The 144,179-nt window shown below is 43.3% G+C and overlaps 2 protein-coding genes and 1 long non-coding RNA gene across 3 annotated transcripts; 2 read left to right on the top strand and 1 right to left on the bottom strand.

Annotated features, from left to right (window-relative positions):
- Positions 1 to 41,042: 41,042 nt before the first annotated feature.
- AADAT (aminoadipate aminotransferase) lies at positions 41,043 to 127,984 on the top strand. The gene is made up of 29 exons (XM_082238485.1): positions 41,043 to 41,105; positions 44,873 to 44,945; positions 45,277 to 45,382; positions 46,853 to 47,021; positions 47,492 to 47,624; positions 49,129 to 49,203; positions 53,472 to 53,681; positions 55,413 to 55,478; positions 56,965 to 57,047; positions 58,210 to 58,306; positions 59,348 to 59,409; positions 60,983 to 61,047; positions 62,356 to 62,462; positions 62,595 to 62,696; positions 63,278 to 63,310; positions 71,539 to 71,593; positions 75,991 to 76,095; positions 77,102 to 77,273; positions 78,047 to 78,179; positions 81,661 to 81,735; positions 84,020 to 84,229; positions 86,248 to 86,313; positions 87,589 to 87,671; positions 87,974 to 88,070; positions 88,324 to 88,385; positions 89,784 to 89,848; positions 94,114 to 94,220; positions 95,604 to 95,705; positions 127,717 to 127,984. Exons 3-29 carry the CDS (start codon positions 45,316 to 45,318, stop codon positions 127,846 to 127,848), a joined length of 2,733 nt encoding a protein of 910 aa, XP_082094611.1. The 5' UTR covers positions 41,043 to 41,105; positions 44,873 to 44,945; positions 45,277 to 45,315; the 3' UTR covers positions 127,849 to 127,984.
- On the bottom strand, positions 60,058 to 60,973 carry LOC309540470. The gene is made up of 2 exons (XR_014223324.1): positions 60,354 to 60,973; positions 60,058 to 60,125 (listed from the first exon to the last, which is right to left on the bottom strand). It is a non-coding gene; the product is annotated as an uncharacterized lncRNA (long non-coding RNA).
- A 3,237-nt stretch (positions 127,985 to 131,221) lies between the features above and the next one.
- MFAP3L (microfibril associated protein 3 like) lies at positions 131,222 to 132,332 on the top strand. Its single transcript, XM_082237309.1, has one exon. The coding sequence runs from the start codon at positions 131,397 to 131,399 to the stop codon at positions 132,123 to 132,125; it is 729 nt and encodes a 242-aa protein (XP_082093435.1). The 5' UTR covers positions 131,222 to 131,396; the 3' UTR covers positions 132,126 to 132,332.
- The last annotated feature ends 11,847 nt before the right edge of the window (positions 132,333 to 144,179 follow it).

Here is a 144,179-nt window from a genome sequence, read left to right as displayed (position 1 = left end):
CTTGTTTAAGCAAATTTGATGTCCAGAAAGGCACCTTCTGTGTGTTTATATTCATATTCAATATGAATATGAAGTTTTTCTCCCCAACCCCCACCCTTCAAGACTTGGCTCTAGGGTGAAATCCAGTCTTCACTGAAGTTAAAGGGAGCCATTGATTTCTGTGAAGTTAAGATTTTAGCGCAGGCATCTAAGACGACGTGAATAGAAAGTGAGTTACTGCTGAACAAATCAAAAGCTGCTCTTATTCTACATTTTTCATTCCAATGGCATTCAGAGGCTTCAAGTCTGTTATTCCAACTTAAGCATTCTGAGGTAAAACTAAACACAGAGAGAGCATATTCGAGTGCCTATTAGAGAATTCAAAAAGATGTGAAAGGAATCCACCCAGTTTGTTTTGCATACGTTTAAGATTTAATTGATTTGACACAGCTTCGATTTGCCTTACATTGTTATATGATCTTATTGCTTACAAGTTTTCAAATATACACATACACACACACACAACTTATGACAACACTGCATGCACACAAAAGCTTATCCCATAATACATGTTAGCTTTTACGGTGCTACAATACAGGTGCTATTTTTCATTGCCAACAGTCTAAAGGGTTAATCCTCTAACTAGCTTGTTTTCAATTATACCAGGCAGCAATTAGGGCTTTTAAGAATGAAACTTTCATCGAGAGGTTCCAGCAAAATCCTATGAGCATTTGCTCTTTAGTTAGTGTGTTTAGGACTACAACCTAAGACTCCAATCTTATATCCACTTTCCTGGGAGTAAGTCCTACTGAGTTCAGTGGAACTTGTTTCTGAATTAACATGTGGAGGATTGTACTGTAAAGGCCATTTAATGAATTCTTTCATGTAAAAACTATGTAAGACACATACATTTTGTCACATGACGGTCACATGTGCATCTCCTTTCTTGCAAATGCATGCTGTGTACGTATGTTGGAAACAACAGGGCAAACACAGCTGTCAGCTTCCTACCATGAAAAATAAGTATGTGATTATCACATATGGCAGTGTCCATCTAACTGGTATGATCTACAAAGAAGAGGGAAGGAACAGCATTCCATTGAGCAGCTCCTGTACTGCATTGTATATTTTACTATTATTTGTAAGAGAGCAGGGGCTGATACACTAGGGTAAGAGTGGGGAACCTCCAGTCCCATGGGCCAAATTTTGGTCCATGAGGCTGTTTTGGAGGAGCCATTCCCACTTACCGTACACCTGTTGACTGGAGAGGGGTTGTTGAGGACAGGGCTTCAAATGGACAACTGGGAGCTTAAAATGGGGTCCTGGTTGTTCCTTTGGCAGGAATGCAGCTTGCTTGAGGAATGGGAAGTGGTTTCTATTCAGTGGAAAACACCCCTGCTTCCAAGTGCTGCTCTTTGAAGCAGACCCATTCAATCTCTGAAACTGGAAACTGGAAGGAACTGAGTGGGAAGGTTTGCAAAGCAAAAGACTGACAAAGCCCTTTGCGCTTGGAAGCCCTGCGCAAGGGATTTTAACATGATGCCTGTCAATCATGTGGCATCATAATCAGATGGCTCATCTCCTTTTACCAGCAATAACTCAACCTCCAGTTCCTGTCTCCCTACCATCAGATTTCATAGGGCAGGTCTCTAAATTTTATCACACATAGTACACATGTCATTGGGGTAAAGATATTGGTAAATTACGTGTGATCAATGTTTTATTGACTTCTCCATGGCTTTACTTTACATTCTTTATCCATGGAAACTGTTTTCCTGATAGCTTATAAATTATTTTCCCCTATTTACTAATGAGGACCTGGGGATAGAGAAAAAAATGTGCAAAGAAATCAGGGGAATAATGAACCCGTTCATAATGCATTCAATTTTTGCAAAAATAGCACCTGCTGACTTTCCTGTCTAATGCTTGGTCTGGGGAATAGAAATAAACAAATTCCTTTGTGTAGTGTTAAGATATTATCACTTCTATAAGAAGTGGCACAGCAGCTGCTACCTTCATTAAAGACAGTAGCAAATTTTAATGGGTCCTAATTTGTTCAATGATGAGTTCTGAATAAATTGCTAATTGTCCCACTCCACCTTGCTTGTCTATTTTTAGCAATATTCTTCATCCTCTCCTTAATCATTCAGCAGACATGCTACACCAAAGGGGTCCAGGTAATTGGTACCCGAGGAAATTGCCATACAGGAGTGACTAAATTCAGATGGCTTTATTTTTATGTTTTATGAAAAGCTCTTCTCCAAAAGGGGCAATTTTGTTCCCCAGTGCATTGAATGTTTTCAAGTTTATATAGCATTTTCTGCTCATAAGATTTTCTTTCCCCTGTCTCCAGATTGCAGGAGAGTGCTGTTTGAGTTCCTGGTGCCATGCACTTCCACATCTAACAGATAAGGGAGCGATAGCCAGTGTGGTGCCCTCCAGATATTTGCTGGACTACAACTCCCATCAGCCCCAGCAAGCATGGTCAATAGGGGTGATGATGGGAGTTGTAGTCCAAGTAACAATTGAAGAGCACCATATTGGCTAGCCCTGAAATAAGGCATCTAAATAACTACTGATTCTTTTTTAAAACGGTTTAGTGGAAATATTGAACGATGAAATATGCAAAAAGGGTCAGTAGCCTCACCTGTAACTTTTAGGGACCAATTTTTCACTGCTGGAATTTTAATGTGCATTATATTACGATTTCAAATTATTGTATGACACCTGACTAGTGCATAGGCACTAGAAGGTGAGGATTAATAGAGGGGAAATTATACAGATAAATAAATGAATCTGACTCGCTGGACAAGTGCTATTGATTTGGTTCAATGTTGTTGGTTTCTTTCCCCCTTGGGTTAACTTTTACATGTTTCTTTTAAAAAGGAAAATCAATAAATACATTTATTTGTTTTAAAAGAGGGGGGAATTTAAAAGAGAAAGATTAAATGCCCAGGATGGAGGGTTTTAGTGTCAACAAATAGCAAACACGGTGCCAGTGCAAGTTTCGCAAGCCATGATGATGCTCTTCATTGATATGGCAGAGCTGTTACTCCAGTATCGCAGACAGGGCAGAAATGTTTAGGATCAAGGCGCCAGCTGCAGGCAAAATACATTACAGTCCTCCTCACATTCCTTGCCACAGCAGCCCTTTGAAACTGGCCACCTTCCCCACCCCCTGCCCCCACCCCAGCACATTAACAGATGGAAAACTAGAGGTAGTGACTTGCCAGAAACTATTGAGCTGAGCTGATTGGGATATGAGCCTAAACCTTTGAAATCTATCCCTCTTTCTGATGGATTGCCATTCCACTCCTGTTCTGGGCTCAGCATGAAGCAGACTGAGCCAGTGGGGAAAGGACCTAGAAAACCTTGACTTCTACACTAAAAGCTCACTGGCTGGCCTCTGGCTAGTCATTAGAGTCCTGATCCAGGGATCTGCATGGTGCTTGTGGAGATTCTACCAAACAGAATGAAGGGGAATGGAAGGTGCCTCTTCTGAGCCCCATGTGAATAGGGGATGGGGAGGGATTTACTATATTAAGTTAAACTTCAAGGCCCCACTCAGCCATGAAGTTCATTGGAGGGTTGCTGTGAGGATCAATGAGGGAGGGGAAAGTACCATGTATGCCACCTTGATCTCCTCAGAAGAAAGGTGGCATCTGATGTTAATAAAATTAAAGTATCACCAGGCTTTTGGATGGGACAAGTTCTGCAGTGACTTCTTGTGAATACTGGGGGATATGTTGCAACATCTGGGCCACTCATTTGTGGATTGGTCCCACTGTCCCGGCCTCAATTTTCCATCCTTAATATAGGAATACTGATCGCATGATTACTCAGGAAGAAATATGTGCTAGTTTGAGACCTTAGGAATAGGGATTTTACATGCCCGCACTGATGTTACTGCAGCATTGCTATGCAGCACAAGCCCATGGGAAGTAAGCCTTACTGTGCTTGATATCATTTACTCCCAGGAACAGCTCATGCAGGATTGCAGCTGAAATGAGCAAGAGATGAACGGAAGTGGGGGAGAAAAACTGGCCAGGAATGCAATGTGTCTTTCAGGATGATCTTCTCTTGGCCCAATAAAGCTATGATGGGTTGCGGAAGGCAATGAGGCATTTATCTGTTGGCTGCACTCTCCTTTCTAGTCTTGTGTAAATAATGTAGCATACTGTTAGGATCCATAACGATAAATGACCCGTAATATACTTAAGTAAATTATGTGGCACCTGCTAAGTACTTAGGATTTCACTGTTTGTGCCATTTGATGAACGAAGAACAAATCTCACCCTTCAGGAGAATGGGTTGAGTCTTCAGGGTGGAGGGGAGAGCAAATATGACCACATGGATCAAAATGTGACATGTAAATAATTGTTAAATCTGGTAAACAAAGCATCTGCTTGAAAAGCAGGGAAATTTGGCGTGATAATAATAATAATAATAATAATAATAATAATAATAATAATGATGATGTCAGGGCTGCCTCAGGTCTCAGCTCACAAAAGACCAACGCCAAGCTCTTCTTATATACAAGGATGTTTATTGCAGTTCATTATTGGTTCCACAACCGAGGCGTGCAGCCCCGCGTCTCTTTCTCCTAGACATTAGAAGTCCCCTCTGAATCGGTCCCTCCCCTACACCAGTTTAATAAGCTAACGCTGCCCCACCTCTTTCTCTCTTTCCTTTTCCGCAGGGTCTTTCTGCCCGTCGGGGTTCCTTCCCTCCTGCTTTCTCCTGAAGCGGAGTCTCCAGACTGCTCCTGCCCCCTCCTGTGGGCTTTGGGTCCTGGCCCCTCCTCCTCCGGGCTCCCTGTTCTCCCGCGCACCTCCTCATTTGAACTTGGCGCGCACGCCCAACTTCTGACCTTCCTTTTGACAGTTATGCTACTCCCTTCACTGCCCTCCTCCTCTTCCGGGAGAACAGCTTGCTCTGATCCCTCCCCTTTCTCTGTCACCGGAGCTGCTCCCTCTGACACACTGGAACCTCCCCCCTCCTCGCTGCGCTCTGGTGGGGAGGCTGGCCCTGATTCCCAGCTGCCGCTTTGGGGTCCCCTGCTGGCCCCCCGCTCCTGACACTTTCCCCCCGGGGCTCCCCTTGCCCTTACCACAGGCGCCCCTTTCTGGGAATCCTCTGATTCGCTGCAGAGACTCATGGAATCCCCTGCATCATTGCTATCCTCTTCCTCGCTCTCCTGGGATTCCTCTCCATCGCCTGCCTTCCCTGTGCCTCTGTCCCTGTACCCCTGACAAATAATAATAATAATAATAATAATAATAATAATAATAATAAATTTTATTTATATCCCGCCCTCCCCAGCCGAAGCCGGGCTCAGGGCGGCTAACAACAATAAAACAGTACAAAAGTACAGCACAAACAACACTCTAAAATCATTCATTATAAAATTAATTAATTCAAGCCACTGGCAACCATTGGGCCAGAGCTCTGCAAAGATTGCCGAAGGAGGGAGTCAAGCTGTGCCCTGGCCAAAGGCCTGGTGGAACAGCTCTGTCTTGCAGGCCAACAAGGCATAAATGAAACAGTATCAGCAAAGTATTTTGTAAATCTATCAGGTGGGAATGTTAGGAGAGGAGGAGAATGTGAAGGTGGGTACACACACACACACACACACACACACTCCAATAACAGATGTGGGGACATCACAGGGCTATGTGGGGCAGCCCCACCCCATTGCCAATATATATAGCAGCCACACCATGTCATCCATGCGTTTGTCTGGAATGTGAAGGGACTCACAATGCATATCTGGGGTGCCAACTTGAATAAAATATTTGTGGGGAATGAGGGCAAGCCCTGCTATGTAACTTGCTTCATACTGCACTATGGAATGAATAGGGGGGGGGACAATAAATCAGGAAATGAATGGTACAACAAGGTTTAATTTTTATTTTTATTTTTATTAATGTTGAGTCTGCTTCAGATGGTGGGGGCACTATCAGGGTACCAATTCAGGCAGCAGGATGCTTTGCGCTAGCAGTGGCTCTCTGATAAGTACACATTAAAGGGTGAAGGACAGGGCGTGACAAGCTGTGGACTGCTTTAAAAGAAAGAAGATGGTGCTTTCCGCACTAGATATGGAGGTGAAAGAGAAGCTAGTGAAAAGATCTAAGGGAAAGGGGTTCTATCTCAAGCAAGGGAAGATACTGACAAGACACTCAAAGGAGAAATTGGCAAGAATTCTTGCTTGGTCTACAAGGGATTTGTTTGCATTTAGGGGCAGAGTGGTAAGCGAACAGGAAAGGCAGGGTTACGCATCATATTGTTATCCGTTTCTTATTTCTGAGAAGTGGGAAGTTCCAAGGGCAGTGAGACTGAGATTGGTTTCCTTTGGATGACACACGCAGGAGACTTATGGTGTCTGTCAGAGCTCACTGGGAATAATCAGCTACTCCATCTGAGGTGGTCTCATCCCCTGAGAGCAATTTGTGCAACCCTTTCTTCAAGACTGCACCCTGCCTCCCTGTTTCCAGCTAAAAACTCTCAGCTCTCTCTCCCACCCCCCTCTGCCTTACTATGCCGGTTCAAACTGCAAATAGCTTTTAGGTTTTCTCTTCTCCTGTTTTATAGTCTGTAAGAGAATTTCTTTATCGAAGGTCTAATGGCCATCTTGTTCTAAACACCCGAAGGAGATTCCCAGCTATCAGGAGACTTTTCGCTGCCATTAGTTTCCCCTGAAGAAACATTGACGGATCATCCTTGGCCACTAGACACCAGTCAGTCTAACAAAAGACTGGTGAACCAACATACATTGTTGCACTAGTATGAGGCTGCATCCAAGGCAGAAGTTGAGATTTGAGATGGGGAGGAATAGATTTATTTTGCAATCAAAGGTGACCCTACCTAATCTGCATTTTGCAAAACAATACTTGAACTGAAATGCAACTATCCCTCAAATTTTGCTCCGAATTTTGTAATGCAGTCCTCCAGTCACGTAATGTGTACAAAAATGCATGTACTGGGGTAAAATCTGTACAAAATGAAAATAATAATGTGCAAAGTTGCATTCTTTTAGTGGATTTTGCAAAATATGTGTATTAGGCAGCATGTATAATGGGGGGGGGAATCCCATTTAAAATGCTGGTGAATTTTCATGAGGACTAGGTTTTTTTGTTTTTTTGTTTTTTTAAAAAACCAGATGTGGAAACGTGGAGGGCTGGATTTAAGATTGGGAGAAATGAGAAAATGGGAGAAACTGCAATTGTCAGATTCATCCATTCCTAGGTCAAAGTATATGTGATACTTTAAACAAGGAAAAACGCCACTCATTTACAGCAATAGTGCATATTAACTGAAGTGGGGATTCCTAAGAGATCATTAATCTGATATACACACCTAGAAGTAAATACTACTGAACTCAATGGATTGTGCATTTAAGGGCTTTAAAATACATGTGTGATTACTGCTAAGACAGACTAGAACTATGTGCTCAGTTCTTTTAAAAATACTGTGTTATTTATCCCATATTGCAAGTTCTAGCTATAATTAGACCTTAATGAGCTATTATTTTCATATTTTGAGTACATGCCACAGTTTAAAATTATGACATTAATCTACAAGATTTTTAATGGTAGATGCCCACATGTGCTGGATTTCCTTTCACTCGGCGAAAGTAAATAATTACGAAATCTTCACAAACATTTGGAAAACAAAGGATATTTAAATTGTGCATGACATAAATGAACTATTTGAAACAGCTGTGTCTTGAGAGATGGATATAAAGCTTCTCCAAAAATGATGTTTTCATTTCCTTCCTCTCTAAATAATTTCCTCCACCAGGACGTTCTGTTGTTAAAAATCCATCTATGCACAGCTGGGGGAAATTGAGAGACAGTAGAAAGGCAGCTATTTGTGGCATGGACCCATGCCCCCTCCCCACCCTAAAAATCACATCATTTTTATATAGAGACTAAGTTACTCACACTTAGGCCACGTTCATCTCAATAGAAAGAGTTAATTTCTTTTCAATTAATGATCGAATCTATTTTGGTCAATGGTCAATGGAACCTAAATGCAACTGCCATGATCTGGATACAACTCAAGATGAATTAAGGTGTGACTATATTGGTCTTCTCTGCCAGAGTCAGAGTGGTGGCTTGATGAGCATTTTGGTAATGCTGAAAGTTTGGGTTATTGCTGCTACTGCTGCTGCTTTCCAGTATGAATTCATAGTGATATCGATAAGAAATAACAAAGTTTTAACCAGAGAGGAGTGGCTGATGAAGATGGTGGACTATGGTGAAATTGACTGGAAAAATCAGAGACCAAGAAGAGAAGATATTGAAGAAGAAGAGGAGGAGGAGGAGGAGGAGGAGGAGGAGGAGGAGGAGGAGTAGTTTGGATTTGATATCCCGCCTTTCACTCCCTTTAAGGAGTCTCAAAGTGGCTAACATTCTCCTTTCCCTTCCTCCCCCACAACAAACACTCTGTGAGGTGAGTGGGGCTAAGAGACTTCAGAGAAGTGTGACTGGCCCAAGGTCACCCAGCAGCTGCATGTGGAGGAGCAGAGACGCGAACCCGGTTCCCCAGATTACGAGACTACTGCTCTTAACCACTACACCACATTGGCTCTCTCTTCCTAAGAAGGAATGGGAAAAATTTATAATGTATTTAAGAGAACACTGTAAACACTGGCATTAAAATACCAACTATAAAACTTTGGCAGGATTGGAGTAATACCTGTAACGTACAAAATGCAATGGGAAATGGTTAATAATATTTCTAACAAATTGGAGAAAATAGGATAAACTGAAGGAAAAAGGGATTGACAATGGAAACCAGGGAAGGGCGGTGGGAAATCAAGGGATTCTGAGGATCCTAAATGTGAAGGTTAATGATATGTTTAAATTGAAATTTGTTGTGTAAAATTTAATAAAAAATATTTAAGAAAGAAAGAAAGAAAGAGAATTGCCCCAAAGCTGCTGGATGAGAGTGTACAAGTGGCTGTGAAGTTAAGGATTCACATTTCATAATCTGAAGGTGAAGTAATGCCAGCTGCTCAAATCAACACACAACAGAGTCAAAAGGGACATCAAATCACTTTGGAAGGCATGTCCATCTTTAATTAGAACTTTTGCACATTGCTTCAGTTTTTTGTGCAAGAAGGTTTTTTAAGAAACACCAAACAAACTGGGCTAAAATATATGCTAAACTGTGTTTAATTAGAACTAAGTCCCATTGATTTTAGTGGAATTTATTTCCAGTTAAATAGCAGGGGGAACACAGCCCTAAAGAAGAAAGAAGTGCAAGAACCTAACTAATTGGTCATGAATATACGAAATTGAGAGATGGTACAAAATCTAGTGAACAGTCATACAGATGTGTATTGTGAGATCCTCTCTCATGTAAGCTTTTTGCAGCATGCACACAACATCATTGGCATTAAAATACCAGCTTGTATCTTTTCACTATGTAATTTGCTGGCCACAACAATTTTGCAATATCCCAATGAACTGTTTGCAGATTAAGGCTCTCCTGGCCAAATCTGGAAATGCCCATTGTAACTCAATAGTTCACCGATAGATGCATTAAGAAAACTGTGTTTCCTCTGCTGTGCAGAAACCTATTTGGGATTTTGTAACACCATGCTTTCAGCAACTTCTCAAGAATTTGCCCCATTTGAGACCCATTCAAGGAGCCCAGTTGTATCTGAATCCTACTGTGCAAAGGAACACAGAAAGCTGCCTATGACATTCCCAGCACTACCAGGAAATGTTGGGTATTGCAGCTGGGGCCTTTTACATACTCCACCACTGATGGAAAAACCATATTTTGAAAAAGAAGGGACAAAATTGTCCTGCGTGTTATCCGAGAGAGGGACATCACTGTGATGGGTAAAAAGGTAACGGTAAAGGGACCCCTGACCATTAGGTCCAATCATGGCCGTCTCTGGGGTTGCGGCGCTCATCTCGCTTTATTGGCCGAGGAACCCGGCGTACACCTTCCGGGTCATGTGGCCAGCATGACTAAGCTGCTTCTGGCGAACCAGAGCAGCGCACGGGAACACCGTTTACCTTCCCGCCACAGCGGTACCTATTTATCTACTTGCACTTTGACGTGCTTTCAAACTGCTAGGTTGGCAGGAGCAGGGACTGAGCAACAGGAGCTCACCCCATCACAGGGATTTGAACCGCCAACCTTCTGATCAGCAAGTCCTAGGCTCTGCCACCCACGTCCCTAACTTTGACAGGTAACCAAGGACAATTCTTTATTTAGGGGAAGCTATGAAACAGGCTGGCCCAACACTGTTCGCAGCAGCCACAATGGCAGCACTTGATAATGATAAGTAAGAATTATGAAAAGAAATAAGCCAAGGCGTTGTTGCCTCTTTGGTATTCTTGTATAGCAGTACTTCAAAGCTTGATTGCATTCCCTTAATGGTCCCTGGAGGACAAAAATCTGAAACATACGAGAACTGCACTTCAATGTGCACTTATGCCATGGAAATCAATGGAATTTTATTTGGAACAAACATAGCTAAATTCAGACTGTGCATGTCCTTAGTCACATCCACCCAGACAACTTCCTGCTAACTCAGAGTCAAACTCCAGGCAGGTAGAGGCACAGACATTTGCTTCAAAACAAGAAGTTCACTCTTTTGGCCTGCCTATGTGTCAGAATCTCTCCAGACAGGGCCCTCTTGATCTTTTTCTTTTTGTGTGTTATAAGGAAAACTAATGAGGCCTTTTTGGTAGTGACTGCTGTCTTCTGATGCAGAGAGCTTCCTTGAGGGATTGGTTATTAGAATGCTAAAAGGAATGATTCTACCATGACAGTCTACTCAAATCCCCTGGAGGTGGAAGAGAAAATCCTATTAGCTCTTGGCTCATACCTTTGGAGACTTCAAAAGCCATCCTTTGATGTTCAAGCAAGGTCTTTGAAGTGACCAAGGGCACAAAATGAAGATAAAAGACTAGGAAGCATAGGATGCTGAATCCCATTATGTATTCCCCAAGTTACAGAAATATTGTGGTGATTTAGTATCTCAAAATGGCATACCGTTTTGCAAATAACGGCTTCTCTCTTGTCACAGGGGCCACATAATTACTGCAGAGTGCTTCAGGGTGTACAAGGTTGGAGTGATAACTGGGCTTTCTAGAAAGTCAAAGAAAACAAGCTGCAAAGTACTCCCACTAGTCTTTAAACAACACAATTGTATCAAATCATACCCATACAACCATACATTTACACATTCCAGTGCTTCAATCCTGTACGCACACCTACCCGGAAGGAAGTTCAACTGAACTTAATAGGACTTCCTTCCAAGTAGATATATGTACATAGCTTGGTTCTGATCATATAGAAGGCTGGTTTGGTTTGCACATCACATTAAACCATAGTTTAAAACAAACTGTGCATAAGCAGCGTGCTAAAGCACGCTGCTCAAAAGTTCTCACACTGCTCCACTTCTGCAGACAGATACACCACAGAAAAAACAAGCCAGGCTCTGCTTATTGTCTCATCCAAACCCAAACTGGTGGTTTGTTTTCTCCAAAGAAAGCACAAACAGTAACAAAGGTTTGCGTTTGGCTTACCACTCATGGATTGCTTGGGAGCAACAAATCATGGCCCAGGTTTGGGCAACATGACAAGCCAGGCTTGCTTGCTTTGCCTGCAGCACAACAGCAACAGGACTTTTCTGCAAGCAAACCGAGCCATCATGGCACAATTCACACACTTTGGAACCAATGGAATAGCAATGGGTGAAATGCAATGGCTATGGTTTGCATGAGTGCAAACACTTAAATCGTCATTTTATCAGCAGTGTCCCAGAATGATGGTGTTTGTATTATACCACTTGGAAAACAACACATTGCTGGCACTCAGATTTTGGATTGTGTTATGAGACTCTGTTAGATCACAGCAATCAGCATCCATATGTGTATTCCTGGTGCAACTTGCTCCATTTGAATCCCTTGCACATGTTGCTTTGTTTTGTTTTCCCCATATGGCTCACTGTTAGCTTTACCACTCGTTTCATACACAGAACCATCATGAAACAAACGGCACTTGAAAACCAGTCAGAGACCCTTTAATAGGTTCTGGCTAGTCCTACCAGAGAAAAGCTAGCAGCTGGTTAAATGCCTAACTCAACCATCTATTACTTACGTAATATGTGTCATCAAAAGCAATAACTGCATGGCGGAGAGTTGGACTAGATGACCCTCATAGTCCCTTCCAGCTCTACAATTTGATGATTTGATACAGAGCAAATATAAATAACAAGAATCTATACCTGCTCCAAGGGGAATACACTCCAGGTTTCAAGCATGGATGAGAAAACCAAGGGAAGAAGAAGATACATGGAGTATCAATCTTTAAAATAAAATACAAGGGAGAGATAGGGTAGGATGTGAAATGAGGTGGTATAGTTCTTCATGTTTTTTGCTGTCATAATTCCCACTGGTCCTTGTATTAGGCAAGGCCTGGTTCTGTGATACTCAAAGCAATCCAATGTTAAAGAATTAATGAATACACCATATATGTAAAATCAGCAAGGCAGTGGTTTTGAACCAGTGTGCCGTAGCACCTTGGGGTGCCGTGAATGATGGTCAGGGGTGTCGTGGGCAACACTGGCCTCAGTCCCTCTTTCCTTCCCTCCCTCCTCTGATGCCTTTTCACGTCTCTGCCTCCCAAAGGCTTGCACAGCTGTTTGTTGCAGCAGCCCTGCCTACAAGCTCCCCAGGTGAATGGTGCCTCTGGGGCTGGCCAGGGGGTGCTGGTTGCCAGGAGCTGATGCAGCCTCAAAGCAAGCAAGCAAGCAAGCAAGCAAGCAGGTGAGGTAGCCCAGACAGCCAGTCTGCCAGCCCTTGCTGTTCGGAACAAACAGACAAGTCCTAGGCCCCTGTTGGGCAGTGTGAGGAGGCACCTCTGGGGCAGCGGGGCAGCTCAGAGTCCAGGGGTGGCAGCAGCGGCTGCTCGGAGCACTCCCAAGGAGAGGGCAGAAGAAAGGAGGCTGAGGGAACACTCCACAAGGGAGGGCAATCGAAAAAGGCAACAAGATATTGATCCAGAGGCAACTCACATACTGAGAGGGAAACGACCTTCTTTCATAACAATCTTTCTTCCACTTCTGATATTCAGTATCCATCCCTGGCAGTTGCCACTGCTGTTCTGATGATTGTTAGTTTGTTTACTTCTGCATGCATGCACGCACCATAACATATGACTTTGATAGGAAACTCACCGCAGCACAGTGTTAGAAACTGAGATACGAAAGCTAGGAGCTAAATGGCACCTTGATCCTAGGTTATGGGCGCAACAACAGAATGTCTAGGCGTGCTTTTTTATAACAAGAATACAAAGCTGAAAATGAATGAACTACATCTAAATCATGTTAATTTTTCACATGATCTAGTCCTTCTCCTGCCTGCCCCCCCCTAATATTCTTAAGAGGGTCTCTTCTCCAGTCTTCAGAGAGTAGCTGGAAGTGGCGAGGCAGAAAAAGGTCCCTTTGCAGTTTTAGTCTGCAGTACTGCAGTACTGCACCCAGAGTTCAGAAACTGCTCGCACTAATGAAATTCCCTGTTGCAAAATGCGCCTAGAAACAATGGGAGTTTTGAATGTTGCCACAAAAATAGTGGCCACTTCTGCTACTCCTTGGTTGAGAGCAGCTGGTGCAGGCATCATTGCAACAGCAGTAGCAGTAGATGGCAAACTGGGGGTCAATTCTCCCTCATCCACATTTTCAAATCTGGCATCCGTACAAAAGCAAATTCCTTAGGAACACCCACAGAGCATGTCAGGGTACTTGTCTATCTACCTCAGGGTTGTTTTCTTTGACTGGCAGAGTCAGGCAGAGGGCTTTCGTATTATCTGCGACCTGAACCTTTTCAACTGGAGGTGTCAGAAAGCATGCACACTATATATTTAAAGCACAACCCCCCTGCTCAAAATAAGAACCCTCACAGGCCTACAGTTCCCAGCACCCTTGAGCTACAGTTCCCTTTTAATGTATGGTGTGTACACAGTCTCACCCTGTGACTTTTTCTATGCAAAGTATGTCTTCTACCACTGAGCTATGCGCACTTCCCCTTCTTTGCCAATTTCTTAGTGGCACAGAAACTGGAACCCTGAACATCCTGTACACATGGAAAGAGACAGGCTTGATTCTGTCTTCTTTTGACTAGCTCCTAAAAATGCCCAATTAGCTTCCAATTAGTAACAGCTCAGATTCTAAGGATCTGAGGTGCCTCCTGCATGAGATTTTCTAATTTTGCCAGCCTCCTAACCAGTACATGCATCACATAACTGAAACAGAATTAGCATTGAAAACGAAACCTGTGAGATCATCCAAATGCAGGATTGATATCACTGACAAGTTAAGCAGCCCTTGACGACAACTGTCAATTGTGTGTATAAACCACACAGCCTGCCCTTAATGATCACAGAAAGAGAAGCAGCCAATTTCTCTTTGAAGACCCAACACAACACAGAATGCCAAAATCACTTAACAAAAGTACGCCATTGTCCAAACAATCTGCAGAGTTATGGGGAGGGAAATAAAAACGAGGATCTGTTTCAAACCAGGGTTTTGGCAGCATATACCTCTTTAGACAAAGCATTCTGATATTTGTGATAATCTGCTAAAATGAAAATTCTCCGGTATCAAGTTGCTAGTTACATGTTTGCCTGGCAAGCCAGCAGGTGGTATTATCTCCTTTATATGCCCTTCTGGGCTTCGGATGAGGGTAATAAGATGAAATCCCATCAATAACTCTCGCATTTAATGCTGGCAGCAGGAATAGTTATAGCAACAGAATGGCAACACCCAGATGCACTGTTGCTGAACGGATTGATTACAAAAGGTTAGATGCTCTTGCAATGGAAAAAGCTAAAGAATTCCAGAAGTGACTCACATGGCAACCATTTAATAATAATAATAATAATAATAATAATAATAATAATATTTGTACTGCTCCATCCCTGGGCGCAGCCAGGCTCAAGGCAGCTAACATCATAAAACTAACACAGTATACAAAGAACATAAAAACAGACAATCAATTAATTAAAATACACCTGGTTGCTTTTCATTGGTTTCTTAGACTAGCAACCCAAATGTCCTTAAAAGAAAAAGAAAGAAAGAATAGAATAACGGCGAACACTCTTCCCAAACTGTTGCTCTTGCAAGACAAAGCTTTTTACAAAGCTGTGATATGGAGTTCCATCCCAAACGCAATACAATTTATATCCAAGGAAGCAATGAGTTCTTTCCCCTCCATCAAAGCATATTTCCTCATCCCGGTTTGAAGGCCAAAATCTTGTCTCTGTTTGTAACATACTTTGTAGGCATTTACTTTGAGAAATAAAAGCCTCTTTGTTCACCAGCCTCTGTATCAATTCACATTTTCTGTCAGTGTTTTCCCCTTAGATTTTTGACTTGCATGGAACATTTTCCTGATTGAATGACCGGCCAAAGTACCCCTGAGTTCCTGCATATTACAGAAGATCCCAGAGCCCGATGGACCTCACCATCACCTGGGATGGACAAATTCATCAATTTCTATTTCTCAATTCTCCAGTTTTAAGTTAAGTTCTCAATATTTCCATGTTGGTTTATGGAGGAAAAGGCCCTGTGAAAATTCATAAGCATTTATGTGTCTCTTAATGTACATATTTGTGTATGCAATTTTGCCTAATATACACATTTTTGCGAATCTATAGTGTATTTTTATGTATTATTTTCACTAATATATGCATTATAATGTACACTTTACCATAGTATGTGCATTTTTTACACACTACTTGGCTGGAGAAATGCAGTGAAAAATTCAAAGACGTGTGAATTTCAAAGGAAGGCTGTGCTTTGGTTCACATATTGTTTTGGCAAGTGTGAATCAGGTAGCTTCACCTCTAAACGTGAATTTCTTCCCCATCCCTACCACCACCTTGCTGGAACGGATGGTGCATGCCAAAACACACCCTGAAATCTCATGCCTCTTTATGAAGGAGGGACTGTCGTTCAGGAGAAAAACATATGTTCCACATGCAGGAGGTGTCAAGTTCTGCTCCAGCATCTCCAGCTAAAATGCTCAGGAAGAGGATGAAATGAGAGCCCTCTAGTTGCCCGTCGGACAGACAGAGTAGAAAACAGTGAGCTGGACAGTCAGACATGCTATTGGGCCATTTCTTATGTTCATGCTACATTGGGAGGAATAAACAGTGGGAAACAAGCTGTGTTTCTGGGAAGGCCCATTCTGCTGCCCATTCCACCTCAGTATCAGGTGCGGGGGGGGGGGCAAAGTTGCAGCCAGACAGCAGAGAGAGGGGGGAACTCACATGACACTCTAGAGTAGGGCTGGCCCAAGACATCTTGGCACCTGAAGCAGCCCCCCAAATGGCACCCCCTCTCCCTGCCAGGGAAGGAGGGGTGAAGGAAGATCTACATCAGAAACACGGAGCATGTATAATAAATGTGTATAATAAATAAATGGGAAAAATCTTAGAGAAATATATGGAAAAAGATATAAAATAAACTTTGTGATAAAATCAAGACAATAAAAAAGTGCAATGGAAGCTTTTTACAGAAGACATTATTGGATAAGACATGATGTTGCATAAATATCTGGTACTTTTAATTGTTCTTTTTCTTTTCTTGTTACTTTTAAACTTCTTTTTGTACTTTTTGATGTGGAGAATTCTTGTTTTTTTTTCTTTTTTGTGCTTAACTTTGTTGTACTTACCTTTATTGTATGATTGTATTTTAAACCAATGAAGATGTATTTTTTTATTTAAAAAAAGGAACATGGAGCAAGGGGGGGAATCAAGATCAGCAGGATCTGCTGCCCTGGTGCCTCACCTTGCCTCTTGGGTAGACCGGACCTGCTCTGGAAGGTTTGGTCTACCTACTATGCACATGTTTGGTGCATAGTGTGGGGTGGGCTGCCCTACTGAAGGACTGAGCAGCCACCTTCCACCCTCTTCTTCTCCTTCCAGCAGCACCCACCTTTCCTTCACCTTTCCTCTCAGTCTGATTTGATGGGTGTTTGGGGCTAAGTAGGAATTGTTTGATGATCCACCTTGTTTGTGGGCTGGCTTTTTTCATCTACTCCATGCTGGTGGTGGTGCTAGATGGTGTACTGTACAGTGGTGCCCCGCAAGACGAATGCCTTGCAAGATGAAAAACTTGCTAGACGAAAGGGTTTTGCGGTTTTTGAGCTGCCTCGCAAGACGAATTTCCCTATGGGCTTGCTTTGCAAGACGAAAACGTCTTGCAAGTTTGTTTCCTTTTTCTTAACACCGTTAATACAGTTGCGACTTGACTTCGAGGAGCAACTCATAGAACGCGGTGTGGTAGCCTTTTGGGGGGGTTTGGTGATTTTTGAAGCTTTTCCAAAACTTTTCCGACACCGTGCTTCGCAAGATGAAAAATTCGCTAGACAAAAAAGTTCGCGGAACGAATTAATTTCGTCTTGCGAAGCACCACTGTATTGTTAACTAGGTTGAGCAGTCTTAACTTTTGACAGTGAGGTGTGGGATGATGAACGGCTGTGTGTTCAGCCTGGTGACTCCCTTTAGGCTCCTCTAAAGGTGACAGGCTGCCATCTCTGGGCTCTGGGATGCAATAAGGACCACCCTGGGGGCCAAACTGCTGCATCAGCTCTGGGACCCCGGGAAAAGGGGTGTGGAGCGACATGGGCCTTCCTACTTAACTTCACGGTACTGCCTGGGAATGGGATGCAGGTGGGACACAGTCATGCCTCAGGTTGCTGCAGGCAGGGGTTTTGGTTGCCCTAGTGGCTGCAGTTTGCGTGGACAGGCAGAGACACACCCCCCAACCCCAGGTGACTCCCTAGTGGAATAATGACTCATGACAACGTGCTATGGGATTAAAATTGGCCACAACTTTATTAAAGATTCAGGGGTAGGGAGACCTTGGCTTAGGCATTGGGTGTTTATCCCTCCCAGTCCCCAGCCAGGGATCTGGGGGACATCAGGGCTATCCAAAATGTGTGGGGATTGGACTGACTCTGGAAAATGTATGTTTAAGCAGAGAGCCTGCCCCCCATTTCACCGCAACGCAGGGGAGACCACTGACAACCTATCGGCGTACGGCCAATGACTCCCCTCAAAACAACCCCTTTAATGGGGAACCCTGGGATTGCTGCCACGGGGGGGGGGGGCATGGGTCACCACTTCACACACACACACATATAGGGAAGATAGACTAAAGGATTCTGCCCAAGGCCTGAAACCACCAAAATTGTGACGTTTTGCTACGGGAAAGGCAAAACCTGCCAATTCAGGGAAATTATTTCCTGGTCCTTTAAAAGCAACCAATGGCATAGCAGCACCCGCATACCTGTGGAGAAGAGGTTAACCTGCAAAAGAAGGCATAACTGAGGGAGGGCAGGGTGGAAGAAGCTCTGGAGCCGACTGAGGACTCCTAGATAATTTCCACCCTCTATTGTGTGGGCAGGGCTGTCCCACCCTACCTGGCCAACTCCCCTGGCAATGCCCCACCCCCACCCCACCTCCACCCCCGCTGGGATTGGCTAACTGTCTGAGGTTAGGCAGGAACCGCCAGGTATCCAGCGTGGGAGGAGGCAAAGCCAGGTTGAATTTTAGGGAGCCGCATACAATCGGGGGGCTGCACATGACCCCGCAAAAACTGCCCATTTGATGTGGGCAGCGGTTATTACTTAAGGTCAAGGCTCACCCCAATACCAGTGGTGGTGTTTTTCTTCTTCTTCTTCTTCCGTAGGGATTTTATGGGTTTTTAATCTTCATTAAGTGTCCCTAGTTCAACCCAGCCTCTGTGTCTGTCTCTTTATTCGGCCATCAGGTCACAAACTCATCTGCCATTGCTGATTTTCTCATTGTGCAACCTCTGGTAAGCTTCCAAGGATTCCTATGGTTCCCCAGACACAATTTGAAAACTATTGTTCTGCTGCTAAGTTGCCATGGAGAGGGCCTGTGAATGGGGCAGGCTTGCAGCAAGCTCATCTATTTTGTGTAATTATTGCTTTCTGGTGCATCTTTAAAGACACGTTTAGCATCTTTTCTCAGCTGGTGGCTTACTATTGGGCTTGTTATTTGCTGAATGGAGACTCTGTGTCTGCTTCGGAGTTTTGCTTAAAGTGGAGTTTTGTTAGCGGTGCATGTTTTATAATGCTTATGTGTTTTTAAAAAAATGTATGTGTAATATTCTATGCTTTTGCTTTAACCGTAAGTTGCTCAGAGGCATTTTGCATTAAGCAATGCCTATATATATATATATATATATATATATATATATATATATATATTGCATTAAGCAATGCCTATATATATATATATATATATATATATATATATATATATACACATATATACACATATATACATATATACATATATATATAGTTATTATGATTAAGCTTCAAGACTGTATAATCTTCTATTTCTTTCAGATGGAAATACCACTTTAAAAGGAGTCCACAAGGGTTTTCTGCTTCCTAATACATCCTGAATATGTGGACCTTGAAAACATTAGTGGAGAGACTTTCCAGGTCTTCAGTGTGATGCTATGGGGCCACTGGAAGCATCTGTGGGTCACCACCATTCAACATCTACCATGTCATTATTGCCTGGTAATTATGTGCAGTAAAAGGGTGTCATAAATATGAATTGCTGTAATTATGCTGTTGGCCCTCGAATCAATAGCACTCATTGGCCAGTCATAAAATCACAATTGTGGCTTTAATGCACAATGACCAGCAGCTAAGCAATACCTGCTGATTCAACTTGCATCTCCCAGTCCTAATGATAGCCCCAGGTTTACTGTTCAACATACAAATGCACCTTTGCCATAGTTTTCTTTCTTGCCCTCCAGCTGCAGAAATAAATGTGCTCCCTTTACAAGACGTACCCTCAAAACGGTTACTTGTGTTGACATCTCACAGCTAGTACCTTCTTTATATGGCCAGCCTTTCCCTGACCCTTAAGCCTGGAGCCTGTTTTGTGTTTCTGAATCCTATGAATCTCTGTTTTGGTCTCTTTTATGTGTTCCTATATTGCTGTTTTATCGGTTTTATGCTGTGTTTTTTGTTTTAATATTTTAATGGTATATTGTCTGTTCTTTAGGCTGTACAAAGCTTAGAGTTTTTTGAAATGCTGGGTGGTATTCAACTAAGGTTCACTTAGAGTAGACCTACTGAAAAAAATGGACCTAACTTAGCCACGTTCATTAGTTTCAGCAGGTCTAATCTAAGTTGAATACCACAAGTACTTTTAAACCGTTAAAATAAATTTCTGGAATGAGGGACAGAAAACGCACACCTATGGAATACTTTGCTGTGAATGAACATGAACACTGAATTGAACCAACTTCACTATTTAATCTGTACTATTTAATTTGAACCTCTTTAACCATACTGGTGTTTTATTAGAAGTATACTCTGCAACATGTTTTGACACAAAAATTAGTTCATCGGTAGTGGATTTATCCTGTTTTCTCAGTTGTTCTGCAATGCTACCACATTACAGTGGTACCTCGAGTTAAGAACTTAATTCATTCCGGAGGTCTGTTCTTAACCTGAAACTGTTCTTAACCTGAAGCACCACTTTAGCTAATGGAGCCTCCTGCTGCCACCGCACCGCCGGAGCACGATTTCTGTTCTCATCCTGAAGCAAAGTTCTTAACCTGAAGCACTCTTTCTGGGTTAGCAGAGTCTGTAACCTGAAGCTATGTAACCTGAAGTGTATGTAACCGGAGGTACCACTGTATTACTGACCAGAGCGTCTAGATTGCAACAAAAGCAAGGAAAGGAAATAGGGGAGCCTCTGTAGCTCCATGAGCATTTTAAAGCCCCTCTTCATGAACCAGAGACAAGTGATAAGGATGACACTAGGTAGATAATAGTAGACGAAAGGCTTGACTTCCTAAGGCAGCTTCCTATGTCGCCTATTATTCCCTCTTGTCTTAAGTTGCTCTATATACACACGTTGGGCCACTTCAGATGCTCATCAAATTTGCAGCCAGCATGACCAGTGAGCATAGTGGCAGCAGGGGTCAAGGCCTTAACCCATGCAGCTCTGCAACCTCCACCTATGCCTTTAGCACCCCTCAGGCTGCCCCTTTAACACTGTCTCCTCTGCTTCCTACCATTTGATAGGACAGCTTCAACTCCCTTTCAACTGACTCTGGTTTTGCCATCATTTTATATTTAGTAGCTTACCTGTCAGGATGCTCATCTGTTTCTACTGCTGCTTTGTCTGGATGCAGTTCAAAATCCTCAGTCAGGTAGCCACGCCATGTTCATCTATAGAGTGTTGTTTTTTGAAGCGTCCTGGCATTCTGTAGTTTTAAATATGCATCACTAAATTTCAAACCTGATAAATAGTCTCCAGGCTGCAACAATCGATGGTCCTGCACCACTCCATCAACGTATTTGAAGGAAGCAATTGCTTCAGCTTAAAAAATGATGAAACCGACTGAATCCCGTAGGCCATGAGGCACATCCTAATGGAAGGCTTAGCATACATCAAAACCTCTCCTTGCCTTTGCTTGTTTGCTTGGAATCTACATTGCAAAGCAAGAGATTTCAAATGAGAAGGAAAGAAACCATTTCAAAAATCAATGTGGTTAGTCTATAAGCCCACTGTACTCTTAGTGCAGTCTGTACCTAAGCTCGCACAAAAAACCTGAGGTAGAAAAGGCAAAAGCTTGCACAGATTGTTGATCATTTACTAGAAAATTGCCCACTGGTATCACATGGTGTATGCATGTAAAGCTGAGGAGGGGTTTTCTGTTTCCAGTTTTGCAGGACAGAAAGAAAATAATTCAAAATACCTTTATGACAATCAGCTTGCTAAAATGTCTTGTTTTCATTCATTCACTCAGAGGGCTTTTTTTTCAGCAGAAAATCACCGGAACTGAGTTCCAGCACCTCTTTTTCTAGAAAAATAGCACTGCATTCACTCATTCATTCATTCATTCAGGGGCACTATCCTACAAGGCAGTATACACAATAATTGCACCAGAGACATAACATGTAAAACTATCCATTTAAAATCTACATCACACCCACTTCAGCATGAGCAGTGGCATTTCATCAAGGCACAGCAATTAATAAAATGCAGATTGAAATGGAAATGTCAGCAGCCTTCAGACCCTTCGCCAACTGCAGGCGCTAGTGAGTGCCTCCCTTGAGTTCTGTAGCGCCGGAGCAAATGGCAAGGGAGCCAAGTGTTCTTTTAGCCAAGGAGGAGGGAATCAAGCACCCTGCAAGCTGCCCCTTCTCTGGCTGGTGGATGGGGCCCAGTGGGTCTTCTTCCTGAGAGGTAGCAGGTTCAGCCTCTTGGTGGTCCAGTGGCCTACAGCTGAGGCGAGAATGTGCTTCCCTTCAGCTTTGCAGACTCAGGGCGGGAGAGAAAGTGTGTGTGTAAAAAGAAGGTTGCCTCCAATTTAAACCCTGTGCCCTACATATCAAAAGTTTTGGGAAAGCACGGTTCTAAGTTCAGCTATAGTAGAAAAAACATGAACTTGTTTAAAAACCTAAAGAAAGCGCTGATGATCAAGCTGCCTGCTTTTAATTTGTCACTGAAAACCACAGAGCATACAACATTTTGTTCATTAAAGAACAAATTCAACCCAGAATGGGTTATTTGTTAGACAAATGAAGAGCATCTTTTCCACTGCAGACCACGGCCGACTGTCATTTTTCCAGGGTAACAGCAACACATAAGATCAAAATCACTTTGCAATGCATTTGCTATGCTACAGAGAATATAGTATTGCAAATCAACTACCATAGTCAAGGTGATTAGTAATTCCAACTCCCTCGGGTTTATACGCCTTCCCAGTTTTCATTTTCGCTCTTTTGGGCCTGGCCCATTTAAGTTAATGGAAATCATTAATGGGCTTTGTTTCTGGCTTGGTCAAGTACACATGATGGTTCCAGAAGAAATTTATTTGGATTGTGGGACGATGCTCTCCGCTTGCAGGCAACTTTTTGTTGCCTCTTAATAGCAGCAGCTGTGTTGATGGTTTTGCTTTTTGCAATACCCCTTGGCTTTCAAAGCAGGTGCCTTAGCACTACTACAAGTGCTCATGCACATTGTATTATTTATTCCCTGAAAGCTTTTGCTCACAATAATTGTTGGATGCAAAGAACAGTTTCACACAGTTGTTGTTTTAATGTACACATTAATGATATGTCGTGGGACGCGGGTGGCGCTGTGGGCTAAAGCCTCAACGCCTAGGGCTTGCCGATCGAAAGGTCGGCGGTTCGAATCCCCGCGGCGGGGTGCGCTCCCGCTGCTCGGTCCCAGCGCCTGCCCACCTAGCAGTTCGAAAGCACCCCCGGGGGCAAGTAGATAAATAGGTACCGCTTACCAGCGGGAAGGTAAACGGCGTTCCGTGTGCGGCTCTGGCTCGCCAGAGCAGCGATGTCACGCTGGCCACGTGACCCGGAAGTGTCCCCGGACAGCGCTGGCCCCCGGCCAATAGATGTGAGATGGGCGCACAAACCCCACAGTCTGTCAAGACTGGCCCGTTCGGGCAGGGGTACCTTTACCTTTACCTTTAATGATATGTCAAAACACTGAAAAAGACAACGCCTACTACCAATGACTTCACATGTAAATGCAATATGCAAGGCTTGCTGCTGTTGTTATGGCCAACCAAAACTCACTCAGATTAAAAATTCATCCATGTCAGGGAACTGCCATCAGCTCAGGGGGGAGAGGGGAAAAGCCGGATGTATTACAGAGAGCCCCCAAGATTGTGGGAAGGAGCACTTCCTCAGCGGAAGAAGGTAGCCACTCCTCTAGTGGAGAGGAGATGCAGGGCTCGGAGGAGGCAAGGTGGTGCCAGGACACCTTGCCTGAGCAAAGCGGGGAGGAGAGAGGTCCTCCGTTACCCACACCTTCCTTGCGCAGAGAGGCTTCCACGCAGAGAGGGGAGGCACAGACTAGGCGTCAAGAAACTATTCTGCTGGGGAAGGTTTAAGGACCGCCCACTCTCAGATTCTGCCAGTGAATGAGCAAGACACGGAATAGAGGCGCCCTGCATTCTAAAGGGTTTTATCATCAATAAGAAAGCTTTAAAACAGTTTATTGAAGAATATTGCCTGATTGCTCTCGAGCAACCAACCGATACCTCTAACAATCCAGACTTCCAGGTTACTGCGGAATGGCAGCAAACGGTGAGCTCCGTGAACAGCTCACTCATCACAAGGAAGCACGATTTTTGAGGGGTCCAACGGTGCAAACAACTCTGACCAAGGAAGAACGGCAGAAAAAACTGATGAACTATGCCAAGATGGCAAAACTTACAGGAAGAATTAGAAACCAGGAAGAGGAAGTCTTTAATAAAGAATGGGGAAAGTTTATAATCTATTTGAAAAACTATTGCAAACAACTACACACATTGACAGAAAACTTGTAGCAAAATTCTGAACTATGGAATGATAAAGGATTTATAGGAATAGAGTTATGAGAGAGATGCAGAGGGGGGAATCATTATATTACAATCCACAATGCGGGAGGGAGGACTCAAAAGGGATTATATGTTCGTGTTATTTCACTTGTATATGTAAAATAGAAAATGAAAAAATAAAAATTCAGACAACAGAATTTCAAAAACTGGTAAATAACCACCAAAAATCAGCACCTAGGACTCCAGGGTACTGGAAGGGTTCAGTTCTGATGCGTGCCCTAGTCTAGCATTGCAGGCAGGGCCAGGTAGATGGATCTAGCCGTCTTCTAATTTCCTACAATACCCCTGACATCACTGTAGGTCATTGTGGGACTTTAAAAGAGTGACTGGATCCAGTTGCCCAGTGCTGCTTAGAGGACTGCCTCTGCAGCCAGGTGAGGGCCCATTAGAAGGCACTTCACCTATGGCCCTCTCACACCTGAAGCCAGCCTTGCCAACATCTCCACGTTCCACATCATTAGTACTGATGCATGAATGAGACAACACTACCAAAGGGATACTCTCAGCTACCCAGACAGGCTCTTGAAAAGCTCTCTGGGATTCTGTTCCCATGATATTTCAGCATTTCCATTTGTTGTCTTCAAAAGCCATTTTTCTCTTTCCTACTTTATATGCATCTATCACCCAGTGAGGCATTTCCCTTAAAACTGGGCCTTATCTAGCCATCTCCCTTTCAGCTGACAGTTCGGACAAGTAAATCTAAAAGGCAGAGTTACCAGTAACCTCAGGATCTGCCTTCTCATTTTTCAGACTAGCTGGATTCTTATTCTCGTTTTAGCTTCGCAACATTTTAGATTTCTTTAAGCCACCATTGCCTTGACTTCAATGGTAATGATCTAGCCTCTAAAGTGTGATCTATTCTCTCTAAAGTCTGACAGTTAGACGATTAAAAACCCACAAAGCTGGCATAGAAAAGGCATCTCTTTTTCCATAGTGCTGGCCCCAGAGCTCTGAAAATTTCTGAGGTGTTTGGCTTCCTGCAGATGTTTTAAGGTTCTACATATAACAGCTTCAGGTTCCCTGAGGGGACAATGAATTCGTTACTAATTAACTGTATTAGACCTCTGGTAGTATTCCTAAACAGAAAATAAAGACGAAAGGCTGGTTCCTACCTAAAGTTTTTTCTTTTCTTTCTTTCTTTCAAACTAGATTACAAAATCTATTTGAATTTGCAGAAGTCGTCTCCTAGTGCTTCTTTCCCTCCAGTAAGGATGGTCAGCATTGCAATGGAGCAATGTGAAGCATTCCCTGCAAGAAACAAAATTCCAGAGGAAATGCCATTTCCCCTGCCGGTGTGGTGTAGTGGTTGAGAGCGGTAGACTCGTAATCTGGTGAATCGGGTTCGCGTCTCCGCTCCTCCACATGCAGCTGCTGGGTGCAGTGGCGTAGCGTGGGAGGGTGCCAGGGGTGCCGGCCGCACCGGGCGCAACATCTGGGGGGGCGCGAGTCCAGAGGGAAGGGACAAGTTCCTTCCTCCGACGGGCTCCCCGCCGCCGCCGCCAGCCTTGCGCCCTAGCGCACGCGCGCCCCCCGCCGCCGCTGCAGCGGCTGCGCTCCACTCACTGCTCGCAGGAGGAGCAGCCGCTGCAGCAGCGCCGATGCCGCCACCGACGCCTGGCCGGGCAGGGTAGAATCCGCACCCCGAGGCCGACGCCATCCCCTCGGCCCAGCCACAGGCGGCGGCTGCTTCTGCCGAATGGGAGGGAGGAGAGCTCCGAGGGGCCTCGCCGCACCCTGCGCTTCCCAAAACCCTCCGAGAGGAAGCCGGCGGGCGGGCGAGGGTCTCCCGGCAGAAGGGGGCGCCGCTGGCTCCAGCTCTCAGCGCGTCTCAGCCGCGGGGGGGGGGAGGATGGAGCACGGCTGGAAGCCCCCGGACCGGCGGGGAGGAGGAGAGGCACTCGCCAAGCCCTACAGCCCAAGGAGAGGAGGGGGCGGGGAGGCACCCGAGAGGAGGGGGCTTCGGCTGCCTCGGCCCGCAGGGGCTCCGCAAATAATAAATTTAAAAAATTCCTGCTGAGCCCTTGGGGGGGTCCTTGGCTCCTTCGCTTGCCCCCAGCCCCAGTGGCGTAGCGTGGGGGGGTGCAGGGCGGCCGGGCGCAACATCGGGGGGTGCGCTCGCACTCGAGTGCTAAAATCCACGGGTTAGGGGGCGCAAATTACTTGCCTTGCCCCAGGTGCTGAGAACCCACGCTACGCCACTGGCTGGGTGACTTGGGCCAGTCACACTTCTTTGGAGTCTCTCAGCCCCACTCACCTCATAGAGTGTTTGTTGTGGGGGAGGAAGGGAAAGGAGAATGTTAGCCGCTTTGAGACTCCTTTGGGTAGTGATAAAGCGGGATATCAAATCCAAATTCTTCTTCTTCCAATCTCTATTTCCATCTACCATTATATCAAAGTGAGCCAGGGCTCCATCACATGACCTACGTATTGAGCATTAATCCTGGTCTGCTTGCACAACGCTTAGGTGGAGACTAGGCAATCTTGATCTACTTTGCAGGGTCATCCCATTAACCATTTGTTCATCTCATACTTTACTGTACCTTTCACAGTTCACTTCCCTCATGATAAAAAGTCAGTTGTTATTTTTAAGTGGCTTTGTTGCACTGGGGTGACAGATGGCTTTAATCCGCTTTAATCGTGTAAAGCTACATTTCTTGTATATCTTTAAATCCCTCCCACAAACTAGTAGCAGTCTGGAGACACCCCCAGAGATTAGAGCGTGGAGGGGTTGTTGTTTTAACATAGGGCAGAGCTCCATCTGTTCTATGGAAGCCTCATATCAGAGAGAAGCAGGTTAGAGGTACCAATTGCCTTAACTCGCCTTCCCAGATCGCTCCAGAACTCTCTGGAACTCCTCTGTCTCTCTACAGCAGAGCTTTCCAAACTTTTCATGTTGGTGACACACTTTTTAGACATGCATCATTTCACGACACAGTTAATTCTTGTTTCACTAGCAAACCGGAGGTTAAACTACAGTGGTACCTCGGGTTAAGTACTTAATTTGTTCCGGAGTTCCGTACTTAACCTGCAACTGTTCTTAACCTGAAGCACCACTTCAGCCAATGGGGCCTCCTGCTGCTGCCGCGCCTCCGGAGCCCGATTTCTGTTCTTATCCTGAAGCAAAGTTCTTAACCTGAAGCACTATTTCTGGCTTAGTGGAGTGTGTAACCTGAAGCGTATGTAACCTGAAGCGTATGTAACCTGAAGCGTATGTAATCCGAGGTACCACTGTAATTCTTTTCCAGCATTTGTGCGACACACCTACACACTGCAGCCGACACACTAACGTGTCATGACACACAGTTTGGAAAGCTCTGCTCTACAGACTTCCTTTCAAATCCCTACTCCCATGGTGCCTGTTCCCACCCAACTTCTCAAATTCTCACAAAAGCCCCATGTGGCTTAGGGGGTTATCTTTTCAGGCAGTGTAAGTGGCAATGTATAGCTTTAAGGGGGGGCACAGATCTACATAAAAGTAACCTATGCTAATTTATTCATATACAGTGGTACCTCAGAATACAAACACCTCAGGTTACAAACACTTCGGGTTACAGGCTCCACTAACCCAGAAGTAGTACCTTGGGTTAAGAACTCAGGATAAGAACAGAAATCATGCAGTGGCTGCGCGGCGGCAGCAGGAGGCCCCAATAGCTAAAGTGGTACCTCAGGTTAAGAACAGTTTCAGGTTAAGAACGGACCTCCAGAACGAATTAAGCTTATAACTAGAGGTACCACTGTAGATTAACATGTTAAAAGAATTTAAATAGAAGTGCATTTCACCATAGTGCAGGTATTGGAATCTTTGACCCTCCAGATGTTACCCTCCAACTACAACTCCCATCATCCTTGGCCATTGGGCATGCTTGCTAGGGCTGATGGGAGATGCAGTTCAGCAATATCTAGAGAGCCAAAGGTTCCTCACCCTTCCCATTGTGGCTAAGAAATACTGTGACCAGGTGACTTGAGCATCTGCTATCCAGGTGCTAAATGTGAACTAGGAACTGCAGGCATCTTCCTATGGTTTTTAGCCTTTAAAACTGGTGTGGACTGGATAGTCCTTCAGATAAAAGATTCCCATAATACAAGTATTGAACTTTGGGAGATTCAGCACACACAAAAGGAAGCATTTCTTCACACAGTGCATAAACTATGGAATTTGCTACTGCAGGTTGTTGTGATGGCCACCAACTTGGACAACTTTAGGAAGATTATACAACCACACGGAGGATAAGTATATTATGGCTAGCATTGTTAAAAAAATCTTCGTTGTTTTTAAAATATATGTTTCTGTTGTGAGTCGTGGGATCAGGCAGAGCCAATGGAAGAAATTTACCGAACCATATTTCATTATGAAATTCTATTTATATCTACTTACTGATTATCAACAACCTAAGCCACAATCTGTTTTGCTTCAAACTATTCCAGTGCTGAAAGATGATGGCCTCACATATTACAGTTTGCATAGTATTCCTGGATCACTAACAAAATAAATCCAAATTGACAGGCCAGTAGGTTTGTAGGACAGTATTTATCTCTAGGTTGTCAGGAAAAGTAATTTCATTTCTTATGATTCATTTCATTTATATTTTAGTGTATTAGCTGGATACATTATTGATCTTTGCTCCATCCAATTTTGGCTTCACCATAAAGACAAAAATTTGATCTCAAAAAAAAAGTCGTTTCTGCCTCATTGTCTAATAGAAATGCTGCTGATAGCTAGAGTATACAGAGCCTGAAGTAAAAGATAGCAATTATAGTGAACCTAAAATGGATCTCTCGAATGGGGTTTGGGGGAAGCAGTGCTTATATATTTCGTAGAAAACGGTGAAACTGAATATTATGACTTAAAGGTCCTGGCCCTTACTTTTGGCACAAATCTTTGCAACTGGGTGTTTTCTTTTTCTGATACAGTCAAAGTTGCCTTCATTTGATGTTGTTGTTGTTGTTTAGTCGTTTAGTCGTGTCCGACTCTTCATGACCCCATGGACCAGAGCACGCCAGGCACTTCTGTCTTCCACTGCCTCCCGCAGTTTGGTCAAACTCATGCTGGTAGCTTCGAGAACACTGTCCAACCATCTCGTCCTCTGTCGTCCCCTTCTCCTTGTGCCCTCCATCTTTCCCAACATCAGGGTCTTTTCCAGGGAGTCTTCTCTTCTCATGAGGTGGCCAGAGTATTGGAGCCTCAGCTTCATGATCTGTCCTTCCAGTGAGCACTCAGGGCTGATTTCCTTAAGAATGGAGAGGTTTGTTCTTCTTGCAGTCCATGGGACTCTCAAGAGTCTCCTCCAGCACCATAATTCAAAAGCATCAATTCTTCAGCGATCAGCCTTCTTGATGGTCCAGCTCTCACTTCATACATCACTACTGGGGAAACCATGGCTTTAACTATACGGACCTTTGTTGGCAAGGTGATGTCTCTGCTTTTTAAGATGCTGTCTAGGTTTGTCATTGCTTTTCTCCCAAGGAGCAGGCGTCTTTTAATTTCGTGACTGCTATCACCATCTGCAGTGATCATGGAGCCCAAAAAAGTAAAATCTCTTACTGCCTCCATTTCTTCCCCTTCTATTTGCCAGGAGGTGATGGGCCCAGTGGCCATGGTCTTCGTTTTTTTAATGTTGAGCTTCAGACCATATTTTGCGCTCTCCTCTTTCACCCTCATTAAAAGGTTCTTTAATTCCTCCTCGCTTTCTGCCATCAAGGTTGTGTCATCTGCATATCTGAGGTTGTTGATATTTCTTCCGGCAATCTTAATTCCGGCTTGGGATTCATCCAGCCCAGCCTTTCGCATGATGAATTCTGCATATAAGTTAAATAAGCAGGGAGACAATATACAGCCTTGTCGTACTCCTTTCCCAATTTTGAACCAATCAGTTGTTCCATATCCAGTTCTAACTGTAGCTTCTTGTCCCACATAGAGATTTCTCAGGAGACAGATGAGGTGATCAGGCACTCCCATTTCTTTAAGAACTTGCCAGTGGTCGACACAGTCAAAGGCTTTTGCATAGTCAATGAAGCAGAAGTAGATGTCTTTCTGGAACTCTCTAGCTTTCTCCATAATCCAGCGCATGTTTGCAATTTGGTCTCTGGTTCCTCTGCCTCTTCTAAATCCAGCTTGCACTTCTGGGAGATCTCGGTCCACATACTGCTTGAGCCTTCCTTGTAGAATTTTAAGCATAACCTTGCTAGCGTGTGAAATGAGTGAAATTGTGCGGTAGTTGGAGCATTCTTTGGCACTGCCTTTCTTTGGGATTGGGATGTAGACTGATCTTCTCCAGTCCTCTGGCCACTGCTGAGTTTTCCAAATTTGCTGGCATATTGAGTGTAGCACCTTAACAGCATCATCTTTTTAAAATTTTAAACAGTTCAGCTGGAATACCATCACTTCCACTGGCCTTGTTATTAGCAGTGCTTTCTAAGGCCCCTTTGACTTCACTCTCCAGGATGTCTGGCTCAAGGTCAGCAACCACACTACCTGGGGTGTACGAGACATCCATATCTTTCTGGTATAATTCCTCTGTGTATTCTTGCCACCTCTTCTTGATGTCTTCTGCTTCTGTTAGGTCCTTACCACTTTTGTCCTTTATTATGGTAATCTTTGTACGAAATGTTCCTTTCATATCTCCAGTTTTCTTGAACAGATCTCTGGTTCTTCCCATTCTGTTGCTTTCCTCTATTTCTTTGCATTGCTCGTTTAAGAAGGCCTTCTTGTCTCTCCTTGCTGTTCTTTGGAAATCTGCATTCAATTTCCTGTATCTTTCACTATCTCCCTCGCATTTTGCTTGCCTGCTGTAATGGGTTTAGGGGTTTCTCGTGCGTAAGTTGCCGCCACTCCTGGCTAGGTTACCTGGTTGAACCCTTTCTGTCTGGACAGCCTCTAGCTTCGTGGCTGTCTCAGTCGCTGGCAGAATCCGTCAGTGGGCGTTTCTTGAACTTCTTCCAGCATAGAAGTTCTTTGACGCCAAGTCTCCTCCTACTTTCCCTGCGTGGAAGTCTTCTGCGCAGGGAGGGTGTGGGCAGCGGAGTACCCATACTCTTTCCGCTGGTCTCCGGCGAGGAGTCTTGAAGCCTCCTCTCCGATTCCCCCATCTGCCCCCCTTCTCCACTGGTGTTACGCTGATTTCCTTCCCCAGGATGGCAGTTCCCTGACACCTTCTCTCCCCCGCTATTTGTAAGGCCACATTGGATAGCCACTTTGCTTTCTTGCATTTCCTTTTCATTGGAATGGTTTTCGTTGTTGCCTCCTGTATAATGTTGCGAGCCTCCACCCATAGTTCTTTAGGCACTCTGTCCAACAAATCTAAATCCTTAAACCTGTTCCTCACTTCTACTGTATATTCATAAGGGATTTGATTTAGACTGTATCTTACCGGCCCAGTGGTTTTTCCTACTTTCTTCAGTTTAAGCTTGAAATTTTGCTATAAGAAGCTGCTGATCTGAGCCACAGTCAGCTCCAGGTCTTGTTTTTGCTGACTGTATAGAGCTTCTCCATCTTTGGCTGCAGAGAATATAATCAATCTGATTTCGATGCTGCCCATCTGGTGATGTCCATGTGTAGAGTCGTCTCTTGTGTTGTTGGAAAAGCGTGTTTGTGATGACCAGCTTGTTCTCTTGGCAGAACTCTATTAGCCTTTGCCCTGCCTCGTTTTGATCTCCAAGGCCAAACTTGCCAGTTGTTCCTTTTATCTCTTGATTCCCTACTTTAGCATTCCAATCCCCCATAATGAGAACATCCTTCTTTGGTGTCACTTCTATAAGGTCTTGTAAGTCTTCATAGAATTGGTCAATTTCAGTTTCTTCAGCACCAGTAGTTGGTGCATAAACTTGGATTACTGTGATGTTAAAAGGTCTGCCTTGGATTCGTATCGAGATCATTCTATCATTTTTGAGATTGCATCCCAGTACAGCTTTCGCCACTCTTTCGTTGACTATGAGGGCCACTCCATTTCTTTTACGGGTTTCTTGTCCACAGTAGTAGATATGACAGTCATCCGAACTGAATTTGCCCATTCCCGTCCATTTTAGTTCACTGATGCCCAGGATGTCAATATTTATTCTTGCCATCTCATTTTTGACCACATCCAACTTACCCAGGTTCATGGTTCTTACATTCCAGGTTCCTATGCAATATTTTTCTTTACAGCATTGGACTTTCCTTTCGCTTCCAGGCATATCCGCAACTGAGCGTCCTTTCGGCTTTGGCCCAGCCGCTTCATCAGCTCTGGATCTACTTGTACTTGTCCTCCGCTCTTCCCCAGTAGCATGTTGGACGCCTTCCGACCTGAGGGGCTCATCTTCCAAGGTCATAACTTTTATATGCCTGTTGTCTTTGTCCATGGAGTTTTCTTGGCAGGGATACTGGAGTGGCTTGCCGGTTCCTCCTCCAGGTGGATCACGTTTGGTCAAAACTCTCCACTATGACCTGTTCATCTTGGGTGCCCTGCTCGGCACAGTTCATAGTTTCTCTGAGTTCTTCAAGCCCCTTCGCCACGACAAGGCAGTGATCCATGAAGGGGCCTACATTTGATATAAAATGTCAAATATGACTGAACCAGTCACGCAAAGGAATGCTCATCATCTCTGTAGTAATGCTGTGAAGGTTTCAGCCGCACCACGAAGACTGGAGGTGAAATGAAAAGAGGACAAGCTGCAGCAATTCTATTTGCAATCTCAAAACTAAGAGAGACAATTGATTACCCTGGCATTTCCTGAAAGTTTGTAGCTCATAGCAATAATCCAAAGAAACATGTGTCCTTTGCTTCTCTAAACAGAATCCTGTATGCAAAAACACGGAGAATTTCAGAAACCAGTTTGTGGTATTTATTTACTTTATAATAATAATAATAAATGTAATTTATATTTATGTTTCTATTCCATCTTTCCCCCAGGGAGATCAAAGTGACATACATAGTTCTCTCTCCCCACCATTTGGTCCTCACAACAACACTGGGAGGAAGGTTAGGTTGCGAGATGATGGCGCAAAGTCTCCAAGTCAGCTTCATGGCCAAAGGGGGATTTGAATCCCAGGAACTGAAGTCCTAGTCCAGGACTATAACCACTATACCACACTGCCTGTCACGTTGCATAATGGGGGAAGTCCCACTGGATGCACAGAAGCCCTTGAGCATGTCAAAAGTTAGTGTCTGGATTGTGACCCATGTGCTCTACAAGCTAGAACAGTGTTTTGCTTTTCACTCCAAAAAATATAACTTCTGTTCTATCCACTAACCATTCTCTAGGAATCACCTCCCAAAGCCTTTGCCATGACAGACTGATCAGTTAAAACACAAATTAGAGAGAAGCAAACGGAAGAATCGAGGGCAGGTAGACACAACACAATCATTACCAAATGCTGCTGCCTTTTCAGCTTGCTGTAAGTTTTTGAGTGGTTTGTTATATTTATTATTATTTAATATATTTGTATACCGCTTAAAACAAAACAACAAATGCAACATATATATATATATATATATATATATATATATATATATATATATCAATGAAACTGAGAAACTATGAGCAATGACAATGTTAAGTGCTCAAAGGAGACTATGAAAAAGGACATACTTTAGTGTAAATGCTCTCTAGACAAATAGCTCAATATGTGGTGAAATGTTCCTGACTGTAGCTCTTTATATTGCATATGAGGTATCGTACAACTGATGGCTCCTCCTGGGTGGGTGGAATCATTTATATGAAAAACTAGTGCGTCACATTACCCGAAAATTACTAAATTTGTTTCTCTGACAAATTCAATGGGTGATAAGTTCAGTTGGCCTTCAAAAATCACTTTAAAACCCTTCCAATTTGTGCTAAATTTTAGTTACCATGGTTGCAAAAATGATCCCATGCCCATTTAATTGGAACATAAGAACAACTCGCGGGATCAGGCCAACCAGTTTCTCATTTGAAACTCACAAGCAGAACCTGAACGCAAGAGCACTCTGCCCATCTGGGATAATAATAATAATAATAATAATAAAATTTATTTATATCCCGCCCTCCCCAGCCGAAGCCGGGCTCAGGGCGGCTAACAACAATAAAACAGTACAAAAGTACAACATAAACAACATTCTAAAATCATTCATTATAAAAATTAATTAATTCAAGCCACTAGCAACCATTGGGCCAGAGCTCTGCGAAGATTGCCGAGGGAGGGAGTCAGGCTGTGCCCTGGCCAAAGGCCTGGTGGAACAGCTCTGTCTTGCAGGCCCTGCGGAAGGATGTCAAGTCCCGCAGGGCCCTGGTCTCTTGTGACAGAGTGTTCCACCAGATTGGAGCCACAGCCGAAAAAGCCCTGGCTCTAGTTGAGGCCAGCCTAACTTCTCTGTGGCCTGGGACCTTCAAGATGTTTTTATTTGAAGACCGTAGGTTTCTCTGTGGGGCATACCAGGAGAGGCGGTCCCGTAGGTACGAGGGTCCTAGGCCATATAGGGCTTTAAAGGTTAAAACCAGCACCTTAAACCTGATCCTGTACTCCACCGGAAGCCAGTGCAGCTGGTACAGCACCGGGTGAATGTGATCTCGCAGCGAAGACCTCGTAAGGAGTCTCGCTGCAGCATTCTGCACCCGCTGGAGTTTCTGGATCAGTCTCAAGGGCAGCCCCACGTAGAGCGAGTTACAATAATCCAGTCTGGAGGTGACCGTCGCGTGGATCACAGTGGCTAGGTCAGGGCGAGAGAGGTAAGGAGCCAACTGCTTAGCTTGGCGGAGATGGAAAAATGCCGCCTTTGTTATAGCTGCAATCTGCGCCTCCATGGAAAGGGAGGTGTCGAAGATTACACCCAAACTCTTAACAGACGGTGCTGGCACTAATTGCGCCCCCGCAAGAGATGGGAGTTGCCCCCCCATCCCATATCGCCCCGTCCCAGCCACAGGACCTCTGTCTTCGAAGGATTTAGCTTCAACCGGCTCCCACGTAATCATCCAGCCACAGCTTCCAAACATCTGGTCAGTGTGTCTGGGGCCGAGTCAGGATGGCCATCCATCAACAGATAGAGTTGGGTGTCATCGGCATACTGATGACAACCCAGCCCAAAACTCCGAACAAGCTGGGCGAGGGGGCGCATAAAGATGTTGAAAAGCATCGGGGAGAGTATCGCACCCTGAGGTACTCCACACACCAAGGAGTGGCGCGATGACAATTCCCCCCCCAAGCGCCACCCTCTGTCCCCAACCAGAGAGAAACGAGCGCAGCCATTGAAGGACTGTGCCCTGGATCCCCACGTCGGCAAGGCGGTGGTCCAGAAGTTCGTGATCGACCATGTCGAAAGCTGCTGATAGATCTAGAAGAATCAGCAGCCCCGACCCGCCTCGATCCAGCTGTCTACGAAGGTCATCTGTTAGGGCGACCAGAGCCGTCTCGGTCCCATGACCAGCGCGGAAGCCGGACTGGAATGGATCCAGAGCCGATGTTTCATCCAGAAACCCACCAAGCTGTTCAGCAACCGCTCTCTCAATCACCTTACCCAGGAATGGAAGATTCGAAACCGGGTGGTAATTGGATAGATCTAAAGGATCTAATGATGTTTTCTTTAAGAGCGGGCGCACCACTGCCTCCTTCAGTTCCCCTGGGAATGTCCCCGTGCCAAGGGACAAATTGATGATATCCCCCAGGAGGGCCCGCACCTCGTCTGGACACGCTCTAATCAGCCAAGACGGGCACGGGTCGAGAGGACAGGTGGTGGGCTTTCCAGCTAGGAGGAGTCTGTCCACATCGGCTGGGGATATCTGGTCGAAGTGGTCCAATACTGGACCCGAGGACAGTCGAGGGGCCTCCAGTTCCTTTATTGTATCCAAATTGGCAGGGAGGTCATGGCGGAGCGACAAGACCTTCTCCGCAAAAAAGCTCGCAAATGCCTCACAGCCGAGTGTCAATTTGTTATTTAAATTTGGCTGTCCCTCAAGGGACGTTAAAGACCTGATTATACTAAATAATTGCGCTGGGCGAGAGCTAGCGGATGCAATGGAGGCCGAGAAGTATGACTTCTTAGCAGCCTTCACCGCCATCTCGTAGGTTTTCATAAAAGCCCTATAAGATGTTCTTGAGGCTCCGTCACGGGCACCCCGCCATACTCGCTCCAGCCGTCTGAGGTCCCGCTTCATTTTCCGGAGCTCCTCGGTAAACCAGGGAGCCCGGTTTCTGCGGGGTCGCAGAGGGCGCTTAGGTGCGATCTCATCGATGGCTGCCAGGAGCTGGGCATTCCAGCCCTCAACAAGCTCAGTCAATGAGTCGCCAGGGGGAGCAAGGTCCCGCAAGGCTTGGCGGAATCTCTCAGGGTCCATCAGCCTCTGCGGGCGAGCCCAAATTGGCTCGCCACCTAAGCAGGGTGGGGGTGGAAAGTCAATCCTGGCTTTCAGAGCGTAGTGATCAGACCATGGCACCTTCGTCGAAGGAGACATGATCACATCTATACCGACGCCAAAGATCAAATCCAGCGTGTGGCCTGCTTGATGTGTGGGGCCCGAAACAAACTGGGAGAGCCCTAGTGTCGCCATGGAAGACACCAGGTCCAGAGCCTGTGAGGAGGGAGTGGCATCAGCATGGATGTTGAAGTCCCCCAATACCAATAGGTTAGGGGACTCCAAGGCCCAGCCGGCCACCGCCTCCAATAGGCCTGACAGGGTGGCTGCTGGTGCGCTAGGTGGCCGGTACACCAGCCAGACAGCCAAGCTCTCCTTGGAGCCCCACACTAGGCCAACACATTCGATGCCGGGGATCGATGGCGATGGTAGAGCCCTGAAAGGACAATCTTCCCGGATTAATAATGCCACCCCTCCCCCCCGGCCCACAGTCCGCGACTGGTGGAGGACAGAGAAACCCGGGGGCGCCATCTCTCGTAAGGTAACTGTTGCCCCTTCGCGCACCCAGGTCTCCGTCACACAAGCCAGGTCGACCCCCTGCGAGATAAAGAAATCTCGCAGGGTGGCGATTTTATTGCCTATAGACCTGGCATTGCACAGCACCAGTGACGGAGGTGAGTAATCCTTGCTCACCCTACCCTCGTCCCTCGGGATGGGGCGCAGATTGGAAAGGGTACGAGCGTATCCATATCTCGATCCCCTTCGCCCGGAAATTGGTATTTCAGGTGCCTATCACCTCTAATAGTGGTGGTAAAACATAGCCATCATGGCTAGTAGAATAGAATATAATCACAGAGTTGAAAAAGACCATGAGAGTCATCTAGTCCAACCCCCTGCAATGCAGGAATCTTTTGCCCAATGTAGGACTCAAACGCACGACCCTAAGATTAAGCATCTCATGCTCAACCGACTTGAGCAACTTCCCTATTAGGTTTAGGTAACAGTATCCAGTGGGCTTAATCATCTACAAAGCTGATAAAGTTATTTTAAGTGTTATACTTAATCATAAACCAAGCTGCATTTTAGCAGAGGCTCTTTCCAAGAGCCCAGAGAGTTGCAACCCCCTGTTGAAATTAGGCTTGGAAGATGCCATCTTTAGTCAAGAAGAGGCTTGTTTTCAAGCCTAATCATAGGGTGGGACCATCTCTCCTCACATGAACTGACCCAGACCCCGCAATCCTCATCTGAGGCTCTGCTTCATAGGCCTCCTCCATGAGAGGTCCAGAGGGTGGCAGCCTGAGAACAGGTGTTTTCTACAGTGGCTTCCCATTTGTTGAACGCTCTCCTAGGGAGGTTCGCCATTATACATCCTCTCTAACAAGCCTTTGGCTGATTGATACAGCATTTTAAATGTGCGGGGTGTGTTTTTTTTTTTGGGGGGGGTGTTTTGATTTGATTGGTTTTTGTTCTCTTTATTTTCTTCTTTTATCCTGTATTTTTATCATGTGAACTGCCCTAAGATCTTCAGATGAAGGGTGCTATATAAACTAAATGAATGAATTTATGATTCACTGCATTTATATCCTACCTTTCTCTCCAAGGAGCTGAGGGTAGTGTACATGGTTCTCCTCCTCACTGAAACCCCACTGCAACATGTGTTTAGGCTGAGAGGCAGTGACTGGCCCAAGGTCATCCGGTGAGGTTCAAGGCTGAGTAGGGTTTTGAACGCTGGTCTCCCAGGTCCTAGTCGTATTTCAGGGAGAGTGGAAAGTTGCAGCATCATGTGGTGCCCAGCAACAGTTCTGCTGGTTTGCAAATGAGCCCACAGACCCAAGAAGAATGGCAACCCTGCTTTATTTTGATTTTGTATTGAGTGTTGGTCTGTACTTCCAAATGAGCTGACATAAACATTTAAAATCGAGCACTTATATTTAAAATCGAGCATTTATATAATAATCACTCAGATGGTATCATAGTTCATAGGATTTTATTTAAAAAAATAATAATAATATAGCTCAGAAATCGAGCAAGCATTTCTATGAGGCATGTATGAAGGCTAAGCATTTATGCATTCTGAAAACAAGTAGCAGACATCTATCAAGAAAATAACTGGAGGTAGTTAATGGAAATGCCAGAGATATTTTTTCTCTTCCTGGAAATATCAAGAAAATCATTGCTTTTTAAAAAAAAAAGATTGTAAGTTAACATACTATCTTTCAGGGCTGCAAAAAAATATTATGTGTCAGGTGTATGAAAAAATTAAAATGTACTGGGATTATTTATTTAATTAACCTTCCTCATCATGGATAAAATGGTTAAAGGAAGTTTAGTACGCACTCAGAACCGAGATAAAATAGCAGCCCTTTATTGTTTCCTTGAAGAAATAGGACACAGATTACTGAATTTCAGCATGGAAAAATATTTTCATTATTGCAAATGGGCCACGATGTACAAAGTCTATGGAAATTTAACGCAACACGTCTAAATTTTAAAATTAAAAAAAATAGCGTCATTAGACCTTCAAGTCACAGGACCACTCGCTGTGCTCTTGCACACACCTCAAAAGGCGAAAACAGCTTTTTCGCAGGTGGCTCTCATATGCTGTGCTGCACAGCAGAACCGCTAAAAGAGAACCCAATGAACAGCTAAAGATGACCATACACATGTTTCTCCTATTAAAGAACACCAGCTGGGTGCTGAGCGTTGCCTAGCACACGGCTCCGATACTGAATAAATGCTTAGTAGCACCAGCAGTCACATGACTCCAGGACTCTCTTGACTTTATAATGCTATAACACTTGTTCTCTTACCATCTATCACTTCCTTGCTGATGTCAAAGCAAGCCTTACATATGCACACATTTGTGAAGGCAATCTAACAATATCACATTCTATATACTCTGTATTTTGTTATTTCGCTAACTGCTAATGGCTCCTGACTGGAGTTAACCCTTCCAATGAAATTCAGCCTGGTAATAGCTCAGGCGGGACTCATTCCTTCCCATTTCACAAACTGCCTGCAGTGAAGCAATTACTATCAAATGGAATAAGCTGACACAATTCTGCTTGGAACTTGTCTTTTTACACACACACACACACACACACACACACACACACACTTCCAAACTAAGGTGCATAGGCGACATCTAGCGGTCAAAGGGAACAAATAATTAGACCACAAATGGACCATAAGACACGATGCAAAATTACATTACTTATTTTAAGGTTAAGCAAGAGTGCAAAAACAGAGCATAGGAAGGCAACCTGAAATCTCCTGCAGAATTAGGTCACATACTATATGCCTTTAAAAGAACAGAAACGAAAACCGTTTTCGTATCACAGGACTTGACTGAGAGCCTGCTGGCACAGCACTGAAATTAAATCCTAAAAACTGCCTTGGGTAAAGTCTTGGCACATAATCCCTTTGAAAATTGGCAATTTTCTTTTCTCCCCCCCCCCACCCCCCAATCACTTTGGAACAAAAACTGAGGTGATAAAAATGCTTAATTCAAGTGAACACACATAAATACATATGGTAGGAATGCCAGCTTTTTAACCTTTCATGCTCCACTCATTCTAAATGTTGAAACATTTAATAGCTTTCCCTTTGAGTTTTAGAGTGATCAGCTAACTGGATATCTGTTTTAAAGCGTACTGTACAGGTATTTTTTTAAACGTGTAAGGGAATTCAATTAAATAAAACACATTGCAAGCATCTTATAAAATGTATACTGTGACAAAAATTTACACCATCTGTTCTCGGGAAGCCAATCACGCTTCTCTAGGCTGTTTGGGGACTGGGTGTGGTTCGACAAGAGTGAAAGGCAGCACTCTGCACGTGTTCAACAGCATACGAGCAGCATACACCTTTTATTTTGGGCCCGGGTGTGCTTTAGCGACAGTGAGAGAAAGGTAGCACTCTGCACATGTTCAACAGCATGTCGGCGTACATTGATTCTTGCTAGTGAGCTTTAAGCAGCCGAAAGGAAAACTTTCCTTTTCCTGGTCCAGATCCAACTCTGCTGTTAATGTTCGGTGTGTTTTTTTAGCGTGGTGTTAAATTTTAATTGGAAAGTATACAGAATGGGGGGGGGGGGTTAATGAAGTCCAAGGGAGGAGCGGCTTCCTTCCCACCCACCCGCATTATTTGAGTTGGGGATATGTTGACGCTTCTTCGCGCCCCTATCAAGGTCGGCTCCCTGGAAGCGAGCTTGCGCGCGTGCATGCCCAGAAGGGGAGCCAGGGACAAGGCCAGACAAGCGGCTTCTCGGCGCTGCAGGCCGCAGTTGGCGACGGAGAGGCGGGCCCCGAAAAGCCCGGCGGCGGCGGCTCCTTCGTCAGGCGCGCCAGGGCCCGGTTGGCAGCGGCGAGCATTGGCGGCGAAGGTTAGTATGGCGCCGGGCCGGCCCGCTGCGCTTTGCCGGAGCTCCAGCTCTCCCTGCCGGCTGCACCACCGCGGAGCTGGCAACCCCCTCTCGGGCCGAGCAGCAGCACATTGGAGAGCGGGCGCCCCTTGCGCGTCACGCAGATCCCAGACTTGCTGGATCCCGGACGCTTTGCAGCGGCGGCTGTTGGCGTTCTTGTTGCTGCTGCTAAACTAGCGCGGGGAAGCGAGCCAGCGCTGACGTTTCAACCTCTCCGCCGCCGCCGCCTGTCAAGCTCCTGTTTACCCCTTGCGGGAATGCGAAGGCGCGCGCTCTGCGCCTGTTCAGAGACGCTCTTTTTAATCACGTGGAGCATGCTTTCCGGGAGCTGATCCTGCAGCAGAGTCGGCACCGGGAGGAGGGGAAATGGTTAGAATGGGAAAGGAATGGGCAAGCGCGCCAAGGGAAAGTGGTGCACGTCAAGGGTCGTGGGTGCCTGGAGAAGGTCCCTTCTTAATAGCAGAGCATGCTGCTTCAGCTAAAAAGGATCAGATAGCAGCTAATACCAAAAGGCCCTCTTCGAGAGCCTCTGGAACAGTGGTTCCCCAACCTTTTTATGGTCATGCCCCACCTAGGTAAAGGTAAAGGGACCCCTGACCGTTAGGTCCAGTCGTGGCTGACTCTGGGGTTGCGGCACTCATCTCGCTTTATTGGCCGAGGGAGCCGGCGTACAGCTTCCGGGTCATGTGGCTAGCATGACTAAGCCGCTTCTGGCGAACCAGAACAGCACATAGAAACGCAATTTACCTTTCTGCTGGAGCAGTACATATTTATCTACTTGCACTTTGACGTGCTTTCGAACTGCTAGGTTGGCAGGAGCAGGGACTGAGCAACGGGAGCTCATCCCATCACGGGGATTCGAACCGCCGACCATCTGATCGGCAAGTCCTAGGCTCTGTGGTTTAACCCACAGTGCCACCCGCGTCCCTTATGCCCCACCGAAGCATCCCTAAAATCCTGCTGCCCTGCACCCGTGACATATAATACTTATTTTTTTTAAAAAACGAACAAACTCCTATTCACGTGGAGGAAGCCTAGAAGACCATTAACTTGGTCTAAACGTTCTCAAATTGCCCCCCTTAAAAATCAAATTGCCCCCCTGGGGGCAACCACAGCTCTAGAAAGTGCAAGGTGGAACAGAGTCCTGCTGGGATGTTTTCTGCCCTCAAAATCCAAACTTATAGCCAAGCAACCCTGTGTGCCCCACAGTCATATTTACAGAGGCTTCCTGAAGTCTTTCTGCTTGCCCATCACAGGTGCGGATGCTACAGCCAGTCACAAACATCAGTATAACAAACAGGTACCATTCTTCACAATGTGGGGTACATAGGCATACTGGAGTCTCGTACACCTGCCAGTAACCTGTAGTTATGCTGCTCTTAGAGCCTTCTAGACAGGTGTTTATTGTGGGGTGGTGCCCCTCATCGGTTTCAGACACCACATAATGTTGACATAAAAATGGCAGCCTGTATTTTTCCCTTAATCCAGATTTACCTTTTCTGGAAAAGCCCACTACCGTTAAAGAAGAAGAAGAAGCTATTGCTAACACCCCGTTTGCAATAGTAAGCCTCTGCCTGGAAGCATTCCTGGTCTCTCCACGCATATCTACTACTACAGGGATCAAGGAATCACAGTCTAAAGGGGTTGGTTAGGTTGGCCCCCACCAAGGATGTTAAAATCGCACCTCTCTACTCTGGCTCCGTCACAGCAGCCCTGTGGGGCCCCCTCTCCAGTCAGATGGCGCTACTAGCTCCTTGCCAAGGTTGCAAAGGAGCCTAGGTACACCTGTGGTCTAAACTACCAAAGTAGGGATACTTTGGAGGGACTTCCTCACTATACATGCACCAGGTTTAAACCTCTAGGAAACAAGAAGCTGCATGCCTTCAAACTGATCAGTAGATTTCCAGTACTCAACTCCTTGGAACAGTGTTTTTTTCAAGTGTCAGTATCAGTCTTGTGAATACATTCCCTTTCTCTCTTGCTTGTTCTGTGTGAGCACAGTTGTTGTTTTTTCCATGCCAGCTTCCCACACAAACCTGTTTGTCAACTCTAAATAGGAAGGATGCAAAATTAGATAATACAGTCCTTCTGTATGGTAACAAGTCTTGGATTATTGTGGGTGGAGGTGGGGATACTCTCTTTGCAGCAGGGAAATCGTTGCTATATGGAAGATCATTTGCTGCTGCAGTGAATAATGAAATGAGGATTTTAATTCCCGCCCCTCAACATAAATACGTAGAATAATTTTTATGTACAAAGGGAAAATATTCAGCAAGGAGATGGAGCATAAATAACTACTTCCATAAAATTGTTTGCAATTTGTAAAGCAGATAGTAGTACATAACTGTGTTTTCTCAGCTGATACAGACTTATTTTCTATGAATTCAATAGAAGAGACCGCTCAGCATCCAAGCACTTTTGAATCTTTTGATTCTCTCAGCACATGCATGCACACGGATTCATTGTTACATTTTAACTAAATGGATCCTGGTTTATTTTTACAAAAGGGAAGCTTCAAACATTAGGTTAAGTATGTTTTTGCTAGAATATGTGGTTGTGTTGAAGGTAGAAAGCTAGGAAATTGGGAGGGGAAATCAGTTTGGCTGCAGTGCTGTTCACACCTGGAACTTACTCCCATTGAACTTTGTAGGACAGACTTCTGAGTAGACAGGCATAACACTGTTTGAAAACATTTTGAAAGACTGTTTTCTGTTGTTCTTTCTCGAGACAGGATCTTTTCTTCCGGTCTGATGTGCTGAGACATTCCCATGACTGCTTGCAGTGTGGATATATACAGCTAAAGAAACAAAGGCGGGTTCTTGTAAAGATTGCACAGTTGTCATGCCTCTAAGTCTGTTTTATCTTTGTTTCTGCCTAGAAGTAACGGGGGAAATGAAGGTCGCAGTTATCCCTCAACTGCTTTCAGATGGATAAAATAGAAAGAAGCAGAACATGCAGTTCACCTATCACCTGTCCTCTACCTTCTCAATTCACTGATAAAACTCTGATTTACTTAACTGAGATCTGGTTCATGTAAGAGATCTGAGCATGCAGCAAATTCAAAGCCAATTACTTCTGACTTTGTGGAAAAGCTTCCATTTAATTACAGCCGGATCAATTCTCAGTGTTTGATGAAGCGAACAGACGAAAATATCAGTCGCGTGTTGAAAAATTGATCTAACCGCAAGAGAAAAGCAATTGGACAATGACTCTGTTGCACAGCGAATTAAAGTGTAGTTTGACTTTTCTGTGTGCTGATAACCAATTTGGGGGTTGTGTGGCTCATCTTTAAGACACTGACCGAGTAGTGGTGTTTGTAGAACTGATTAGACTTTTGAAGAATTAACCATAGAAAGAGGAGAAAATATCATACTAATCAGTGCAATACTACCAAGTAATATGCCACCCTATTTATCCCTCATGCGGAAGGAAACTTTGATATTGAAAACAGGCCCATCTGTTTACCAGCAATTCAGGGGATTTGAGAGATCTATTGTCTTAGCGTAGCTTCAGATGCTTGGGGGCAGGAAATGGGAGAGTCATAGATGCATCATGTAGGTTCAGCTTTGGACATTCTAAACAAGCATGAGAAAGGAAGGCAAAACCTTTGCTTTTTAAGAACGTTCAAATTAGCCACTCTTAAACCAACCTTTCCTTTGTGTGGTATTGTAACTGATTTTTGCTAATTTTATATAACATTGCTTTACTCTTATGTGTTTCCAATGCAGCTGAGCACAAAGGGCAAGATCCAGCTCACGTCAAGCACCTTTAAGACACATCTACTTCAATTGGAGTGTTTTGGTATGTTTATGCTATGACATCTACTCTTTCTCTTACGAGCCACATAGTGGCATGAGAATATTTAGGAATTTTGAATAAACAGAACTAAGCTAAAGATCTATTACCTGTATGGCTTCCCCCTTTTTCTTTCGTAGTCAGGCAAACCTCAATAAGCAAAGCTAATCAGATCAGCTTATACAGAAATAATGCATTACATATCAATGTCCCACTGGCAAAACTAGTGCCATAGATTTTGTCAGTGCTCTTTTAGAGTGTTTATAGTGATGTTTTTAAATAGCATAATAAAAAAAACTGTTTCTTTTTATTGCTTTGTATTTTAACCATTGTCCAGTTTATCTGGAGGCCAAGTCCGGTGCTTGACGATTTAGGCATGAATTACTCACGATTCATTACTGCAGTCAGTGCTGCAAGAACAGCATCTCCGATAAGGCTCCTCAGTAAGTACATACTTTGTCACTCGAACCAGAACCTCTGATTTTCCTTAGGTGGTTCGTATGATTTGGTGGTAGGTAGCCCTATAGGTGTAGAAAGCAAGAGCCCAGCTAAGTTGACCTCCTTGCCACTTTATGTGGGCAGCATATAAATGAGCTCACTAAACTATCAGCCTATGTGGTTTGACACCACAGGTATGCAGAGCAATAACAGAAGGGCCAACACAGGCACCCTTATGCCCTAAACAATGCTCTAAGCCAGCCTTTACCAACCTGGGTGCCCTGCAGGTATCCATCAGCCCCAGCCAGTACTGGGAGTTGTAGTCCAAAACAGCTGGGAGGGCCCCAGGTTGGGAAAGCCTGCCCTGAGCTATCAAAGGATCATTTTACAGTGTTGGAAGAGACCTGGTCCAACCCACTACTCAGTGCAGGTTCTACAACACAGGACGCAACTACAGCATTCCTATGACCATCCAACCACTGCTTAGCAAGGAGCCCATTACTTCCTCTGTCCCGCTGTTGTATGGCTTTTATCTTTAGGAAGTCTGCCTCTGTATACAGTGGTTCCCTGGGTTACAGACACTTCAGGTTACAGACTCTGCTAACCCAGAAATAGTACCTCGGGTTAAGAGCTTTGCTTCAGGATGAGAACAGAAATCGTGCGGCGGCAGCGAGAGGCCCCATTATCTAAAGTGGTACCTCAGGTTGAGAACAGTTTCAGGTTAAGAAGGGACCTCCAGAACGAATTAAGTTCTTAACCCGAGGTACCACTGTAACCAGTTGCTGAGAATAGTTGATGGGCCGAGTGCTGTTGCACTCATGCCTTGGTTGCTGACTTCCTGAAAACATCTGGTTGGCCACTGTGAGAACAGGAAGTTGGACTTGATGGGCCATTGGCCCAAATCAGCAGACTCTTCTGATGTTCTCCTGCTCCTTAGCCCAAATCTGTATCCCTACAGTTTTCAACGATTGGTTGCCCTTCAGAGCAGCAGGGACCAAGTCTGTTCCATCTCCTGCAAGGCAGTTCCTTATATATTTGGAGACTGCTGCCATCGCCTTCACCTGCTCTTCTCCCCGCGATAAACATATACCCAGTGTTTCATTGGTTGCTCACAGGACTTGGCTTCCCACCCATGGAAGCTCGAATAACACTCTCTTTTCTGAATTGTTCCCCCACCCACCACTAGGGAGAGGTCATGGCTCATTCACACACTTCATATGCAGAAGGCCCCAGATTTCTGCTAATGTTTGTAGAGGTTTCTTTTAGATTTGAATGAGCTTCTTGGTTATACAGTTTTTCCATTTTTCTGCATTTTACTTTTGTTTCCTGCCCAGACAGCTCAGGATAGAGTATGTAGGAAATCTAAATAAATAAAATGAGTAGGTGGTTAAATGGAGGAGGGAGTTAAAAGGAAGTATCTGCTGATACAGGATCTTCAGTTTCATTCTTCTCTTTTTGCTTTTCTTTTACTTTAGCTGAACTGATGCAGAGGTCTCCTCCATCGCTGATTTCTCTGGCTGGAGGGGCACCAAACCCTAATACTTTCCCCTTCAAAACTGCTAGCATTACCATTGGAGATGGAACAACGGTTGAAATTGGGGAAGACTTGATGAAGAGAGCTCTCCAGTATTCAGCCTCTGCGGGGTATTTTACAGATTTCATGGATCCAAGTAGCATTTTTGAAATAGCAATAAGAGGGTTGCAAATAAATCCTGGCCAGAGAGACACAGTGTCCCATGCTCCTTTGTGCAAGTGCACAGCGTACCACCACAGGAACCCTCTTCTCTGTTGCTGGTGAAAATTTATACTAGTAGCAAGGGAAGAGGGAAGCTTTTATGGAAGTGGCAACTCTATGGGTAGGCCTTGGATAGGGTGTCCCTTGCATCTGAAACAGCACCATAAGATCAGGCTGTAAGACAGTGGTGGCTAACATTTCTGGCCAGGCAGCTGCATCCATTCTTGTTCTCCCTCTCCCAATTGCTTGAGGCAAAAAAAATTTCAACCAAGATCTAAAGTTAGATCAATAAAGGATGAGAATCTTGAAAGGGGACATGTAATACATTATTATGAGGAACTTATTGATGCAATGATTTGAAAGAGAAATGTTTGCTTAGCATTCCAGAGCTATTATCCTGGCTGAAGGATTTGCAGAAGAATCTTCACAACCCTCCAACTGTTGAGTATCAGCCTGAAAAGGGGCAAATGGAGTTGTGTGTCACCACCGGCAGTCAAGAAGGGTTGAGTAAAGTAAGACAAAAGCAATATATGTTGAAGGTTATCATAATTATTCCCTGTTTTCCTCAATGCGGTGCATTGTTACCTTGCATTGTAAAGATTCAACTACTGGCTGGTAGATAAAACACACTAATATTGACATAATTGTTGGAAAACTAGCCCCCTCGGGAGAGGCTGGCAACTCTCCCAGACTCCCGGGCTTGTTTACCGGTGACCTCCCTGGCTGGCATCCCTGCAAGTCCAGGGTAGATCTTGATAGGCGACATCTCCCAGCGTGGAAAATGCACACCCCTCCCTCCTTGCATACCGGCTCCACCCAGGCTTACAAACACCCAGGCAGAGGAGGAGGAAGAGGAGAACAGTGATGGTGTCTGCAGCTACCCAAGTTAAGAACATCACCAGCATCAAAAATGTCCTAGGCACATCTGTAGTTAGATAAAAGTACACAAGCCCCGTTCTCAGGAGGCTGTTCCCATTCCACATTGCTGTTTTTAGAGTAGAATTGCTGCATTTGACATCATAATCTATGCAGTTTTGAAATTGACAAAATTGTTCTTTATTAATTGTTCTTTATTAATAGGTTGCATGTAATTAATTGTTCTTTATTAATAGGTTGCATGTAATTACTGAACATGTACTGCTTTGGCCAGCGACCTGTGAAACAGGCAAAGTACACCATGAAATGAGCATTCTGTGCAATATAAATAAGGAGCTGCTTTCTGGCTTTTCGGTCCATTTTGTTACCACTTATATTCTTATATTCTTAGGAGCACAAAATTGGACTGTGATAGCACAGTTGAGTAGAACTTTATGTGCCATAACTTTGCTATCCATTTATTTAGCATTCATTTGTAATGTGTTATGCAAGGTTGTTGGTTTTTTTCCTGGCCTGGACATTATTGAAAGGGTGAATGTATATTTTTGAGGGTTCCCCCCCCTCCACAAATTTAGCCATAATTCACCCAACGAACAGTTCTCTACTTCCTATAATACTTTTTTTCCATCTTAGAATCAACTTTGGTCTACAAAATAGCTACCGTATTTTTTGCCCCATAAGACGCACCGGCCCATAAGACACACCTAGTTTTTTTTTTGGGGGGGGGGATAAAGGAAAAAAAATTTATTTCCCCCCCAGGTGCGCTGCGCTAATCCTGAAGCTTGGGGCGTGTGGAGCTCAGCGCGCCCCAAGCTTCTGGGTGCAGGCAAGCTCTCAGCTAGCCCTGGGAGAGCTGGGTCTCCCACAGCTAGCGGATACCTTCCTGAAGCCTGGAGAGTGAGAGGGGTCGGTGCGTACCGACCTCCCTCGCTCTCCAGGCTTCAGCGAAAGCCTGCATTCGCCCCATAAGACGCACACACATTTCCCCTTCATTTTTGGAGGGGGAAAAGTGCGTCTTATAGGGCGAAAAATACGGTAACTCTTTACTACCATAAGGCACTTTCTGAAGAAGTAGAGAGAAATATTAATGGTACACAGAAAGTCTTGCAATAATATATGTTATATATTTTAAACATGTAGGTATTTGAAATGCTGATTAATCCTGGAGACACGGTCCTTTTAGATGCGCCCACCTATCCCGGGACACTGGCAGCTGTGAGTATTCCATCATTCTGGAAACCTATGACAGTGGCAAGTGCTGGTATAGTTCGGATCTTCACCTAAAAACAAGTGGGGTGGAATCTACACATATATTTAAAAAATGCTTTTTGAGAAATGCTTTTTGAGAAAACATTTTTAAAAATATATTGAATTTTGCATTAGCTCACTAGCACCATCTAGGGTCATATTTGCATAATGCACTTAAAACACACTAAGACATTATATTAGCAGCTGTAAAGCTTGAGTCCTTGGTTTGACTCTGACTGCTGCTTAACAGCGGGCTAGAGAGGTTTTTTGAACTCTAGACGCACGGGCCACATCTGCACTAACCTTTTAAAGCACAACGAAACCACATTGTAAAAGCCACAACTTTGTAGTTTTGTTAAGGGTGCTTCGAGTTGTCCCTTTCTCCTCACAGAGCTACATTCCCAACAGACCCTGGGAAGAGGAATTGATTATTATTAAACCACTCCGGGTAATTTTCATTGAGACGACAGCACATAGGATCAGGAGGTTTAACCCCATCGTTGCTGCTGTACTTCTTTTGAAAATCCTTCCAGCAGCTGTTATTGGCCTCTGGAGGGAGTCACCCATTCATCCCAATGGGAGATTTTCTTTCAGGCATAATTGCGACCACGGGGTGGTGGCGGCAGAATTTCATCACATTCACAGTGGGTTAATAAAGGTTAAACCTCCCCTTGCCACACACTGCGGTCCTAGTGAGATCCACCCCTTTGGCTGCTATTACTATTTTTAAAAACCCTACATGGTTACTGGAGACACATTTGGTCTGGTATCCTGTATACACTTGTCTATAGGAATATAAGAAGCTGTGTTATGCTGAGTCAGGTCATTGGCCCATCCAGACAACTCTGACTGGCAGCAGTTCTCCAGGATTTCAGGCAGAGCAATTTCCCAGCCCTGGTCAGAGATGCTGGGGATTTCACCACAGACCTCCTGCCTGTGTCCACTTCCCATTGAACGCAGTAGAACTTACCGTATTTTTCGCTCTATGAGACGCACTTTTACCCTCCTAAAAAGTAAGGGGAAATGTGTGTGCGTCTTATGGAGCGAATGCAGGCTGCGCAGCTTTCGCTGAAGCCAGGAGAGCAAGAGGGATCGGTGCGCACCAATCCTTCTTGCTCTCCTGGCTTCACGGATAGCTGCCCGAAGCCTCCTGAGCGCAGCGCGTTGCTTTCGCTGAAGACAAGCAAGGGATCAATGGCTTCACTTCACTGGAGAGGCGCTGCACAGCTTTCCCTCTCTGCACAGCGCCCCTTCAGCGAAGCGGGAGGAGAAACAGAGCCCCTTCCGTTTCTCCTCCCGCTTTGCTGGAGAGGCAATGAGCAGAGAGGGAGAGAACTTTTTCTTTTCTTGTTCGCCTCCTCTAAAACTGGGTGCATCTTATGGTCAGGTGCGTCTATAAGAGCAAAAAATACAGTATTTCTGAGTAGATGTGCGCAGGCCTATGCTGTTAGCATCACATCTGGCTTCTCCACACATTCCTGTTCATGGGAGGGGATTGTGTGGCGATAACTAAACGGCGAGCTTTCATGTGCAAAAACTGGCTTTGCGGCTCTGTAGTTTTAAACACGTGCCTCATGCGTTTAGATGAAATACAGTAATGTATAATAGCCGTAGATGCAGAGAAACGCTGGGATAAATCTTGTTCCTGTCAATATTACATACAACAGTTCAGCCTTCCCTGATTCTGCAAATCATTGTGGTGTCTGGATGATTTATGGTTCGACTTTTCATTATCCATTCCAGGGGGGCCCAGTATAAAACTTAAATGCAGCTGCATTTCATTTATGGCCTAATAAATGAAGGGCTAGTTAGTGCAGAAAGAGAAATTGCAGACTCTTTATTTTAAACCTCAGCTATAACTGCCCACACCTTTGTATTTTCCTCTGGTTGCTCCATTGGCATTATTGAAATTTCAGGCCTGTTTCTGAATACCTTGCGTTTTGGAGCAATTATCCTTTCTTTTGTTGAGGCAAGTTATTTATGGTTCTGGCAGTTTCACCCGATCGGGAATGAGAGATAAGACTATGAGCTGCTCCTCACATTATGTGATAGAAAACCCAGCTTTGCTCCCAAACTTTACACTTAAGAGGAAACTGTGTCCGGTTCTGGGTCTCAGCTGTCTCTTACGTTTGTGTATCGCATTCTTAAGTTGTACATTTAAAAAGTGTTAAGTATACATCTATAATGGGGGCCAGAGGTGAGCAGGGCCAGAGGCAAAAGTGAATGAAGTAACATGTGCAAATTTCACCTTTGTAGTATGGACACAGGTTTGTACACACAGTTGCCACACACCACTGTCTAACCTCCATCCAGACAAGCAAGAAGCATTAAAATTCAAGGTCATGTTCCAGACAGGCCCAAACTGTGGCCTAGGGAATGTTCTGAGGGCCAGATAGAGATGCCTAGAAGACCTGAGGTTCCCTGTGCCAATCTATGTGGCGCAACCATGCAAGCCAGGTTATGTGTGACAGTTGCGTCTCCATGTTGTTGCAATTGTTGGAAGGGATGTGATAAAACTCGCATCCCTTCCAACCTCTCCACATGAACTGCTTGGTGTGCTTTGTTTGTTTATATAGAGATTTTTATATGGTTGCTCTGGCATGTAAATCAACCCTTATGTTGTTTCTGTGTTTCACCCCTGTCTCATTTGTTTCATAGATGTTCTCATTACTACTGTGGTGGCGAGCTTGTTATTTTTAGTTATAAAAGCTTGCATTCTTGGGCATAGAAAAAAATCGGTGGTACAAGGTTCATTCCGAAACTGAGTACGACCAGACCGCAAATCAGTTGTATAGCAGGATATGCTAAAATGCTCAGAAAGGCCAGTAAGCATGCAGATTAGCTTTCCCGTGATACATGAACACATTTGGCTGTGGTTCTGTGCACATCTATTAGGAGTAAGCCCCACTGAACACAGCGAGACAGACTTTTCACCACTGCATAGCACCTTCAACTGTTCTAAATAGATCTCCTGTTTCTTGACGATCTCTGTCTATTCTCCCTCACAACACCTTATTCCAGGGATGCCCTCTTAGAATACATATGTAGCACCATCCCTAGGTCTCTCCAATTACTTCCTCAAAACACAATTTCTGTGATTCCCCTACTTCATTGTTTACACCCCATATGCAACAAAATCTCAGTAAGCTGCATTTGCTCACATAGGTCTCTTGTTACCGCTGCTTTTCCCATTCCCACCACTCCACAGTAATATTTTAGACGGGAAGCAGATGTGAGGGTGCGAAATGTTTTGTGTCTTTTTTGCTTAGGAAGTATATTGCCATATACACTGATTTTTTTTTAATGGACAAATGATTACAAAAGGTAAGCTAAAGATTAAGGTTTGGACCAACTTCTGCTCATGAACGGGTCAACAAGTTTTCAAGCTCCACAAAACCACAAAGTGCTACAAAGGATTTCTGCTTCTGCAAGAGAACTTCCCTTTTTCCTCATCTCCCTGCTCACTCTCTGTGCCATCCACAAATCTGTGCCAGAAGGCTGAAGGAACCCCCAGAGCAGATTTAAACTCCTTGCTCTAGTGAAACTACTTCACAGGATGCCATCCTATATTTTATGGTCTGTTCCATGTGATTTAAACCCTCGGTTTCACTATATACTTTATGGCAGGCATAGGCAAACTCCGGCTCGCCAGATGTTTGGGACTACAGTTCCCATCATCCCTGACTACCGGTTCTGTTAGCTAGGTATGATGGGAATTGTAGTCCCAAACATCAGGAGGGCTGGAGTTTGCCTATGCCTGCTTTATGGTGTTCTCCTCCCCAACACCAAGTGTATATGCAGCAAACAGAGTGTGATACCATGTGTGATCAAGCTGTGAAATGATGGAGGAAAAGAGGGGAAATGTAAACCCGGAAAGGTGATCAGCTAGTCAAGAATGAGCTGTCAGTGATTCTTAATTAATCTGCTTTCTTAAAGATAGGCTTCCCTTACATGACAGCTGGTGGGATATGGGAATTAGGCAGTGTAAAGATCATTTTTTGATTGGCAGGGATGGGGAACCTGTGGCCCTTGAGAAATTTCTGGTCATTGACCATGGTGGCTGGGGCTGATGGGTGTTGGAGTCCTACAGCATATGGAGGGCCACATGCTCCCAACCCCCAATTTATGGTAAATAGGCCCCATTAAAATACTGTAGCAAGAGTAGTTGCGTGTGATGCAAAATGTCTTGCTTAAGTAAACGCTCTTCATTCTTGTTGTCTTCTATTATAAACCAGCTGAGGCCGTTGGGCTGCAACATTGTCAATGTTCCCAGTGACCAACATGGCATTATTCCAAAAGCCCTGAAAGAAGTTCTTTCCAGGTGGAGCCCAGGAGATGCCAAAAAGCCTAACAGCAGCCTCCCCAAATTTCTCTACACCATTCCTAACGGTGGCAATCCTACTGGAGCCTCACTGACGACAGACCGCAAAAAAGATATCTATCAGGTATATTCATTAAATGTGCATTTAATGTCACTGCTCTAGCAGTGGGGAAGGTGGTTTCACACACATCACGCGGACCTGCTGGATATTATGTCTCAGGTACTAGCAAAATATTGACTAATAAAGAACATAGTGGAGAACAGACCTCTATATTACAGGGACTCTTGGGAGAGGTCAGTGGATTTTGGTACATTCTCTTCATAGAGATACAGAAATCTTCTCATCTATAGTGGTTGGTGGGTGGAGAGGGACACTTAACTGATGTCCCATCCCTGGCATTGGGGGGGCAGCAGAGAGATCAGTGCAGTGAATAATCACTCATAGGAATGCCATATGCATTGGTTCCACCAGGGCATTTGCACCAAGCCAATCTTCCTGCTGTCTTACCCCCTTCCTCTCAGTAAGCCACAACAGCAGCTGTGATGTGATGTCAGGAAAGCACTGCTGACCACCGCTGCCGCTGCTGCTGCTAAGATCCATCTATGTGGAAATCAGACCCCAAATGAACCCTCCGAGACTTAATGTGATTTCTGAGAGTAATAAAAGTGGCAGTGCTGCCAGTAGATGTGCTGTTTGGTCGTGATTGTAAACACATCAGTTTCTTAATTCTAGGAGAGTTCAACAAGGTACGTAATTTGTTTAAAGTCTAGAATGCCTTGGGACTAGGTCATTTGAAGCCCAGCCACCACCACCACATCCATAAGAACTTGCCTGGGCCTGAAGATCAAACTGAGAAACGTCGTTCTCTGGCCTGCCATGTTAACCACGCTGGCAGGTGCAAGGGGCAGGGCCCTTTCAGCAGTGGCTCCACACTTGTGGATTTCCCTCTCCCAATAGCTGTGCTTGGTTCCCTCTCTTGTTGCCTTTAAACAGTCCCTAAAAACTTTTCTTTTTCCAATAGTTGTATTGATCTTATTGCTTACCCCTCCCCCATATATGCTTTTAATCCGTTATATATTATATATATATATATATATATATATATATATATATATATATATATATACACACACACACACACACACACACACACACACTTGTTCAGTTGTTTTTGGTTTTAACATGTTTATTGTAAATTGCCTGGTGATGGATCATCCTCAAAGATGGGACAGAAATATATGAAATGCATGTTCTGTGGCGCCAATGTGGTTGGGATGTAAAAAGGGTTTTCTTTCCCTCTTTTAAGTTCCATATTTATGTACACAAGCAAATACAATTTTTAGAAGAAATATGTTGCATGTGGCTAATGACTTGCCCAATTAACATATATACTTTTAAATCTGTGATTAAAGCATTAAACACACTCATTTAGAGTCTGGCATACTGCACTCTGATCCTCCTGACTTCCAGCCACTTGAGCCTGAAAGCGTATATGGATTGCTGCTACCCAGACCAATTTTCTTAATTAGCTTCCATGGAAAGTGCTAACCTGCATCCATATGCTTTTGCATTCCCTCTCTCCATTGGAATTAATTAGAATCCCAGCATTTTCAAGAGATGCGGGTGCATGTGAGAATGCACACAGATCTTAGGATCAGGGCAAAAATCTCCACTGCTTATTCATAATTCCATTTGAAACTTAAGTTTGGATTCACCTGACACACCTGAAGACTACTTTGTGTGATGGTGTAATGGCTTAAAGGGGAACCATTTGGGGAACAGAATGTTTCTGATTTGATTAAATATTTTATTGCACATATGTGTCAGTGGGTTGTTGTTTCTCCCCCCTTTCAGCTTGCAAGACAATATGATTTCCTTATAATAGAAGATGATCCATATTACTTCCTTCAGTTTGATAAGGTGAGTTTTCAATTCTGTTGTGCGCTAGCATAGATTTTGCTATCTCTTCTAACTTGCATACTGCTGATACCACATTACTGATTGTATTTTGAAATGATGTTTCCCTATTCTTTCCCCACTAAGCGGAAAGTTATGTTCTCATCATGGCATTTGCAAAAGTGCAAGAATAAAAGGATGTCATGTGCCTCATTTTTGGCAGTAGGGATGGACACATCAGTCCATGTCTGGTTCATATCAGCTTAATGTACATTTATTCATGAGCCTGTTCCATTCTGTTTACACATCAATATACATTTTTTGAAATGCACAAATTCACATTATTGAGCTTTTTTATTTTGTATACAGAATACACATATTTTCACCTGTGGATGACAGAGGTCTTGAAGTGGGCAGTACAGCTATTCCTGCAGCTCACAGACAGAAACACTCAGAACTCGTGACAGAATACTTTGCTCCTTCCTTCCTGTTGAGGCTCAGACCATTTCCTGTCTAAGCTTAGAGCACATCCTGTTTGGGAATCTCTCTCTACCTCTTCTTCCTCAGTTCCTCTTCTCCTCATCCTTCACTTTTTTGTCTCTGGTCCCCTTCCTTTCTCTCTTCATCATTTGTGTCTTTTGCCTTTTCCTTACCTATCTATCCTATTAGATAGATAGATGATAGATGATTGATTGATTGATTGATTGATTGATGATAGATAGATAGATAGATGATAGATAGATAGATGATAGATAGATGATAGATAGATGATAGATAGATGATAGATAGATGATAGATAGATATACAGACAGACAGACACGCGCACACATACACACATCTTTAAAAAAACATTTTTTTACCTCATCCCTCTGTTGCCTTTATCCTCCACCCAGCTGACAGAAAGGGCTTCAGTCTTCCAACTAGCTCTCCTGCATGGGTAAAACTTGTCCATCCTCGTGTTCCAAAGTGGTTTCTAGCAACAAAAAGCCCATGGCTTGGTGGTATTTGCAGTCAGTGCCCAGTCTTTTGGGATTTTCTCACCATTGGCACAACCCTTATTTTTGGCTCCTGATAACTGGAAAGAAGACATCTCCAACCGTATACTGAATTCAATGGCTCTGGCAAGTGGTGAAAAGCAAAATGGCCATAGTAGCAGCTGGGAAATGCCGTCATCTCAAACGTTGCCATTTCTCATGCAGACAAACAAGATGCTTTCTGGCAATGAAGGCATGAGAAAGAATGTGGGACTCTGACATCAGGGGCATGTCTGTGTTGCTGCATAAATAGGTTAAAAACTATGTACGTTTTAAGAGTTGGAGCCAAGAGTTGGAGTAGAGTCATTGAAATGAATAAACTTAAGCTAGTAATGATCTATTCATTTCAATGGGCCTACTTTTAGTAGAACTAACCTTCCACAATGTATTATACACCCCTCTTATACTTCTGCTTATAAAGCACTGGAATTCTTGTGTTAACTTTTACTAACTAACCTTTGTGTTCTTTCCACAAGCCTTGGGCACCAACATTTCTTTCCATGGATATTGATGGTCGAGTTATCAGGACGGACTCTTTCTCTAAGATCCTCTCATCTGGGTAATATCGGTTTTTCCTTTCTTGACCATATGCCCCAAAATGGAAATGCAATGATGTGGGTTCTGAGCTTGGGTTTTCCAGCCACACACTGCAGAAAGAACCTTAAACTATTAGTATAACCATAGGGGACGCGGGTGGCACTGTGGGTTAAACCACAGAGCCTAGGACTTGCTGATCAGAAGGTCGGCGGTTCAAATCCCCGCTATGGGGTGAGCTCCCGTTGCTCAGTCCCTGCTCCTGCCAACCTAGCAGTTCGAAAGCACGTCAATGTGTAAGTAGATAAATAGGTACCGCTCCAGCAGGAAGGTAAACAGCGTTTCCGTGAACTGCTCTGGTTCGCCAGAAGTGGCTTAGTCATGCTGGCCACATGACCCGGAAGCTGTACGCCGGCTCCCTCGGTCAATAAAGCGAGATGAGCGCCGCAACCCCAGAATCGGCCACAACCGGACCTAATGGCCAGGGGTCCTTTTACCTTTACCTTTATAACCATAAAAGAAAGACTGCTTCTCGCCTTCCCCATTACTTTTATTTCACTTACTCCCCCCCCCAACTGCCACTCTGTCCTCCCTCTTGTCAGTTACTGAGAACTAAATTCTGCTCTTTTCTAGAGAGTGCAAGTACAGCAAATGCTAAGCATTCACCTGAGCTGTCAAAAGTTCCTTAGCTATAGGTGCTTGAACTCCTAGGTTCTTCTCCAGTTTCTGTAGTATTGTCTCATTTTCCTTCTACTTCCTCTCTCATAATTCTCTTCTATGTATTGAAAGTCACGATAAATGTCTTTTTTTATTAAATATATTTATTAAAGTTTTTTTAAAATATAACAATGGAAAAAATAAAAAATAAAAAGAAACAAAATACAAAATACAACATAAAAACAGTTAAAAAACCAATTATTTTCCATAACATATCTTCCTTACGCTTATTTCCCCAGAGCTCCTCATACCTCCCTTCTTTGTATTCCACTTCAATTTGTTAGTTCAGCAAATCCTTACCATTAAGCTTTTACCCATTTATAAACCTTTTTTTCCGTATCTCCTAAAGAAAGTCACGATAAATGTCAGGAGCAAAGGAAGGTATTCCAGCACAAATGCATTGAATTGTAATTACATATTTAAATGATGAAATGTTACAATTTGAATTAATTGTTGTTGTTTTTACATAGACTAAGGATAGGGTTTCTAACTGGTCCCAAGCCTCTCATCGACAGAGTTATTCTGCATATTCAGGTTTCCACAATGCATACCAGTACTTTCACACAGGTAAGAGCCAACAAGGTTTCTAAAAATATATGCAACAACTGTGGAAAGCTTCATTGTAACAACATGAGGTTTGGGGCAGCTCCTGGGGTGTAGATTTGTGGGGTGCATTGGGAGAGAGGGGGAACTATTCCATTGTGCAATTGTGCAAGCAGAAATCCTTAAGCTGACAGAACATTCACATTGCACAAATTGGATACCAACCAATGAGAAAACCATTATGTAAAATTGTCCACCTTTTTTGTAATTTCAGCATAATTTTCACAAAGTTTGCACATGCGTGTGTGTAGATAAATAAGTGTAATTGTCACGTATTAGCACTACTTTTAATTTATTATTAAAAGTAATTATGAATTAAGAGGGTTGAGTTTAATTTAAAAAGACCTTTTAAGCGTTTGGAATCTGTGGTGTTAATTAACAACGCAGAATGTTATGGGAACTAGAGCTTTTTGCAACTAGCCCCTTGTCGATTCAATTTCTATTCCTTTGAGTTAGCAACATAATTGAGAATGGTGGAAAGGGAAATGGCAGCACACAAGGGAGCGGTACATGCAGTCTCTGCTTCTGGGCAAATGAACACCGCTTAAAACTTACACAGCAACACTGGGCCTAATCACTTTGACAGGGTTATTCTGTAGTTGTGGAACACCTTAAGAACTGGGCATACAGATTTATAGAGATCAAAAACCTTGGGGAGAGATAAGAATAGCTGTATCAGGCTTACAGGCTCAGCATGCGGGCTTTAATCTCTGTAATATAATGTTGTTCGGAGTTATGTAGTTTTATTGGTGTGAGTCTCCCTGAGCTCCACTTGGGAAAGAAGGGTGAGCCATAAATGTGAAGCAATAAATAACTAAATAATAAATTAAAGGGGTTAAAGGGAATTTTGGATGTAATCTTACGTAACTTCCCTGACAGTAAGGCTCACTGGACTTACTTCTGAGTAAACACGGCATGCAGGTTTTCCAATACCTAGGCAGGCATTCCAGCTTGTTTATTAGTCTCTGCTTGATAAGATACTTACTCTAAGCTTTACTTCCATAGCTTATGATAGCCCAGCTCCTTCAACAATGGGGACAAAAAGGTTTCTTGGACCACGTAGATGGGTAATGCGTGTATATTTTACATTACTATGTTGTCATTTTGTTTTCATGTTGGGCTGTTTTCCAGTAGCCCAAGGCTCCATCTTTAAGACTTTCAAGGAAACATGATTAGAATCAGGCCTCTACTTCTAACATTATCAGACATAACTGCTGCATTTTTTATACCAAGCAGGGCTGTACATCATGACCCTTGGAACGAGGGCAAGAAATAAGCCACTCCATGAGTGGCTAATTATAAACTTAAGGAACCGTGGAACTGCCAAGAAGGCTAGGGATGTTAAGACAGCTAGTGCCATCCAGTTTGCCTCACAAAGCAATTTGTGTGCAGTGTCTAGCGCAGGCAAATAATTACTTCATTGGTCCTCCTTTTTGTATTTTGTGCATCGAAGAGCATATACTCCACTAGCTGTGTTGCGAGACCAGCTTCATTTGGCTCTTCCTTTCTATCCATGAATTTCCATTAGAGCTGGCCAGGTCAAGAGCTTTGTAACTCCAGGAACTGACGGTGTCCTCCAACTTCTGCATTCTTTTCCCCCCTTCCTTTTATGTCATGTCTTTCTAACTTGTAAGTTTATTTGTGGGCAAGGTTGCCTTTTTTGTTACTGTTTTTATTAATCTTACATAGGTTGCCATGGGAGCCTTTTTTTGCTGAAGAGGGAGATAAAAATATTTAAATAACATAAAACTACCATGGAAACATAAAACATGTACAGTGGTACCTCGGGTTACATACGCTTCAGGTTACACACTCCAATAAGCCAGAAATAGTGCTTCAGGTTAAGAACTTTGCTTCAGGATAAGAACAGAAATCGGGCTCCGGCAGCGCGGCGGCAGCAGGAGGCCCCATAAGCTAAAGTGCTGCTTCAGGTTAAGAACAGTTTCAGGTTAAGTACAGACCTCCAGAACGAATTAAGTACTTAACCCGAGGTACCACTGTATTATTTTACAACTGGCCAATTAATAGTACCATTGGAAGAGTCTCACCTTGCCCCAGTACAGACAGACAGACAGACACACACACTTGTTAATAGAATACTATAGTGAGAAGCATATGTAGAGACCTACCGAGGGGGGGGGGCGGAATGTGAGCACAGTATTACATGGCGCCAGTATTTGCATACTTAATGCTATGAACATTAAACATTCAAAACGGTGATGCGTACCTATGCGCTATTTACATCTATTGAAATCTATGGCACCAAAGAGGATATGCATACACAAAGACCAGCCATGTAGTTTTAACATATGTGCCCCATGAGGACTCTTTACATGTCACTCACCACTGGATTTAGGGATTTTTCTCTAAATCACCACTATCTCCCACCTGCCTGCCCCTAAAAAGCACTGACAAGAAATTTCATGTTGTGTGATAAGCCACTGCACGCAGATGAATGGCGAGGGACTAAAACCAGCTTCCACATTGCAGTCGCCATTTTGTGTACACTCCAGCCCTTGGTTTGTAACAGATTTCTGTTTCATTTATAAACTCGTACTCTTCGTTTTTGCTATCAGAGTTTTAATGATGCAAAAGTTCTCTTGTTGAAATGGCTTTTCCTCAATGATGTTTGTATTCCAGTGTGGTGGACTTTTACAAGAAGCAGCGGGATGTGATGCTTGTGGCAGCAGATAAGTGGCTAAAAGGTTTGAAGACAAGAGTAATATTTGAACTGTAAATCAATTGTTTTGTTCCTGTATGTGCCATTCAGGGTCGGATTTAGGTTTGATGAGGCCCTAAGCTACTGAAGGTAATGGGGCCCTTTATATGTCCAGCTGTCCTTTGTCAACAACAAATTATTGCTGTTTTTTGTGTTGAATATATGCTATATGGTAATTTATGGACCTAATAGGTATCTAAAGCTGTTCGCACATAACAAAATATGTATTTTATCAAAGTAATTGATACAGAAATGAGCAAACCAGTAATATTTTAGGGAGCAGGCTAGCAAGCAGGGCCCATTACTTACATCATAGGTGCCTAGACAACACAAAACACCGTTGCTGTATGTAGGTTTTATTTTATTTGTTTTTTATTTTATATTTTAGAAATGTGCATCCAGTTTTTTTCCCCTTTAAATTTTTTGGGGGGCCCTAAGCCATAGCTTGTTTAGCTTATACGTAAATCCGGCACTGATGCCATTGCGAGCCAATGTGGTGTAGTGGTTAAGAGCGGTAGAATCGTAATCTCGTGAACCGGGTTCGCGTCTCCGCTCCTCCACATGCAGCTGCTGGGTGACCTTGGGCTAGTCACACTTCTCTGAAGTCTCTCAGCCCCACTCACCTCACAGAGTGTTTGTTGTGAGGGAGGAAGGGAAAGGAGAATGTTAGCCGCTTTGAGACTCCTTCGGGTAGTGATAAAGTGGGATATCAAATCAAATTGGTAGGGGAACCTCAGGCTTGGGGGCTGGATACGTTCCAGGCCACACTCCTCCCCAGCCCTTTCTGCACCTTCATCAGGTGTGTATACCTGGGTGGAATGTGTCCTTCAACTCTGATAATGCCTCTTTCATTCCCTGGAGGTGGGATAGGAAAAAGTGTCAATGTATGTAGAAACTAGCCTACTGTACAATGGTAAAATTTATATCCATTGCCCTGCCCACTTTTGCCTCATGTCCCATCCTTAGTGTCATGTGGCCCTTAGCAGATTGCCCAGAAGGGAATGTGCCCTCGGGCAGAAAAAAGTCCCTCACCCTTCCTATGTGTGATAGAGGTGTACTGCAAGAAGGAAGGTAACATAGGGAGGAAGTCCATAATTTCCCTCATTTGTTCAGAAAAGTATATGAGAAGATGTGCACAGCAGATGGCTTAAGAGCAGCTCATAAGTCTTACAGTAAATCATCACAGAACGTAAAAGAACCCAAACTTGTTAAAGAAGAAAAGTTATGTTATTGCATGAAAGTTATCTTCTTACATGTTTCCTTTCCCTGACTGTTTCTCTCTCTCTCTCTTAAGGCCTAGCAGACTGGCATTCACCTGCAGCTGGAATGTTTCTATGGATGAAAATCAAGGGAGTTTCTGATACACAAGAGTTGATAATGAAGAAAGCTTTGGAGAAACAAGTATGAAAATCTATACTATCCTAGGCCTAAAATGATGTTGGGAGAGAGGGAGGTAATCATAGTCTTAACAGTGTCTAATATTGGAAGAGGCAGAATAAGCTTACGAACTGAACGTGAAAGATTTGTCTTTAGGTGCTGCTGGTTCCTGGAAGAGCGTTTAACATTAACAGCTCCGATCCCAGCTCTTACGTCAGAGCTTCCTTCTCGCTTTCTTCTCCAAGCCAGATTGATCAGGTGAGTGCAGTCTTGCTGTGCCTGCCAGCTTGTCAACTCTTTGGTCAGATTTGCTATCATTCAGCCTCCTATCATCATTGTCACTACGGCCAGACTCACAGGTGCAAGTCTGGGGCCCTGCAGCACCCAGAGAGCCCTGTGAAGTCTGCACAATCCCCTGAGGTCTGTGGAAACTTGGCCCTTCAGAGAGAGGAACATTTGGGAACAGTGGCCAAGGGTTTGACCTTCAAAGGAAGGAGCTCAAAGCATTCCTGTTTGGTATAGGAATGTTGCCAAATCAGCTAATTTAGAAATAAAGCAGGAAGGTCCCTGTCCAAGCAAACATGCCACAGAAGGTCTGTACACACTTCCTATATCTGGCTCTGGACCATGAGAGATAGACATGGGGCCTGGAGGGAGGAGGTATGGAAAGTGCACATCTTCCCATTCCTTGTAATGCTGCCTTCACATGTGCTCATGAGTCAAAATAGTCAGAGGAGAAAGAATAAATAGGGCTTTGTTGAGACTTGTGTGGCAGACCCTGAACCCACACTTGAATGGCTCCAATCCTAACCAGTTATCATTCTTATTTATTATTGCAGGGTTTTCAGAGGTTGGCTGAGCTCATCAAAGAAGCCTTATGATTTTACCAAACGAAAAATCCTTGATAAGCTAAAGAATCTACGGTCAAAACTCCAGCATTTTTGAACACACTGGGGTTTCCCAACTGTCCACAGCAGGGAGAGCCGTTGTGGAGGACCTCCAGATGTTGTTCGGCTATAACTCCCATCAGCTCCAGTCACCATAGCCCATTGGATGATGGGAGTTGTAGTGCAACATCTGGCGGGCATCCCATTGGCTACCTGTGGTCTGCAGAGTATGCTGTGACGTAAAATGCACGCCTTTCCCCTCATGGTGGTGCTGCTGTTTTCAGGCTGTCCATAGCAGATAATAAGGTGGGGCTGCAGTATTCAACTGAGCTTCATCCAACAGAGTCGCTGCAGCATGCAGAGAGCGAGAGGGATACAGTGGCAAGGTTGGTGCAGTGTTAATTTTCCAGTGCAGCCAATTCACCATGCCAACCTGGCCACTGCCACACAAACCTCCCTCTCTTCATCCCAGTGTGCTGCAGTGACTCAGTCAGACAGAGGACAGGGGAGCAGTGCACCTAAAGTACCCCATCTGCTGCTAGAGGCTGTATATTGACATCTTGGAATATTGGTTAGAAGAGTTTGGATTTGATATCCTGCTTTATCACTACCCAGAGGAGTCTCAAAGTGGCTAACATTCTCCTTTCCCTTCCTCCCCCACAACAAACACTCTGTGAGGTGAGCGGGGCTGAGAGACTTCAAAGAAGTGTGACTAGCCCAAGGTCACCCAGCAGCTGCATGTGGAGGAGCGGGGAAGCGAACCCGGTTCACCAGATTACGAGTCTATCGCTCTTAACCACTACACCACACTGGCTCTGGTTATTCAGGAAGATCTAAATTAAGCTATGGCTGAAGTGTTGCCCTCAATGAGTCTTGCTAATTTTTGCTAGATTGAAATAGTTTATAAAACAACGCCCCCTTTTGTGTATCAACATGTTTTCCCCAGATTTTAATGAGAAATTATCTTTAAACCACAATAGCCCCCAAACTTTAGTAGAGGTGCCCTGCATCTTCTCCATCTCTCATCCACTGAACAAAAGAGTCCGAAAGTAATAAGGAAAGAAGTAGCAAGAACTGCTAAGAAGCGTGGCTGCAGCCACCATTTCATGGCATCCTCCCAGAATTTACATTCAACTGATCAAATACCCATTTCCAAATAAATAGCTGCACTCTCCATGCAGAATGGCAAACCCGATATCTGTCTAAGGAAAGCAAGCAGATTGAACTCTTTCCACTTGGCAGTGAATCCCTGAAATCGAAATGGGAATGGCAAAAGTAAGTTGGGCCAAGGACTTTCTTATGAGTAAACATGTAAAGGATTACACTATAAATGATATCAGTGGTTCTCACTGGTATGGCAGGAGAGAATGGCAAGTGTTGCGGGAAGATTCAAGGATGATCAAAGAAACATTTAAACATTTAAGTGTGGTATAGTATACTATCAAAATAATTTGTTTATTATTTATATTCGCAGATTATGGATAGATTTTTTTTCAAAATCAAGCAGTGCTAGAAGTTGTTACTTTTTGTTTTCCAATGTATTTCTTATCAATAAAAAATTCAGTGTGTCATGAGCAATTTTTGATTCTGACCCAGACAAAAAAGGTTGAGATCCATTGAACTACAAAAATGAAGATGAAAGCTACTTCTGCTGACCACACGATGCAGATTATAGTAATGATAGCCATTATATTTGTCCCTGTTTCTGTTCAGTTTTTTTACATAATATATAACCACCGTGCTAAAAGTATTTCTCAATGTTACTAGTTTTTTGATGATAATATATATGATGGCCACACTACTAAAATGATTTCTCATTGTCAGTTGCCAAGAAGAAATGGTCCTTACTACTCTACACAGATTGACATTGTTAATTTTCTGATGTTCCAGAAGCGCCTGTGAGGTTTTCTCATGGTTGTTGTTTTTAATAAAAAGTTTAATATTAACTCTGAAAAGGGAAAAGTGCCTTCTCTTGGTAGAATATCTAAGGCCTTTATGAAGCATTTATGATCACATGATTAAGTGGATTGATTATATCTGTTATCTGGGAGTTTGCTTTCCTGAAATCTGCAATTGGAAAGTAAACGTTCAACTTCTTAGACTGAAGGTGGAACAGGCAACCTGTGGGGTCCTAAAGTTTTTTCCTAATATCGAAGTCCTCAAACAATCTCTGACTGTTCTAACTGATTTTAATACTGTATTTTTCATTGCTATAACCAGCCCTGAGACCTTATGGTGAAGGGTGAGTGAGAAATATAAGAACAATAATTAACTGATCATGGCTTAAAGTGCAACCTTGGGGCCCCTCTGATCTCAACTGATCTGCAAAATTCTCAGAAAAGAATCCTTAGAGCAATTATGGGTGCCCCTAAAAATATTCATTGGATTCTTCTCCTATAGACTTGGGAATCCATTTATTCTTGCATTTTCAATTATTGGATTAGAATTCTTTCAAAGTCTCAGTTTTGTTGCTAAGAACAGAATCTTCTCAGTCTACTGAAGAATTCTCTTGGCTGAATACATCTGGGAAGCTTGTGCTGATTCATAAATGTTATTTTCTAGGCAGGGGCAGACAGAGGACATAGTCAGCTAACGGTGGTTAAACAAATATATTTTTAAAGTGAATAAAATAGGTCTTGGCACAGACTGAACTGTCTGTGTTATCAAACGTCAAATCAACCCCACTGGTATTACTGACCATAAAAAGTATTTTACTGACATTATAAATTCCCTTTACAGAAGGCTCCGATCCTTCTCAGGTTCCAAAAGAAGCTTTCTGCAATTTGAAATAGACATTATGGGGAGCAGACAATTTAGCTAAAATCGCGCAAGGTGATAACCTGCAACATTTACTTGCTGACATTGTTTTGGGGTGGAATCAGCAAATATTTCTACTAGAAACATTATATGTATTGAACTGAAAATGTGCCTTTGCAGCAAGGGTTGCCTATCATTATTTTTCCTGAGCTTGTAGTGGATAGTTTTATTGACAGATGATAGCATAGATTGCATGCTGTGTTTTTATCAAATTATTGGGGTTTGGTTATTATTATTTGTAGCCCTTAGTTAATAACAATACTTTGAGGGTATTGTGCTATGTAATTTTGTGTTTTTATATTGTAAGCTGCCCTGTGATCTTCGAATGAAGGGTGGTGTATAAAATTTTAATAATAATAATATAAATAAATTAATAAATTATTATGTTATCAAAATGCACCCTGCATATAGCAACATTGTACTTAAGACTAAAGAACTGAAACTGTTTTAAACTGATCTCATTTTATAATCTCCCTTTCATGGGCTGAATCGTTACAACAGTTGTATCCCATAAAAAGAGAATAAAGCTTCGAAATGATAAACATTGTCTGTGTGTATTTGTATGACATTTTTGGCTTGCAAAATGCCAGCTTGATAGGAAGATAATATGATCAGAAATTCACCCAGCACAAGTGATTCTGCTGGTGGGTGGTGGCTCAAGAGCTTCCCATTTCAAATGGTGGCCGCTGAAAACTCTCTCAAAAGGCCGGGGGCGAGAACAGCAACTCATAAAGCATGAGGCATTGTTGCCTCTCCTCCGGCATGCAATCTCCACTTGTGCCAGAGGGTTGGATCTCGCCCAGTGTTCTTTGGCATGATCTGCAAACTTTACTTTTAATGCTAAGAGTGAAACCACACATTCTAAATGTGATCTGTACTGAAGAAAATGCCTTGGGACACACCACATATGCAGTCTAACATTTCTCTGTGATTTATATGTCAAATGTACAGTTCCGTAAAGCATATTCAGATGTTTGTCTGAACATGAGAACGCTGAAAGTGTAGATGAGGGCTGGGCGTGTGGGGGGGTCACCTCCATCCCTGGTCATCCCCGCATTGCTTGGGAAAGACCTGAAGAGGTTTTCTACAAAGTAGACTTCTCTGTGTGATCAGAGACCCTGCTTTTATCATTGTCACAATTGCTGTAGAAACTGCAGAAGGCGGGGGACTGAAGGGACACGCTCATGAGCACATTGAGGGGAAGTGCAGAGCATGCAAAGCTCTGCCAAAGCACACGCTTTGGTGTCTGCATATTCAGACAGATGCCCGAACACCTATAGCTGTGCCTTAAATGGAGGTGAGATTTGCACACAGTGCCATTGTGGCAGAACCTGATTCTGGATTAAGCCCCTAGTTAGGCAGCCGGGGCTATAATGCTTTATGCCACAACATTCCCACTCTGGTCCTTCTGTCGATCAGCCTGTTTCCAACATTCCGAAAATGCATTGGAGAGGGAAAATGTAAATATTCACCATCTAGATTTCCTAGGTGTTTGACCAGTTTCCATGGTTCTCTGCAGTTGTGCCTTTTGAATGTGTTTAAGTTGCTCCTGTTCTTTTCACCTCTGGACTTGCATACGAGGCTTAAAGGGCTCTTGTATCATTCAAGTTTGTAATGCCAATATAAAAAACCACATTGACCAGAATACTGATTCGCACTACAAATGCCCCTTCTCGGCTTTGTTTCCTGCATGAGCAGCGCTCAAATGTTAACATAAATAATGCAACAGAAGCTCAGAGGCAACTTTGTGAAAACGCTCTGAGCCGTGTCCTTTGAGGGCGATCTGTTTCCCTTTTCCTTAAGAAATACCACGTAGAAACAAAGGTTTTGACTGAAAGTGTTGACAGAAAAGTTGTGTTTAGTGTTCATGCAGGCATTATTTGTTTACTTATTTGCAGATTGACTCTTTGGACATTTGACACAACCAAGCACAGCTGGGACATGATATGACAGCATTAGTGCAAGGCTCCAGCACACTACAGGAGAGTAATTTCTACAAGTGCTGTCCCAAAAAAATTCTCCTGCATTTTTTAACCGTTCTCCATCAATGAGTAAAGAAATGGTGTTAGAAATAGCAAAGGGAAAGATAAAAGTTTGGGTGAGACTCTCATGGGTGTTGGGATTACCTTACTTTGAGGTGGTCAAGATTGTGGCCTTTCATTCATTGTACAAATCACCTCACCAGCAGTCTACACCCTGCAGCCTTTCCAAGTAGGCCATGCTTCAGTCAAAGCACAAGGGAAAATATCAGGAGGCAACTCCTCTCATGGGGCTTTTTCAGATCAGAAAATGCAGGTTACAAGACAAGCTGCAGAGTGGTAGACTAATGTTTAATCATAGGCGCCGACTCCATGGGGCCTGAGGGGGCCCGAGCCCCCTCAAAAATCCATTTGGGGGGGCTCCGCCCCCCCAATAATCTTGGGCGCCCCTCCAGCAGAGCGCCACCGCCGCCCCTCCCCCAGCCCAAAATGCACAGGGTCGGGCTGCCTGCATGCCTCCTGCCCTCCCTCCCGAGCAAAAGCTCCACCCAATTTCCTTCGGAGCTGATTAATAGGCGCAGCACGCTCTCCCCTATTCGCTCACGAGGAGGCGGTGCCACTTTATCTGCATATTCATGAGCTTATTTATTATTCATGAGCTTTCATTTATTATTTATTATTCATGGGCTCCCCCAATATTTTTTATAAGTCGGCGCCCCTGTGTTTAATGGAAATTAAGCCACACACCACCTTCAGCTTGTTGGAATCTCCGTTCGACCGAGCTGATAAGGCTCATCTTTGGAATCGCCTCCCGACGATTAATTGACGACCTGATCCTTTGATAAGGCCTCAGGCACGTCGTCCCAGCAGAGCATCAAAACAGCACGCAGAAGGATGAGATAGTATGAGCTACATTGCTATGCTTTATTTTCTAGCTACGCAGAGAGCAAAGAAATATACATCCTCTCCCTGTGAGAGCAGGGAGCAACTGAACAAAGGAACAAAGGAAACAGGAAACCACTAACGTCACATCCCATCTCCTCTCCTGTGAGACTTCCAATAGTATGGAATGTCTCTGGAATGTAAACAGAGTCCTGTGACTCCATGCAGCTGCACAGTGATAACAGAAACGAACACAGCTACCTCACAATGATAAGATAAGCTCAAAACCCCACACCCACCAAAATTCCCTAAGAACAGGGCAGCAAAATGGAAGCCCTTTTGCAAGGGAGAACAACCTTTGTGAAAATGGAGGACAGATTTTAGCGCAGTACAATTTCCCATTGCTTGTAAGGTTTTATTTGAGTTCAAATAAAAGGCACTATATTACACTCTAGTTGCATTGTTTTTAGTATTGGTGCTGAGAAATGACAGAGAGCATGTGTTTTGTACTCCTATTATTGGAAAACTAAATAATCCCACAGTCAGGAGTGAACTGCTCTGCTATGTTTATCGCAAAAGATTGATTCACATTACTATAATTAGCAATTAAAAGTTTTTGGCTTCCACGGGAAGTGTCTCCAAAAGCAAGTGGTGGTTGTCATCATGTTCAGTTGCCTACATCATTGGTTTGTGCTAAATAAAGTCTGGATTTTGATTGCACCATAGTATTATGTTTTGGCTGCTTTGAGTACGGTTGTTTCTGGAAGGACTTTTATGCCGTTGTTAAGAAGGTATTTCAGCAAACCAAATTCTCCAGAACTTAGAAACACAAAACAATGTAAAGGAAAAGCTCTGATCCAATCTTGTGCCATGGTTACTATAGGAACACTGGGAAAAGTGGGTCAGAACTCAAAACACCATCATTATTATGCCATCAATGTACATGGTACTTTACAGAGGAGGAGGAGGAGGAGCAACAACAGCAGTAGCAACCAAACTCTGTATGCTGAGAAGCTTGCAATCTACGTTTCAACAGACTGCAATAAAGGGTGCAATGATGGTAGAGAAGTTGAATGGGAGAGGACAACATGAGATGATGAGATGTCATTGTCCTGGTGCAAATCTCTTGAGCCTTTAATTATTCATGGGGGACAGGTAAGATTTCTCAACAATAGGGCCATATTCCCATCTCAGTGGTAGGTGGGGGTCAGATGTAAATTTATTTATTTACCCATCCATCTGGCTGGGTGGCTCCCAGCAGAAATAATAATAATAATAATAATAATAATAATAATAATAATAATAATAATAATAATAATAATAATAACAACAACTATTAGTCGTTGGCTGTGTAACCTGTCCATCGTTTCTGTTCTGTACCATTTGATCCAACCTTTTGAACTTCCACGAACCTTCCTATTTGCCGCAGGTAGTTATTTTGGAGATAAAGCAAGTAGCAGAACGATGAGATGGAAAGTAGCTTGGTGACCAAGTAAGCTGGTAAGCTAATGAGTGAAGAGCAGAGTCACAAGGAGGGGAGGATACAGAGAGGTCAGCTAGAATAGTCCAATTACAGTTTGCTCTGTACCTGAAATAAATTGCTTATACTAAGGAAGCAAGCCAGAACTGGAGGTATTATGATGCCAAATAGAATCTCATTGGCCATTTGTGTCAGCTGATCCTTAATGAGCTAATAGGGATGCGGGTGGCGCTGTGGTCTAAACCACTGAGCCTCTTGGGCTTGCCAATCAGAAGGGTGACAGTTCGAATCCCCACAACGGGGTGAGCTCCCTTTGCTCTGTCCCAGCTCCTGCCAACATAGCAGTTCAAAAGCACGCCAGTGCAAGTAGATAAATAGGTACCATTCCTGCGGGAGGGTAAATGGCGTTTCCATGCGCTCTGACTTCCATCATGGTGTTCCGTTGTGCCAGAAGCAGTTTAGTCATGTTGGCCACATGACCCAGAAAGCTCTCTGTGGACAAACTCCAGCTCCCTCAACCTGAAAGCGAGATGAGCTTCGCAACCCCATAGTTGCCTTTGACTGGACTTAACCATCCAGGGGTCCTTTACTTTTAATGAGCTAGTAGCTACTGTGCCTCCTTTTGACCATCAGCAGTGGTGGCCTCTAACCACATTAAGAGACCAACAGCATCCTATTCTGGCAACCTGCACCAAGTGTTGCAGTTGGGTCTAGGCTGCTAGTGCCCTGGCAGCTTACACCCCACAACATGCAATACCAAAAGCTTACCGTTCCATAGTTTGGAATGAAATCCTACAGAAGTTGATTTCAAAATAAGTTCCATTGAGTTCCATAGTGTTTACTCACACATCACCGAGTATAGAATTGTAGCCTGAATACAGTATATGAAATTCAAATGGGATGTGTGTTTTAACAAATTAAAAATAAGCATTGACAATCAGGTAGCCTCCATTATCCAAACATCTTCAGATTTTAATAGGCACATTCACTCACTTGATACAGCATTATCCATCACTGTTTTATGTATTGATGTTTATGCTATATTATCTGTTTAGACCTTCCACAAATTTGTTAACCATGTCAAAACTCTGATAGATAAATATTACCTGGGTATTTCTTTTGTATCCAGGATCCAATTAAAAATGATTTATATTAGCTGTCCACAGGAAAACAACTGTCCCAAGGAAGATATATTTCCGTGACATGTTTACTATAGCTTTAATTTTTTTTTACTAGGATTTGTTGCAACATAAAACATTGTTTTCACACTATGTGAAAGGAAATCAGTAATGTTTTGTTGCTGGAAAAAAAACTAGGACTTTAATGGATTGCTTTTAACTTTTAACACTTTGTATAACCACAATTCTCTCAATGTTGCAGGTCCTGTAATCAGGATTGATGGTGGACCATATCTTTGTCCCAGATAAGGTCAGCTAAAGTTTTGAAACATTTTATAATACAGCATTTAGTTCTAAACAAGATATGGTGGGGGAGGGGGAGCGATGAGCAAGGTCTTCACTGCACAACATCCAACACTTCCCATCTTCAACTGTTCTGTAGCGATTCATGTGTTTTATCCCCATTTATCAAAATAGGAGACTCCAAAAACAGCAGAAAAGAAACATGTCCACTATAAAAAATACTGTAAATGCATCCAGTTTATAATAAATGATATCAACTAAGCATGTGTGCCTGCATACCAATGCTGCAACATTCATTTACAGAATCTGAGTGATTAGATAACGGAAACTGGAACACAAGATCTAAGCAGCACAAAAGGTTGAATACAGTCTAGGCAGGTAACCCTGAACTGGTTTAGACCCTGGACTTATTGTCTGATAGGATATTCCACCCACCCTCGCACTTCGGTGATATGTATTAATTCAACATGTAGCACGCTTGACCTTTCTCCTTGTCATTCCTCAAAAGCTCATTTCTTTAGATGTCGAACATTTTAAAGCGCACCACCCCTTGTATACCTTCGTCTTTCTGGTTTGCAAGCTGGCTGGCTGGCAGGGCTTCTTTCTCTTTCCTTTCCCTTTTTAAAAACTGATGCGAGTCACTTTGGAAAGCACAATTGTTTGAAAAGTGGGATAAATTATATGGTAACAATGCAATGCTAAGTGGGGTGTGTAGTGAAACCCAAAGGTGAACCTACCACTTTAATCTCCATCTCTGCTGGATTGGTGCTAGCAAAATGGGAGTGAGGGAAGAGGAGGGTTGCCACATTGGAAACAATAGGTAAGGGGAGGGAACGATTTAGGCAGCCTAAGTGTCTAAATTTTCTCCAAGTTTGGCAGGCAGTATTCGGATACAGTTGCTGCCTGGAATGGCCCGGAATGGCCTTGACACAAGGATGGGGAGAGGGGGGTAAATTCAGTTTTCATTTAAAGGGAAACCTACCTGTTTTAGACTTTCCAAAACAATGCACAAACCAAAACACAGCCATCCTTCAAAATTCACACTTCTCCGAATTTCACAGTTTGATTTCCCCAGCCATGTAATGTGTACAGAAATGCACATAGTAGGGTAAAGTGTATTTTTAAAAATGCATATATTTTTGAAAATAACATACAAAAGATGAATTTTATTAGGGAAAATTAATTTGCCAAAAATATGTATATTGGGGAAAACAAAAAAAATGCATTATTAGGAGAATTTTGCACTAAAACGCAGGTGACTTTTTATGGGAACTTCTTGTATTTTGAACATTTGCAAAGTGGGGTGGGAATGTGGGAATTTAACTTAAATGGGATGAAACCAAAATTGACTGTTTCGCCCGCCGCTACCCAGAATCTTGCCCTACTGATGTTAGAGTTCCAACCTAAGTTGGAAGCCAAGGAATTGGAGAGGGAGGTTCTGATAATGGATCTCTGGCATTGGAGGAAGGTCCTGACCTATTCAGTGGCCCCTGGGACACCTTAAAAAAGCAAATAAATGATTGCTAAGTAGTATTGAATCAAAGGTTGGTCATGACTGGGCATGCAGCCATGTTTCGTGCTTGATAGACAGAGTAATTGTTTAAGAACTCAGCAAATTAATTAGTTATAGAACATGCAGTTCAATACAGCATAGGCTATGGTTTCTCTTGCCAGAGAAGCAAAGAACTAAGTTGTTGTTTTAAGAACAGGAGGAGGGGGTGGTACTGGATTCTTTCTCAGAAAAGCTACTAATTCATCAAGAACTATCATTAAAAGCTTACTGATTTCTTGGTTGTCCTTATTTAAGATGCAGAGCAATACATTGAAGGCTTTAAAAGGGAGAGAGATCTGCATTCTTACTGCCACCCAGCTTATTTCATTACCTTTAAGGAGAGTACCTCGCCGAGGATCATAACAGTATGTTTAAGCTAACGTTCCATAGCTTTGGCCATTCAAGATGCCAAGTTTCTCTCTCTTTTTTAAGTAAAATGCAGCGGGAAACACTTTTCAAGGGTTGAATGAGGAGAGCACCTTTGTATGCAGGAATAGGTAAAGGTAAAGGGACCCCTGACCATTAGGTCCAGTAGTGACTGACTCTGGGGTTGTGGCGCTCATCTTGCTTTATTGGCCGAGGGAGCTGGCGTACACGTCCGGGTCATGTGGCCAGCATGACTAAGCCGCTTCTGGTGAACCAGAGCAGCGCATGGAAACACCGTTTACCTTCCCGCCAGAGCGGTACCTATTTATCTACTTGCACGTGCTTTCGAACTGCTAGGTTGGCAGGAGCAGGGACCAAGCAACGGGAGCTCACCCCGTCACTGGGATTCGAACCGCCGACCTTCTGATCAGCAAGTCCTAGGCTCTGTGGTTTAACCCACAGCGCCACCCGCGTCCCTCGTATGCAGGAATACACATGGTCATTTACCTGTCTTTCAGAAGGTATTATGAAGATCTAATTTATAAAGTCCCAAACAACTAGGGGCTTATTCAAAGAAGCAGCTCCTTCCACATAGTTCTGTCTGTCTATTAAGATCTGAAGTTGAGGTCTGCCTGGCTGTTTTGCATCAAAAGAACTATCTCTTATTCAGCAGTTAGAGAGAGGGCTCTCTCTCTGCAATGGCACCCTAATTGGTGCCATTATTAGTCAATATAGGCATTGGGTCAGTTTTATCTGTGGAGATTGTGTGAACTATTGGGTAGACGAGCTTGAAGGGGCTGCTGTTTCACACTTGGAGCCAACTAGCTTTTGAGAGGAGATAAGGAGAAAGGCTGAGCTATTCCTGATGTAAGTCCAGAGTCTAAATTTTCATAACTGATTTTCCTTGGTAAATTATTAAGTACTTGGGCAAAGTTTGCTAGAGATTTATGGTTTTGAAGGAAGCTATGAGAAATACACAATTATATTATATTCACCTTAGGAGAAGAACAGCTTTCGGCATTGCTACTATTCTTTCTTTGTGCCTGAGGGTTGAAGAAAAAAAGTTGTTTTTTGTTATTGCTGGAGCATTTGGTCTTCCTGCCCTTTTTTCCTTCATCAAGCTGCAGACTGTAAGTTTCATACTTTTATTAATGTTTTGTGTTAAAGATTTATTCAGAAGCTAATAATATTGATTTCATTTACATCAGGGCTAAGCCAAATGGATGTCCCTTTAGTCCCCATGAAAATAGGTTGGGGACACACAAAACAGGAGTGGGGGGGGAGAGACATAACCCCCCCCAGCCAGTTCACATTTTGTCAGGGGGAGAGGGAATTGCCCGTCTCTTTTGCAGTGAACAAACATTTTGCCACTTCAGTGGTGGCAAACTGCCACTTGAAAAACAGCAATCCACACTCTGAATGATTCTTATCCGCAGATGATTTACCTGCTTAGAGAGGCAATGAATTCCTGGCTGGTTATGATGACCCACATCACTAGTCTAGAAAATATTACGTTCACCTTAGCTCAACTATGTTTCCACTCAGTAGAATTATCATGCTCATTTTGTAGTCCCTGGTTGAGTAGGACCACTCCTGGAACTATACATCAGAGGGGCAGAGTGGAGCTGAAGCAGTCAGAACTTGGGGAAACAGTGGCCAAGAACAGGTGTGAATATAACACACACACACACACACACACACACACACACACGAGAGGGAGAGGGAGAGATGTGATGTTTGGAAACCCTTTTTTGCTTCTCAAAAGCACAATATTTTTCCTTGATATGTTCATGCATGAAGAATTAGCACAGTCCTACTTTATAGAAGCTAGTTATCCCTGATAAATACATTTTTTTGAAGAAGAAAAATTGATGGTGATTTTAACTCTGTCTGGAACTTGTTGTTCTGCCTGTTGTTAATGTGATTTATTTTTTTACTGTATTTAATGACATTGCGTTTTTAACTTGTTTTAGGCTGCCCTGTGTTCCTCAGCTTCAGAGAATGTCCCTTAGTTAATATTGGATTTTTAAAGATATTTGATTGCTCTTAGTTGAACACGTGAGCAGTTGAACATAAAGTACTGAAGCATTCCCTGTGCTAAGAGAAAGAGATCAGAACATACAAGTGTAATCATTATCTGTGTCTAATTTCTACTGCAGTTTTCTAAGGAAATCTAAGGAACCTGTTCACTGCTTGTCACATCAAAATGGATTACTCCAAATTCCTGTCCGATATAAGTGCAGCAAGGAAACCAAACGTTGCAAGACTTTCAAGTGAGTAGTTGCATTTTCCAGTCATCACCTGATTTGCTTCACAATTTTCATTTTCTCCTGGCTTTATATCAATAGAATATGCTTATGCTCAGAAAAGTCTTGTTGAGAGAGAGTGCAAGTTCCCATTCGGAAGAGTAATGTTATTGGGTATTGTTGTTTTACCTTTTTGTAAACTGCTTTGAGGGGGTTTTACAGTCAAGTGGCGTGTAAATTTTATGAAATAAATGAATAATAAATTGGGTGGGACCGCACCTCAGTGTTCAATCCCTGATAGTATTTCCAGATTTTTTAAAGACCAGGTAACAGGTGATGTGAAAGACCTTTGCCTGAGACCCTGGCAAGTTGCTCCCAATCAGAGTAAATAATGTAGCCAGGTATATAATGGAATATATGGAGCTGGCTGACCTTACTGGAAGAATCTGCGACCAAAAAGAAGAGGAATACCAAGAAGAGTGGAAGAAATTTAAGGACTATTTGAATAAATACTGTGATATTAAAAATTAGAAATTACTCGGAAGTACCAAAATAGGCCTAGGATTAAATTAAGAATTAATTAAACAAATAAGATTTAGAACTTTAAGGAAAGTTAAGAAATTTTATTTTAATTAGAATATTGTGGTTTTAAAAAAATGATATCAGAAAACTGCTACATTTTAATTACAAGGAAATTCAGATTGGAGGGCTCAGAGGAAGCCCAAAATATGTTTTATGAGGTTAGAAGTTTAAATAATTAATTAATTTGTGTTGTTTAGGTGTTTAGGTTGTAAGTGTTTACTGGTATTTTCTTTTTACTCTCTTTTTTGTTTATATTTGTGATCTTGTCTTTTTTCTGTTTTTCTGTTTTTCTTACGTTACATCTGTAGGAAACTTAATAAAAATTATTTTTTTAAAAAAAGAATAGCATTTTCTTTCACATTTGGCTTCCTCTGAAGTTCATTTTTTTCTGTTACCGTAATTATATCTTTTAACTTATTAACTAATATTCTTTTACTCATGTTAACGGCAGATGAACTGGAAAAGAAGATGACAGCATCTACCGTCATCATGCTTAGTGGGGGTATGCCAAACCCTAACTATTTCCCAATGAAAACAGCAACTATAACCCTCAATGATGGAAGCACCATTGAAATTGGAGAACAACTGATGAAGAGAGCTCTTCAGTACAGTGCTACAGAGGGGTATGATGAATATCATGCAGAGGGCCCCTCCAGACTGGTGTTTTATTGCAGGTGTATTCTGCAACATAATCCTGGGAATCGTAGTTTGTTTGGGGTACTGAGTGTTCTTAGGAAATCCCTATTCCCTACACAGAGCCACAATTCCCAGAGTGGTTTAACCAACAATCCCTCTTTCCAGGGAACTCTGTCCATAGATGGATGCGCAACAGATACAAAATAAATTACAATTTAATATAAAACTTTGGGGGGAGAGTGCTCAGAGTTTCTCACAGGCATCTGGTGGGCCACTGTGAGCCCAGCATGCTGGAATAGATGAGCCTTTTGCCTTACCCAGCAAGGATTTTCTTATGTTCTTAATTAGCTCAAGCAACTCCCTAGTCATTTATTCAAAAGACTTGTTATTTAAAATGATACTAATGAACACACTCCTGGTCCACGTAAATAAGTTTTTCATATCCATTTCTAAGTAAGTGTTAAGATGTTTATGTATTTCTGTTTTGTTTTTTTCTTCATCGCACCAACTTCAAGCTAACCTGAAGTGGTACCGTATTTTTTGCACCATAACACTCACTTTTTTCCTCCTAGAAAGTAAGGGGAAATGTCTGTGCGTGTTATGGAGGGAATGCCTACGGGTGGCATGCCTACGGATTTTCCTCCTCTAAAAACTACGTGCGTGTTATGGTCGGGTGCGTGTTATAGAGCGAAAAATACGGTATATTATGCATGAAGAACTGAGGATATTTAAAAAGAGGAATAAAATCTCTGTCTTCCAGAATGCACAACTTATTGTCTTGGTTCAGAGACTTGCAGATGAAGCTCCACAACCCACCAACAGCGACGTATGCTCCTGAGAAAGGACAAATGAAGATATGTCTCACTTCAGGCAGCCAGGATGGCCTTACTAAAGTACGAGCGATTCAAAGGTCAACAAAACCATGGCAGTTCAGACAACAGAGCCAAATGCCCACTGAGTCCCTCTATAGCAATTAAATCGGAAGGATATTTTTCTGCTGGTGATTCTTCCCCATCATATAAAATCAGTTGAGCAAAGTTAATACTTGAAAATAAAGACTTGACATGACTGCTTCATGTGCACTATTGGAAAATACAAGTGTATTATTCCATCAAGTTTTTGTTGTTGTTGTTCCCTTCCATGGAAAGGTCTGAGATTTAGTGGAGGTCTCCAATGGTAGAGGGGAAGGGATTTTTATCAACTCCACATTCCTCCTTCAGTCCTTCACGCTGCTTCCTACACTGTTCAAGAGGGTCCTCCAACTTTCTTGAGCAGCTTTGCAGGAGGAGGAGGAGGAGAAGGAGGAGGAGAAGGAGGAGGAGAAGGAGAAGGAGAAGGAGAAGGAGAAGGAGAAGGAGAAGGAGAAGGAGGAGAAATTAAAATTACTTCTACCCTTCATCCAGCAGAACTATCCTATTTTCAGAATTAAGCTCATGGAAACTGTTGACTCCTGTCCCTAGTCATAGGAGTCCAAGAGACTGAGGTTCCTTCACACACACCCCAATAAAATATTTGAGGGTGCCGGGGGAGGGTCGAAAGTTGATGGCCATGGGCATTCAAATGGGGTGTGTGTGCCACATCTTACCTGCTCCCCCCAATCTTTTATTCAATTTGGCACCCCTGTCCTCAGTGGAGACAGAACCAGATGAAATTGCTTCCTGTTATGTAGCTTTCCAATTATGTAGTTCTAAACTCTGATTTTTAAATATGAATAGATACACGTCCATTGTTCTTTATAGAGATGATTGACTTCAGGGACATATCATAGAATGATTTATTCACCAGAGATCTGCTCCTTGTCATCTTTGTTTTTAATCTTCTGCATTACTAACTATTTTTATTTTCTAGTTATGTAATGCTTGCTTGTGCTTAGCATCCATATGTAAACTATATGCTCAAGGGGGGGGGAGTTGCGTAAAATCTAAGTTAGGGGTAGTGCAATTTTATCATTTTTATTTATTTATAAAATGAGATTAATTCTGGTTGTCCACTTCTGAGAAGGACCCAAGGCCAAATACTACACAGTTAAAAGTTGATCCAAACCAGTTTTAAAACAAAAACACATGACTAATGGAAGAAAAGATTAAAACCAGGAAGCAGATAGATATCAATTGTCAGCCAGATAAATTGAACTTCTGATGGGATATCTTAAGAAAGCAGCCCAAAAACATTAAGCCAGAATCAGACCTAGGGGTTCAGTTGACATCTAAAAATCTAAATCTGTATAAAGACAACTATGAAAAATGTTGGTCAGAAATTAAAAAAGATCTAGAAATATGGACAAATTTGAAACTGTCAATGTTAGGCCGAATTGCAGTTATTAAAATGAATGTATTGGCTAGAATGTTATTTTTGTTTCAGACTTTGCAGATTTTGGACAAGATGGACTGTTTCAAGAGGTGGCAGAAAGATATTGCGAAGTTTGTCTGGCAGGGCAAAAAGCCCAGAATAAAATTTAAAGTACTTACAGATGCAAAAGAAAGAGGGGGATTTGCCCTGCCGGACTTAAAACTGTATTATGAAGCAGCAGCGTTCTGCTGGTTGAAAGAATGGATGCTCCTCGAGAACACAGACATTTTGGATTTGGAAGGTTTTAATAATGAATTTGGTTGGCATGCATATTTATGGTATGATAAAATCAAGGTGCAAAGGGCCTTTAAAAACCATATTATCAGGAAAGCTTTGTACAATGTTTGGATAAGATATAAAGATCTGTTGGAAAACAAAACCCCTAGATGGTTGTCACCCTTGGAGGCTAAGGCAGTGAAAAAGCTCAATATGGAGGCCAGATGGCCAAAGTATTGGGAAATTTTGGAACAAGACGGAGATAAATTGAAATTACAGAGTCATGAGAAACTGAAACTGATAGTACGAGATTGGCTCCATTATTACCAAATAATGGAGACCTATAAACAAGACAGGAAAATTGGCTTCCAGGTGGAAAAATCAAAATTAGAGACCAAACTGTTAGAACCCAATACTAAGAATTTGTCAAGAATGTATAATTTGCTGCTGAAATGGAATACACAAGATGAAACAGTTAAATCAGCTATGATTAAGTGGGCACAGGATGTTGGTCATAACATTATGTCGGCTGACTGGGAATGGTTGTGGAACACCGGTATTAAATTTACGGCATGTAATGCCTTAAAGGAGAATATTATGAAAATGGTCTATAGGTGGTACATGACCCCAGTCAAGCTAGCAAAAATTTACCATTTGCCTGATAACAAGTGTTGGAAATGTAAAGAAACTGAAGGCACTTTCTATCATCTTTGGTGGACATGCCCGAAGATTAAGGCTTTCTGGGAAATGATATATAATGAAATGAAAAAGGTACTTAAATGTACTTTTCCTAAGAAACCAGAGGCCTTTCTTTTGGGCATTGTCGGCCAATTGGTGTCAAAGAAAGATAGAATTTTCTTTATGTATGCTACAACAGCAGCGAGAATACTTATCGCAAAGTATTGGAAGACACAAGATTTACCCACCCTGGAAGAATGGCAGATCAAAGTGATGGACTACATGACATTGGCTGAGATGACTGGCAGAATCCGTGATCGGGGAAAAGAGACGACGGAAGAAGAGTGGAAGAAATTTAAAATATATCTTAAGGACTATTATAAACTTGATGAATGCTAGAATGTCGAGGTTTTCAGAAAGAAAGGGTTACAGTAATATAAGATTAGACTAAAGAAAAGATTAACATGACAGAGGTTGGAAAGAAATATTTGGAAGTTGTTGAAAAAACTATGAACATTGGGATGCAGAAAGGGGAGGTATGGGGAAGTCCGAGAAAAGAGGTTTATGAAAAATTGTTATGAAACTATGCGTGTTTGTATGTCTTTTTATGTGTGTGTTTGTTTAAAATTTTTTGTAAAACTAATAAAAAATTTATTAAAAAAAAAAACATTAAGCCAGAATCAGGGGACAATGATTTCCACAGCCCAGATATAACCAGAGAAAGATCTCCTAACATGTCTCTGCTATATATCTCAAATACAGACAAGGCATTCAGGACAGCCTTCCTGGCTGGTGTCAAAAGAAGAGCAAGATAATGTCACCATTTAGATTGGGGGGCTGGACAACCTGTGGGCCATATATGACCTGATGACTTGAATCTACCCTGCCATCTCCCTTCTTGGGCCCCAACCTGCCTTTGTGGCAATTAGGTTGAGAGAGAAAAACAGGACTTTTCATTTTGTTTGCCAAGCCTAATTGCTATGGGGGTTGAGGTGGTGGTGATATGCCTTACATCAACACTGGTAAAGTATTAGGTTTTAATATTAAAACTTGGATAGGACTCCACCACACCACCCACTAAAATCCAGTAGGATGTTCACTGTTTCAAACCTTTTTGATCTTTTTTTGCAGGCGTTTGATATGCTCATCAACCCAGGCGACAGTGTCCTTGTAGAGGAGCCGAACTTCCACGGGGCAATGTTAGCAGTGAGTTATCTTTGGGGTCCCATCACAGCAAGATGCTATGCCAACTCTAGTTCTTTGGTGCATAAGCACGCCATTGTAAAAGTTCATATTGGGACTCCGTGGGTGGTTTGCCATGTATGACAAGAATTGTATCAAAAAGCAAGAAGTGTTTTATTTAATTTAAGGTATTTATATACTACTTCATTATCTCAGTCTCTAAGTGGTGTACATTACAAAATATGGATAAAATCAATTAATCATAAAAACAGGAAACTTCCTGAAAATGCCTGCTTGACGGTAGGGGGAGGTCCTTGTCAACCACCTGAAACAGGGGGAGGGGTCTGTCTGATCTCAGCTGGGAGGGCGTTCCATAGAATCAGGCCCACAATGCTGGATGCAAAGCTTCTGGTGGCTACAAGCTATGCATCTAAGCTAGGTTTCCCATTTTCAAACAGTGGTGAAAATCTGGACAGAAAAGTTGTTGAGCTATGTCCGGAACCACACTAACAGAGCCGCCATTTTGAATTCCTAAGTTTACAAAACAGAACCGGGAGCTGCCTTCTTTTGCCTACCACTGCCTCCCTTGTGTTTGCCTGTTCTTCGTGGTTTCTTTCCATTGTCAATGTGGATGTTGTGAAGAATCAATAGGAATATTCGCATAGCAAGCAGCTCAGTTTCATTTCTCATGACTAGACCCGTCCAAGCAAGCCCCTTAACTTGAAGCTTGCCATAATCAGGCTTGCATCAAGGCCTGCTCAGCTGAATCTCTGAGCACCCACTGCCACCATCCCTTCCCCTACCTCTATCCCAGTAAAGGGACAGCAGCAAAGGTGGCAATGTCAGCATGGGTACTTAGAGCATCCATTTCTTACACAGGAAAGAGGCTGGAACGACACGTCTCAACATTCCTCATGGGAAAATGATGCTGTTAGCATCCATTTCTGGCAGGGAGGGTTTGGAGAGCCTACAAAGTCTCAATCCCCTCTTAGGATGAATCTTTGTGCATCCCTAATCGTCACTAGCATTTATACTGTAGTAGGCGGTTGGAGGATGGATGGCGGCAAACAGATTGAGATTGAATCCTGACAAGACAGAAATACTGTTTCTGGGGGACAGGAGGCGGGCAGGTGTGGAGAATTCCCTGGTCCTGAATGGGGTAACTGTGCCCCTGAAGGACCAGGTGCGCAGCCTGGGAGTCATTTTGGACTCACAGCTGTCCATGGAGGCACAGGTCAAATCTGTGTCCAGGGCAGCTGTTTACCAGCTCCATCTGGTACGTAGGCTGAGACCCTATCTGCCCGCGGACTGCCTTGCCAGAGTGGTGCATGCTCTGGTTATCTCCCGCTTGGACTACTGCAATGCGCTCTATGTGGGGCTACCTTTGAAGGTGACCCGGAAACTACAACTAATCCAGAATGCAGCAGCCAGACTGGTGACTGGGAGCGGCCGCCGAGACCATATAACACCGGTCTTGAAAGACCTACATTAGGCGGGCGCCACTACCGAGAAGGCCCTCTGTCTGGTCCCCTGTAACCTCACTTCTCGCAATGAGGGAACCGCCAGAAGGCCCTTGGTGCTGGGTGGAGACGCTCCTTCAGGTATACTGGACTGAGGCCGTTTAAAGGTCACCACCAACACTTTGAATTGTGCTTGGAAACGTACTGGGAGCCAATGTAGGTCTTTCAAGACAGATGTTATATGGTCTCAGCGGGCACTCCCAGTCACCAGGCTAGCTGCCACATTCTGGATTAGTTGTAGTTTCCTGGTCACCTTCAAAGGTACCCCCACATAGAGCTCGTTGTAGTAGTCCAAGCGGGAGATAACTAGAGCATGCATCACTCTGGCAAGACAGTCCGCGGGCAGGTAGGGTCTCAGCCTGCATATCAGATGGAGCTGGTAAACAGCTGCCCTGGATACAGAATTGACCTGTGCCTCCATGGACAGCTGCGAGTCCAAAATGACTCCCAGGCTACACACCTGGTCCTTCAGGGGCACAGTTATCCCATTCAGGACCAGGGAGTCCTCCACACTTGCCCACCTCCTGTCCCCCCAAAACAGTTCTTCTTTCTTGTCAGGATTCAACCTCAATCTGTTAGCCGCCATCCATCCTCCAACTGTGATCCATCCTCCATTAGCTACTACCATCAGCACATGACATTCCAGAACCAGTTTTAAGGGGCACGGTATATGGCTTCTGTATACGAGTGGTTTCGAGCTTAGCTGCTGAAATAATGTCCTGGTTTTAATGGCCTCTGTGGATTGGATAATAAATTATGTGTAATACCATGTTTCTTTTCATAAACAGCTAAAAGCCTTGAGATGTAACATCATCAAAGTACCTAGTGATGAACATGGCATCATTCCCAAAAGCTTGAAGGAGATTCTTTCCAGGTGGAAATCAGACAATGTGCATAAGCTCATGGACAAGCCCCCTAAGTTCCTGTACAGTGTTCCTAATGGTGGCAATCCTTCTGGGAGCTCCCTGACAGCGGAACGCAAAAAAGAGATTTACCAGGTAATCCTTGGTACCCGGGCATCATCTTAAGTAGAAACAAAGACAGCATTTCCACTAAGCAACCCTAGGCAGGTATACAGAGCGGCAATTTAGTATAGACAACTGTGCTTGCTGCTGCTGCTTCTTCTTCTTCTTCTTCTTCTTCTTTTTGCTTTTTTTAAGAAACTACCTACCAATATGGAGTGTGGTCACCTCTTCTTCCTCTTTGCATCCTATGTACTGACACCTTATTTTATCCAAAAAAAGAGAGCACTAGTTGGCAGTACTACAAATGCAGTAGCAGATGAGAGAGATGTCTCTTTCTCAAAACAATTAATGTATTTTTCGCTCTATTGGACGCACCGGACCACAGGACACACCTAGTTTTTAGAGGGGGAAATCAAGGGGGAAAATATTATTCCCCCCCAGCCCCAAAGAGCTTCTCCCAGAGCTTCTCGGGGCTGCGGGGGAAGCCTGGGTCCCCCCACCGCCCCAAAGAGCAAGGAAGCCAAGACAGCGTGCGGGATCCATAGCCGTGCAACCTCTCCAGTCAGGAGCTAAACCTCTCCAGCGCAGCTAAAGAAGAAGACAAGGCAGCGAGCACAATCCATCCCGCTCGCTGCCTTGGCTTCCTCTTTAGCCTTGAGCAGCATCTTTAGCCTTGCACAACGGGATGGATCGTGCCCGCTGTCCACCGGGGCTGGACTAGATGACTCCTGGGGTTCCCTTCCAACCCTGCAATTCTATGACCTCAGAAGGTGTTTGGGGTCTCCACCACTGGAGGCTTTTAAGCAGCGGTTGGGGGACCATCTGCCTGGCGTTCTTTAGCTGTGATTCCTACATTGTGAGGGGGCTGGGCTAGATGACCCTCGGGTGGCCCTACAGTCCTACACTTCTGCGGCAGGAGATCCACAGCCACTTCACACAATGCCCACTCCCAATTTTCATTGGAGAGACATGTGGCTTCACTGTCTAGGTAGGTACCCCCCTACCTGCTACTCTTCCCTCACCCCACTTAAGCCGAGGGAATTCCTGCCCAGAGAAGCTCCCAGGTGAGGCAAGGGTTAAGATCTACCTCTGGTAAATGGCTTTGTATCCCCCTCTTTCCCTTTTCTCTTCTTCTTCTATGCTATTTCCTTCTTTTGTGTTTTGTTTAATCTGTTTTTATTGTATACTAAAATAAAAGCTGCAAAGTTTCTTTTTTTATAATATCCCCCCTCCAAACTAAAACATTAATCTAGATAAAAACACTGACCCAGAGGAAAAGAAGGTGGTGGAGAAAGGACGAAAAAAGAAAAAGAGGTAGAGAGAGATTTTTAAAAAGTTGGCTTCTTTAGCCTTGCGCAGCCTCCCGCGGCTGGAGAGGCGCGCAAGGCTAAAGACGAAGCCTGGGCAGCGAGCAGGATGGATCGCGCTCGCTGCCCCGGCTTCCTCTTTAGCCTTGCACAGCCCCCCGCGACTGGAGAGATTGCGCAAGGCTTTTCTAGAGGGGGGAGAAGGGACTGACTGGCCGCGTCAGTCCCTTCTCCCTCCTGGGGAAAAGCCCGCAAGAGCCCCGCAAAGCTTGCGTGTGGCTCTTGGGGGCTTTTCCTGCTTGCCTCCCCCCCCCCTGCATTCGCTCCATAGGACACACAGACTTTACCCCTTAGTTTTTAAGACGGAAAAACTGCGTCCTATGGTGCGAAAAATACGGTAGGCAAATTCCCTGTGCTCCCATCCTCACTGCTCTGGCACAGCAAGGAAGAAGGCAGCAAAGGAGAGTTCACAGAAAGCAGGGCCAGCCCAGGGCATTTTCCCACTTGAGGCAAAACAACATGGTGCCCCTTACTTCCCCTCCGCCGCCACCTGAGGTGACTGTTCATAGACTCAGCACAAAATGGGAAAGATGAACATAAACTTGGGACCCATCAATTTTCCAAGGTTTTCTCATGTTTGATAGGACCACTATTACTTTGGCTTGTTGGCAAACCATAGTTGTGTATTCACTGATCATTCCACAAAATTATTTTCTCTTCTTTTCTTGTTGGTTTACCTTTTAGCTTGCCCACGAATACAACTTTCTTATAATAGAAGATGATCCATACTATTTCATCCAGTTTCAGAAGGTAAAATCAAACTAATAGCGCTTACCAAACTAAATGTACTAATTGGTTTGCTCTGTGTATGTTTTCTTCTTGACACAAAAGAAAAGCACGTTCAGCCTCTAGATTTTAAGGCTCCTTAGGCACTTAGGCCCAAGAATATAGGAAGCCTTACAACCAAGTCATCCCATTCATCTATCAAGAGCAGTATTGTCTACACTGAATGTTGGCAGCTCTCCAGGAATTCAGTCAGGAGTCTCTTCCAGCCCACCTGGAGATGCCAAGGACTGAACCTGGGAATTTCTACATGCAGAACAGGTGCTCTACTACCGAGTCACAATTCTTCCCCCAAAAGCAGGTGACAAGCCAAGAGCAGATGACTGACAGTCTTGAGTCACATGTCACACAGTTCTGCCTTGCCCTAGCTTGTCTCTTTTAAGAATATCCAGTTTTTCATGTCCTCCATCATGTCTAAGCGCAATGGTCATATTTTTCTTTCTAGCAACGATGCTAGACCAGTAGTTAATGCTTTGATAGCTCCAGTATCTTTGCCTCTAACACCTTGATTACGTCATCCTCTAGCTTCCCCAAAGCCATTTTCCTGGCTATGTGAAAGCCCCATGATTGGTGCAAGGTGCTTTCAATGCATTGTAGAGAGTACACTCACAGTGGCAATATATGGCCCTCTGTCTTTTGTGGGGAAAGGTCCTCCAGATCCTGGAGAAACTGCAGGATCAGCTCAGAGGCCCCTACACACACCTGGGCTCTCCTAGGCCCAGGTTTGGCATGATGATGATGATAGTCAATATCTCCATTGATCCGTAGGCTTGGCATGATGATGACAGTCAATGTCTCCATTGATCTGTGCTGGTGTCTAGAGGTTGGTTCATTTAAAAAAAAAGTTCTATGCACCATTTGTACAACTTCTAGGTAGGAAAGAAATACAATTTTCCCCCTTCCCATTTCTTACAGTACTTTTCAGGGGAACAGTTTGCTATCATATTAATGGTTACTAATCTTGATGTCTATGTTCTGCCTCCACTGTTGGAAGCAGTACACCAGTTGCTGAAAATGGCTATGTGGCTCAGAACCTGCTGGACTAGGTACTAGACTAGGTGGACCACTTCAGCAGTAAATAACACTGACAGCCTCCATCCCTTTGCCTCTGACATCTTTGCCCCTGAATCTAACACGGCTCTTCTTATGTTCTTATCCCACCTCCACATAGTTCATGTGCCAAGCGAAACCTTAATATTGGTTTGTTTTGTTTTAATAATATTATATTATTTGCATTTTAAGACTAAAGCGCCATCATTTCTTTCAATGGATGTTGATGGTCGAGTCATCAGAGGTGATTCATTCTCGAAAATTATCTCTTCCGGGTGAGTAGAATATAAAAGTGCAGAACATGCTCCTTGTAGCAATGCCCCTATCACCTTAAATTAGTGTGACGATGGAGATTTTGAAACGATAACGATATTTGAATCTGTCAAATACTGCAAATTGAAATGCTTGTTGCGCGGCTATGGGTGTTCTCAGTGATTTGACAGCCCTCACAAAATCCAGACGGCGTTGTACAAAACTATGTGCAAAACAAAAAAAGGACAAAATTTAAAGCTGCGGACTTGCCAAATTAAGTAGAGTGTGTGTCTTTCAACTCTTTGTTGTGTTTTCTTTTCTATAGGTTGAGAATAGGCTTTATAACAGGACCTGCACCTTTTATAGACAAGATTGTTCTACATACTCAGGCCTCAACAATGCAACCCAACACTTTTGCACAGGTAAGCATTAGTCATATATTGGATTGCTTTCCAAAACTAAAGCTGTAATCCTGATAACACTTAATTGAAAGTGGGGCCCCAATTGAATGCTTAATCCTAAATAAACATATATAGAATTCAGCTAAAAATCGAAGCACTCCCAGTCATGGTTCCCCTCCAAGGAATCCTGGGAACTAACGGTGAATACACACATCTTGCATATTTTATTTAGATTGTGACATCACATTGGGTGCTTTCTTGCTTTCTCTTGCAGGTCATCGTAATGGAACTTCTTAAGAAGTGGGGGCAAAAGGGTTTTCTGGATAATGCAGACCGGTAAGGGGATTATGAAAAGGCTAGCATTTGGGGAAGGGCTATAGCTCAGTGGTAGAGCATCAGCTTTGCATGCAGAAGGTCTCAGGTAAAAATCCCCGGCATCTCCAGGGAGGGCTGGGAGAGACTCCGTGCTTGAAACCCCAGAGAGCTGCTGTCAGTCAGTGCAAGCAGTCCTGAGCTAGTTGGACCAGTGGTCTGACTCAGTATAAGACAGCTCCTTATGTTTCTAACATGCTCACAGTCCATAGGCTGTAAGTGTCACTTTCATCAATTCCATAGAAGAAATAATAATAATAATAATAATAATAATAATAATAATAATAATAATAATTTTTATTTGTATCCCGCCCTCCCCGGCAAAAACCGGGCTCAGGCTATAGTTAATGGATACGGTTAACAGTTGACCACAGTATCTCATAGCACCAGATCAGAAAAAAGCACCTTTGCCTGTGAAAGCTCTCGCCATGGTCCTACCGTCTTCATTCTATTTTGAAATAATTGATAATAGAGGGGGAGAACAAGAAAAAAAAAATTCTCTCCCTCTCTGCGCATCGCCCCTTCAGCGAAGCGGCAGGAGAAACGGAGCCCCTTCCATTTCTCCTCCCGCTTCGCTGAAGGGGCACTGAGCCCGCTGCACTCCGGAGGCTTCCCGTTGCTTTCGCTGAAGCCATGGAGCCTGCATTCGCTCCATAAGACACACACACATTTCCCCATACTTTTTTGGAGGGGAAAAGTGCGTATTATAGAGCAAAAAATACAGCACCATCTTCCCCTTGACATGTGTCCTACTTACCTTCCCTATTTCTCTTTATGTCATTCATTCATTCATTCATTCATTCATTCTGTTATGGTTCTTGGCAGGTAGAGGTTTCCCATTAACTTTACTGCTGCTACATCGTGGAAGAGGTGGACAGCCTAGGGTTATGTAGGAGAATATACAAAAAAAACCCACACTGTCCATTTCCCCACCCAAATAGGATGGAGAATTTGGGGAGCTTATTTTTCACTCAAACTTATAATCAAAATGAATTCTGAAGAAATCATACTAACTAGGAAGGATGCAATCATTAAATTCTCACCCAAATATATGCTGTCTTCTTGGTCACACCTGAGATCGTGGGCAACAATGCATTTTTTTGCTTAATCTATGAAAGGGGTAGTAGAAGAAACAGTGCTAGCCATTTCTTCCGCAGTAAATTGTTGCCAGCTATTGTGTGACCTAAGCAACTGCCCATAGTCTCCATCCACAGTACAGAGATTGAGTGCCTTGTATTGCTGTTCAAGTTATATTAGTTCTGAATGTGACTTGTCTAGAACAATTTAATGGAAGTGCTACGGCTGACACATGACCCCCACTTTTCTTCGCTAAGAATGCAAGCATTGATTGTTTGTTTTCAGAGTGGCAGAGTTCTACAAAAAACAGCGCGATGCGATGCTTGCTGCAGCAGACAAATGGCTGACAGGTCAGTGAACTCACTCCCATGGGCAATTAGACGTAACAATGTGCCCGGATTTTTTTTTTAATAAACCACAAAAGATTCTGTACAGATTTAAAGAAGAAACACAAAGGCTAAGATGATTTTAACATGGTAGGAGTGAGAAAATGGATGGGTTAGGGTTGCCATTACTACTTGTCAAACAGTTGCTCCTTGAAACAAGCATCTGCCATTCAAAAGAACTCAGAACAGAATGGAGTGTGTCTCCTCCATGCGCCACTGGTGTGCACAGCATGGCTTATCAAGTTATTTGTCCACATCATGTAGAGTGTTCGTGTTGGAGGCATCAGCCACGGTCAAGAATGAGTGCATGGAAACTGTGCCTGCTGAGAAAAGTCCATTAGGTGCTGCACTCTGAGTTACTGTGGAAAATGCAACACAGAGAGATTATTTTAAGCAGTATCTGCTTTAGAAATGAAACATTTAGACTAGCCTGTAGAGCACATTTCTTGGCCTTCACTTCATGAGACTAAGAGCTCTAGATCATGTAATAGCCTCCAGAAGATCAAAAGAGACTACGAGGCTCTGGGCAGGAAATTGAAGCAATTAAATGCACAAATTGTCATCTCATCTGTCCTCCCAGTTGAACGACGTGACCCAGGGAGAGAGGGGAAAATAGTGGAAGTGAACAGCTGGCTTTGCAAATGGTGTAAACAGGAACGGTTTGGGTTCTTAGATCACGGACTGCAGTTTCTTGAAGATGGACTTCTGGCAAGCGATGGGCTGCACCTCACAACGGTTGGGAGGAATGTTTTTGCCAAAAATCTCAGAAACCTCATCAGGAGGGCTTTAAACAAACTAATGTGGGGGAGGGAGACAGTGCTCCTGAAGGTAGGAGTCTATCAATTGATGAAGATGATCATCCAAATGTCATAGACCAAATGGAGCAAACAGCACGCAGACCTAATGGTGGGAGGAAAAAATCCTTAAATAAGAGACATGGGGGAATGATTAATGGACTTCAATGTCTGTACACTAATGCACAAAGCATAGGAAATAAACAAGATGAGCTTGAGCTCTTGGTACAGCAAACTAAATATGACATAATAGGCATCACTGAAACCTGGTGGGATAAGTCCCACAATTGGAATGTAATAATGGAGGGATACAATCTATTTCAGAGAAACAGACCAGACAAGAAAGGAGGAGGAGTGGCGTTATATGTCAGGGATGTGTATACCTGTGAAGAGATCCAAGATTTAGAACCTCAAAGCCAAAGTGAGAGCATTTGGGTCAAAATTAAGGGAGAGAAGAATAACAGAGACCTCATTGTGGGAGTTTACTATAGATCCCCAAGCCAAACGGAGGACATAGATGATGCCTTCCTGGAACAGATGGCCAAGCATGCAAAAGGAAGGGAGATAGTAGTAATGGGGGACTTCAATTACCCGGATATTTGTTGGATGTCAAACTCAGCCAAGAGCATAAGGTCAAACAGATTCCTCACTGGCCTTGCAGACAACTTCATTGTCCAGAAAGTGGGAGAAGCAACAAGAGGAACAGCCATTTTAGATCCGGTCCTAACCAATGTTGATGACCTGGTTAGTGGGGTAGAAGTGGAAGGATCATTAGGCGCGAGTGATCATGCTCTTCTGAAGTTTACTATACAGCGGAAAGGAGCAGCCAAGCATACTAGGACTCAGTTTCTTGACTTTAAGAAAGCCGACTTCATAAAACTTAGGGAAGTGCTGGGTGAGATCCCATGGACAGTAATACTAAAAGGAAAGGGAGTTCATGATGGCTGGGAGTTTGTTAAGAGGGAGATAGTAAAAGCACAACTTCAGGCAATACCAATGAGATGGAAACATGGAAGGTGCCTAAAGAAGCCAGGGTGGCTATCTAAAGAACTTTTAACTGAGTTAAGATTAAAAAAGAATGTGTACAAAAAATGGAAAAGGGGGGAAACCACCAAAGAGGAATTCAAACAAATAGCCAGCACATGTAGACACAAAGTCAGAAAAGCTAAAGCACAGAATGAACTCAGGCTTGCTAGAGAGGTTAAAAGCAACAAAAAAGGCTTTTATGGGTATGTCCGTAGCAAAAGGAAGAACAAAGAAACAGTGGGGTCACTCAGAGGAGAAGATGGTGAAATGCAAACAGGGGACACAGAAAGGGCTGAACTCCTCAATGCCTTCTTTGCCTCAGTCTTCTCCGATAAAGAAAACAATGCCCGACCTGAAGAATTTGGAGCAAATGATTCAGCAGAGGAAACACAGCCCAGAATAACTAAGGAGATAGTACAATAATACTTGGCTAGTTTAGATGTATTCAAGTCTCCAGGGCCAGATGAACTGCATCCAAGAGTATTAAAAGAACTGGCAGATGTGATCGCAGAACCACTGGCAGTCATCTTTGAGAATTCCTGGAGAACAGGCGAAGTCCCGGCAGACTGGAGGAGGGCAAATGTTGTCCCTATTTTCAAAAAGGGGAAAAGAGGGGACCCAAATAATTACCGCCCAGTCAGTCTGACATCAATACCAGGGAAGATTCTGGAGTAGATCATTAAGCAAACAGTCTGTGAGCACCTAGAAAGGAATGCTGTGATCACCAATAGTCAGCATGGATTTCTGAAAAATAAGTCATGTCAGACTAACCTGATATCGTTTTTTGACAGAATTACAAGCCTGGTAGATGAAGGGAACGCAGTGGATGTAGCCTACCTTGATTTCAGCAAGGCATTCGACAAGGTACCCCATGATATTCTTGTAAAGAAGCTGGTAAAATGCGGTTTTGACTATGCTACCACTCAGTGGATTTGTAACTGGCTGACTGACCGAACCCAAAGGGTGCTCATCCTGGAGAAGAGTGACTAGTGGAGTGCCACAGGGTTCTGTCTTGGTCCCGGTCTTATTCAACATCTTTATCAACGACTTGGATGATGGACTCAAGGGCATCCTGATCAAATTTGCAGATGACACCAAACTGGGAGGGGTGGCTAACACCCCAGAGGACAGGATCACACTTCAAAACGACCTTGACAGATTAGAGAACTGGACCAAAACAAACAAGATGAACTTTAACAGGGAGAAATGTAAAGTATTGCACTTGGGCAAAAAAAATGAGAGGTACAAATACAAGATGGGTGACACCTGGCTTGAGTGCAGTACATGTGAAAAGGATCTAGGAGTCTTGGTTGACCACAAACTTGACATGAGCCAACAGTGTGACGCGGCAGCTAAAAAAGCCAATGCAATTCTGGGCTGCATCAATAGGAGTATAGCATCTAGATCAAGGGAAGTAATAGTGCCACTGTATTCTGCTCTGGTCAGACCACACCTGGAGTACTGTGTCCAGTTCTGGGCACCACAGTTCAAGAAGGACACTGACAATCTGGAATGTGTCTAGAGGAGGACAACCAAAATTGTCAAAGGCCTGGAAACGATGCCTTATGAGGAACGGCTAAGGGAGCTGGGCATGTTTAGCCTGGAGAAGAGGAGGTTAAGGGGTGATATGATAGCCATGTTCAAATATATAAAAGGATGTCATATAGAGGAGGGAGAAAGGTTGTTTTCTGCTGCTCCAGAGAAGCGGACACGGAGCAATGGATCCAAACTACAAGAAAGAAGATTCCACCTAAACATTAGGAAGAACTTCCTGACAGTAAGAGCTGTTCGACAGTGGAATTTGCTGCCAAGGAGTGTGGTGGTATGTCTGGAAGGCAGGAAGGTAAAAAGAACTCGCTAGAGGCGATCCTTATAGCTTAATTAGCCAACTAGAACTATGGAATGGTACTTCCTGGATGTGTGATTAGCAAATGACATGGGTTTCATTTTGTGCCTTCTACTTACTCTCATCAGATTATAACACCACCATAGTAGTATCTGGATGTGTCTTACATCATCAGAAAAAGAGACATTGCTTTGCTATTGGGTCACGCAGAAAAACAGTATGATGGTAAATGGCAACTTTAAACCCCAGTGCTAGTGCTTGTTTACTTGACCCACATGTAAGCATGAAGCTCAGGTTGTGTGAACTCACCCTTGGAATGTCCAAGGACCATGTGTGCTCAAAACCAATACATATACAAGACTATGATAGCTATTAGTTGGCTGAGTGTGATAGAAAATCTGGCCTCTGACATAAGAAACTGTTTGTCTGAGGCCCTGGTGAAGAAGGCTGAAGTGTTCTTCTACACCACTGTGTTTGTCGTAAGCACTGAATATTTTAAAAACACAAACGCTTGATAAGCTCGTTAGGATGCTTTCACTTCGTTGTTGTGCTTTCTCCTCTAGGTTTAGCAGAGTGGCATGCCCCTAATGCTGGACTATTTTTGTGGATTAAAATTAAGGGGGTTTCAGATACATTCCAGATGGTCATGGAAAAAGCACTGGAAAAGGGGGTAAGAAAAATCGATTACTCTACTGCTGTGGTAATGGGAAAGGCTAAAATATTTCATGATGTGGAGTTGGTGGGTGAAGTGCCACAAGTCAATGGGCTGATGTCACTGGGCTGTCATGTCTGAATAAGGATGAGAAAGAAATTCTGCTTTAGTTTGCATTTTACTGCAAACCTGATTAATTTGCACTTCCCGAAGAAATCTTAATCCTACTCAAAGTAGACACATTAAGATTAATGGACATGATTAATTTATTTACATCACTTTCAGTAGACCTACTCTGAGTCAAACATAATTAGATAAGGCTCATTTGTATCCTTTGAATTTTTCATTTCTCTGAATTTTGCAATACAACTGTGATGTGTAGAAAAATGGCACATTAGGGGAAAGTGTGCATAAAAATACATATATTAGTTAAAATAACATCCAATTATGTGTATTATTTGGCAAGTTGCATACAAAAATGTATATACTGGGAGAAATACACAGCAAAATGTTGATGAATTCTCAAGACAACTTGTATAATGGTGTGGAAATGTGTAAAATTGATCTTAAGGCTGGAAAAATAAGAAAAAAACTGAAATTCATGCATCCCTGCTTCTGACCAAATCATGCAGTCCATAAATTTCTGTGGAGATCAGCTTCTACCAGTTCTATTGTTATAGCCTCATTGTTGTGTCAGCAACAAAAAGCCATTTCAGTGGAAAATGCAAATGAAAGAACTTCTTGTAGAAATTCTGCAACTGAAAATGAAATACTCCTGAAAAATATAAATGTGTGCCAAGTAATCCAGTTCAGTAAGGTGGAGGTCCGTAAAACTACCATTGATTTATCCTTTTGAATTTAATTTCCTTTGTTTTTTTTAAAGCACAAATCATATTACATAAGTAATATGGTTGCGTTCTATGAGCCCTCATCATTCACAAGAACAAAGTGTACTATAATAAGCAGGCCAGAAATGAACTTGTTTCAGCAGTTTTTCTCTAGTTTAATATATATGGAAAGGTCTCTTTCTTACTCCTATCTGAGATAACTAAAATTTAGGGGATGGATTAAACTACCCTGTTCTGCTAGTGGAAGCCAGTACAGGCTAGTGCAATAGGACACAGGGAAAGATTGTCCATTGGACTAAAGTATATGCTTTCATTGATGGAAATATGTTGAATTTCCATTCTATAACTCCTCCCTTCCATTTACTTCACTACGCAAACATGCGGAAATAACATGTGGACAATAACAGATCTACAAACAGTATATTCATGCATGATAAATTAGTAGCATCTACATACACACAAGCATTGCTTGTGTTGTTCACTTGTGTTAAATTAAATACACACAAGCAATAAAAGTAATGAACAAGTCGTAAAAAATAATCAACATTTTTAGGTGTCTTTACTTCCTGGGAAACCTTATATGATTGATCCCTCAGAAGCATCCCCTCATATCAGAGTTTCCTACTCTTTTGCTACTCCAGATGAAATGGACCGGGTAAGTGCAATCTACTCTCTTGTTGTCCAGAAAAAGGAATTACATGAGAAGCAAAATTCTATGATTCTAAATCCCATTGAACTCAATAGAACTTCCTCCTGAGTAGACATGTATGGGACTGCACCATCCTAAGTGAAGCAGTAGGCATGGAGTGGTAGATTAATTGCTGGATCCACAACCTTGCCAGGGGGCAAGGGTATGTGTGGGTGGGAGAAACAGTTGAATTGTCCATTTTTGCTGTGCCAACTCTCAGGCTGGTGCAGCAAAGGGGCCTGAGCTGGGCCCTTCTGAGGGAAATGGACCTGCTGTGGACCCAGTGGATTCATCTATGGCCCTGCTCTGCCCTTGCCTACAAAACTCCCATTTAAGGATTTAGGTTGTTAGCTACTGCCAGCAGGATTCAGCGAGCACAGCAGGGGCTGCTGTGGTGGTTTGCCCTGCAGCAGAGAGAAATCCCTGGCAACAGTGCAGATCGTGGATTTGAGTTGCTGCGTAACTGTGATGGCCAGTGCCAGTAAACATCTACAGAGACGAAACTCCTCTTGAGTTCAGTGTATGCATGTTAATTATATATAGGACTACAGCCAAATTGTTGCATCTTGGTTCCGGGGAAGGGAATGGGATTTTTTTGCATTTGATTTGACATTCTCTTTCTGTCAGAAGAAACAACTGAAACAGTTTTTATTGAAAATCATTAGTGCAAGTAAATAAGCCCCACTGGAAACATTAGAAAATTTACCAAACCCATTGGCTTGAATATTCCAGTTTAAGTGCAAATTGTTTTCTTTTTTATGTTGTGAATAAAAAGGAATAAGGGAACAAGGTGCATTTGACAAAAACGAAGAATAAATCACAGTTGGTTTCTGGATCGTTGCAAAAACTTTGATTTTCTCTTTCTGTATTAAAATAATTGTGGGTTTTCCAATACTCTCAGTCAGTCTCGTCTTAAGAATTTTAAATTACAATAAAAGTCTGATAATTTGCAAAGAAGTGGCATATATTTTACCCTCTCTTTATATGTGTAGTTAGTGTCAGTACAGTGGTACCTCGGGTTAAGAACTTAATTCGTTCCGGAGGTCCGTTCTTAACCTGAAACTGTTCTTAACCTGAGGTACCACTTTAGCTAATGGGGCCTCCCGCTGACCCGCGATTTCTGTTCCCATCCTGAGGTAAAGTTCTTAACCCAAGGTACTACTTCTAGGTTAGCGGAGTCTGTAACCTGAAGCATTTGTAACCTGAGGTACCATTGTATACTGGAGCAAATATACTGATTTTGTCAGATATAGGTACTGGTCATTTCAATGAAGCCAATCTTCAATGAAGCCAGATGAATGGGCTTTGTTTAACTACAGGAATATTAGTTAAATACTGTGAGCATTTTGGAAAGCATGTTCTTGCTCTTTTTTTTTTTTAGGGTTTCCAGATACTGGCTGAACTTATAAAGGAAGAAACTGCTTGATACTAATGGCGAACTAGCTTTTACCAAAATCTTCACTGGCTAATATTCAAAACTGTGCCTCTAATTTCACAGCATGAGCTGTTAAATAAATAATTGATTATACAGCAGCGTTTCATTATTTTAAATATTACGTATTTTTTGCTTTTGTTAAAAGCAAGCAAGCATTACTGTGGCCTATAATTTATTACAGTTAATATAATTGGGTGGTTACTTAAGGTAAAATTTCAAGCTCCTTTTTAGAGCATTATTCCAATGCTGCTTAATGCATTCTCAATAACATAACAAAACCCACATCATGAAATAGCAGAATTATCTATTTCCAGACTCAGCACCAGGGCTTGTCACCATGGGGCAGAAACCAATGACCCAAGCCCTCAGAAGGACTCATTGCTACAGCTCCCACAAGCCTAGTGGTTCTCTTAGCACAGAGCGAAGGAAAACCAGCAGCAGCCCAGAGCCGGAGCATGCCCAAGCGCCTCCTCTTGGCCCCAGACATAGATTTCCTCTAGGGGCATGGTAAGGGAATTTAAAAGGCAATTGCCAATGGCAGTGATTGCCAGCCCTGCCTTCTTGCTGCTGTACCTGACTAACCTGGAGCCAGCTTTGCCTTCTTCCAGCCAGGGAAAGGGACAGCTAAAATTTGGATTATCCACAGCAACATGCACAAGCTTACATAGTCACTGGAGAAATTTATTTTTACCGCAAACCTGGACAGTCTAGCATCCCTAGGAAAATTATAAGCCTTTGCGTTGACTCCCTCTAGTGGTCTCTCTCCTAAACATAGTAGCCACTAGATTATATGCATGACACCACAATTCCCAAGGTCATTTAACCATCAATCTCTCTTCATGGGGAACTCTGCAAATTGTAGCTCTGGGGTGGGGGGAATAAGTGTTGCCTAGCAACTCTTAGCATCCATAACAAGCTACAGGTCCTAGTCCCCTGTTTTTGTCTCTTCCTCTCCTTTTTGTCCAATACTAGTGTCTGCTGATAGTGTCTCATGGCTTTTCTCCTGTGGTCAGCACAGAAGGTGAATGCCTTTGCAGACATGTACAACTACTAAAGAGACTGAGATAACTTCCGCAAGATTAGACTTCCACCCAGGGTGTGTGAGGAGGATGGAGAACTTGGCTGGGAACTTGATAGGACTATGTGAGCACCGTATAACCTATGGGCACCATGTTGATGGACCAGGGCCCTGGCTGGGTATGAGGTAGCATCCTATATAATGGATGCAAGATTCCAAGCTTAATCCTTGGCATTGCCAGTTGAAAGGATCACAGACAGAAGATCATGTTGTAAACTGTTGTAGGGGACATTTTCCAGCGCAAGGAAAATCCATTTCATCGTAGAAAACCTTCCAAGGCTTGTATGCCAGTGTGGAGCAGGGCCAAAGGCGTAGCAAAAAGTGAAGCAATGGCTGTCACTCTTTATATCATGGGTTCCATTTTCAGCTATGCAGAAGCCAGAGACTTCTAGTCCCCCACCCACCCATCTCTCAATCCAGTTAAGCAAGCAGCTTCAACACAGTTCAAGGAAACTTTCCAGCCAAGAAAAACCACCCGAATGCAGAGTGAGGTTGATGAGGAACATGGCACACGGAGCCTCCTGAGGACCTGACAGAGTGGCCCGGAGGGATTCATTGGCTCATAGGGTAAAGGTTCCCTTTAACCCTGTCAAAATTATTGTTATGAGTTTGTGGGGTGCAAACCCCCTAAATTCCTGGGCCCAATAAAAGTTGGAATTAATCAAGGTTTGAGGAGCTAAATTGTGCCAAATCACTATGGTTGAAAATACAAGCCAAGCCAGCCTAGGAGAATGGAGCCTAGTGATGGCTGAGCTGTTAACCAAACAAAAAGTAGGCAGTTGGGCCATTGGAAGATTCAGTGCCAGACAGTCAAGTTGGAGAAGCCCCTCCCTGAGCCCTGGTTTTAGTTAATAAGGCAAAAGGCCAGCGTTAGTTTTTAGGATTGCAGTTTTTCCTGATGTGAGCAAGAGGGAAATCATTTGAGTCTGTTAGTGGTGACAGGAAGGAGCAGAGGTGGATTCAGGGCGGTGTAAATGGTTCAACCACACCGGGCGCTGAGCCTAGGGGGTGCCTCAGGGCGCTGCAACTATAACATAGTGAATTGAGCAGAATAGAAGGTGAGAGGTGGGGGCTCTGAACTTTGGCCTTCGCACAGAGCACTGCTGAGAAACCAGGACCCACAAAGGAGGCAGGTCAGAGCACAAGGGAGGCTGCCTGTTATATGCTGTAGAAAAGAGTCAGAGAGCATGGCAGCTTTCTGTTTTGGATTCAAGGCTGCTGCGCCTATAGGAGAAGCAAGAGACCAGCTTGAAGTACAATGCTGAGATAAATTCCCTGCCATTTCCTCTTAGCTCTATGGATTATTTTTTACCAAAGCCAAAAAGGGGAGCACACCCAGTCCCTTCAGAAGTTTAGAGAGGAAATCCCTAGTAAAGGTTTTATATACAGTATATTTTTTAAAATAAAAAAACCCCACTATTCCCAGTTACATCAAACTCCCACCAGGTGGCACCCGAACTTCATGAAATATTATCTATGATTGAAAAGTACAGGGTCAAGTAACTCCATAAATCTAATAGCTACCAGTATGATATCATCTTAAAAACACATTGAAGTTATTAATAATTTATTTTTGAGGTGGTGCATATAAGAATATATAACTACCATGATTCCTCTGCAATGTAAAACTGAAACCTTTTTAACCTTAAATATTAAGAACACTACTCCCCCAGCCAAAACCAAAACCGATACAATACAATTCGACTGTGGATGCTTTGGGGAGGAAGGGAGGAGATGTACTAGTTAGGTAGCAAAGACCTTTCCTCAAAACATATTGGGAATGTCGGCAATAAAACTCATCAGATTTTTTAAATAAATGTTTATTTCATCTGTCAATACATACAGAGCTGATTCACATGTGCAGATAGCGCATGAATTGTTTGGTGCCTAACAAGACATTACACGGAAGATCTGTGATTGGATCTGCCAGTGTGATTCTCTTTTTCTAAAAGCAGCCCCAGGGCGCTTAATTTGAATTGGAGTTACTAGCCATGGTGGCCGTGCTTTGCCTCCACAGCTGGAGGCAGTCAGGCTTCCAAATAGCAGCTTCTGGAAACCAGGGGAGTGGGAAGTGCTGGTGTGCTCAGGTCCTACTCCTCTGCGTCTTACCCATAGAGACTAGTGGCGCGGGGCACCAGGGTGCCAAGTTCTGGAGGGTGCCAGGGAAGAGGTGGAGGCTGGGTGCAGCGCCTCCCAGCATCAGCTTGCCACCCTCGCCCACCTCTGCCATGCTGCGCCAAAGCAGCACCGTACCTGAAGTCTCTGTCTGCCGTGGCCACTGCAGCACAAAGCAGCCAGCTGAGCCGGGAGGCACTGCATCCAGCCTCCGCCTCTTCCCCGCCAGAGGAGCCACCCTCCAGCCACTGCCTGCCTCCTCCAGCCCCGCTGGCAGTGCCATCCTCCCTAAAGAAAGGTGGACAACTCTGGGAAACAGGGAGGGGGAGCCAAAGGGAGCTTTGCACCACAGTGCCCGATATACTTAAGACGGCCCTGCGTTGCTATTCAGTGCAGGGTAAAAAACATACAGACACAACAGAGAAAGAAAAAACTGAACTCGACTTCCGGAGGCGGCGCGAAACAAGTAATGGCGGTCCTCTTCGCGCTGCGAAGAGGGGCTCCGCAGGAAAGGGTCGTTCGCTGCGGCAAAGCGACGACCCACTAAGAAAAACCACGAGCAGAGTGAGCTCGTGGCCGTGGGATCCGGCGGGCACCAAGAGCAACCCCCAAAACGAAGAAGGGACCCCGTAAGGGGCTCCGGAAGCGCGGAGGGGAAGCGGTGCTGTGGATTCATCGCTCTTTCTGCGGGAGTGAAGCCGCGCGGCTGTTACGGATGAGCGCCGACCTTTCTTCCTTCTACATTGGATTACAGACCAACTACTCGTGAGTAAGATCTACCTGAGATTGGATTACAAAATTTAAGAATTTGGCTGAAAGCGGGAGACGAGAAAAAGGAAGTCCGTCTCCCGATGGTGCTTAGTGATCAAAGGCAAAGGATTTGACAGGCTGGAAGCAGCACAGAAGGGCTTTAAACCAAGAGAAATCATACGCTTAGAGAAGCTGGAAACTGAAAGGCAAGTTATTTTTATTTCTTTGGGACTGATTCTATCTTTCTTTATGGGGACTTCCTCCTCTGCTAAACTTATTAAAAAATTCTAAAGACTTTAAAAACCCAAGCCCCGGACTTGCAGCGGGACAAAAGGCTGTTTTGCAGATACACTTACAAATCTGAAATGGATATTTAGAGGCATCACTGTTGGATACAATTTAACAACTGTACTTTGCACCTTTTAAGAGACTTGTGGCAACATTGTGAGAGCTCTGCTTGAGGGAAAAGGTCTTCTCCAAAGACTATTGTTAATTTACTTAATTGCAGGAACTTTAATGGCGACTGAAACTTTGTTTCTTCCTTCCTGAACTGCAACAGTACTCCCTCTAGTGGAGTTTGGGATTTACAATTTCCTGGGAACCAACTTTGCTGTGTCTCTCTGTGGTTTGGTTGTTTACTCCAAGGCCTGCCTTTCCCAGGAAATTTTTGACAGCCTGACCTTGAATCCAAAGACAGGTGGGGAATGAGCGACAGAGTAAAAACAAGAGCTGCGTCGAAGGCAGGGAAAGGCAAACTGACACAAACAACCCTATCTTCTCAGGGACGTAGATCTTCAGTCCCTGCCGTTTTGCAGACTGCACCTTCGCCAACAACTCTAGCTGAAGAAGCTGAACAATTAACAGGTGAGGATATGGCATCTGGAGGGTCTAACACTTTGTTAGAGGAAATGTTACAACAATTTGCAATTTTGAACAAAAAAGTGGATGACCAAACTGCAAAAATTGATTTAGCCACATCCTCAATTACCAAACTTTCAGAACAGGTGGCTAAGCACTCACAAGACATTGGAAATCTAAACGACGCAACATCTGAAAATCGAAAACTGGCGGAGGCTGCGAACCAAAAAGCAGAGGCCGCAGCAAAAGGAGTGGAGGAACTGAAAGGAGAGGTAAGACCCCTCCACAAACATATTACAGACCAGCAGGCTTACCTGTCTTTGGTGGAACTGCGAAACAAGGAAAATAACCTGAGATTACGCTCTATCCCAGAGATTGAGAAAGAGGACTTGATAGGTTTTCTAACAGCAGAATTCTCTAAATTCTGGGGTATTAATGAAGACACAGACTTTAAAATAACAACGGCATTTAGATTGGGAAGAGTTGTTGGAAAGGACAGGCCTAGAGACTGTTTGATCATCTTAAGGACTAAACAGGAGAGAGACAAGCTACTTGACCTACATTTTAACAAAGCACTTGTGATACAGGATAGAAGAGCACAAATCTACAAGGACATCCCTAAGCAATTATTGGATCTCAGATCTAACTATACTGACCTAGCTGGACTTTTGAGAGGTAACGGAATACCATACAGGTGGGAGTTTCCACAAGGCCTTTCATTCAAATACAAAGGAAAGAAGATAAAAATCAAAACGAAAGAGGATAGCCAGAAGTTCCTACACGACAACGGAGAAGACTTGCAGAAAGGAGCAGCAGCTATTTGGCCACCACCAGAGTCTGGGAAAGAGCCACCACCTTCGGACCCGGACAAAAAAGAAGACACCCAATAAAGAGTAACAACAGAGCGATACAGGATGTCTCTGCAGCTGTATAGTTGGAACATTAATGGCGCGAATTCCCCAGAAAAACGCAAAAGGATCTTCCATATTCTAAAGAAAGAAAATTTGGATATAATCTGTTTGCAAGAAACTCATGTGACCAGGTTACACAGGAAGGTGTTAATAAATAAAAGACTAGGCCAAGAATTTATTTCATCAGACAGAGTTAAAAAGAGAGGCGTGGTGATCTACGCCAAGGAGAACCTTTCACCAAAATTCTTGTTCAAAGATGAACAAGGAAGAATCCTGGCTATCGAAATATCGACCCAAGGAGAGAAAATATTGATATTAGGAATCTACGCACCAAATGAGGGGAAATCAGAATTTTACAAGAAGCTGCATGAGACATTACTGGACTATCTGGACTACTCTAACATCATTATGATGGGAGATATGAATGGGGTTGTCTCTACTTTTATGGATAAGTCACAGAACCAGAATTTGACCAAAGATGGAAGACTACCAAAAACCTTTTTCGAATTAACTGACAATATGGATTTAATTGATTTATGGAGGACGAGAAACCCCCTTGGTAAAGAAGGAACTTTCTTTTCTGAGGCCCATCTGTCATGGACAAGAATCGACCAAATTTGGACAACTAGAGGGCTGGCACCTAAGACTACAAAAATAGAAATCTGCCCAAAGACATGCTCCGACCATAACGCTTTGAAAATGGAAATGAGACTAACCACTGCCGATTCCTTCAGATGGAAAATGAATGACAACTTATTAAGAGATCAAGAGATTGTAAAGAAGGCCCAAAAAGCTTTAAAGGACTATCTTGAAATTAATTTGAATACCTCGGTGGAAAAAAGAATAATCTGGGACGCGAGTAAAGCTGTTATGAGAGGGTTTCTGATACAACAGAATACGATCAAGAAAAAGTTCTGGAATGGTAAAAAGGATAAGATATTGGAGAAGATAAGGGATGGTGAGAAAAAATTAAGATTAAACCCAAAATCAAAGGAGACTTTAAGAGAAATTAAATTCCACCAGTCACAATATGCGAAACTGATTAATCAAGAAGTGGAATGGAAGATTAAACAAATGAAACAAAGATCCTTTGAGTCGGCGAATAAATGTGGGAAACTGCTAGCTTGGCAGTTGAAAAAGAGACAAAAATTAAATTATGTTACCAATCTAGAAGTTGAAGGAAAGAACATTCAGAAACCGGGAGAAATTAGAAAGTGTTTCCAGAAATATTTAAAAAAATTGTATACACAAGGATCCGAGGATGCGACTGAGATAGAACAATTTTTGAAAGAAAACGGCCTTCCAGAATTATCACAAGAAAAGAGATCAATCTTGAACTGTAAAATAACACAACAGGAAATTGAGGATGCCATTCAGAATATGCAGCTAGGCAAATCTCCAGGCCCTGATGGACTCACCTCCAAATATTATAAGACTTTAAAAGACTACTTGATACAACCATTAATGGAGGTTTGTAACCAGATTATGGGGGGAGGGAGGGCACCAGATACGTGGAAAGAAGCATTCATCACATTGATACCTAAAGTGGAAACTGAAAAGACTCAACTTAAGAACTACCGACCCATCTCACTCCTAAATGTGGATTATAAAATATTTGCGGATGTTTTAGCAAATAGATTTAAAAAAGTATTAAATGAAGTAATTCATAAGGACCAAGCAGGCTTTCTCCCAGGCAGACATTTGTTTGACAACACTAGGAACATTATCGATATTTTGGAACTTTTACAAACAAATATTAATACCAAAGCAGTGTTAATTTTTATTGATGCGGAGAAGGCCTTTGACAACATTTCTTGGAAATTTATGAAGAAAAACTTGGAAGGGATGGGAGTGGGAAGGGGGTTTGAGAATGGAATAGAGGCAATCTATTCAGAACAAAAAGCTAAGTTGATAGTGAACAATGTGGTGACAGAAGAACTTCATATTGAAAAAGGAACACGCCAGGGGTGCCCCCTATCCCCTCTGTTGTTTATTTCGGTTCTGGAGGTTTTGCTGAATATGATAAGGGAGGATCGGCAGGTACAGGGAATACGGGTCGGAGCGAAACAATATAAACTGAAAGCATTCGCAGATGACTTGGTTTTAACATTACAGGAGCCAGAACCTAGTACAAAAAGAGTTTTGGAATTGATTCAGAAATTTGGTCGGGTGGCGGGTTTTAAGTTGAACAAACAAAAAACCAAGGTGTTAGGGAAAAATTTGACGGCTATTGAAACAGAGGGGTTCCAGAGGGAAACGGAACTAAACATTGTTAAAAAAGTGAAATACCTGGGGGTCAATCTGTCTTCTAAGAATTTGAATCTATTCAAAGATAATTATGAAAAATGTTGGTCAGAGGTTAAAAAAGACTTTGAAATTTGGTCAAGACTGAAATTATCCTTGTTAGGCCGAATTGCAGTTATAAAAATGAACGTTTTGCCAAAAATGTTGTTTCTGTTTCAAGCCTTGCAGGTCGTGGACAGAGTGGAATGTTTTGGAAAGTGGCAGAGGGATATCTCTAGGTTCGTCTGGCAGGGCAAAAAGCCCCGAATAAAGTTTAAAATACTAACTGATGCAAAGGAGAGAGGGGGGTTTGCCCTGCCGGACTTAAGGTTATATTATGAAGCTGCGGCCTTCTGCTGGATGAAGGATTGGATCTTATTGGAAAACACTGATGTCCTAGATCTGGAAGGCTTTAACAATTCGTTAGGTTGGCATGCGTATTTGTGGTATGACAAGGGGAAAACATATGGAATGTTCAAAAACCATATTGTCAGGAAAGCAATATATATGGTCTGGAAAAAATACAAAGACTTATTGGAAAGTAAAACTCCGAGGTGGATCTCACCAATAGAGGCCAAAGCTCGGAAAACAGCCAATATGGAGGCACACTGGCCAAAATATTGGGAAATAATAGAAAACGTTGGAGGTAATTGGAAGTTGCAGAGCTTTGAAAAACTAAAGGATAAGGTGCAAAATTGGCTACACTATGCCCAAATTAATGAGGTTTTTAAGCTAGATAAAAAGGTAGGATTCCAGGTGGAAAAATCGAAACTTGAGACAGAGTTGCTAGAACCAAAGACCAAGGTATTATCGAGAATGTACAACTTGCTGCTTAAATGGAACACTCAGGATGAGACAGTTAAGTCAGCCATGATAAAATGGGCTCAAGACATTGGTTACAATATTATGTCCGAAGACTGGGAAAGGTTATGGACCACCGGTATGAAATTTACGGCATGTAGTGCCTTGAAAGAAAACATTATGAAAATGGTATACAGGTGGTACATGACCCCAGTCAAACTCGCTAAGATATACCATTTGTCTGATAATAAATGTTGGAAATGTAAGGAGGCTGAAGGGACATTCTTTCACCTCTGGTGGACTTGTCCAAGATTGAAGGCCTTTTGGGAAATGATTTATAACGAGTTAAAAAAGGTGTTTAAGTACACCTTCCCCAAGAAACCAGAGGCCTTCCTTCTGGGTATTGTCGGCCAGAAGGTGTTAAAAAAGGATAGAACTTTTTTTATGTATGCTACAACAGCAGCAAGAATTCTTATTGCTAAGCATTGGAAGACCCAAGATTTGCCCACACTGGAGGACTGGCAGACGCAATTGATGAACTACATGGAACTGGCCGAGATGACTGCAAGGATCCGAGACATGGGAGAAGAGGCAATGGAGGAGGACTGGAAAAAATTTAAAGACTATTTGCAGAAGTATTATAAGTTGTATGAAACATAAGACGTCGTATGGTTGGGAACGTTAGCCCCAGCAATGAAATTTTATTATCTATGAAACTGACAATATTCATGAAAGAATCAAAGTTTAAACGGGTAAAAAGGATATTATGTTATATTTTTAGAGTAATTGGAGAATAAGAGATTTAAACTTAAATTGCAACTGAAAATGTAAAGAAACACATGAAATAAGGGTATAATTTGCTGGCAAATTTTGTTGTCGGGAATGCACTCATGTGGGAGATGTGGGGAAGTCCAAAGGAAATTTGAAATAAGTTGTTGAAATGGTTGAGATTTTCTGTTTTTTCTTCCTTTTTGTCTTTAGCTCTGTCTTTCTTTTTGTTTTCTCTGTAATCTGGAAAAAATGTAATAAAAATTATTATAAAAAAAAAAAGAAAAAACTGAACTCATGTCCACTGGTTTCCTGGGACTCTCAATTTCATGCTTGGATATTTTTTTTTTAAAAAAAAATGTTTTTGGAAAGCATTGACCCAACCCCTTTTCCTCACTCTGTGGTCTACTGCCTATATAATGTGTGCAACTTGCATCTCTCTCCCAGCCACTGAATTGAGTAGCACTGGGAACAGAGCAGTCACTTAGTGCCATGTGCACCTTGGAATGCCTATTGATGTGCAACCAACTGCAATTTTTATTCTTTCATTTAAACCACAGCTGCTTTAGAAGAAAGGTAGTATTATTACTGAAGAGGGAAGAACAGCACATTCTCTGAAAGTTACTTATAATCCTATTTCTGTTAAGACATCCAGATATAGGAGAGATTTCTGCATGGAGTCATGGCTGATGCAGCAGCTTAGCTTCTCCCACTCCCACTGACAATCTCCTGGATGTCTACATATGGAGGCATAGATGTTTATTTATTTAATAAAATTTATGCACTGCTTGATTGTAAAAAATACACCTCAAAGCAGTTTACAAAAAGGTAAAACAATAAAGCCAAGAAAAAAATACAACCATACTTAAAACCAGTGCTTTTTTTCTGGAAAAAAAATGTTTAGGGGTACTCTCATTTTCCTACTCATATTGAAATACTGCCCCTCAGTGTGGCCAAACTTAGATTCACAAAATGTTATGGGGTATGCGTCCCCCTGCATCCCCCCAGAAAAAAGCACTGCTTAAAACTATCCAAAAAATACTGAAAACACAAGTTAAATACAGGTTAACATTATCTCAACTTTCTAAGCATCTGGGTAGCCTTTAAAAAGGTACCCCTGCCCGTACGGGCCAGTCTTGACAGACTCTAGGGTTGTGCGCCCATCTCACTCAAGAGGCCGGGGGCCAGCGCTGTCCGGAGACACTTCCGGGTCACGTGGCCAGCGTGACATCGCTGCTCTGGTGAGCCAGAGCCACCACACGGAAACGCCGTTTACCTTCCCGCTAGTAAGCGGTCCCTATTTATCTACTTGCATCCGAGGGTGCTTTCGAACTGCTAGGTTGGCAGGCGCTGGGACCGAACAACGGGAGCGCACCCCGCCGCGGGGATTCGAACCGCCGACCTTTCGATTGGCAAGCCCTAAGTGCTGAGGCTTTTACCCACAGCGCCACCCGTGTCCCTTTAGCTTTAGTCCGTAGCCTTTAGCTGATACCAAAAAGAGTCCAGTGATAGCTTCTTGGTCAGGGAGGGAGTTCCAAAGTGCAGGTGCCGCCACAGTAAACAATTGAGTTTTTACAAATGTGCAACAAGTATAATTTGGCACCTGCAGTAGTGCCTGTTCTTCCAAGTGGTTGAGTGGGCACTCTGTTACCTTCATCAGTGCATGGTGGGAGATGTGATGGAAGGTCTGGAGCAATATTCTTCAACCTTGAGTCCCCAGATGTTGTTGTGACTACATATTGAATAATCCCTGATCGTTGGCTAAGATGACTGGAGATGATGGGGATATGACTGGTTCGGAGGACACTTCAGCCTCAAAGCTTAACAAGAAAATGGCTGGCTGACTCCAAAAAGTATGGAACCTACACAGGAAACTCTTGACTCCATCCACATGTGACTAAGTTCAGTGCCATTGAGTGACTTAACCATCAAGTGACTTAATGACGGTACCCACAGTGGAGATTGCTAGGAAGGACACCCTTCCTGCAAAATGCATACTTACCCTGTGTCCTTGTCCTTGAGGGTCACTGCTGCCAGAAGTCACATGGGGCTTACAGGCTCTAGCTGCGGATTGCTGTGGTGTTGCACGCATAGATCTACTAACAGCAAGTCTGCCACAGGGGGTGCACAAGGGTGAGTCTACTAGGTAACATTTAGCTGTGGGGGGCGGGTCACACCTGGACCCAGCTTTGGCCTTGCCACATGTCGTACCCATGAGCTGTGTTCTGAGCCAGTGAGAAGTGGCTTTCCATTGCATTCTAACGGGGATGTTTCCATCGGCCACGTGTTTTAGAATCATACCATTAAGGCATTGTGGACATAGAGTGAAAGCAGGATTCTGATTAACCTCCACTTGTGTCCTGCCATATTTCCATTCTACTCTTGTTCCTCCTTTTTTGCACTGAATACCCACCAGCACAAGAGTATTGCTATGACGGCATGGCTTCTCTCTCACTAGATCAGCATTGTACTCTACCAGCAAAAGCTGGTTTATGAATTTTCCTATTCAGCCCAGCAGGCAAAACTCAAGGAGTGGAACACTCTGCTAGTTTTATATTATTGTTGGTATAAAAGAGAATTTTAGAAAGTAGCCCCTTGGAGAATTTTAGTCGAAAGGCAAGGGATGAATATTTTAAATAAATAAATGATAGGCAGATTTCTCTTTCCAGGATTCTTTTGGTTTGGTTTTGTTAAACAGGTACATAATGCTGATATCAAAGGCTGGAGGAAATATTTTCTTCCAGTATTCTTTTGACATGTGCAAGTCTACACATTTCATCTCTTTGTCACACTCATGAATAATTTGGCTGTTTTCCCTCATGACCCAAATCCTGAATCTTTTGAAGGTTAAATATCATGCACTGCACCTCACTCTCTAGCTCTTGTGTAGCTCATTGTCACATTTTGCATCCTGTTCTTCTACATGCATTACAGACAAGAAGAAGTTGTTTTCATTGAGGTGCTATAATTCATATTATGCTGGTCCTGCAATGAATGGAATGCAATCAGATTGAAAAGCAATTTATCTGTGAATATTTTTAAATGAAGTTTACTTGGTTGGTGAACAGCAGACCACTAAGAGGCAACAAAAACAAATTGAAGAAATAAGGGGGGGGGGTAAAGCTAATTATACTGTTAAAATGACAACGATTTCTCCTGCTTCTTATTTATATAATTCATTTCCATAGACTCTGTTTGCTTGTTTGTTTGTTTCTGATATACCGTATTTTTTGCTCTATAAGACTCACTTTTTCCCTCCTAAGAAGTAAGGGGAAATGTGTGTGCTTCTTATGGAGCGAATGCAGGCTGCGCAGCTATCCCAGAAGCCAGAACAGCAAGAGGGGTTGCTGCTTTCACTGCGCAGCGATCCCTCTTGCTGTTCTGGCTTCTGAGATTCAGAATATTTTTTTCTTGTTTTCCTCCTCCAAAAACTAGGTGCGTCTTGTGGTCTGGTGCGTCTTACAGAGCGAAAAATACGGTAACTCATTCCCCATCCAAATGGCAAAAGAATGCACTCATGCCTTCTGAATGGTATCTGCAATTGTAAGCAAGACGGTGCCCTCCTGATTTGTGATCATACTGCAATTCCCATGAACCCCAGGCTGTCTAGCCAATGGTCAGCGACGATGGGAACTGTAGTCCAACAACGCTTGGAGAGGATGTATCTATCATTCCCTCTATTTCCAAAGTTTAGAGATAAGTGTAGATCCCTATGTAACCACACACGCACAAGAGGTGTACACTTTAATGATGGGGATGAGCTGCTTCAAAGAAAAGCATCGTAATAATATTTGAGATACTGCACGCCCATTTGATCTAGGGTAATACGTGGTTTTAGCTGCCACATTTCACTCTGGTAGCAAAATCTTTCAATAAACATTGCAATTTTCTAATATTCACTATGGGGATTTACACCAGAACCTAAAGAGGTCTAGAAACTTCAGAAGGATTGGCATTCTGACAGCAGCAATTTCCCTGAGCCATCTAAAATTAAGGTGGCTCCAGTTTTGAAGCTCCTTTAAAACTCTAGTTTCTATGCCACACTTGGCAGACGTTGCACACCTACCCACCTCTTATCACAACCTCCAAGTATCTAAAGCTGGTGAAGCATGGAGAAAACCTGATTCAGCAAAAACCTGCACTTTTTCATTGGGTGGCACATTGACAGGTAATATAACAGACTTGGCACAATTGATTTCAAGTCCAACTACCTGGCAGAACTGTTCTAAGATTGCTTGCAGATGGAGGAGGAAGGGTATTGCAACATCAGTAACGTATCGTCTGCAAAGAAGTTTGGTTTATCTTCCACCTTCTTGACTTTGACTCCCCTTATTACTTCTCTAGCCTTTATCATTTTAGCCAGAACCTCGATCACCACAGCAAAGACAGTGACAGTGGCCACTCCTGTTTAGTACCTACACAATTTCAGAAGACAGAGATGAAGGCCTCCAAGCAGGCATTTAAAATATATTAATTAGCAGTTAAATTACCAGCTCGGCACAAAGGTAATTTACTACTATACAGCAGGTGCTTTTTAAAAGTCCTTTTTCCTTCTTTGGGTAATTGAGGGAATTCCCAATTTGTTGCAAATATATATATATATATTTGGACAGAATCCCAGGAAATCCAAATAAATCCCAGTAGCTCTTCAGAAAGACTTAATTGATTCCTATTGGGTACCAGTCATTTAAAACAGACACAGACATCTGTGTGCTGTGAAGGCAGCAGTCTTTACCCCAGCCGGGGGGGGGGGGGGACCCGGCAACAAATAGGCAGTTGTATTTAAAGGCAGCCTGCTGAATAGTAACCAAACAACAACCATCCCTTTTCGAAGCTTTTGCAGGGGAGCCCTACGGTCCAGATACGAATTGTGCAGCGTTATCCCTTGTCATTGCACGTTGCTGGGCGGAGATCTGCCATTTTCCTCCATCCCCCGTCCCAAGGTTACCTACAGGAGAAGGGGAGTGTTCCCTAGTGGCTAAGCCTCTCTCCGCCCCCCCTCCGCCCCCGGTGCCCCCTCTAGGTTCTGCGAGCGACCTTCGGCGGCTACGGAGAGGAGGGAGGAGGAGGATAGTCGCATTTTCACAGCAGCAGCCTTGGCTCGACCTCGAGCATGCTCAGTGGCGCTCTGACCTACTTATGCATGCCGAAGCCGGGGAGTTCTGGGGCTGCCGCTTTCACTGCGCGAGGGAGCCGGCGACGGCGCTGCGGCTTTCGGGGGAGGCGCGCAGGGCGCGCGCGCGCGCGTGGAATGCTGCAGCGTCCCGACGTTCCACGGTGGAACCTTCGTGGACACGCCGGCGTTCCAAAATCGAACGCGTCGCCCGGCAAGCTGCTCGAGGCGCAGCGGCGGAGCTCGTAAGAAGGGTTGCGGTCCAGAAGCCGGGACTGCAGGAAGGAAGCCGCCGCTGCGAGCACTCCTGTATCCCATTCCCTTTGCCGTATCGCCGGGCGCAGTGGCGGCGAGTAACGTCGGGACGGTGATTTTAAGGTAAAAAAAGAGAGAGGAAGAAAAGTGGGGTGGGATGGGGAGCGATCGCCTTTCCAGCTACGCTGACGCTTACTAGCGAAGTGAGGTGGGGGTGGTTGGAGAGAGAGAGAGAGAGAGAGGTGATGTTTTCAGGAGAATGACGGCTCTGGTCGCTCTGTTTGTTGCAACTTGTAGGAGTGTGGCGCCCGAAACAGGTTTTGATGGGGATGATGAAACCGTGGAAAGTCGACGTGAGACTCGGGCAGGGCTTCTGCGGTGCCAGAGCAGGGAGCTATTTAATGTGTCACATTTATCTCACCGCCTTTCCTCGGGCGAAAGCGCTCCAGGCGATCTCCATGCTAATGCAGCCGCCTACCTGGGAGGAAACGAATCCGAGCTCAGTGGGACTTACTTCTGAGTAGACGTGTGTCGGGTGGTTGTGTAAGAGGCAACGGGATAGGAAGGGGAAAGGAGAGGAGGATGTGTGCTTCTGTTTGCTAGCAAGATTCATTTGGTCTAAGTCATATGGGAGTAAAACATAAAGAAAATGAAACTTTTTAAGAGAGTGCATCTGAGCATATGCAGAATTTTGCGTGAAGAAGGAGGGCTTCCAGGCCAAAAAAGGCCCAAAGGCCCAGCAGGCTTAAGTCACTCACAATCCCTTTCTTTTAAGGAATTAAGGATTTTTAGAGTTGCGGCTCCCAGCATCCAAAGTAAACAGCATTAGCAGTCTAGAGATTGCCTTGGATTTGATACCATTGGTGGATATATTTGTGAGTGAGAGAACCTCAAATCCCATTCACCTACCTTTGACATTTTTCTAGGAACTGGGTCCTTGAACAAACTAGACATAAGGATGATATTGTGTTGCCTTTGGAGCACTTGTTTCTGGGAAGGGGGTCTGTCAGAGTTGACACCAATGAATTTGGAATGTTTCTTTAGTCTCAGGCTGTGTAAAGGAATGCCCAAAAGGCACATTTAAAGCACATTCAGAGCCCTCTCCAAATTCCTTGCACTCTCATTTGCTATGGGTTGCTTGGAACTGTAACTCTCTGAGGGGTGAACTACAGTGCCCAGAATTCTTTGAGGGGGGATGTGTTTTCAGTGTGCTTTAAAAGTATAGTGCATGCACAACCAGGAAAAGAGAAATGTTCAGGGAGGGTTATTTAGTAAATACTGAAATGGCCAAGTACTGTACAGCTCAAAGGCCTGGAGTGAGTGCTTTTGATGGCAATCTGTGTGTATGTGACTTGGGGGTTGGGGAGCGAGTTTGTTTCATGCCTGCCTGGGAGTGTTCAGTGGAATAACAACGCAATGAAAGTGTTGCAAAAGAGAGAGATAGAAACAAACCCATCAGGTAATTCTCGGAGTCGGGTATGATGCCATGGCTAGAGCAATGTTGCACTTTGTGTTTTGAAGTTCCTTTTGTTCCTTTTGCTTCGGTGCCCAATACAGTACATGCCGAGTTGATAATTTGAACTTGGTGTTTAATTTCCCATCCATTTCTCTGAAGCAGTAAATGCAAGCAAATAACCTTTTCAAATTGGGATTTTGCAAAAGTCCTTGAATTCAATTTAAACTGTCTGCTATCTTTCAGCACTTTTAATTAAAGGTGTTTATTATTAGAATAGTTCCACAAGATGCTTATCTGGATACTGTAAATGGCCTAAAGGAGCAGCCATGCAGTTTAATGCTTTTCATAGCAACCTGACATTATCCACGTCAACAGTACAAACCCTGCAATGAAGGGAAATCATGTGAAACAAAGCAGACAAGAGCATCCAACTCATTCCTATTTCATTTGTAATATATAAACTTCACATGTGACACTATACATTTCTAAAGCTCCAATAATATTGTTGGATCTTTCAGAGAATGAAATGCAACCTTTTCAGAACCTCCTCCCCACACACAAAAGATAACTTGTCCAATGCTGCAATTCCAGAACCACAAGTCTTCCCCTTTTTCAAGGTCATGTCCTCTCTTTGTTTCAGAGGTACAATATCTACTTGGCCTATATGAGTTCTCGTTTTTGATGTACATCAGTGCAACATAGTTTTTTTATCAATGAGATTGAAGCAGCTGCCTTTGTTAGATTAGACAAAGTTTATCAAGGCCTGTACTCTGATTCCAATAGTGGCCAGCCAGAGCTCTCCATTAATGTAAGGAAACAGACATTTCTTGTTATCTCTCTCTCAACTTAGGGGAGCTGAGAATGAAGCTTTAGCTCAGTGGTGGGTGGGTGCTTGCTTGCTTGCTTGCTTGCTTGTTTTTCCAGAAGAAGGTCTCAGGTTCCATTCTTGGCATCTCCAGGTAGGGCTGGGTAAAATTCCTGCCTGAAACCCTGGAAATGCCTTTCAGGTATTGCAGACAGTTCTAAGCTTAGATGGACCACTGGTCTAACTTGGTATATGTTCTTTCCTATTATTGAACACAGAGGCTGCCAGCGTGTTTTTAGCTCCCGTAAACGTGGGAGCTGGACCAGTGTGATTGCTGCCTTCTTTAAGGTTGTTCCTGCATCACCTCATCTACATCAGGGATGGCAAACCTGAGGCTTTTGTGGAAGTGGTTGGACGCCAAGTCCCACCATCCCCAGTCAACATTTTTATACAGTATTTAAGCAAAGGTGGGACACATGGTAATCTACCACGCCAGCAATGTCCTCTCCATTTTTTTCTAGGTAGCAGTAATGTGTACATTGGACTTATAACTTGAAAGTTTCCTTAACAGGCTGCACCAGTCACTGGATCACCATGGAAGCAGCTTTCCCACGCAACTGATCTACTGTCTCGTATATGAGCCATTCTCTCACTTTACTTTGTTGGTGTTACATGTATCTATTTTCATCTGATAAACACTGGAGGAAATTTAATATATATCTTGCTGCTGAGCCCAAATAGTAGTCCACAAGCAAAACGTGAGCAGGAACAGAGAACCATATAATCCCAATGCACAATGTAGCCCTTAAATCCACACTGTAGGCCATAGATGCTCAATAGATTGAAAAAGCAAGTAGCTCCCAATCTACCTATCCCACAGAGCTTGGAAAAGCACTAAATAGTTATTGAGAGCATCTATCATAAGAACAAAATCATACAGAGACCTGTGAAGAAGAAATTGCATCTGAGAGGCTGGAGCTGATGGCAGTTATGAAGCAGCACAGAGTCGCCATGGTTTATGAGAGCAGCAGGGAAAATTACAGGTTGCACCCAGGAAAAAGAGGGGAGAAGGGTTCGTGTGGTTTATGCCTTGGGCGTGGGACATTTTGCTCTCAGTGTCCAATCCACATGCAAAAGCTAGCCTGACTGGCAATGGACTCTGACTTCAACACAGCACAGCAGCATCCTCCACCTACTTGAAAGCAGCAAGCTAGTTTAGGGGATGCAAGGCAGGCTGTGTGACGCACACAGCTCTGTCCTTGAACACCTTGCCACTGTTCCTCGTTCCTCAACGTTTGCCACTTGAAGCAGCTGCCTCACTCTGCCAAATGGTAAGAAATGAGTTCTAGGGCTTGCATTCCTAGCTGCTTCCGGAACATTAGTACACAGCTACCATCCTCACTGGGAAGCCACAGCTATTAATCTTTCCCGCTCCCCACACAATCATCACATAGGAAGTGGACCTGACAAGGTAAAGTAGCCAACGCAGGCCATTACTCTTCTTCAGCAACTGTAGACCTGGTTTATGACCCACACCAACATCTTTCCAAAGTCAGAGAGTTGCTTACAGCCCATAGATATTGCAAGGCCCATCCTGCTGAGCCTGAGATCCGGTGTATTTCTTAAACAATGGCAACAACACCACTAGGGGTTGCAGATCAAGGATTATAGAAATCAAAAGAATTATATATGATCTTGGCAGCACAAACCGTCATTGCAACTCAGTGGAAAACAGCCCCAAATCTTGCACTGGATGCTTGGTATTGCTCACTCAGGAGTATAGCTATAATGAAGAAAAACACACATAATTTGTGATTTTGACATGGACTAGAACCTCCAGACCCTTTTTATATGATTTGGCATTCCTTGGTGGCATATACAGTGGAGCCTTAATTTTCAAGACAAGCCTTGTCACAAACCAGGCAGATCTGGAACTATTTGATACCTGATCAATTTGATAGTCTTTACTTGAACTTTTATTTTAACTCTTCTATGTGCCTATTTTAAAGTTTTGTTCTTCATCTTTTAATTGTTGTCTGTTGTTATAATTGTTATCTCTGTTTTATACGCATTATAACATGAAATAACAATTAAAAAACTTTTTTTTAAAAAGGATTATAGAAGTGAAGCAAGTTTCTTGCCAAGGATATGGGAGACCCACACTGTAGATCTCTTATTATAAGGATCCACATAAACCTCAGTCTGTCCCTGCAGTCCCTTGGTTTTCATAAAATATTAGCAATGGCTGTGATTTTGTTCAGATTTAGCCCCAATTAAACTGTGCTCATAAAAAAGCCATTGTAGCCACTTCACTATAAATACCTTGTTGGAAAAGAGCTGAGAAGTGCTGAGAAGTGTTTTGTTTACAATGTAATAACCAATGTTTGGGGACTGGATAAAGTATGTCCGTATACAACAGCTTTATTGTCCAAAAGTTCTGGGTTTCTCCCAGATGCCTTGGCACTTCAGTAAAAGAGACTGTACTGTCTTTACCCATGTTAAATAATAAAATCATTTTAGATAAGCATTCATAGGCCTAGTCTGCAAGGAAAAACTTGAGAGAAAAGCTTGGATAAAACTAGAAAACAAAATGAAATACAGAGGAGAATGTGAAAACTTTTCATTTTATAACTCAAAAGAAAGCATTATGCATAGGCCTGTGTGCAAATATGGGGGAGTGTTTAAATCCTGCTGTTTAATTAATTTGGGGTTCTTTCACCTCAATGAAATGTAAATTACCCACTTTGCATCCTTACATTAAAGTGTTAGGGGTGTTCTTCATGTATGTATTCTGAATGTGTTTGCTCCAACAAATAGAAAAGTATTGTTGCTATTTTCTTTGGCAAAGAGCAAGCACATGAGAAATGCTTTGGTTGAAAATGTCTCTGCTTTGTGTTTAAAAAGATACAGAACAGGTCTATCAACAGCTATTGGCCAATCCTGTTTTAGCTAGCTAGAGCTTACAAATTCATGGTTAGCAAGTCGGTGAATTCTTGTTGCTTGTGGATGGGGGACAAATAATATGACAGCATTGCTGCCTTCAATCCTGTTAGAGGCCTTCCTGGAAGCTTCAGGCAGCTTACAGAAATAGGTCTACGCCCTTAAGCCCTAGATATTAGAGCTGAGTTGAAGGTTCTATCTCAGAACCTTTCTTTTGAAGATTTGTGTATGGAGAAGTATGTGTAGGTAGGGAATGGAAAGAAATTTAGGGAGATTTTGAAGACTGCAGATCAACAGATGCTGCAATTCTGCGAACATAGAGTGGGCTTGCCATGTTCCTCCATAAAGCCTCACTTGGAGCGACACTGACTAAGGATTGGGAAGAAATTCAACTGAGTGTGTGTTTAAAGGCACAGCTACCTAATTTGCACTTTCAAAACCGCATGTGAAGCAAAACACAGCCGCCTTCAAAATTCAGACTTCCAAATTTTGCAGTGCAAGTAATGTGTACAAAAATGCACATACTAGGATAATGTGTGTAGATGTTAGTGAAAACAACACACAAAATATATCTCTGTTAGGAAATTGATTTCCAAAAGTGTGTATATAGTATAAAAAGATGCATACAAACATGTTCAGATAAATTCACACTAAAATATTGATGAATTTTCAAGTTCTTTAAAAATGCAAAGTGATGTGGTGAACTGAACTTAAAACAAGAAAATGAGAAACTGATTGGTACCGAAATTAACAGATTAGCCTATCCTTCTGACATAGTGTCATTCCACTGAGCATTATGGGTATACATGGTAACTGGCCAGAGAGCTGCTGCTGCTACAACAGCAAAACTGAATTATTACTATTATTGATTAAATTTGTTTGTTGCTTTAGCTTGCCCAAGGCAACCCAAAGCAACTTGCAATCAAACAAGGCAAAAACAAAACCCACACAGGTACATTGAAACCCTTAAAAATATTCGGTTGTTGTTTAGTTGTTTAGTCGTGTCCAACTCTTCGTGACCCCAAGGACCAGAGCATGCCAGGCACCCCTGTCCTCCACTGCCTCCCGCAGTTTGGTCAAACTCATGCTGGTAGCCTCGAGAACACCATCCAACCATCTCGTCCTCTGTTGTCCCCTTCTCCTTGTCTTTCCCAACACCAGGGTCTTTCCAGGGAGTCTTCTCTTCTCATGTGGTGGCCAAAATATTGGAGCCTCAGCTTCACTCTAGTGGAGAGTTTTGATCAAACGTGATCCACCTGGAGCAGGAACTGCCAAGCCACTCCAGGATCCCTGCCAAGAAAACTCCATGGACAAAGACAAAAACATTCTACCCACTTCTAATAGCCCACAGATAGTTAAAGGCCAAAAGCCTGGTTATAAAGGAATTGTTTCGCATGACACCTAAAGATATATAAGAAGTGGGGTATAGAGCTTCTGCTCCCAGGAAACTAAAAATTCATATAATTTCTTCCCATCCCCAAACAAATCCCTGAACACACCCCTCCACTTTCACCGCCTACGAATGGGTCTTTGGAAGTGGGGCGGTATTGTGCAGATTTGTTCTCTCTCCTTTGTGAGTATCAGAGCCTTTTGTTGAAACATTACCTTTTATGAGAACTACAAACTGTTCAGTGAATTTAAAAAAAAAAACAAAGCTTGAGGAAATGTGACACTATTGTCAATAGTAACACTTTGTGGTCTTGTAAAAGGAGTTAATCGCTTTTTTTAAGAATGTGTGCAAGTTCCTTAAGAACAGTCTCCACCTAACAACCAGGAGGTTTATAAATGTTTGATTAAAGATGTTTGACCTGTAGGCCCAAGTCAGAAATTCGCTTGCACCTTGTATAGGATGCTGTTTTGAATGCTTGCAACACAAACCATTGAAAATGTAGCTCTCGTTATTCTACTAAAGGCAACAGACGCTGAGGACTGTATTTACTATGAGTTGTATTCAAAGTAGCACTAAGTGGCTGGGGCAAGCCAGTCAGATGAGTGGGGTACAAATATTGTTGTTGTTGTTAAGCTCCTTGTGCAAGTGGAACAACTTCTGTCTGCGCAATTGGACTTCTTCCAGTCTCAACTCACCAGCCATAGCTGTCAACTTTTCCCTTTCCTTGTGAGGAATACTATTGGGAATAAGGGAATTTCCCTTTAAAAAAGGGAAACGTTGACAGCTATGCCACCAGCACCCCCAAATTCTGTTCTGGCAGATTCCCCAACACTCTGGATCAGATTTGGGATTGCCATGGGGGCAGGGTCCTGCTGTGGAAGTTGTTCCACTCACACAATTATTCAGTTGAATACTGCCCTATAATTCCAGCTGAAGCATCAACTTAACAGGAGCTCTACCACAAAGCTGCTCCCTCTGTTGTTGCTCCCTGGTAAGCATTTGAGAAAGGGAAGTAGTGGCAGAGGACTTGGAGAGATGGCCTCAAGGTAAAACCCATTGCAAATTATCACTAAGCTGGGACTGTCGATAGTACTTCTGAGCCCAAACACCTCGTTACACAAGCAGGTCTCCTCCAACCCCATGGCTGTTCTGAAAAATTGGATGGATTGGTGTCCTTTAGTTCTTTGTTTGTTCCCTTTGTTTAAGCTCCTTAAGTTTAGGTATCTATAGCCAGACATGAGTTAATAGCAAGTATGTATAGTAATAATGCAGGAATGACAAATACTTTCTAGACACTGTTTGCTGTCCCTAGAATCTTGTGTTGGTTCCTCCATACGCTCTGGAGATCAGAGGCCAACAGGACCTATAAATCTTATCAAGGAACCGTGAAACCTCAATATCCCTGATTTTTTACGGTTCTTCTCCCTCTTGCTGACTTTTTTTGTTTCCATGCCCTGTTGATTCTTCTTGCCTATGCAGGAGGTAAGGAGCTTTGGGATTCATTCTCAAGAGAGAGAGTCTTTCTCTTTCTGTATTTCACATCGCAAACTATAGGGTTTCCCCTGGAATACACTCTGTATATGGGGACTCTCTCAGGCCACACCCATCACCAGAGCTGCTTTGCACCTTCTTCTTACGTGTTTTTGCCTGTCTGTAGTGTGTCCTTGCACTCTGACCTTGTTTCTTTTTTGACTGGAGGGAGGGAAGTGTAAGTGTGAAGAAACTAACTCACCATACAAAGGTAAAATTCATATGTCTTGCTCCTCCCACTTTCGCATCTGGCCCTTGCACCACTTTCATGTGGCCCCCTGGAAGGCTGTCTTGAAAAGGATTTGGACACTGGGCTGAAAACGTTTCCCTACTCCTGTTCTAGAGGAGGGCCTGGTCCAACAGCTCACCAGAATATACTGCTTGCCTTATTCCAACACTGATTTTGATATGGCTCTAGCAAATCCTCAGTGGCGTAGCGTGGGGGGGTGCAGGGGGGCAGCCACACCGGGTGCAACATCTGGGGGTTAGGGTTAGGGGGCGCAAATCCATGGGTTAGGGGGCGCAAATCCACGGGTTAGGGGCGCAAATCCATGGGTTAGGGGGTGCAAATTACTTGCCTTGCCCCGGGTGCTGACAACCCACGCTACGCCACTGCAAATTCTATGAGATCTACCAAAGTCTCTAGACACCCATATACATAAAGGGATATAAGTTTGCATACACGTCCTAAAGCACGATCTACAATTTAGCCTTGTCTTTCTCTTCCTAGTAGCAATGCACTATTGTCCTGTAACAAGTCAAGCCCTTTTGGACACCTGGAACGCAATAAAATGTACCACTTTCCATCTTTGGATCTTGCTTCTGCTTCTGTTTTAGGAAAGGAAGCAAGGAGGACAAGCACACAAAATTAGATTTGCTCCTTAGTCCTGTCTCTGACTAATGGCTGATTCATTACGCACACTGGAAAACAGAAGGGTGTTGTTGCCTGCGCATTGCTGAGCCATAGGAAGCATATGAAATAGGAATAGATGAAATAGTTCCCTAGCAGGTGCAGATTGTATTTCTCTAACCACTGAGTGGCTGCAAACAGTTTCCCCTGCATCAGGGATTAGGGGCAATGGCTTCCAGATCACGGGATCGCTTCCGTAAACAGAGCCCTGAGCCCTAGATCTTTTTTTGGAAATTAAACACTGGAAACAGTTAAATGGGAGGGGGGAGGCAAGTGGTATGGCAGGGAGGCTGCAGGCAGAAGATGGGGAGAATTAGCCTAAGAGTCCTGATTTTGCATTTCTCTCCTTCATTCTTAACAATAAGAGGGATTTAACTGCCTGATACATATGTGGTGTTAACGTGCATATATTCCACATGCACTGCAGCTTTGAAGAAGCAGCTGTACTCAAAGTCATTGCCTGGGGTATTCTTGTAATGAGTTAAACAAATATCTAATAAAGAGATACAGCTGTTTCTGGAATAATAGCTTTGTGTACCAAGCTACAGAGAGTGACTTGCCCGCCCTCATAAATAAACAGGGCTTCTAAATAAATCCAGATGATTTATGCAGCTGTCGTATTCACAAGCCCCTCAGAACTCCTCTAAAGAATAGATGAAATCAACCAAGCAAGGAACTAAGTGAACTTTTTTTTAAAAAAAGACCTTCATCAATATATATATATATATATATATATATATATATATATATATATATAATCTTCACCTCAGCTGCACAGTGTTGTTTCTGTTTACCAGATTTTTACCAGCAGAGCAATATTGTTTAAAAGGCATGCAGATAAATTTCAACACAAAAAATCCACTAAACCATTTTCATGCAGAAAAAGTATGTTTCTTTGTGGAAGAACTTTACTCTTTTCTTCTCTTTCTTTTTTATTTCAGCCTTAGCATTGATTCAGATGCTATATAAAACTCTGGGGACTGCAGATGTGGGAATCTCTCATGCTTCTGAATCCCCGCCCCCCAGTAATGTTTCCGGACAGCAGCTCTCATCATGTCTGACCATTGGCTATGTTGTCTGGGGCTGATGGAAGTTGGAGGTCAACAATATCTAGAGAGACGCTTGAGACCTAGGGGATTCAAAGATTGCTGCTCCCATATGAACCCACCTGGAATGCAGGGATTGGGCTGGGAGTCGTCCCCCCCCCCTTATCCGTGCCTTGAGCGTTATAATTTTATTGGAAATTCAAACACGAAAGTGATTTTTGCATCCATAACCCAATTCATAACCAATTCATATAGGTGATATCCTATATGATATCCAATTCATACAGGTGATATCCAGCATTAATCATGCTCAGAGTAGAGCCATAAAAATCAGTAGACATGTTACTTAAGTTCATTAATTTCAGTGGGTCTCCTTTTGAGGATGATTAATGTTGGAATGTAATGTGTGGTGACATTTAGGGCACAATCCTGTGGTCACTAAGAAGGCATCCCGGGAGCCATGGGATTTTGCAGTGTTCCTTCCCCTGTTCCCCCAAGATTGCCCCCAGGTGGGGCTGGGGAGAGATGAAAGCCCTACAGCTGGAATACCTCTTTCCCCTCAGGCTACCTCCTTTACTACCACAAATTCTCCCTCCCCTACTCATGCTAGATTGCTCTGCCCATTGATAGTAGCCAAAGGATATTCCAAGTTGTGCTCTTTAAAAGAAAATGAAGGTGACACCTTCTGGTTTCAAGACCTGTTGTTACGATCCATATTCTGAAGGCATTTACAAGTCAAAGAAAGATTTTGCTGGGGCCATGCACAAAGAAAAAACTAAGATAGCTTGGCTAACTTCACTGGTACTTGCTACTCCTCAAGTGAGCAGATAGCTAGAGAGACGGAGGATGTTGGCTTTTTGCACATTTTCTATTCTCAAGGAGAGTCCATATTCAAAGTTCAATACTTTATAAATTGGAAAATTATGATTAGTCATGATGGTAGCACTAATAATTAATTCACGAATCGCCTTTTACAGATCTGTCTCAAGGTGATTTGCAAGCATATAAAAACCGCAAACATATGTTTAAAAACAATACAAAGAACAACTGCAAATAGGGTTTGAAATGCATAACATAAGACAGAGACCTTTTCATTTGGCTGGAAAAACTTGTCGAAATGCAACTCCTCTGCCAATTATTGCAATCATTCATTGCTTTTCAATTGCTGCATGGAATGTGGCTGTGCAAGTATCATAAGCACTTATGCACAGTGCCTGTGGCATTGCTTGTGAAAAGCAAACACAGCCTTCTTCCTGTTCCCATGCCACTTTCACTTAATTGTTAAAAATGTTCTTGCTGCTTGTAGGTCCTCCATTGTGCTGTTTCGTAATTATGCAGCTCTCTGATACTTGTGTTTTAAGGGTGCTTCCAGACTGGGTGTGTGTAGTAGGTTTGGTGTTCCTCAGTTTATTTGCTTCTAAAGAAGGCTAACAGCAGCTTGGTTTTCCCCACAGCTAGGCTATACCCCGTCCTGCAGAGATTCAAATCCCTGCGGATAAGGAAATGCAGTATCACATGAAGGCTGCAATCCCAATCCCACTTTCTTGAGAGTAAGGCTCATTGACATTTTTATGATTTGGCAAAATAATAATAATAATAATAATAATAATAATAATAATAATAATAATAATAATAATTTATTATTATTATTATTTATACCCCGCCCATCTGGCTGGGCCTCCCCAGCCACTCTGGGCGGCTTCCATAAAAACCGAAAATACAGTAAAATATCACACGTTAAAAACTTCCCTGAACAGGGCTGCCTTAAGATGTCTTCTAAATGTCAGGTAGTTGTTTATCGCTTTGACATCTGCTGGAAGGGCGTTCCACAGGGCGGGCGCCACTACTTTCGCCTCTTTCCCCTCTTACGCCATTTTTACACCCGAAAACCAGCACATGTCAGGAATTTACCTGACGTATGCAAGCCTACACAATTACACTGTAAATGTTCTAGGGTGGAACTTATACAAATGTAATACCAAGGACAAAAAATGTCCCAATAAACTTGGAAGGCAGAAACTGCTTTGACTTCACAAGCTCATAAGAAAGAAATAAGAGTATCACTCATTTTAAATCCAAATTTACTTTTGTTGTGCTGTTGCGTTTGTTGGGTTGTGATTTTCCAGCCCATATCTATATTTTTTTTATATAATAATTTTTTATTGCATCTTTTTCCACATTACAGATATAACAGAAAAAATAAAGAAAAAAAACGAAAAAAAAACAAAAAATCAGAACCGTTTCAACAACTTATTTCAGATTTCTAGCGGACTTCCCCACATCTCCCCCATAATGCATTCTTAACAATAAAATTTTCAGCAAGTTGTAACCTTGTTTCATGTGGTTTTTTTTTATACTTTCAATTGCAGTTTAAGTTTAAATCTCTTATTTTCCAATTACTCTACAAATATAACATAATATTTTTTTTTAACCCATTTAAACTTTGATTCTTTCATAAATATTATCCACTTTCATATACATTCCACTTATGTTGCTGGGGCTGACATTCCAAATCATACGGCATCTTAAGATTCATATAATTTATAATACTTTTGCAAATAGTCCTTAAATTTTTTCCAGTCCTCCTCCATTGCTTCTTCTCCCAAATCTCGGATCCTTGCAGTCATCTCAGCTAATTCCATGTAGTTCATCAGTTGCGTCTGCCAGTCCTCCAGTGTGGGCAAATCTTGAGTCTTCCAATGCTTGGCGATGAGGATTCTTGCTGCTGTTGTAGCATACATAAAAAAGGTTCTATCCTTTTTTAACACCTTCTGGCCGACAATGCCCAGAAGAAAGGCCTCCGGTTTCTTGGGAAAGGACCAGCCCATATCTATAGGTATAACTAAAATTACTTGAATCTGTGAGCAGATGAAAGAAATGATTATACAGTCCTTTCCCCAAAATTAATGATGTGCCTGAAACAGATTGCTATGAGAGAAGTTATTGCATCTACACTCCACCCAGAACTGGTATTGGAGTGATTAAATGCTTCATTTGCACATTACAACATGTGATTTGTAGATGTGGCAGAGTGATGTGGCTTCAAAGCAAGCAAATTTGACTGCAGGTCCAGTGTATGGTAATAAGTATCACAAAACAGATTTGTTTGCAAAGAATGCACTCATGCCAACTGCTAAGAGAAGTGCTATCTGCACATGAAATAATATGTACCTGGGTAACTTTAGCCTTGATTTGAATATATCTGCCAATTTTCCTATGATAAACATACAGTACCTTTTGTATTCCATCATGGAGTGGGGGGGGGCAAATGAGACAAAACAAACAAACCCTGCTGTTCCTGATTGGTAAGACTGGGGGTGGAAAGGACCCTGCCTAATATAATCCTATGCATGTCTATTCAGAAGTAAGTTACGTTCCTAGGTAGGAATGGACAGAGTTTCTCATTTTCCCCTAACCAGTTCTCCGCATTTCCTAAGAACACTTACTAATGAGTGATCCCCATTGAACAGAATGGGACTTACTTCCAAGTAAACATGAAGAGGGTTACACTGTTAGGCTGTGTCTAAGGCTCTACACTCTCTCTAGGAAGCAAGTTCCCTTGAAGACAGTAGATCTTTCTTTTGAATAATGCATAGGGTTGTACTACATCAGATCATACTGTATTCCTTTTTCTGCTTGCTGCAGGGAAGTTGGGAGAGGGGAAGAAAGAGATTTTATTGTGAGAGAAGGTATGCACACATGCATTTTGGCGTAGTAACTTTCAGGTGGGTGCGGTGCTTTGAAGATGTTGCCACAGTATATAAGTTGAGTGTGTTTCAGTGCCTATAATTCAGCTAGCGCTAGTGAAAAGGATGGGGATGGAGAGATCCCAGAGGTGATGTTGTTCAACTATAAATGGCTCATAGAGTTGGAGACAATTGCTTGCTCATATAAAAACTGTGAAAAGCCAGAGAGATCACAGCTACCAATGAGTGGGACTTATCGATCACCCTTTATAGCCTGTTATTGCCTTGAGTTCACATCGTCGAGACTGCACATTAACCAGTGAACTTTTGAACCCAATGTGTTGCCAGAAGCGGAGCACATGCTGTACACCCGGGGGCGGGGCCATGAGGGTGGGGCGAGCATCCCAGGGGGTGAGACGCCCATGGGGGCAGAGCGACCTGTCCATGGGGGATGGAGTGAGCCACCCATGGTGGGCTGCTTCCTGGGCGGGGGCAAGGGAAGAGAGCTGGGCCACTTTGCCAGCAGCCTTCCTCCCTTCCCTCTTCCTTTTGACAGCTCAGGGGAGGCTCCCCCCCCCCCCAGAAGCAACCACGACTCCCAAGCCTCCCCCAACTTGGGAGTCGTGGCCAAATGTCACCCCCCTCAGTGATGACACCTGTGGCGAACCGCCCCCACCGCACCACCTTCTTCCACCTCTGTGTGCTGCATCAGTAAATCCTAATGTTTTGCCTTTCCTTCCAAGCCAAAATCTGTAGGTTGCATATGATAATCTTGTTTAGAAGTACATTGGTTTGGATACTCTTAAAACATGCCTTCATGAAATTTAGAGCCTCCTATGTCATTATAAAGGGTTGCATTAATTAATTTGCAGGGCACAGTACCACATAAAGAAGTGGCCAAGCATTGCTTTGTTGTGTTGGGATTAATGGGAGTGTGACAACATTTTGCTTCCATAATGCTTTCTTCTCTTCATTACATGACACAATCAAGGGAAGGATTACAACTGAGGGCTGTAAAAATCCTCACCAGCCACGGACTTGTTAACCATTTGAAGCTACTGGGCTACCCTAATTTCTGCAGAAGCTTTTTGCAGACAATTCCCTTTGGTGTTTCTGCTTTTGGGCAATTCTCAGTCAAGGAGGAAAGAAAAGACTCCTGGTCCTTACAGCACTTGCTCTGGACATCAGCTGTTTGGTGTTTCTTGAAACACTAATACAGGGAGGCAGCAACAGCAGAGAGATGGTTATTTACTCCCTGGGCACATTTTCTCAAGTCCTAGTGTGCTACAGCTACTTCCAAGGATTGCTGGACTTTTCTGCCCCCATGACTCAACTATTGATAGATTTGTTGCTCTATTAATAATATCAACCACATTGCACTGCTTTAATGGAACAGATCACAACTTACATTCTGGATCTAGTGAAACCTTAATTGCATCGCCAGTAGAGAGGTTTTTTGCTGGATAATTGACTGCTAAAAGGTTATAATAATTCAAATGTGTTTCAGGGCTCTGCCTGCGTTATAAGCTATGACCTTAGCTACATTCTGTCACACAAAAATCATGTGTGCTTAAATATTTTTGCATCCCCCCTCCCAGCAGCCTTTTACACATGTGCTTATGTGATTACCTCTAGATGTTGTAGGATTACACCTCCCATCATCCCTGACCATTGGCCATGTTGCTTGAGTTTGATGGGAATTGGAGTCCAGAAACATCTGGAGGATACCACATTGGCTACTCATGGTGTAAACAGGTTGGCATAACTGGACTGGTTAAGAACATATTATTCCACTTTCAGTAATGTTCCTCACTCCCATTTGCTGATATTACTTCTCTTATTTTGCAGGATATTATTTTCTTGGCTCTTAAAATTTCATGGATCGAGGTTAATATTACCCGTGGCTTCTTCAGGACAGTGCACTACACGATTCCTGGCCCATCCTTAAGTCTGCTCTGCAGTGCACAAGAAGACAGATGAACATGTTCAGCCGCCACCTCCTTTTGTACTATTGGACTACCATACACCTTTCCATCTTGCTAGCAGTCTTGACAGCTGCTGAAGATGTCATGAACAGCACTTTAAACCACACTCATATGCTCTTAGGATCTTTGCCTGTGGTTGTCTCCAGAGTTGATCACATTATAGTCAAAGAAGGTTACAGTGCCTTGATTGACTGCAACGTTCAAGGTAATCCGGGGCCAGAATACAAGTGGTACAACTCCAACGGCCGTTTGCTGAAGGAAGATACAGGTATGTAACTGTGGAGCTAACACATGGTCTGTCTAGTGCAAACATGAGATGCTACAGTTATTGTGTTACATATTTATTTTTAAAAGATATTTCCCACTTGCCTTCCTGAGCAAATTCCCTCACAGGGCAGCTTCCATGAAGTAAAGTACTGTATACTAGGGGTGGCTATATATGAGGACCCCCAAAGCATATATTTTTTTGCTCTGTCCCCCACCATTTCTTGTAACAGTGGCACAAATGTGGGCATGAGTTGAGTGGAGAAGTTTAAATCCTTTGACCTAACCCAACACCCTGATAGGAATTCAGCTCTCCTCCTTCCCCCGTCATCAGCTGGATCACTTGATAGATTGTGGCCTCTGTGTACAAATAAGAATGTGGGGAATCTCTCCCACTTTGGGCCATGGTCACCTAAGGCACACAACCCCTGGAGGACTGGTCATGGGCGAAGATGGCCAAAAATGGTTCACAACCCCTACTGTACACATAATAACAAACCATCATTTAGAAACAGTAAAATGAAATAATCCATGAAAGTGATGGCAGCAGCAAAGATGAGGTCAACGTGACAATGCCAATAAGTAAATAAAGCGCAGCTGAACATAGAATGTCATTTCGGCACCAGTTCAGGTCGATAGGATTAGAGAACCGCTTTTAGGAATATGTATCAGTTTACAGCACCTGCGCTCAGCAGCACTATATCAGGGCAGGACTTTGGGGCAGAAGTCCAGGGCCCTGCCAGCAGAATGAGCAGCAAAGCAAGCTTGCCACATTTTGAAGTAAGTGGAGTATGACACATCACCATCTCATTTATTTATTAAATTTAGATCCCACATCTTCCTCTAAAGCAGGCATGGCCAAACTTGGCCCTCCAGCTGTCTTGGGACTACAACTCCCATCATCCCTAGCTAACAGGACCAGTGGTCAGGGGTGATGGGAATTGTAGTCCCAAAACAGCTGGAGGGCCAAGTTTGGCCATGCCTGCTCTAAAGGATCCCGTGTCAATACTAAAACAATACAATTAAAACTCCTTTTTTAAAAACAAAACAGTTCAAAGATCCGAATCCCCTTGAATAGCAGCTGGTGCAGAGCAGCCGTGGGAGAAGAGCCTTGCTTGTGGACTGCCCTGGGGCAGCTGGCTGGGCAAGAAGCAGGTTTTGTTTTCTGCAGTCGCTTCCTGTGCAGCTAACTATGCGCAGCAGAAACGGGTTTACACATTTTCTTCCCAAAGAAAGCAAAGGAAGGAACGAGCTGAACTGTGGAGGACAGAATTTCAGAAGCAGCGTAGGAGGCTTACAGCACATGCTTTTGTGTTCTGAGCGATTCCGCTAGAGTTTGAATGACGCTAGAGTTTGAATGACGCCGCTGGGGCTCAAAAGACCTGCAATTTGCAGCGATGTTATTTAAAGCACTTGCAAAGCACCTCTCGCTGTGACAGGCAGGAGGACTGCCTGTGGTGTGCAGGGCAAGACGTGCAAGGGCACAGGGGGCGGCCTTGCCTTTGCCACTGCAAGCCATCAGCGTTCCCTGCCCATCTGCTCCCTGCTCATGCACTCTGCTCTCAGTTTCTTTCCCCATCTAGTTGCTCTAACCCAAACAGTTATGTTGCGGTTTCTGGCATTGGGTGAGTGGGGGAGCACTGACTTTGCATGTAGATGGTTCCAGGTTCAAATCCTGGTGTCTTCAGGTTCAGCAGGGAAGGACTCCTGTCTGAAATCCTGGAGAGTTTCTGCCGATGTGGCCAATGCTGAGCTAGGTAGGTGGTTGCTTTGTCTGAGTATAAGGCAGCTCCCTATATTCCTGAAAGGTTGGGTAACCAGTGAGGAGAAGCGCCTTTGCCAGAGAGCTCCTGTCAGGCAGGACTTGGCTAGATGAACCAAAAGTCTGACCTGGTATAAAGCAGCTTCCTAAGGTGGGAGAAGTTGCTTTAACCTCTCTCTTCCCCCAGTTCTGCGTTTTAATGCCTGTAAAGGGTAAAGGGACCCCTGACCATTAGGTCCAGTCCTGGCTGACTCTGGGGTTACGGTGCTCATCTCGCTTTATTGGCCGAGGGAGCCGGTGTACAGCTTCCGGGTCATGTGGCCAGCATGACTAAGCCGCTTCTGGCAAACCAGAGCAGCACATGGAAATGCCGTTTACCTTCCCGCCGGAGCGGTACCTATTTGTCTACTTGCACTGGTGTGCTTTCGAACTGCTAGGTTGGCAGGAGCAGGGACCAAGCAACAGGAGCTCACCCCGTCGCGGGGATTCGAACCGCCGACCTTCTGATCGGCGAGTCCTAGGCTCTGTGGTTTAACCCACAGCGCCACCCACGTCCCTATTGCCTAAAAATGAATGTATATGAGAAAATCTCTGTTAGGTGCATTTGAGTCTATTTATGTTACTGGGCTTAACCTTGTCTAACTGTGCTAAATTGTGTTCCTTGGTTAGAAGACTGGTTCATGTTTCAACTTGCTTACAAAACCACTTAAATTTAATTTACTCGCACAAGATGCATTGGCTTTTGGACCACAGGATGCCCTTCAGGTCAGATGAATTTTAAAGTTCCAAAGGTTGTTCTCACTTCCTTTATTTTGATCACAGCTTGCTGTGCCAGAATGTGCACACAGCCAGTTTAGCCACTGAGCAAGATAAACCATAGCAATCCTGACAGGATATGTTTGGGTTATTGTCTTGGCCCGTATAGAAATGTAATAAAATATAACAATTATTATTATTGTGGAGACCAAACCTATGTGGGTGTTCTGCTTGCATGTAAACCCTATGTGTGTGTGGGGACGAAATATGTAAGCTCCACCCCACTCCCACCACTCTCCAGCTTTGGAGAGAGGGTGGGGGTCATGTGATGCAGGGACAGGAGCTTCCATTATTCATGGAGGATCACCCCCACACACACACACCAGGTTTAAGGGCGGCAGGGATAGCCATTTGGGGACAGGCTTAGCACACTGTCTTTGCATTCTCATGGTCCTATATGCACGCAGAATGCCCAAATAGGACTGTTGTAGAACATTATTTCCAAGTTATTTGCAGATAGCATTGGTGCATGGTTGTGATAAAAAAAAATATTCTGCTGACACTTACTTTGCTTAAACAAAGGCATTTTACTGATCACTTTTGCGTTCTTTCCAGCAGGGAAATGGATTTTTGACAATGGGCAACTGAACATTACTAGTGTGTCATTTGAGGATCGAGGAAAATACCTGTGCGTCGCTTCTAACATCTATGGTCAAGCAAATAACACAGTGACTCTGAGGGTTGTCTTTACCTCTGGAGATATGGGGGTCTACTACATGATTGTATGTCTTGTAGCATTTACCATTGTCTTGATCTTAAACATCACTCGGCTGTGCATGATGAGCAGCCACCTAAAGAAGACTGAGAAAGCGATCAATGATTTCTTTCGGACGGAAGGGGCAGAAAAGCTGCAGAAGGCTTTTGAGATTGCGAAACGCATCCCAATCATCACATCGGCAAAGACCCTGGAACTTGCCAAAGTCACGCAGTTCAAGACCATGGAGTTTGCCCGCTACATTGAAGAGCTGGCTAGGAGTGTCCCGCTGCCCCCTCTCATCATGAACTGCAAGACTATAATGGGAGAAATCATGGAGGTGGTGGGGCTAGAGGAGCAGGCCCAGAACTCTGTCAGGCAGTCAGCTGTAGGACAAGAGACTGCTGAGACAGAAGAGATGTACATGATTCCCAACTCCCTAAAGCGTAGCAACTCTTTCACCGCTGACTCAGATGCTTCCTCTCTGCACGAACCACCGCTGAAGATTGCGATAAAAGTGTCGGTCCACCCGTTGGCTAAAAAGGACTGGGTGGATGACCAGTCACACGGCAGTATACAATTGGAAATTAAAAAGGAGAAGGAAGAGGAAGAAATTGTCGAAGCGCCAGAAGAACCTCCTGAGCCGGTCTCAGAGCCTCCCAGTGAACCGACCCCTCCTGAGGCAACTCTGGGAAGCAACATGGACACATGCACTGTTTACGAAAGCCATGTATGACACAATCTTCAAATCTATGCATAGCAAGAATATTAGGTGGAGCACTCTTTAAAAACAAAAACAAAAAGGATAATGTTTTGCCAATAAGCCTTACCTAAAGACTATCATAGCAAAAGCCTGCATGTATGGATTACTGGGCCCTTTCTTCCTGAGGGTCGAACCAGACATTACGGCTGAATACACGCCATACATTTAAAGCGCACCTCCCCTGCCCCCTCCAAAAAAGAATGCTGGGAAGTGAAATTTACCCCTCGTAGCTACAATTCCCCGCACCCTAAACAAACTACAGTTCTCTGGATTCTTGGAGGGGGTTATTTTAAATGTATGGTATGTACCCACTTAGCATGACTAGCAATCACACCTGGTTGTGTTTTGGTTTTTAAATTTAAATACCACACATGGGATTCTCCACTTTTCGACTTGGGTTGGGAACCTGGGGGTTTGTGGAACCCAGGAGATTTAACCTTTTCTCTCCAGCCACAACCCCAATGAACCTCTTCCCTACACTCTGCATGTGCAGCATTTAGCAGCAAAAGTTTCCATTGCTGAAAAAAAAATCTGGTCCCACCACACGTCTGATGCGGAAAGAGGAAACCTTGATGTAGCTGCTAGTTGTGCTATGAAAGTCTGGCTCGGCCCTTAGTTTAGTCAGGAGGTTTGTGAAGGAATAATTGCTATTACACTAATATGAATGGCATTTTAATGTTCAGGAGATTTTAAAAAAAAAATATCACAAAATATTTACCTCAGAATTGTTTAGGTCAGCATTGCTTGTGATGGGTACTTGGAATCCATGTATAGTGCTTGGAAACAGGACTTATAAGTCTGGGTCCCCAAAGACCCTTGACTTCGGAGCAGGGCTCCTGAAGTCAACGGAACTATTGTTTTGTTCTACTATTGAAATGTTTCTCAGTTTATGAAACACAGCAAAGAGGTTCTCCCCGCCTCCCCCCCCCCCGGCCTGTCTTGCCTCTTTCTTCTCTGTGACTTGCTCCCTTACGTGTCTCTTGTGACTTTGCTCCCATGATTCTGTAATGCTGTTCAAGAGGGAGCATTTCCCTAGCCAAATGAAAATCTGTGTGGGATGCCATTTACTAGCGCTTTGTAGCAAGCAAGAAGAAGGTCAGATGAATTTATTTCATTTGAAAGCAGGCAATTTGTATTTAGAGCATGTGGAGTGGGGGAGGGTGGAGCGGGGGAAATGTCCTTCTTCTTTTGCTCCTTTGGAAGAAAGAGCCCAACAAATGTTGCTCCGTGTGGAGGATACACTAAGCAACTTGTTTCCGTTGGAAGAGGGCTATTTGTCTCCAGCTAGAAAGCTTTATACAAACAATGAGTGCAGTCTGGAGCACAGTTGCCCTCTTCCCCAGCTATGGTGGCCACATGCAAAGGAGAACTTGGCCCCTTGTGTAAGAGAGGACGTTCTACAGGTGATGTTTGTCATGAAGGGACTAGACGCAGCGGTTCTCAACCTGTGGGTCCCCAGATGTTGTTGGGCTACAACTCCCATCATCCCTGAGCTCTGGCCTTGCTAGCTAGGGGTGATGGGAGTTGTAGTCCAACAACATCAGGTTGCGGGAGGCTGCCCTAACCTATGCACAATACTGTTGAATTGTAATGAAATGTGAATGCAGGTCACTGTGTAGCATGGGAACAGCACTTGCAAATCTATGATTTGGAGGGGAATTCAATTATTTGCTCAGATGTTTGGAAAGAAGCCATTAGACCTCTGTGAAGTCAATGAATGTAAATCTACACTGGCATTTATGGGCAGCCTGGTATTGGGCAAGTCTTGAGCTGAAGGATAACTTGACTGCATAAATTATGTGAACGTATTGAAGGATGCAGGATGTAACAATCATAGTGATCTGGTTTATATCTGATTGGTTATAATGTAGGCCCACAGGCGCCAATCACTGTAGCACAGATAGTCATCTTAGCTTAGCTCCAGCAGATTCTACTTCCAAAACGTCACCAAGAAGCATATAGTTTTCCTACAAGATCAACTCTTGCGTAGCCAGAGAGTCATTATGTATATACTTTAATAGACAGCCTGTGCTAAGGAAAAGATAGCAGTACATTAAATGTTCACATGAAATGTCTTCTGATCTCACTGAGGCTCCTTTTAGGAATCTCAGAAGAGACCTACTGGATCCAACACTACTGGATCAGATGCAAAGGCGACAAGTCTGTGTTGATGAGTGTACTTGCTCCACCTCCCGTTGTTCTGGTCACTCTCCGTGAGATTAGTGGAGACTGCCCTCTCCCTACACATTTTAGAACACTGGGGGATTCTTAAATCTGCAAGGAGCCTCCACAATTACAGGGCAGCCAACTCTCAACTTGTGGAGGATGCCAAGAATGGCAATGTGGGTGTTCCAGCACACACACACACACCCTCGTGTATTTATTTAGTATGCCATGCAAATGTCTTAGATGGGGCTTTTGTTAAAAAGGATTTCTTTAGCTGCCACAAGTTGCATGTACAGTCTTAGCACTTAGATGCCTATTTGATTGCTGTCACTACTCAGGAATTTATAGATCTAAGCAGAGCCTTTGCCCCAAGAAAAAGCTCGGATGAGTTAGAAAGAGAAGTAAATCAACTCAAACGTTCTCCTTTCCCTCTCTGCTTTCAGCTTTTGTTCCTTCCATTCATTCACTTAGAACACCTTCCTTGTGTGCAGCTATTCACAAGACCTATACATTAGACTATAGCTACTTGACCTGGAGTCACCATATTTAAATCCTTGTCCAAAGATTAAGCCCTGTCTTTCATCTATTTACATGTCTGTTAAGTTCGGATGTGGATATACTGAGTGCTGGGCTGCAGACTTCCCATTTTACTTTGTGGAATTTCCTAGCTTCTATATCCCTTCAAGATGATGTTATTTGGGGAGGGGGGAATTTGTGGGGGGGAGGAATTTCATAAATTAGCATTTTAGCTTTGGAATAGTTGTGCATCAGTAACAGACTACAGGCCTATACACACTTAGCATGAGAGTAAATCCCTTTGTACTCAGTGGAACCTCTGAGTAGGCATGTGTAGGATTGCACTGTTAAATGCAGTATACTGTAACAGCAAAATGAAATTTCAAAAGGAGCATAGATGCTGCTTATTGCCTATTATTTTTAAAGGCAATCCTTTTCTTAACAGTCTTACTGTGTTCAGTATTTGATATGCACAGGCAATGAGTCATGCAAACCTCAGACTAGATAAAGTTCCTGCCCTGGAGAGCTTGCAACTGAAAACCAAGATTAATACATGAACAGGAGCAAATGGCACATGCAGCTTATATTTATTTTGTGCAGCACTATATAAACTAAATGGCAGCAGGTTAAGACAACAAAGGGTCTCCTAGCATTTTAAAGATTTAACCAATTTAATCTTCTGTGCACAAGAATTTACTTCAGCCAATTGAACCTGTTTCCCTCCAGAAGTTTAGAACTGCAAACTCCCCTCAGCCCCAGACAGCACCTGGAACAGGAACAGGGTTCATGGGAGTTATTGTCCAAAACATCTGGAAAGCACAACGTTGTGGGAGGCTGCTCTACATCAAGTGCATGGCGTTATCCTCAGTTGTAAGGTGGATGTATTCAGGGGATGGGAACTAAAAAACGGCATTAAATAGCAATGACGTGCACAAAAGTACCACCTGTAACAGTTAAATTAAAGCTTTAAAATGTATGCAAAATAACCATAGTGATCATCAGGCTGAACCAAGCAGCTTGGTTCTTTGGCAGTGTCTTGGCAAAGCAAAAACAGAAAGGAACACTTCTCACCATATGTGCTGTTCTTTCCTGCGTTTCCATGTGTCATTGTCGGCTCTTAGCAGGGCTCTGGAATGTGGTCTTAGGCTAAAAGCTCAAGAAGAACCCTTTCCCTGTCAGGGTGAAGGTAACTCCACAAATAAGAGGCTTGAGGAGCTACATCACTGGATTATGGTTTAAATAGGTTGTGCAGGAAGAACCAATGTGGTATTTCTCCATGTGTTGTTGACCTACAGCTCCCTCCACCCCTGATCATTGACCATGGGCCTGACTGGGAGTTAAAAAGGTAAAGGGACCCCTGACCATTAGGTCCAGTCGTGGCCAACTCTGGGGTTGTGGCGCTCATCTCGCTTTATTGGCTGAGGGAGCCAGCGTACAGCTTCCGGGTCATGTGGCCAGCATGACTAAGCCGCTTCTGGCGAACCAGAGCAGCGCACGGAAACGGCGTTTACGTTCCCGCTGGAGTGGTACCTATTTATCTACTTGCACTTTGGCGTCCTTTTGAACTGCTAGGTTGGCAGGAGCAGGGACTGAGCAACGGGAGCTCACCTCGTCGCGGGGATTCGAACCGCCAACCTTCTGGTTGGCAAGCCCTAGGCTCAGTGGTTTAACCCACAGCGCCACCCGCATCCCTCAACAAATTGTAGAGGGCACCAAATTGGCTACTCCAGGGGTTAGTGTCATTTTATCACATCTCAGATACAAAAGGACCTATAATGCAGGCTAAATACTTCTGTGAATGTGCTAAGTCTAAAACAGAAACCCATTCTTGGAAGGGTGAACTAGCTATTGATTCCTTAATGCAGCTTTTTTGTCTCTTCTTAAAAGATGTGTTCCTGCCCTCTGCTTGTCAGCTTATCTTACAGGGGCTGCAATTTTAGATGCCAGTGTCTGCCTATTTTTTTCTGAATTGTTAACTGTGAGTCTAGTATACCAGGAGAACTTGTGGCTTTGTCATTCTTCTGCTCAACAGATAAATTAAAAAAAAATGTACTGTAATGTATCAACAGGTTTTCCTAACCTAAGGCAGCGCGTTGACTACTGCTCAAGCAACTGTAATCAATGTTAAAGTGTTAAGTATTCATTCAAGCCTGAACTTAGAGAATTGCCAACAATTACCTGGGCCAGAGGTGAACAACTACCTATGGCTCTCCAGATATTGTTGGGCATCAACCTCGGACAGCAAGTCCAGCAGTCAGGGATGATGGGGGTGTTTCTTGTTGTCCATCCTGACTGTGGCTATTCAGGCCAAACACTATTTATGGACTGCAAACCTATGTTCACAGAATGTAGAATTTCTGCATTTTCCTCGCTGCAAAGAAACTGCTTGCACTGAAGCTAATGTTGTCTTCATTATTTCAGGACAAATGTAATGAACATGAGTATTCTGCTGCACAAATGCGTAATTGCCGTGTCTTGATTTTTAAGAACAGCACATGCTGAGATTTTTTTAGCTGACTGGCAGTAACTGGGATATAGACACAAGTTAATTACAGGAAGTTCACACAGGAAGTTTTCTGCCCCCTCCCACCCTCAGCAGACCTTGTGTTCCATGAAAACCTCCTTTCTGAAAGTAAGTTCAAGCAAAGAAAGTTACCTGTTTTTTTCTTTGCCCAGCAGCTCACCCTACACTCCATTATGAGAAAGGATGGCACCCTCTGAGGTCCTTCTCTGGGTACCCCTCTGAGAGAGGCTTGGAGAGTGGCAACAAAGGAGAAGGCCTTTTTTGTTGTAGCCCCGCTGCCTGTGGAATGATCTCCCCAGTGAGGCCTACCTGGCACCAACACAGCTTTTTGGTGCCAGGTTAAGATTTGCCTCTTCTCCCAGGCATTTGATGGGATATGATCCAACTGGGTTAAGGTTCCTGACAAGGTTCTCCTCCCCACTTGTGAAGATTGGTGTTTTTGTATTGATTTGTTAAATTCTGATGACCATTTTTAACAATTTTGTATGTTTTTTAAACTTGATTGCACAAGTCACCTAGAGACTAGCTTGTGTTAGATTACTAACGAGTTAAACAAGTAACAAATAACCAATCTGCACTCCCCCCGCCACAAGCTTTTTTTCAAATGCTCCAGCCTTAAGAAGGGGAACACATCTTTTAATTTTTTGTCCTAAATGGCCTGCCACAGTTCTGTGACTGAGTTTTGTCAATTACTCTTCAGGGAATTGAAAATGACAGGGCTCATTCACAGTGCTGAGGGAGAGAAAGGCGCCTGGGTTTATGGAGTGTAGGTGGACATATACCGAATTCACAAGCAGTTTATCAGATACATGAATAACCAGGCAGACAATATTAAGAGCTGTTTGTTCACAAGTTACTCATATTGAGGAGCTGTCCAATGTCAAAAGCTTTATATGACCATAAATATAGGCCAATAGGTGGTGATGCTGGAGTATAGCAGAAACCAGACTAGCAAGATCACTTTGACCAGGGTGGTGGGGTTTTTTTTTTCCAATCAAGGGGTATATAATTTGTATGAAATAAAGTAAATAAATTCCTTCTTCTGTCAAGCCAACACAGTAAAATGGAGAGCTGCCCCTGAGCTCTTTTGCCAGGGTTCTCAGTTTGAGACCCCTTCTGCTTTAAGCACAAAGCACCAAAATGAAAAGTAAAGAAAATCATATTCACAAAAATCAGGCACTCTGCTGGATGTCTTACAGGAGTGTTTCCAGTATGGGCATTTGAATTTTGAATGGGAACATTTGCCTATAATGCAAGCATTTCTATAATCCAGAATTCAGGTTGAATCTGCTTCCCACAACCAGGGGTACAACAAAAATGAATTATGATTATGGACACCAGAATTCCATCACAAGATTCCTTGTGGAGCCCATTTTACATTTCCTGTATCTCTTGCTATACATTTGCACCAGTGTGCTACCATGACATCTCTGGATGTTGCTGGGCAATTCACCATGTTTATTTAGTCAAGCTGCTCTTAGCATTGGACAATGAATCGCATAATACTTCTTTCTCTGCGTAGTCTTACAGTGAAGAAAATACAAAGAACAAAAATGTTTGGGGGGTTTTTACACTCTTACTGCAATGCAGCAGTGAACTATATTCTGTTTTCTTGAAAGGGTTTTTTGTTTGGAGTTGGATTCACCATTTCTTTTTTGCTTCAAAATGTACTTGGAAGTGGGGAAAGCAAGGAAGTAGGAAAGCTTTAAAATCGCAATTAGCGAATTGTGAAAACACAGAAGTCTCCCATCTCCAGTTTAGGTTTCTGTCACATTGACAAAACTAAACACAGGCAGTCTGTTTTCTCCTTAGAAAAGCATTGTAAGCTGTTTATTGTTTGCAATCTATGCGGTCACCATAGAAATCGGCACAAATGCCAAGGAAATCTTCACCCATCTTATTTTGATCACCTCTATTCCACTGGATCTTTGAGAACAATTAATTGCTGAGAAGCATTTGTTTTCTAGGGTGTGAAAGGAGATGTTTTCACAGCAGCCAAGCTGTAATTTGGCACCAAAATCTTTCTGTAAGTGAATCGTACAGCATGTAATATATAAACAAGCGGTGTGTGTGAGAGAGTGCTTAACATTTTTAATGCCCTCTTGAGAAATGATAGAAAGCGGTTCCTGGGAACAGTAAGAAAAGCTGTCAGGAAACAAAGACCATTGATTTCCTTCAAAGATGACTTATGATCAGAGAGATGTGCTTTGAATAGGAAAGCAGCACCATGAAGGCCCTGCATTCCTTACTGCCTCTTGCGAGACTTGAGCCACACTCATTCATTGAAAGCATCTTTGTAAACGAGGGAGTCCTGCTTGTTACACCTACTGATCTCAAATCTACTCCTTACACATCAATCCAATTAAGAATCTGTTTCATCACAAAGAAGAGGCTGGTCTTCTTGTACAAGGACATGAAGAATACGCTGCTGTGAAGGTTTGTGAAAGAGAGGGAATGTTTATATTTTCAAAATGGATGAGAAGGTCTGTACTGGGATGGGTGGGGGTGGATAATGTGAAACTCAAGACCAATTCATGTGGTAATAAGTACTGGAAGACTGTGAGACCATAATCTAGCCAAAGGGAAGCACTTTGGAGTCCTGTTGATTTCAACAGCCATGTGAAAGACAGTTAAGCTCCTACATAACTCTCTCCCACTGAAATCAATGTCCCAGAGTAGGCATTTAACTTTTATCGCGCTCTATGTGCAATGGACTCAGGCTCACAGCCAGCAGCCATAATGATAAATACAGCCTCCAGTCCTCCTTCAGGTGAGAGAGTTACAGTGGTGCCCCGCAAGACGAATGCCTCGCAATACAAAAAACTCGCTAGACAAAAGTTTTTTCCGTTCGCGATTTGCCTCGCAAGACGAATTTCCCCTATGGGCTTGCTTCGCAAGACGAAAACGTCTCGCGACTTTTTTTCTTTGACTAAAAACAAAGACATGTTTTGTTTATAAAGTTAATTTATTTTCCCTTAAATTTTTGAACTGCTCTTTACAGTATGTGTGACTTTAAAGAGCAGTTAATAAACTGTTGTTGTACCAAATTTGGCTTTGTTTGGACTTTTTTTGACCATAGGAACGCATTAATTGATTTTCAATGCATTCCTATGGGATTTCGTGCTTCGCTAGACGAAAAATTCGCTAGACGACAAAAACTGTGGAACGAATTAATTTCGTCTTGCGGGGCACCACTGTATTAATACCCAGCACACATGTATACGGCCCAATGTACACATGATGTTGTGCACATGGTGGTAGCCACACACAAAGAATCCTAGGAATTGCAGTTGGTTCAGGGAACTAGCCTCAATGACCTACAATTCCCAGTACCCTAAACAACCAGCTACAGTTCACAGGAGTCTCCATCACTGTTAAAGTGGTGTAAGAGTGCTTTAAACATATGTGGTGGCAGTCAACTATGTTTTACACAGAGCGGACCCATTGGAATTAATGGCCCTAACTTAGTCATGTCGCTTAATTTCAGTGGGTCTACTCTGAGCATAACTTAGTTGAATACCACCACATCTTCCGGGCTCAGAAACAGCTGGGTAAGCTGGGCATGAGCATTGCTTTCAGGTTCTAGTTTCTTCTGATCCATCCAGATCACTAGTTGAATTGGAAGGTGTAGTATAACATTAAAATAATGGTATTTCTACCCCCTGCAGCCTAGAAGCTCAAGCAAATTTACCTTCCCAGCGGATTTATGGTAAAGGTGGAATTGTTATGCCCTGACACATCTGAGTGTTCAGAGGTGTTAATATTATCCTCAGCGGAAGGTAAATCTGATGCTTAGGTGATCATCCCCTTGGTGTTTTATTTTTTTTCATACGGTCCTGAGGAATATTTCTTTTTGAGCCTTCAGGAGTTAACAAGCTGCTCTGCTAAACTAATCATTGTTGCATATCACTCCAATCTCCAAGCGGTATGGGTTCCAAATGTTCACCTATGGTTCGGTTTCGTTGGAATGAGGGACAGCAGAGACGGTGGTGTCTTTATGGTATATGGTTTATTTACACAAATATGCAGCCTGAGCCTAAGATGGAGGGGCTCACAGCATTAACACCAAAGAAGATCTTGCTTCTCCCATCGTCACAGTCATGGGTTCAATCAGAAATGAAGCATGACTATCACTCTCTGGCTTCTGCCTGCAGCCTGCTTCCAGCTCTCTCACACAAGTCCTTGGCTTTTGTCTTTCTCACTACTAGCCAGGTGAGGGAGGGGGCCCATCCATTTGGCTTCTGGCACAAAGCCACTTCCATGGTTATACTAACGTCTATGCCTATTAACTCACCAAGAAGCTGGCCTGGCTACTTCAATAATTGAATCCTCCATTAGATTTTAACCCTTGCTGGATTAAGGACCCAAGAATTACAAGGGACTCAGGCAAATCATATCAATATACTTAAGAAAACTACGAAAACATCAACACACACACACAGTCTAATGAGAGCAATTGTTTTATTTATTATTCCCCTGAATCTTTTGGCTTAAACAGCGGCATCACTTTTTGGATGGGTAAAAATGGTAAATCAAACACAGTCCTTGAATATAATATAGAGAGAGCCCTATTGGGTAAGGTTTGTTGTTAACAGGACCCTCTCTGAGGGGCATAACCCTTGAAGATTTAAGTTATTTAAAACATTTAAATTAACTAGAACTTTGTCTCAACTAAACACCATTACAAACATGTGTTGAATAGAGCTGAACTGAAGGAAAAAAACCCCAAAAACTTTCTCTCATATACCCCTCCAGAAAAAGACTGCCATTTTGCAGCTTTTTCTCTGAATACACGCCACCTTTTTTGGCAGCAAACACAATTTCCCCCCTCCCCCACAACAATGCCCTGGAATGATGTTAGGTCAGGCTGCAAAATGGCTGCCAGGCTGCCAACAGAGATTTCTTCCAGGTCACCTATTTATTGAGCATTTGTTCTGATTAGCTTGTAGGGAAGTTGGACAACCAGCTCCGCATCAAGCGTTAGCCCAGTTTCCAGTGCATTTTCCTTATCGCAAAAAGTCTGATCTTTGGGGTCTGATCTACTGGTCCCACTCATAGTGACAGCAAATACAAAACACTGCAAAAGGAGAGACGCTGTACAATTGCTAATAGCAAGCCCTACGCTCTGAGAAATTGTTAGAGAATTCTTCTCCACCGTCCCAGAGGAAGGCAGTGAAACGATCCCCTCAAATTCTCTGCCCACAAGTAGGATGGAGAATTTCAAGGTCATTTTGTACACAGCTCTATTGTGAAACACTGCCAAAGACTTGCCATAACATCTAGAAACCTGCCAGCAGTTTCTGCCACACATCAGGCAACCAGCTGTGCCTTGAGCTGCTTAAATATGCCGAAGGGCTTCCAATTATCACTGCCTCTAGGGGCAAATGCTTCTGGCACCTGGAGAAATCCCCAACCCTCCTCACCTCTTTCACAACATCCTGGCTTCAGTTCAATCCTCAACAATGAATAATTACCCCAAGGTGGCACAAAAAGCCCTCTGCTGCAGCAGAATGCGTGCGTAATAATTACAGGGATCAGCAAGGTTTGTTCCGGCAGTAAAGGAACTATCACATAGGTGAATTTGCAATGGTATCTAGCTATCTAGCCTCTTCCACAACCCATGGAGGACTCAACAGAGTCAACAGAGCTGGAGAAGGCTAACTGGGGTCTGCAGCTTCATTTCTACAACTTTGCATGGGGAGAATAATATACAGTGGTACCTTGGTTTATGAACTTAATCCATTCCGGAAGTCCGTTCTTAAACCAAAGCATTCTCAAACCAAGGCACGCTTTCTCACAGCAGTGGGGGACTCAATTTACAAATGGAACACACTCAACAGGAAGCGAAACATGTTCTTATTCCAAGGCAAAGTTCACAAACCAAAACACCTACTTCTGGGTTTGCAGCGTTCTTACTCCAAGTTGTTCATAAACTAAGCTGTTCTTAAACCAAGGTGCCACTGTGCATTGTTTTAAACCATCCCCAGAATTGTGATGTCCATATAAGAGGTGGAGGTCTTATCCCTGTGGTTTGTTAAAACTATATATATTAAACAAGCAATCTGTACTCAGTACTAAACTACTGAAATTAGTGTACATGCAGCCTAACACCACTGTAAAGTTGATTTCTGATACAGTTCCCAGAATAAGATGGTAAAAAAAGAAACAACAAAATTACCAGCTGTTCCCATCCTTTCTTCAATATCAATAATCCATCCTTATTCTGCTCCTACTAAGCCCATCCCTATGGCCCTGATCCCAAATAAAATCCACTTCAGCTCCACTTTGCTTAAGCATTAAAAGCACCTGATAATAAAATCCTAGGAGGCAGGGCAGCCCCACTCTAGACACACCCACACCCCATGCTGTCCACATGTTTGGGAGCACCTTCCAACACAGGTAGGCTGTCCCTGAGAGCTGGAACTTGAAGCACTCAGGGTTCTAGTTCATGGGGACATCCTAGTCATGTTTGGTAGGCTGCTTCCAAATGCATATACATTACACAGGGCAGAGATGAGCAGAACCGAACACACACTACTTCATTCCCTTTCCTGGCATGAATTATCATTACCTGTTTTGATTCCCCAATTATTGCTGCATTCTCTTGCTTCTCTATCTTTATTGTAACTGCTTTCCCAGCTCATCTGGCTCACAAAGGTTTTACCCTCAATACGTCCTCTTTCCTGGTAGAATGAATGCATGGCGAATGAGTCACCTCTTGCCGACGGTCCCCACCTAAGTGGGGGGAGGCTGCTTAGTAGGTTGCCAGTGACTATGATGGCTAGGCACAGATCTAGTTAAGCCAAAAGCACAATGAGGTA

This window comes from Podarcis vaucheri (genome assembly GCF_965113315.1).
Source record: "Podarcis vaucheri genome assembly, chromosome: 9".
NCBI classification, from domain to species: Eukaryota; Metazoa; Chordata; class Lepidosauria; order Squamata; family Lacertidae; genus Podarcis; species Podarcis vaucheri.
The sequence above is the reverse complement of the archived record's forward strand: the minus strand, read 5'-3'. Positions and strand labels throughout refer to the sequence as shown.

Bases quoted from the DNA above. Each gene is read 5' to 3' on its own strand.
- AADAT (XM_082238485.1), top strand. From the start codon at position 45,316: ATGAATTACTCACGATTCATTACTGCAGTCAGTGCTGCAAGAACAGCA. The intron at 78,180-81,660 runs GTACGAGCGATT...CTTTTTTTGCAG, and splicing joins GCCAGGATGGCCTTACTAAA to GCGTTTGATATGCTCATCAA. The intron at 84,230-86,247 runs GTAATCCTTGGT...TTTACCTTTTAG, and splicing joins GCAAAAAAGAGATTTACCAG to CTTGCCCACGAATACAACTT.
- MFAP3L (XM_082237309.1), top strand. From the start codon at position 131,397: ATGGGGGTCTACTACATGATTGTATGTCTTGTAGCATTTACCATTGTC.